The sequence below is a fragment of the Pseudopipra pipra genome, chromosome 24 (assembly GCF_036250125.1).
Source record: "Pseudopipra pipra isolate bDixPip1 chromosome 24, bDixPip1.hap1, whole genome shotgun sequence".
NCBI lineage: Eukaryota > Metazoa > Chordata > Aves > Passeriformes > Pipridae > Pseudopipra > Pseudopipra pipra.
In genome coordinates this window covers 3,655,766-3,763,810 of record NC_087572.1, presented here as the reverse complement: position 1 = coordinate 3,763,810, position 108,045 = coordinate 3,655,766, and the positions used below count along the sequence as shown (strand labels likewise).

At 54.6% G+C, this 108,045-nt stretch overlaps 4 protein-coding genes and 1 long non-coding RNA gene across 6 annotated transcripts; 2 read left to right on the top strand and 3 right to left on the bottom strand.

Annotated features, from left to right (window-relative positions):
* Nucleotides 1–3,528: 3,528 nt before the first annotated feature.
* On the bottom strand, nt 3,529–11,656 carry TMEM222 (transmembrane protein 222). The gene is made up of 6 exons (XM_064635194.1): nt 11,503–11,656; nt 8,949–9,033; nt 8,165–8,196; nt 7,346–7,442; nt 6,946–7,076; nt 3,529–6,005 (listed from the first exon to the last, which is right to left on the bottom strand). Exons 1-6 carry the CDS (start codon nt 11,637–11,639, stop codon nt 5,918–5,920), a joined length of 570 nt encoding a protein of 189 aa, XP_064491264.1. The 5' UTR covers nt 11,640–11,656; the 3' UTR covers nt 3,529–5,917.
* A 5,623-nt stretch (nt 11,657–17,279) lies between these two features.
* Nucleotides 17,280–43,625, bottom strand: WDTC1 (WD and tetratricopeptide repeats 1). Of its 2 annotated transcripts, none has more exons than XM_064635193.1 (16): nt 43,443–43,625; nt 37,759–37,906; nt 35,238–35,321; nt 34,314–34,360; nt 33,053–33,164; nt 32,443–32,630; nt 31,416–31,598; nt 31,038–31,132; nt 29,797–29,912; nt 28,532–28,607; nt 26,683–26,779; nt 25,137–25,310; nt 21,484–21,719; nt 20,933–21,101; nt 20,353–20,545; nt 17,280–20,219 (listed from the first exon to the last, which is right to left on the bottom strand). In XM_064635193.1, the coding sequence occupies exons 2-16, from the start codon at nt 37,864–37,866 to the stop codon at nt 20,022–20,024; spliced, it is 2,076 nt and encodes a 691-aa protein (XP_064491263.1). In that variant the 5' UTR covers nt 37,867–37,906; nt 43,443–43,625; the 3' UTR covers nt 17,280–20,021. The 2 variants fall into 2 exon arrangements, with proteins under 2 accessions (XP_064491263.1, XP_064491262.1); XM_064635192.1 differs by lacking the exon at nt 43,443–43,625 and adding an exon at nt 42,406–42,510.
* Nucleotides 43,626–45,317: 1,692 nt separating this feature from the next.
* On the bottom strand, nt 45,318–48,293 carry LOC135402265 (uncharacterized). The gene is made up of 2 exons (XR_010425069.1): nt 46,957–48,293; nt 45,318–46,793 (listed from the first exon to the last, which is right to left on the bottom strand). It is a non-coding gene; the product is annotated as an uncharacterized LOC135402265 (long non-coding RNA).
* A 907-nt stretch (nt 48,294–49,200) lies between these two features.
* SLC9A1 (solute carrier family 9 member A1) lies at nt 49,201–79,102 on the top strand. The gene is made up of 12 exons (XM_064635276.1): nt 49,201–49,669; nt 70,387–70,847; nt 72,467–72,717; nt 73,166–73,383; nt 73,882–74,084; nt 74,321–74,410; nt 74,804–74,874; nt 75,306–75,479; nt 75,607–75,721; nt 76,145–76,246; nt 76,578–76,650; nt 77,304–79,102. Exons 1-12 carry the CDS (start codon nt 49,333–49,335, stop codon nt 77,624–77,626), a joined length of 2,418 nt encoding a protein of 805 aa, XP_064491346.1. The 5' UTR covers nt 49,201–49,332; the 3' UTR covers nt 77,627–79,102.
* A 6,582-nt stretch (nt 79,103–85,684) lies between these two features.
* On the top strand, nt 85,685–92,954 carry TENT5B (terminal nucleotidyltransferase 5B). The gene is made up of 2 exons (XM_064635277.1): nt 85,685–86,180; nt 90,117–92,954. The coding sequence occupies exons 1-2, from the start codon at nt 85,995–85,997 to the stop codon at nt 91,134–91,136; spliced, it is 1,206 nt and encodes a 401-aa protein (XP_064491347.1). The 5' UTR covers nt 85,685–85,994; the 3' UTR covers nt 91,137–92,954.
* Nucleotides 92,955–108,045: the final 15,091 nt, after the last annotated feature.

The window sequence follows — 108,045 nt, the reverse complement described above, 5'->3', positions numbered from 1 at the left end:
GGCTGCACTGGGGGGACTGGTCTGTGCTGGGCATGGGGGGAGCAGGACATCTGCCCTCCCTGCAGCACCCTGAAGCCCCCCACCCCAAAAGCCCAGTGTGGGGCAACGTGGGGTCCCTGGAGCTTTGCTGGTTCCCCATCCCACAGGGTGTCCCCAGCTCCATGGCCCCCACCCCTCAAGGCATTCCCAGCCCATGGCTCCTTTCCCATGGGACAGCCCCAATCCAGCCCCTCCCTCACCCCATGGCTCCCCCCAGCCCCACATTCCCCATCCTGTGGGTGCCCCCAGACCCACAGCTTCCATCCTGCCAGGAACAATCCCATCCTGCCCTGACTGGCCGGGGGTCCTGCCCACTCAGGACCACCCTGGGTGCTCAGCCCCACGCAGGATCAGGCCGGCAGTGCCAGGCAGGGAAGAACCCGGGGCAGGAACATCCCTGCCTGGCACAGCGGGGCCTGTGCCTCAGCTTCCCTCGATCCCAGGGGGAGAGAGGCCAGCTGGGGGGGTTTCAGGCTCCCCCCTGCTTTGTGGTGAGATGGCAGCACAAACTGAGCACAGAACCGCAAGAAAAGGGGATTATTTTTAGCCTGGTTTCTCAGGAAATGAGACTTCAGCAGTGACACTGTATCTGTCTGTGGGCCACCCTCGTCTTCCTCCCCTTGCAGGGCACTTGCAGCTCAGCCTCTGGTGGGGAGGGGTCCCAGAGGGACGAGGCCCCTGTGATGGCTGTCCTGGGAATGCAGTGAGCCTGGCCAGGTCTCTGCAGGGGGACAGTGGTGTGGGGACAGCCCTAACATGGGCTGGGGGCTCAGATCTGGGTCACCCACTGTGGGCACCGAGCCCTTTCTGGGCATCCTGGACCCTTTGCCCCTGCGACATCCAGAGCAAGGAATGTTTATGGGATAGAGAAGGACATGGCAGGATGTGGCCCCTGTTCCTGGATCTCTGAGGAGGGGTGGATGGATGGATGGATGGCACCTCAGTCATGGGTGCCACTCTCTGGGACACATCCAGCAGCTGGGAACAGCCCTGAGCACAGCCAGGGCCAAACCCCATGGCCCAAGGCGTGGGTCCCATCCTGCAGAGCATGTCCCCACCCCACCCCTGGTTACCCAGAGGTGTAGTGAGTTTGCTGGGTCTCAGTCACAGCTGGTGCCTTGGGTGGCAGGACCAGGGGCTGTGTCAGCCCAGAGCACCCCAGTGACACCCAGGAACACCCTGGCAACCAGCACACGGTGACCCAGGGGCTGGGCCAGCCCTCGGGGGTGGTTTTCCTTCCAGCCACCTCCTGGAGCAGCCTCTGAGGAGCAAACCCCGCTCCTGGGTGCTGAGTGCCAGGTGCTGGGTGCTGGCAGTGTCCCAGTGGATGAGCAGAACAGGTTCTGCCTCATTTCTGCCCTGTGTGGGCAGCCCCGAGCCAGCACTGACAAGGAGCAAGTCCCGTCCTGCTCCCAGCCCTGTTCCCCCTCCAGGACTCGTTCCTCAGGTCTGGGAGCTGCAGGAGAGTCTGGTTCTTCCTGGGAGGAAGCTGAGGCAGGAGCATGTGCTGGAGCATCGGCAGAGACCCCCCAGAGGTTTGGTGGGAGGAGTGGGGCAGCACCTGGGCTTTGACACTGCCACATGTCCCCCCGAACAATGGGGTCACCTGGCCCCATTCCCCTGATGGGATCTTGGCTCCTGTGCCCTTTGCCCTCCCAGAGCCTTTGATGTGCCACTCAAGCCCTCCCTGGACACGCAGGGGTGGACACCAGCTCCCACAGGGATGGACCCACACCTCCCACTGGGACAGACCCCAGCTCCCATGGTGACAGATTCAAACTCCCCCAGGCTGGAGGGGCCCCTCGCTTTCACCCCCTCTAAATTTTTAATTTCAACCCCCCTCCCAACACAGCAGGGACCTCGAGGCATTTCCAGCTGTGGTTCCAGCTGGGAATGACACTGTCTCTGGGAAGCCACCAGCATGAAGACCCCCCAGTGCTGGGTCTTGCACTCCCTTTCCCCTCCCCTGCCTGGGAAACATCAGGGACGACAGGGTGAGGATGAGGAGGGATCCACAGCCCCCGGTGGCTTCCAGAGCTCCCCGTGTGCAGCTGCCAAAGTGCAATGTGAGATTGCTCCTCAGGGAGCCCTTTGATGCCCCATCCCCCCCCAAAACGGGTGACCCCCGGGCCCCCTCCCCTCCGGCAGCTGAGGCAAAGTGATCCCACATCAAAGGCGGCTCCAGGGCTGTGGCATTCCTGGATCCCTGCGGGGAGGGAGGTCGGGGACCCCCAGCCCTGCTCCCCACCGTGGTGCCGGGGGGATTGGTCATGCTCAGCCACTGCGGCCGAGGGCAGAGGGGCAGGAGCAGAGGGGTCACTCGGGGATGATGGCTGAGGCCACGTGGCAGCTGGGATGGATCCTGACATTCTGCTTCACAGCATTCCTCGCTCCCCGGGGCTGGGCTGGCCACTGGGGGCTCGGAGAGGAAAATGAGGGAAGCAGGGCTTGCACACCAGCCTGGGCAGAGAGCTGGGAGCATCCCGGGCATCTGAGTGGCACTACCTGGGAACAACCACCCAGCTGCTTCCATATAATCCCCACATCCCATGACCTGAACCACGCGGCTCAGCTCCCACACATCCCACGCCAGATTCCCTGCAGCTCCCAGGCAGCAGGAGTGGGTGAGGAAAATCCTGCCAGGCTGGAGAGGCGAGGAGGGACCCCTGTGGCCCTGGGGGGGTTTGGCATCCTCACCTCACCCTCCAGCGACAGATGTGTGTGGGATAAACCCCTCGGAGCTGCCACCCCGCAGGAGCTGAGGTTTGGCTGGAGGGGTTGAGCCGGAGGATCCAGGTGGTGTTCCATAAGATGGATGCACTGTGAAACCCCTCAGCCTCGGACACAACCCAATTTTAAGGCTGATCTGCTCCCCACACACACAGCTCCAGCCTCTGGATATCAGATGGAACACAAAATCAGTGGCAGTCAGCAGGCACAGCTTCCCCTGCTCCCAGCTCAGGCAGCAGATCCTGCTGGGAGGGGGAAAACGAGTCCAGCTCTTCCCATTCCACTCTGCTTCTGGCAGCCCCGGGGCCAGCACAGGCATCCCCTCCCCCTGGGAGCATGGAGGGCTCCAGACTGGAAAGGGAAAGGAGCTGGGAATGCAGCATCTCCAGGAAAATAAGATGGGAGAGACAAAAGGCAAACTGTCCACAGCTGAAGGAAAACCTTGGAAAATTAATCTTACATCCCAGAACACTTGGCTTCCCCTGCCCAGGCATGAGACCTGGCACCAAACCCCACAAACCCTTCCTGCACTGCAGGGATGGGGATCCTTCTGCCTCCCAAACCTCCTTCCCAACAGCAGGGCTGTGAGTTTTCCCTGGAGGAGGGAAATGGGCAAGTTCATAAAGCAAAAGGTTTATGAGCTCCAGGATCCAGCTCCTGTGGGCAGGAGAGAGGCCAGGGGTCAGCGGGGCAGGGGGGATCCCAACCCCGCTGCGGGCTGGGAGGAGGGAAGAGCCTGGACAAGAAGAGATGCAGCACTTGGAGACATCCACAGAAATCAGTTTATTTCCCTGCCATCGGGATTATGAAACCACAGAAGCAGAGTTTAAATATTTACAAAGAAATCCAGCGCCCCGCAGAGATGAAGGGAACAAAGGACGTGAGGGACAGGGGGCTCGCCCTCGCCATTCCAAACCCCGCTCAGGTTAAAAAGCATCGGGAGCAAATGGGAGGGGGTTTCACAGTGGGGTTTTGGGAGTCCCAGGAGCGGGGCTGCTGGACACCCCCAAGTCTCAGCTTTGGCAATTCTTGCGGAGCTCATGGATAAAACACGGGCGGGCCCAGGGGGCTCGAGGTTATTGCTGCTGCGTAGGACGGGTCAGCTCCAGCCCCAGGGCCGGTCACTCCAAGGAATCACACTTTAAATAAACACAGAGGGAAAGGATTCCTCTCTCCCAACCCCCCGGGGCACGCTGGCCTCTGGCTACCGGGTGGAAAGGCAGGGGAGCTCCGGAACACACCATCCTTTCATCCTAAGGTTCTCTCTGATCGGGATCTTGGCTTTCTGAGCAGCCCCAGGCCCAGCACCCTCCATCCCATGCTCCCCACACAGGAGGGAAGGGACTGTACAGAGCAGACACTGGCATGTTGGAGCTCCAGAGAGATGGGGAAGGGTGCCAAGGTCGGCATCCACCCCAGGAAAGCCAGCACAGGGCGAGAGAGAGACCACGAAGGAGAAGGGAGAGGCTTAAGGGGCGATTTAAGTGACTGAGGAAAAGGAAACACAAAAACAAGCCCAAGAGGAGGCTCCAACCCTCCCATATGGCTGGAGGAATCAGGGAGGTGGGAGAGGGCAGGGAAGCACATGGGGAGGGGTCTGAGAGCCAGGGGGGTGGCAGTGACTGGGCTCCCCAGTCAGAGACTGCAGGGAGTCCAGGAAAGCTTCCCTGCTGGCCACAGGCACTCCTTGAGCTTGAAATCCATCAGGCAGCAGGGTAACGAGCTGGCTTTCCGACTGGAAAAAGCTCTTCTCCTCCCTCTGCAGTCAGCAGGGATCTGCTTAACTGCACATAAGCCTTCAGCCAGGCTTGTTTTTTAAGAACCCACCTGGCTCAGGGCCCTCCAAAACCAGCACCTGCAGGGCAGAGCCTCGGCAGACACAGACCCTGACATGGAAGGGGTGCTGGGTCACACCCAAACTGCCTTCCTGCCTGGCACTCAGGAGCCACCTCACCCCCTACAGCCCATCCTGCCCCTCCCAGGGCTCAACAGGGCCATCAGCCCCCACCACTGCCTGCCTCACACCAAACCCAGCCCTGCAAAGCTGTACCCCGGGTGTGCCCTCCAAAGCACACCAAAGGTGCTGAACCAGCTCTGAACCACCACCCAGGGGGAAAAGCCAGTGTCCCAGTTTGCTGCTGCAAAGCCCAGCCAGAGGATGGGCATCTCCCAGTCCCTTCACCTCCTCTTCTCATCTCTGGTGGCCCCTCTAAGCTCAGGTGCTGCTCCCACAGGGGCCTCCAAACCCCACGCTCAGCCCTCTGCCCCAGAAACACGTCCCTGCCACCGCCTGGGAGACACAAAGGACAGGGATCAAAGGAAAACGAGAGGCTTGTGAGGAGTGCAAGGACAGATTTAGCTATTCAGAGCACAGGGAGAAGCAGGGAAGCGCTATTTTCTCTGGCACAAGCTGAAAGGGCCCGAGCAGCTGATTCCCAACGCTGCACCAGCCTCCTGAAGGGGTGCAGACTGCCATGAGCCATTCCCAAGCCAGCCCATCGACTTTCCTGCCTTTCCAGGCTCGCCAGCGGGACCAGGGGAGCTGGCCCTGCCACAGAGCGTCCCTCAGGAGTGTCCCACCTCAACACCTTCCTGCCACTGCCAGGGAGGGAGACAGTGAGTGCTGGGGCACCCCATCCCCCCGGGAAGAACCCCACACCTCCCCTTGGAATGTGTGCTACTGGAGAGACGTGCAACAGGGAAAACAACTCCTAACTGGAGACTCAGGGAATCCGAGGGAGCATCTGGTGGAATCTGCCAAGAGGATGAAAGCAGGTGATCAGAGAGAACCTTACAAGGTGGATGTGCTTGTGCTCCTGGAGGAGGCAAGGTTTGCCTTGTGGCTTTTCTTGGCACTGAAAGCAAAGGTGCCCAACCCTTCCCTTTCTTGATCCCACTCCCACCTCCCCAGCTCCAGGCAGGGAGAGAGCAGGAGCTTCCAGACCCCTGACACTGGGAGACACCATCGACAGAACAAAAACAGGAGGAAAAGAAGGCAGTTCCAGGAAACAAAGATGAGCTGTTACAATGGAGTGGGGTCACCACCTTCCCTGGAAAACGGCTCCCAGAGTCCCAAGCCTCCATCCCGCTGGATCAGTCACAGTTTCTTCCTTCGTGTGCTCAGGGATTGGGGGGTTCAGAGCTGCCATCACCGCAGGTGCAGGGTGAGAACAACGGTCACAATCACCCCCAGGAACAGGATAAAGGGCAGCCAGGTCTTCACAAACCCCCCTATGCTGCAAGAGGGAGACAGGGGGAAGGTTCAGACGTGGGAAACCAGCAGAGACAAAAGGATGGAGGGATAACTGGAGCAATCAGAGGGAGACAGACGCCTTTCTGACTCTGTCATCCACTGCTGGCACTGCCACACATCCCCTCATGCTGGAGATACAGTGTAAAAACTGGGACTAAGTCAGGTCCACAACAAAAATATCACAAAAACAGCGCTGGAATCTCCTCCCAGCTTAAATTAAGTCAGAGACTGACACATTTAATACCTGCACAGACAGGAATGGTGACAGACCACAAAAAATGAAACCTCATTACCACAGACATCGCTGTTCTGAGTGCTGGTGGATTTAATCACGACAGCAGGAGCTACACTGGTCCAAAAGCTGGTAAAGAAGCTTTTCCAGAACAGGGAAGAACCCACAGGAGTGGAGCTTTATGCAGGGCAGTCCCTGCAGAATCTCTTTTTCAGGCACAATGAGCTGGAATGGAGATTCAGTGCCCTTTCCTTAAGGAAAGCTCAGGCTTTCCCTCTCCACCCCAGTTGGAAGCCCCACAGCTGCTGGAAATCCAACTAGTTTTTATGTAAACAAGATTCAAGAGAGGGAAGAGAAACCAGTAATCCTTGGAGACAAGCCATCCTGTGACCTTATGTTCTGACCTAACCCAGCCAGAAGACAACACAGAGTGAGATTTGCTTTAGCTAGCATTTCCCAAATTCCAGGCGCTCCAAATTAGCAGCCAGAAAGAGTATTTTGGGAGCAGCATCTAGTGCAAACCAGCAAACACTCCTGAATCTAAGAACAGGCAGTGATAGTGCCACCCACCAGCAACACACCCACGGGTTGGGAGGGGGGGAGATGTTTCTCCCTTTTCCACAGGACAAATGGATGCTTTAGAGGGCTCAGGAGAATGAAAGAGCTGAGTCCAGACTGTCCCTCGGCTCACCTGACGTATTTCCCATACAGGAGTGTGAAGAAGCAGAGTTTCACCATGTTCCAGGAGGTGCTGTTATCATACCTCATCAAGTTTAAGGCCAGGGCCACGTGGGAATGGCAGTTATCACAGCAAAGGTTGTGCTGGAACAGGAAAAAAAAAGGGATTAGACATCCTGTTCCTGACCCAGACCTGGTGCACCCTCCAAAATCACAGAATCCCAGAATGGTTTGGGTTGGAAAGGACCTTAAAGATTATCCAGTTCCACCTCCTCCCATGGACAGGTACACTCTCCACCAGACCAGGCTGTTCCCAGCCCTGTCCAACCTGGCCTGGAACACCTCCAGGGACGGGGTATCCCCAGTATCTCTCCAAACTCCAGGGATATATCCCCCCCAGACCGGAGCCGTACCATGCGGTGCTTGTACTCCTCCGAGGCGTCGTGCACGGCCGTGTCCCAGGCGTTGGGACCAGTGGCGTAGACTTTGTTGGGATCCAGCTTCCAGTACCTGGAAGGATGAGAACAGATCCCACTGCATCACTCTGCTGCTGCACCTTCACCACTTCTTGCCCTTGTGAGATCACAGAATCTCCAGAGTTGGAAGGGATCGTCAACTCCAACTCCTGGCCCTGCACGGGCTTGAAGGACTTGGAGAAATCCACTGCCTCTGGAATCCACAGAGCCCAGCTCTTTGAATAAGCAGAGGGCAGCAGAAATGGCTGCTCAGCACCCACAGCACCCCAGAGAGAGAAATCACAGACCTCAGGGGCACAGAACACCCTGAACTGCTTTCACGTCCCGTGGTACAGAACCTCCCGGCCATTCAGGACACAAACCTGACCTGACACATCCACAAACCCCAGGCACCTCTTCTCCTCCCCCCAGAATCATTAACAGGACGTCAGTGACGACAGTTCATTAGTACAGCCAGGCACTGTTTACTCAGAGCACTTGTTAACACCATCTTAAAACGCTTTAGCCTTTTTCTTTTTCTTTTTTTTAAACAAAGGCTCCACACAGCTCTGGTTATTAATGCCATGACGTTGCTGTCACGCTTCTAAGAAGATTTAATTTAACGTGGTTTCCTGAAAAGCAGAGCCACAGTGGCCATCAATGTGAATTAGGGCAGCTGAACACCAGGAGAAGCAATATCACAGCTCCTCTGTCCCCATGAATTAAAGGACACCAGAAGGTCAGCTGGTCAGTTTAATAAAAACAAACAGCACTTACTTCACTGGTTTCCCAAATGCCATGTTGTCTTCCTACAAAAAGAAAAAAAGAGGAAAACTGTCTCAGGAGGATATAACCCCGTGCAAAATTCATGGCATGGATCGTGCTGGAAGGTCTCACAGCCCAGGATGGCTGAGTGATAAAACTGCCAGGCTGCCTCAGCAGTCCCCAGACTTCAACCCTGTGTGTGCCTGGTTTAGATTCTGATTGTTTTCATATTCCTGATCTGAGCTTGAGCGTATTTCTACTCCAGAAATATTCCCTACACGGGGAATACAGGGAATAAGTGCCTTGTTCCCCTCCTTTTTTTTTTTTTTTTTAAACTGTTAATATTTTGTTAACTCAAAGTTGCAAATGTCCCAGTCTATTCAGAGTACTAATCATCCCAAATTAAAACTCACTTTGCTTCCAAAGCCCACTGGACCACAAGCAGCTTTCAGGACTGGCACATACAGCACAACAGTTAACAGCCATGTTACTTCTGTTATTCAGAATTAGATTGCTGGAAGAGAATTTAGGTCCAAAACACCTAATTTGGAGCCTGGAATACAAGATTTTTTTTCCCCTTCTGCTCAGCAAAACAGGTATCTATTACATCCCCAGGCGAGCTCCACTGGAGCTGCCCACGGAGCAGCGATCCATGACCTTTAAAAGCACTTAAAGTTGTTATTTTGCACAGCTTTGGAGCTGCAAGAGGCAGGGATGGCTCGAAAGTCACGGAGGAAGGAGAGGAGCAGAGGGAGCAGGGATTCTCCTCATGCACCCGGATCCAGGATCTACTTACGGAGACGAAGTACGGCCCCGCGAAGTCCCGGATGACTCCAGTGGATGTGCAGATCCCCATGTGGCCAATGATCGGGAAGAGCCACCTACCAAGGCAACAAGGGGTCCATCAGGTGGGATATTTGTCCCTGATCACACCGAGGGCTGGGAACTGCTGCAGTGGGAATGGCTGGAGTGGGAATGGCTGGAGCGGGAATGGCTGGGGCGGCCGCAGCCAACAGCACAACGCAGGGTGGGCAGGCAGGGATAACCTGGGAGACACGGCTGGGAGGAGGAAAGGGGGGAGCCAAAGCCAGGGAAAGGCTGGTAAAGACCAGGAAAACAAGGGAAAAACACACAGGGAATGCCCAGAACTCCGCTGGCAGCAGGTCTAGAGGAGAGCTCCAGACACACACCCCAGATGGAAGGGCGAGCCCCGGTCTCCCAGACAAACCCATTCGTGGAGCCAAGGAAAAAGATTAGATCCTGGAGAAACTGCCTCGGGATAAACCGGACTTTCCACTCCACTGAAAATCAGGTCACCCTGCCCATCTTCCCACCGCCCTGCAGCTTTCCACAGCAACCTGGATTTGAGCTGTCTGGATAGAAAACAGAGTTCCTGGCTTTAGGAAGATCATTCCCTCCTCTAAATGATCCCATTGTTTAAAAGACCTTCTCCCTGATGGGTATTTACAGCCCCAGGGAGCAGCAGACCTTTATCCCAACCCCCTTTCCATCATTATCACTTAGAATTAAATACTCCAGGCCACATTCCAGCCTTCTCCCACATTCTCCAGCATCCTCAGGTTTGGTGATCTCCCTCTCACTCCTCTCTCCCTGAGGGACAGAGTGCAGGGACTAATATTCCAGAAGAGACCCCAGCAACGGATTCACAAGCCATGGCTTCACCAGAGACCCTAAAAAACCCACCAGAGATCCCAAAATAAAGTGGGACCGAGGCCTTTGGAGGAAAGTCAAACCACACAAGCCAACAAGAGGGGCTGAGGATATAAATAGCACATAGTTTTTGGATAGCTGTGGATAACAGCTGTGGATAACAACCCTATGACGTGGGGAAAGGACTCTGGAAGTCCAAAGTGTGGCTGGATTCAACACTGTCACCTTCCCAGGTACAGACACTTCCTCTTTGTAACTCTCCTCTCAGCAAAATGCTTGATTATCCTTTCCATGAAGAAATTTTCCCTCATATCCAACCTAAACTTGCCCTGGCACAACTTGAGGGTGTTTCCTCTCATCCTGTCCCTTATTCCCTGGGGGCAGAGCCCGACCTCCACCTGGCTCCACCCTCCTGTCAGGGAGTTGCAGAGGGAGCAGGGCCCCCCCTGAGCCTCCTTTTCTCCAGGCTGAGCCCCCCCACAGCTTCTCCTTATCAGACTCGTGCTCCAGATGCCACAATCCACCAGGGAATGCTCCCACAAACACGGGTGCCCAGTGGCTCTGGCAGCAGGGCAACTCTCTTTGTGAGCCCCAGCGGGGGTTAAGGAGGTCAAAAAGTTTTGGAAAATCCTCCAGGAAAAGACTGGGGTGAGAAATTTAAGCAATCAAAAGAGATAAACGGGACAGCAAGAGGGAAGGTGCAGCTTTTCCTGGGCGAGGAGAGCTCCGGACCATTCCCGATCCTGGCACACACCACACCACATCTTCTACCTGACTTCGAGCTCTGGCTCGGTAAACATCACCTGATGGGAACCGGAGGGGAAGAGGAAGGCAGGAAAACAAGCCTCGGTGTGCCCAGACAACCCCCACAGCCACATCCACAGCTTTTCACGTTCCCACGACCAGAGGAAAACTCAGAAGTTCTCCCTGGAGCCTGCTCACACTTGGCTGGAGAGCCTGGGAAGGCAAACCCAGCCCTAACTCATCAAAAGCAAAGCACCCGAGACTCTCCTCGGGGGCACGGGGTGGTCTCAGATCCCCGCGGGCAAACTTCTGCTCCAAAAAAAGCCTTCCCACGTTCCCCTGGATCCCGCTCCTGCAGGGACAAGCCCGCTCAACCCAGAGCCTTCCCTACACACGCCCTGGCTGCGGGGAGGGGGAAAACAAGGAGCCCTTCCCAGGGACAGGGGCCCGAGGCTGCCGAGGACCCCGGGAGGGGCGAGGAGGGACAGGAAAGGGCGAGGAAAAGCCCTGGGGGAGGCGAGGGGGGACCCGGGAAGGGACATGGGAGGGATCCGAGAGGGGGAGACCCAGGAGAGGTAAGGGGGGGTCCAGAAGGGCGAGGGGGTCCCGAGAGAAGCGGAGTGGGGAACCCGGGAAGGGCGAGAGGCTCCAGGAGAGACAAATGGGGGATCCTGGGAAAGGCGGGGGGGGGGGGGACCGGGAAGGGGGAAGGAGGAGACGGGAAGGGCGATGGGGGACCCGGGAGGGGCGAGGGGGAACCAGGGAGAGATGAGGGGGGGGTCCGAGAAGGGCGAATGGACACACGGGAGGGGCGAAGGGGGGGTCCGAGAAGGGCTCGGGGGGCTCAGGGAGGAGCGAGGCGGGGGGACCCCCGAGGGGCGCGGGATGGGCGAGGGGACCGCGGAGCCCCCCCCGCCCCGGGCCCCGGCGCTCACGTCAGGACGGGGATCGGGGTCCACACCACGCAGTGGGGGAAGCGGCCGCGCTCGGCATCCGGGGCGGCCCCGCCGCCGCCGCCGAACTGCTTCATGCCGGGCTCCGCCGCCGCCATGCCCGGGGCGCGCGCCCGCATCGCGTCACTTCCCGCGGGCCGCGCGCGCTGCCGGGAAACCGCCGGGACAGCGGGATAACGACGGGATAACGACGGGATAACGGCGGGATAACGACGGGATAACGGCGGGATAACAACGGGATAGCGGGGGGCACGGGATAGCGGGATAACAACGGGATAACAACGGGATAACAACGGGATAACAACGGGATAACGACGGGATAACTGCGGGATAACAACGGGATAACAACGGGATAGCGGGGGGCACGGGATAGCGGGATAACAACGGGATAACAACGGGATAACAACGGGATAACAACGGGATAACGACGGGATAACTGCGGGATAACAACGGGATAGCGGGGGACACGGGATAGCGGGATAACGAGGGACACGGGATAACGGGGGACATGGGATAGCGGGATAACGGGGGACACGGGATAACGGGGGACACGGGATAACGGGGGACACGGGAACGGGACACGGGATAACGGGGGACATGGGATAGCGGGATAACGGGATAACGAGAGACACGGGATAGCGGGATAACGGGATAACGGGGGACACGGGATAACGGGATAACAGGGGACACGGGAACGGGAGAGACCCCAGACCCCAAACGTCGGCGACACTGACGTCGGGCTGGAACCCCCACTCCGGTCCTGGACCCCAGCCCCAGGACCGGACCCTAAACCCGGGTTTGGATCCCCACTATGGGACCAACATCCCCAGCCCCGGTCGTGGACCCCCATCCTGGTCCTGGACACCCCCTCTTGTGGCCCAGCACCCCCAGCCCTGGTTCTGGCCCCCTGTCCCAATCCTGGACCCCAACCCCAGTCTGGACCCCAAATCCAGGCTGGGACCCCCCTTCTGGGCCAGCACCCCCAGTCCCCTGCCAGAAGGGAGCGAGGTTTGTGTCCCTGCCCTGGGACAGCCCCTCCTGGCAGGTCCCTTCACCCCTCACACCCACCTTGTGTGGATCCAGCGACCTCCTCCCTGTCGCCCTTCCCAGGGCAGGATCTGGAAGAGCCCCCCCAGGTGAAACCCCCTCAGGGAAGCGTGGGAGCAGGAATGGCCATCACATGGAGACCCCCGGGAGAGGGGAGGAGGGGGAGGTACAGCCCGGGGAACAACAGCATTTACAGAGGGAGAATCGGGTTAGAAAAATAACAATTGCTTTATTAGGAAGTTTAATCCAAACTACACGAGGAAGCTGAAGAAATGCGTTTATTCCGGATTTCCACCCACCACAGCACACTCAGAACACAGAGCGAGACCCATGGGAAACACAGGATGGGGATGTTCTGCCCCAGGGGTGCAGGAGAGCGTCCAGCATCCAGCCCCTGCTCTCCTCTCCACACTTTCCTTGGAAGCTGCTCATTTCCTCCTCACACGGAGACCCTGAGCCGTGTTTTCCTGTCGAGGGCATGGAGTGGCCAGAGCTCTCCAGGACATTTGTTGGTGTCACACTGCACCGTGCCAAGGGGTTTGGGAATAAAAATAAACAGTCTTTGCCCCTTCCTGCACGTGGTTGGGCTCCTCTCCAGGCAGCTCCAGCGCAGAGGCTTTGGGATTAACAAAGCCTGTTCCCAACAGTCATCACAAACTTACAGCTCCCACTTTTTACTGACATTTCTCTCCTTCAACAAAGTCTTCTCCCTACTTTGTGTCCTGCTTTCCCTTACCTGACTTTTTCCAATCATTAAGCTGAGCCCAGCCTTTCACCTCCATCAATATTCTCTGTTCTGGGACAGAAGAGCACTTACAAACCCACGAGTTTGAGATTAGTGAAGCTTCCAGGGGGAAAGCCCAGGAGATGGGAGACCTCTGCCCATGTCAGAGGGGACACCATTTGGTGTCCTCCCATTTCCAGGGGCCACTGTGGCAGCAGAAATTACTAAGGTCTCATGTTGAGGTGGCCTCCCCACCTTGAGCCACACCAGCTCCTCCTGGGCACTCAGTCTTCAACACAAGTACCTCAGTAATGCCCTAAACACTACATTTACACATTTCGTCGCCTCTACCGAGTCCTCAAGACTTCATCTAACATCCCACCTGATTTCCTAGTCTAGACCATGGTTTAGGATAGCCTAAGAGGTAAATATTTCCAAGGCAGGTGTCAAGAGGATGATGCCAGACTCTGTTCAGTGGTGCCCAGCAATAGGACAAGGAACAATGGCCATAAACTAAAAGTTCCACCTCAGAAGGAGGGTGGCAGAGCCCTGGAACAGCTGCCCAGGGAGGGTGTGGAGTCTCCTTCTCTGGACACATTCCAAACCTACCTGGACACATTCCTGTGTCACCTGCTCCAGGTGACCCTGCCTTGGCAGGGGGGTTGGACTGGGTGGTTTCCAGAAGTCCCTTCCAACCCTGACTATTCTGTGATCCTGTGGAAGCTGCTTTGAGGGCATTGGGATGGACACAGAGTTGTCCATCTGGTGCTCACACTGAGCTGCAGCATGGGCACTGTCTCTATGTGACCTGTCACTGTGCCAGGAGCTGATCAAGAGCCTCAGACTGTGCTCCTCGGGATTCGACAGTAAAGGAATTCACAAAACAGTCTCCAAAAGAGAGAAAGCTGACGAAATCAAACACTCTCGAGAGCTAAGCCATGGCTGGTGCTTTGCTTTCTGACAGACACTTCCTATTTTAGGACAAGGAGCAGTGGGTACAAATTGAAAGAGGGGAAATTTAGGTTAGGTATCAGGAAGAAATTTTTAACTCTGAGGGTGGTGAGGCCCTGGCACAGGTTGCCCAGAGAAGCTGTGGCTGCCCCTGGATCCCTGGAAATGTCCAAGGCCAGGTTGGACGGGGCTTGGAGCAACCTGGGCTAGTGGAAGGTGTCCCTGCCCATGGCAGGGGAGTGGAACAAGATGGGCTTTAAGGTCCTTTTCAACCCTAAACAATTTATGATTCCATTTCGGCACTTGGGATGGAAGATGCACACAGAGGTTGTGTTTCAGTGAACACTTTTTGTTCAACGAAGGAAAAAAAAAACCTCTGGCATTAGTTTGCTCCCGGCCACCATAAACATCAGAGATTGTGAAAAATCCATGAATAGGGGCCAATGTTCACATCAGCTAATGTGGTCCTGGCATGTTTGTCGGATTAGGCAATGGATTTGCTCTTCCTGCTCGTGGCTCTGAGGCTGCTAAGCAGCATATCACCAGGGACCAGCTCCTTGGCAAAGCCACGCAGCAGGGACATCACTGACAGCCTCAGCAGGACACGTCCCCACAGTGCCACCTCCCGCGCGGGCAAGGGGCTGTTCAGACAGTTTAGTCCCTCTCAAGCCAAGTGCAGGAAGACAAATCCAGCTGCTGAAGCTCGGGAAGAACACAGCTTTCCCCAGGCTGGATTAAAAAAAAAAAAATAATAATTAAAACAAAACAAAAAAATCGATAGAGCACTGGTGTATTGCACATCTCTTTGTGTTTGTCAGGGAAGCACAAGGGCTCTCCAGCTCCAGCACCGCACGGATGAGCTGGAGCTGACAGCAGGGTCTTCCTAGTGACAACTGGAAAGCTGCTGCTGTTGTGCTGCTATTGATCTAAGCAGAATACAAAACACCTGAAGTCAGCAGGGAAAAATAGCTGCAGTTGGAACAGGAACTGCAGGGGGGGCAGGGGGGAGAGGACAGGGAGGGGAGAGCAGGTAAGAAGTTCTCCATGCATAAAATTAAAGGCCAGGGTTTTATTGCAGCTCTCTTGCCTGACTACAGCACTGGATCGATGTGCAGAGCAGGAATGGTGCCATCATTGTTTGTGCAAGCTCTCGTTGGAGGAGAAACAAAAGGTTTTGCCAGGGACTTGCCCCTGATGGCTCCTCTCTGCCGTTGTCAGTGAGGAAGCAGCTCTACCTCCCCTCAGCCAAAACATCCTCAGGACAAGGAGGACGTTTCCCTGCTCACTGCAGGTGCCAGGGTGTTGCTCGTACCCTGGTGATCCAGAGCCTTCCTGAGAGGAGAGGATGGACCAGTTTGTCCAAGCACACACCACCATGGGAGCAGCTGGAGCCCCTTCCCAGCCCGGCTCATGGCAGAGCCTGGAAGGAGCGGGCGCCCAGCCAGCTCCTGTTCAGCAGCGCTTCCTTGGGAACCTTCCCTGTTGTGACAGCTCGAACATTAGAGGGACTGCCAGAACCAAACCACTCCAGGAGGAGATCCCCTCCCCCTCCTGACATTGACAGCCGAGGCAGCAGCAGGAGCCGACTGGAAATGTCACCGAGGCACCACGGGCTGATGGAGGACACAGAGCCCGGTGTCCTTCCCCCGCCCCGGAGGTGAGGCTGGGCTGGGTTGCTCTGCATTTTTGTTGTTCCCCTCCTCTGGTCTGTGCCTGCTGCAATCTCTGACAGGCTCTAATGGCTCAGCATGAACCAGAAACGTCACTCTGGGCTCTATTGATGATGGTGCTGCTCAGGAACAGGCGCAGCTCAGCCACCCACCCCAACTGTGTGGCCCTGAGCCACCTCACCCCTCAGCTCTGACCTTCGGGTCTTTTCTCTTTCCTTGTCACTTGGAAGCTGCATTTCCTCCTCTCTCTCTCCCTCTCCAACTGACACAGCTGGTCCACAGGGCAACTTTCATGTTTAAAGGAAAAGCCACCAGTTTCTCAGGGACAAGTGGAAGCACAGAGCCAAGTGCTGCTCACTATGATTTCTCAGCTATGAAATCCAGGACAAGACCCACCTCTTCTCTGTGCCAGCCCCAGAGAAGGTCCCCATCAGTCTCATCTCCTGCAGCAGCAAGGCCTGAAAAAATTCCAAGGACTGAACTCCCCCCTGTACCCACAGCAGGCAGATTCCCAACATCCTGCTCCCATTTTGCTCAGAGACAGGAGCCATCTTGAGCCCTTTGCACATTTGTTCCTGGCACTGCAACAGTTCCATCAGAGAAAAATGAATTTGTCAGTCAGGCTGTGACTGTTCCTCCCCCCACATCCCAGACTATATCACTCCTCTCCCTTCTCAACCCAATCCCCTCACCAAAATTACAAATAAAACTCATTTTCTGGGTCCTTCTACCCATTTCCACCCACGATTCAACCACTCAGCTTCCAACCACTCACTCCAAGAGCTGACCCAATTAGCTGATTGCCAATTCCAGCTATGGATGCTCATTGCTTTGTTAGAGCAGAGCTGCCTTTTCAAGCAATAATTTATATCAGACAGGATTTGAAATGAAGAGGCCTCAAAAGGCCTTCAGCTGAAAGGTGTCCAACGGGAATTTTTTAAAGAGTTCAAATGGATTCTCAAAACAGCAGACTGGTTTTCCAACTCTTCCTTAAGGGCTGCAGCTTGGAGGGCAGGGAAGTATTTGGGAGGTTTTGCAGCAGGAGCCCAGAGGAGAAAGTGAGTTTGTGAGATCCTTTGGCAAAGGATCATCTCTGGGTCTAAACGGTGTCGGACCCTCACTCCACTGACAGATGAGTTCCCAAACCTGGATAAACTAACTCAGCACTAACTCAGTGGCAACCACAGCTTATAAACCACATTTTGGGCTCCCCAGCCCCCATTCCACTCGAGTTTTTGGAGTCTCTGTTCTCCATGAAGCACAGACAACACCCAGCCCCAACCAGGCCACCCTCCACCCACCCACAGAGGAGGAAGGTAGAACAAAGCCAGAACAATCCCCCAAACAAAATGACACCAAGAAAGGACTAGAACAAAGAATTATTTAATCGCTTAACCCTTTCTCTTCCAGGGACCAGAGAAACAAGTTTTCTGCTCCTACTAATGAGGGCAGTAAGGCTTGTGTGTTACCTCTACAACTGCAGGGGCAAAGTTTACGAGATGATCATCTTTAGTACTCGAAAAAAGCGAGAAGCAATGGTCACTGCAACACTAAGAGAATCCTAGAGTCTCCTAACGGAGAGCCCATTGCTAGAATACAAAAATAAAGGAGGCATCCCTGCATATCCCAGGCTAGAAAGAGTTAACCAGAAAGAGCAGGAAGAAGCTTTCCCAAAGAGGGGGTTGAAGTAAACAGCAGAGGTCAATAAAGCAACATCTTCTCCCTACTTCCCCAGCATGTTTTTTCCCTTCACCAATAAATACAAATTCCTCATTAACAAGTGACAAGCAGGTAATCTGCCCACAACAAGGGGGAAAGGGGCTGGAGGCAGAAAGATTTTTCACTCCTATTATTATTTATCTTTTTTTTTTTTTTAACCAAAGCAGCCATTAAAAACAGCAACCCACTGCAGAGGCAGGGAATCTGTTTGCTTTCACACTGCAACTGGCAGGTAAAAGAGCTGCACTGTCTCACGAGTGTAAAAAAACCCCAAAAAATAGCTGCCACAGCAAAAGGTGAACAGGGAGGGAGAGGTCTGTTCTCTTCAGAGCTTTCCATCTCAGTCTCTCAGTTTAAAAATCAAAGTCTGCAGACGTTGTCTACTGAAAGCTGAAAAAAAAGTTTGAGTGGGAGGAGAAGAGGGGAAAAAAAAAAAGGATGCATCTAGTACGAAGCCTTAAGCAAAAAAAGAAAAGGGCAGAGCGTGTCAGAAAGCCACCCAAGTGAGGAGAATTTTCTGCTGCCTCTGGGTCTTGAAGAGCAGGTACACCCGGGGTGGGGGAGCCTGTACCCCAGTAAACAGGTGAACTGAACAGTCTGCGTGAAAACAAGCAAAGCTGCCCTCAGGAGCAGAGTGACCTGTCCCAGGTGAGCTCTGCCTCAGTGGGAGAAGGTGGAGAGGACTCTGCCATCCCAGAGCACGAGGGGAGGCAGTTGTTTCAAGGGGCTCTCACTAAACCGGGGCGGACTCGGCTTCACTCTGAGACAGAGCAGGTGACGTCTGTCTGAGGGGCAGGGATGAGATCCCAGTTCTCTCTCCCTGCAGGGAACAGTGTCCTTGGAGAGATGCTGCCAGACTCCATGACCTCTCTCCCTCCTCATCTCAAAGACTGTTCTGGAAGGGAGAGGCAGCCCTTGCTCAGCCAGCACTGCGCAGCCTTGCTCGGCAACGCCTGGCAGCCAGAAACAGCCAGAGGAGGAAAAGGAGGCCTCTCCTCTTTCCACAGCAGCAACAGGAAGACCAGGGATTGCACCACATGGAAGAACAGCACACACACATGCGCACACACTCCCAGACACACACCTCACACCCCTGGGACCAAGGCTGGCATGTTCAGACCTTCAGCAGGAAGAGCTACGAGACAGCGCAGAGCGGTTCAGATCTCCAGGGGCTCTTTGGTCTTAGTTGATAGTCCTAGAAAAAAACAACCTCTGCGGGTTCGGTTGTAGCACAGCTGTGTAAGATCTGTTGGGTATTTAGTGTTTGGCAACTGCAAGAGGGAAAAACAGGGCTGTGTGCTACATGAGAGGGGAAGGAATGGAAGTACCAGTGCTGCGTTTCTTGGTGTGCTCCTGGCTCTGCAGCCAGTCAGTGTGTGGAGAGCGGGAAGAGGAAGGAGGTTTCCTGAGAGGATCATGAATCCATCCAATGTCACACCAACAACGAGGCAGAAAAGGCCCACCTCGGCCAAGACAGAGCAGCTGGCTGCCCAGAAATGCTGCTTCTAACAGCTCCAAACTGTAGTTGTAACATACACACGGTGACAACGTTCTCAGCTCCCACACAGGTGACATGGAGAGGAGAAGGTGAACACAGCTACACACACTGGGCAACAGAGAGAGAGGCTGTGACCTGCCCCTTTCCTCAGCAGCTTCAGCTACACGAGTCCTAAGGCTCTGACCCAACCTGTCCCCACTGCTGTCACCTCCCTCCATGGGTTCATGGACCACAGGAGAAAGTACCAGAACTGGGCAAGCACATCCTGCCCCGTTGAGCTGCACATATCCAGTGCCTTCAACAATCCTTCAGCTAAGACAGGGGGACAAGACAGGCAATCTCCAGTCCTCAATACAGCACAGCCACATCTGCTGACAACGTGTCTGAGATGGAAGCCAGAAGAAAGATGTTATGGGATAAAACAGGTGTTTCATGGTCAACAACCCTAAACTGGGGGCCTCTAGACAGGCTGGTAGCACAGAGTCAAGCTTTCAGAATCACTGCAGTAAATTCATTCCATAACCCCTGCCCTAGGTTTGTATTTTATTCAGGAATTTAACATCCCCTCTGCAATGCAGGCAACATCACCCTGTACCACATCATACAGCAGCTCTGGAAAAATAATCACCAGTTACACTGCTTACAGACAACTCAAAGACCCCTGTTGGGACTAAATTCCACTAAAGGCAAACCCCGGACTGCACTGCCATGCTGTGGAGGAGGAGGAGGAGGAGGTGATGGTTTACAGAGACGGCCGCTCCTGCCCCTGCCAGCTTGTCCTACTCTGTGCATAGTGCGAAACAGTGCAGTCATTCATCAGAGAGAGTCCAGGACCAAGGAAACTAGGTTCCCTTTCAGCCAAACAATTAGAGGAAGGAGAGGCAGTTCTATTTTAGCTGGGCCGGCACTGGACTTGCCCCTCTGAGCTGTCTTCATCATCTGAGCCTCCAGCCCCACCACTGGTCAGTCCTGTGATCCGGTACCCCATGTTGAGCAACATCACCTCCAGAGGGTCCGCGTTCATCCGCCTCTGGTTGGCCTGGGAAGCACCTTCCATGTCCACCACCACGCGGCCGTTGAGCGTTTCACTCTGCAAGGCACCAAGGGAGAGAGCTCAGGGGCTGTTACTGCTGCTCTCACTAGAGATGCCAGCGGGGAAAAAAACAGCAGGAAAGACCATGTTCCACCTCCTGACAAGAGGAGTCTTTGACTGCAGCTCTTACCTCTGGCCTGGGGTTCCACAGTCGCACGACCGGGTCGATGCCGCTGGTGGCCAGGAAGCAGTAGCTGGGATGAGGCTGGAGACAGTTCACAATGGACTCGTCTCCCTGCAGCACTCGGACCAGGTTGGTGGTTTCCTTCTCCCAGATGAAGAAGGAGCCGTCGTCCGACCCGCTGACTATGTACTGTGCATTGCTAGGGCGAGAGGAGCACAGGCTGGAGGTCACAGCTCAGAGCCAGTCTCCAGCAGACAGAAGAATCTTCTATAATTCACAGGCTGACACCCCTCATGCTGACAGATCCAGATAAAGCTCCTGTGCTGGTCCCTCTATCCCCAGGAGTCCTGTTTTCAATCCCAAATGGATTTCTGAAACACTACCCCAACCAGGTCCCTCTGTGGATCTGCTACTGATCAGCTACTTGTGCAGCCACATAGGAGGAGGGTTCCTGTCGTGTTTTTTAACCCTCCAAACCAGTGCCTGTGTCATTTTATAAACACATGAGGCTTTATCCGACAGAAGAGAGCATCCTGCTGCTGCCCACAGCCCTGTCCTGCACCCCTGCCACACTCTGCCAACATACCTGCCAAAGAAATTGGCCTCTTTGATGTCTGTAGTGGTGTTACAGTGGCCACAGTATCGGAATTTGTAGTCGTAGCTGCGCTCCCTCAGCACCATCTCGTCCTCAGAGATGGAATCCTTGCGGCCTGTGGCTCGGAGCCGGATGGGGCCTCCCCCTTTCTTGTCTTCAGCTGGAAGGACAACAGATTTTTTTCCCCTCGACACCATTTGGGGAGGAACACGTTCTAAGCAAACAGCACTCCAAGAGACCCCAACAGCTTTAGGGAAGAGTTAAGGACGATTCCAGCAGGGAGCAGGGCTTAGAGCACCAGCTTCCTTCCAGATTATCTCCTGGCTACATCAGACTCCTTTTATCACACTCTCACTCAAGAGCAAACCAGGACCAGGCGCAAGGAAAGAACAGGCTCAGGCCGGTTTTTGTGCATGGTAACAATCAATCTCTCTCAGAAGTTGGAGCTTTACTTCTGAGGGGCAGTTTAAGGAGGAAAATCCTTGTCTGATCATTAGATTTCAGTGTAACCTTGAAGGAGCACACGGAGCAGTGGCACTCACCATTATCACTCTTGGAGAAAAGGGCTGCATTGATGTCCCTGTCCAATGCATCGCAGGCACTGCTGTGTGCTTGTTCTGGAAACTTCCCTTTAAAGTCATCCAGACACTCCAGTGCTTCTGCCACGTACTTGAGTTCAAAGAGACAGCGGGCGAGGCGGAAATGGGCCTTCAGGTGGCATGGATTTAAGGATATGGCCTTCAAGCAGTCTCTCAGAGCATCGTAATGGTCCCCGTCCCTGAGGAAAAGGGAGCAGTGCATCACACAGCCCGAGCAGCAACAGCAAACATTTTCCACTGCTGTTTCCCAGCCCTCATTTCACACCACAGCTTGTTGTTTCCAGCTCTTTCCACGCAGCAGGCACCCCACAAAGCTCACTAACAGCATTTGCTGTGTCTCGGGGCCACCACCTGACCCAGCCCAGCTTCCCCAACGCCCACAGGCAGCCCTGGGATGTGACCACACAGGGATGCCCTGCGAGCCCTGACCTGCCATTTTAAATCCGGGAGAGCAGAGCTCCCTGCTGTAACACATTTCGGGAAGTCCTTTGAAGATGGAGGATGCAGCAGCCCTCTGGCCAGGCAGCACAGGCCTCCCGTGCCAGGCAAACAGGCTCCTCACACGGCAGCTCACTCGTGCCCCTGTGTGGACACACGGCACAGCTCCTGCCCACGGACACTCAGAGCCCTCAGCCAGGAGCTGCAGAACCACCCACCCCACCTCAGAGCCCTGATGGACAAACAGCTCAAGCAGGAGTCTTTTTTTCACCTTTACAGGAAAAAACTTTGAGTTTTAGAAATGAGTGTTACAGCAGACTGGTATGGTAATGGATATTGATATTCTGTTTAAAGTACTATGCTTGATTTCCCTGAGCTCTGGCTGTGGGAATAAGGGTGTCCCCGCTCGTGCTCTGGGAGCGGGAGGGATTTGTTGAGCCTTGTGTGGTGCTCAGCTCAGACTGACAGGGCTGACACACCTGGTGCACCAGCATCGAGCCTGAACTGCTCAGAGGCACCACAAGCTGTCCTGAGAGAGTACCATGTGATGGTTAATAATAAGAATAATAATGATGTTTCATCCCTGTAACCTATATGCCCCATTCCTTGGAAGTGTTCAAGGCCAGGTTGGATGGAGTTTGGGGCAACCTGGGCTAGTGGAAGGTGTCCCTGCCCATGGCAGGAGGTGGAACTGGATGATCTTTAAGGTTCCTTCCCACCCAAACCATTCCAGGAGTCTGTGATTCCATGCACTGTCTGAAACAGTCCCAAAGGGAAGATGATGAACTGCCCTGTGCCTTCTACAGGGTAACAGTTTTAGATCATATGGAGCCTTTGTCACGGAATCACAGAATCCCAAAATGACTCAGGTTGGAAGGGATCACTGGAGGTCACGTAGGACACCCTCCCTGCCCAAACAGGGTTCTCTACAGCATGTTCCTCAGGACTGTGTCCAGACAGCTTTGGAATATCTCCAGTGAGGGAGACTCCACAACGTCTCTGGGCAGCCTGTCCCAGTGCTCTGTCACCCTCATAGTAAAGAAGCTGCTCCTCATGTTCAAGTGGAACAGGGGAGAGGTGTTCCAGTGCCTGGACTCGTCTAGAGGAGCTCCAGCTCTTTGGGTTACACCCTAAGGAGCAGTTACTCAGTGCCACAAAACATATTCTGCAAACCATTGACCCTCCAGCTCCCTCCTATCTAGGTGGATATTGGCCACTGGCCAGCATAGTCAGAAGGTGGAATGCCTTGTCCATGAGATCTGCAGAAGGGCAGCAGGAACGTTGCTCTTCAGGGCTGTCTTTGCAGCACTGTCTGTGTTAATTCAGGAAGCTGGACACAGCAACAGGCCACTTTTAATCAGAGGAAGAGGGGATGCAAGTTATTTGTTAGGATGACAGACTAGTGTGTCACACTTTCAGACCTGACTGGGTTATGAGCTGCTTTACCACTCTCAAACATCCTTCAGCCTCAACTTACCAGTGTCAGCCCAACAGACTGGTGTGAAAACGTACACAGTGAGATGTAAAGCAGGCACTGACTTCTCCCTTTGTTACAGCTTTGACTCAGCCTGTGCAAAACTGGAAATCAGCTCAGTACTGTCAACATGGACTGCTAAAAGCAATCCAGAGGGTGATGCAGTTGGCTTTTAGGAGCAAAATATCAAAGAACAGCCTTGAAGTGCTGTAGAGTATGAGCAGCATCTTAAGGGAGATGAGCAAGGGGAGGTTAGGAAATTACAGACCTTCCTTTTTTCTTGATCTCTCTGTTATTCAGAGAACAAGGCCAAAGCAGGACCTGCAGGGTTCTGAGGGTGGCCTATACCTGTTCCTGCTCCAAACATCAAGAACACCTCAGAGACACGCTGTGGTTCAGTGTGGGTCACTGCCTGCCTCTGCCTCCTGCTCAGTGACATCCCAGCCACCTTCTCCATACACCAGAAGCTGTTTCTAGCAGAAAAATGTCCCTTTTCTGCACCTGGAAGACATCAGCTCAGTACTATTTAAATTCTACCCATTGCATGCCACAGAAACCCATTGTGTGCATGTTTTTCACATCCTCCTGCTACCAAAAACTGTGGCAAGGCAGTAGCTGACACACTGAAAGGTTCAGATCTGCCAATACCCTTCGGGAAAAACGATTCCTATATGAAAAATGTCATTCATGAGATCAGCACTCAGCTTCTGTCTTCCATTCCTTAATCCCAACCTATTGTTCCTCTCCCTCTGAACACTGAGGTCTTTTTGAGGCAGCTCCCAAATCTCTGCTATTGCAAAACAGCCAGTAGGCCAGTTACCAACAGTCACAACAACTGCTGGCTGCTCTTTATCTTGGCAAGAGGAGAGGAGAATTCATACTGGGGATTTCAGCAGGGAGAGGAGAAGGATATCCTCACAAAGCAAATGGAGATGAAGGACCACAGCTATTTTAAATATGTTAATGGCAAGTCATGCTACTCAGTCTTACTCTGCTCAAGGGGACAGACACTAAAATAACTCAGCTGCATCTTGCAGATGCAGCTCTGGCCACTGGTCAGAGAGACATTACCTACTGCAGAGGCTGATAGGGTGTTTTGCAACCATTAGGACAGAATCCCCTTCACATTCCAAGGCACCAGTTGCCACTTCTCCAGATCCCTCTGAGAGGTTTCCAGTCAAGGGGAGTGTGGGTTAACTGGGGTAACACAGGAACCACCAGGTCTGAATACCTCCAGTATGAGGTACTTGGATAAAGCAGCAAACAAAGCCACCCCAGGCAGCCCTAAACCAACCTTCTACCATGAGATGTTATAAAGCACAGTCACCATTACCTCATCTGTTGACAGCAGCCTTAGAGCCCTACTCTAATGCAGGTCAGAACCATCCAGAGAAATGCAAACACCCTTGGAGACACCCTGTGACTCAGAAGTGGATTTTGAGTTTCTTTTTAAAAAGGGAAGGGTCAAAACTTCACTCAGCATGTCAGCAGGTGAGATGATGAGCTTTATCAGCTGGGCCTGACCATAATTTCTCCAACACACACTGCTGTGCCAGAGGTGCCCACTTATGACTCAACCCAATAACCCCAACCCCGCAGGAAAACCAGGTCCTCCAACAAGATATCCATGGTCCTTGGAAGTCAGGCACCTGTGACACTGAACTCTGACACTCTGGCTCCTTACCACTTGCGCTTCATGTAGGCAGCAGCCCTGTTCCCATAGAGCATGGCGTTGTTGGGGGCTTTCTGCACTGCTTTGCTGTAGAGCTGGATGGCCTGAGTCCACAGCTGGCAGGCAAAGGCCTCATTGGCTTGCTGCTTGATCCTCTCCAGGTAAGGAGGTAACTCCACTTGGGGGCTGATGGGAAAGAAGGGAGGAGCACAGGTAAGTTGGACATCCTTAACTCCAGGTAAATGTTTGTGGTGTTTAGTTCGAGCTTAGCAAGTCCCAGCGAGCATTACCTAATACCAAAGGATTCAGGAAAAGGCAGAAGAGACCCTGGATCTGAATAACCTGAATTTAGGAGGAAGGTTTCTTTTTGACCAAAGAATCACAGAATGATTTGGGTAGGAAGGGACCAACTCCCTGCCATGGGCAGGGACACCTTCGACTAGCCCAGGTTGGTCCAAGCCCCGTCCAACCTGGCCTTGGACACTTCCAGGGATCCAGGGGCAGCCACAGCTTCTCTGGGCAACCTGTGCCAGGGCCTCCCCACCCTCACAGGGAAGAATTTCTTCCTAAAGTCAAGAATTTTTTCCTAATATCCAATCTAAATCTGCCCTCTGTCAGTCTGACTGCATCAGTTCGACCATCATTTGACCGTTTCCATTTCTCCTTTATACACAGGGACACTCCAAATTGAGCAGTGGGTATTTTAAACACCACACTACACCAACACATCTTTGTTTTGACTGCAAAAACAACATTTCCAACCCCCTTTTAGCAATGCATAACAATGCAAATCCAGAAGCATCTGAGTTCACCAGGCCCATGCTCTGCAACCCAAAATTCCAGCCCCATTCCCGCTGCCGTGGTGGAGGGGCCATCTAGAGGAAATGAGCTGAAACATTCCACAAAGCGACTTTGGTGGAACCCAGACTACCCATATATGGTATTAAATAAGTGTCTTGACTTTGAACCATGTCTCAGGGAAAACAGCCACCAAGATGTGCTGCTGCTGCTTCACCCCAACTGCATTTTGCTCTTAAGGAATGAAAGGACCAGGGATAATAAGAAGAGGTTCTCCATCCATTCCCACCTCCCATGCAGACTGCAGGAGTAGTGGCTCCAGTGTCACTGTCCTAAAGAAATTCTGGCTGCTTCCTTCAATTTCCAGAAGGCAGGTGCCCAAAAAATGGCAAAGGGAAGCAAGGCTCTTTCACCTGGCAGCCTCTCCCACTCCCAACACACAGTTCCTGCAAGTCAGGAAGAAACAACCACCCAGGACACTTTGCTTCCAGGCCTGAAAAGTCATTTCTTAGTTTTGTCCACCCTAATTGATCATAAGAGAGGAAAAATCTTCCTGGATAATTTCTTCCTGATGCTCTTGTTCACAGCCCAGGCACCAGAAGCCAACACAGCTCCTGGGACAGAGACCACTTGACAATCAAGTCGAACACACCAAGTGGAATTCTACTTCCCACTTTTTTGGCAGTACCTCACCCTGGCAAGAGGAAGAGGACAAGGAGAGAGGCCCAGGACCCCTGTGGAGGTGCAGCTGTGCCCTTACCTCACGTGTGCCCTCCCCTCGGACAGGCGGAAGCCGTTGCTGTGGAGGTGGATGCCATTCGACACTCCATTGGTGGAGGTTTTTCCATTCTGCACTTCTGAAGGTTAGAAAAAAAAAAAAAATATATATAAAGCCATGCTAAGCATCAGTGTAGATTATACAAACTCATATCTGCAGCTTCAGGGTTTTTTGTACAGCAGAGCCAAGCCAAAGCCACACCACATCACTTCTGGGATACCACACGTCCCACCTCCTCCAGATTTGATTTGCCTTCTTCTATTTAGTACCAAACCTCTGCAGTGTCCTTTGCAATGGTACTCTTGAATAGAAAACCAGATACACACAGAACTAAGTACTCACACACACAGAGAGGGCATCTTGAAGGGACCTGCCTTTGACTAGGCCATAGCTGGAGTATCACAGAATCCCAGAATGGTTTGGGTTGGAAGGGACCTTAAAGATAATCCAGTTCCAACCCCTTCTGTGGGCAGGGACACCTTCCTCTAGCCCAGGTTGCTCCAAGCCCCATCCAACCTGGCCTTGGACACTTCCAGGGATGGGGCAGCCACAGCTTCTCTGGGCAACCTCTACCTCACCACCCTCACAGGGAAGAATTTCTTCCCAATATCCCATCTAACCCTGCTCTCCTTCAGTTTAAGGCCATTCCCCATTGTCCTGTCACTATATGCCTTTGTGAAAAATCCCAAAACTGCACAAGTATTTAGTGACATCAGTATAACTCTGTATTTCAGACAAATGAACATACAACTAAGCTGTTGAATACTTAATAGAACAAGGAGGATGAGTAGAACCACTGAAGGAATCCAGATGAATTCCAGATGCTTGCTTTCTTTCTTTCTTTCTTCCTTTAGTTCTTTTCTTACCCTACTGCTCAAGGAGCTGTTACAGGCTGAACCAATCCTCTGCAGATCATGCAGCCACATCAGCTGCCATTTCACCAGAAAACATTCAGGTTAAACTTTACAAACTGCATTTATGCTGCAGCTGGGAGTGCTCCTGCAGCCACTTCAGACTGGGGAGCTGGGGACACTGCCCAACCAGCCTCCTGGGCTGCTCAGAGATCTCAGCATGCAGGGAAGTGCAGGCACAGGACTTTGACCTGATAACACCTTTTCCCAGCCTTTCCCTGAACTTTCTGTGCCCAGCAGGGAGTGTTTGGTGCAGCTGCACCTCCCTGCTACCAGGAGGTGATTTTTAGATTAAGGCCTAAGGTGAGGACACAGGTCACACAGGGAAGGGGTGAGCAGGGAACACTCTCTGCCAAGAGTCAGGAGCATCACTGCAGCCACTCACTGCCTGCTGCCTGTGGTATCTGTGTACAGAGCAAGGAATGAAAGGGCTTTTGGACAAACTTCCTGGTCAAATAAATGACTTTTTGATTGTAGGAGGGCTATTAGTGCCAGGCCAGATTGTTAGGCTAGGGAAGATTGCTCTGTTTCCTTGTATTGAGTGTATAAGGAAACAACAGTATCCTATATCATACTAATAATTAAAAGGAAAAAAAAAAATCAAACAATATATCTCTTCCATGCCTGTCCACAAAGCTTCCCCCTTAGTTGAAGACAGGATACCAGGACCTCAACCACTTACAAAGTCTACTTAATCCTTGTGCACAGCTTTAAGCATTCTCCTTAATTAACACACACACATCCAGCTCCCCATAGGTCACTTCTCCCCTCCAGACACACGTTTTGGCCCTCTGCAGAAGGGTTTTAGAACTCAGGGTGTGAACTGCACTGCAGAAACAGCCCAGCAACAGCTTCATTTTCCTGCTGCACCCTGACTTCACTCTGCCTTCCACTCCCTTTAGTGACAGCATCACACTCACCCCCTGAAGTGTGGCACTTCTTCGGGAGGAGGAAAGTGTACGGTCGCTGTTTGTATGTCAGATCAAACAAATAGACCTAAGGAAAGGAAAAAGAGAGAATGAGACCAAAAAAAAAAAAAAAAGAAAAAGAAAAAAAAAAAACCAGCAAAATATAGATGCTCAAGTCACCAAAATAAAACAGGGCCAGATGGGTGTACGGTTTCGTGCTTGTGTTTGCTGTTTCCAATTTTCTAACTGGGAATCTTGTTTAGAGATGGGGATGGCAGCAGTACTAGTGGTGTGCTCCATTCCAGCACTGGGTTCAGAAGGAATAATGCTGAGAAACAGCAGCCTGGTCTTATCCCAGAGCTAAGACAGCCCTCCCCATACCTACAGAACTTAAAAGATGGCCTGACCACTGACCAACCTGCTCAGAAAGCTTCAACTCCAGTAAGATACTTTAATTAACACAGTGATCATGAAGGAACCAAACATTTATTGACAGAAAAGAGGTGGTACACTGAACTGAGAGAAGAATCTCTTCAAGATGAAACCTGAGAAACTGAGAAGGATATATTGAGATTCAAGATTTCTATAAGATTTCCTGAGAAACTCCAAAGGCAGCCCTGTGAAATTCTATTTTACAGTTGTACTGGGACGGGAATGGACAGCCCAGATCAGCCCTACACTTCACCTTCTCAGCACCTTCTCTTAAAGAGAACGAGAGCACAGGTGAGAAAGACCTGCAGGGGACAACCACACTGCAACCTGCCCACCAGCAAAGTTCCTGCTTAATCCAGGCTGATTAATGCTGTCAGGAGGATTTTCTCATTTCATTGATAGGCTTTACAGAAGATCCATGAATATCACCCAGAGCTTAAAATTAAAGCAATCAATATTCCAGGTGAAGGCCTTTACTTCTCCAAGTCCTTTAGTCACTATGCCCTATCACAGAAGCAGTTTGATGTTTCAAGAATGAGTTATGAAATCTTTTCTAGGTCAGCAAAGGTCAGTTCCAGAACTTGTTTAGTTTTTTTTCCTCTTCCAGAGAGTGAACTGTGAATTGGAAAACCAGAACAGAATGTGGTTCAAGTTTGATCAGTGACAGCAGAACAAATAAACCCCTAATCCCAAGCGCTTAGTCTGAATTAATCAGAAAGCAGTTTAAAATCAATCAGATTACCCACAGAGAAGTTGCTGTACCTGTTTTCAAGAGCACACAACAATGTGCAGTGACTCAACAACTGCTTCTGAAGCTTTCTGCCAAACTTCAGCTGTCTCCTTACCTGCTCCCCTCCCATGTTGACCAAGAGCTCAGTGCCATCAGGACTGAAGGTGACATATGTGGCCACCAGAACCCTCAGCCTGTTGTTGTAGTCTGGAAGCTTCACTGGAAGGTGCCCTGTGGAGAGGAGAAGTTTGTAATTACTGGCTTAACCAGTAAGTGCTGTCTTTGTCCTACCCCAGCTGCTCCCTTTTACAAGGGCAAAGCCATGGAGCACCCATTTCCTGCTGTTTATTGGATCCTTCCATCAGCCACCAAAACACACAGGGGGCTTTTTCACAGCTTCTAAGTATCAATGCCCCATCCCTGGAAGAGTCCAAGGCTCTGAGCAACCACTCTAGTGGAAGATGTCCCTGCCCATAGCAAGAGGTGGAATGAAATGGGCTTTAAAGTCCCTTCCAACCCAAAGCATTCAATGATTTTAATTCTGCAAGGCCATCTCCACATGAAGATGAGGATTGTAACTGCCTTGTTAAAAAGGAGCCTGCAGAACCCAGCAAATCTCAGTTTTAGGGATTCACCAGGATTTGGCTTCTGTGATTTGTGCCATCTGCAAATACCTCCATCTTCAACCCTCTAATCAGGTTTCCTTAATAAAGCCCTCAGCACAACCAAACCAAAGCTCCTAAATATTCAGCTCACACACAGGTTCTGTTGCTCAGACAGCAGATGTGTTGCATGACCAATTCAGGGGACCTGAGGAATCCTCCAGTGGGACTCATCAGAAGCAGGACTGTCAGAACTGGTCTGCTGAACGTGCTGGTCTGAGATATTGGAAAAAACCCGAACATTTTGGGGAAAAGGATAGTAAATAACAAGCACTGGAGAAGAATGTCATATAGATTGCTCAGACACTGCATCACTGATTCTTCATCTGCAGGATGAGGACAAGTCATTTCTCTCCTGTGCCAAAAAGATTTTGAACAGCAGCTTTGCTGGGACCAGTTCCAGGAAAGCATAAAGAGCCCAGGTTATCCAATTCTTGACTTTCCAACAAAAGTGACAAAAAGACATTTATGCTGGACAAGAAGCAGCAAGGCCAGCTCACCACCCCACAGCACTGCCAGGGAACTGAGCAAGAATCCACAGCACAGAAGTGAAATAAACTGCAATTCCAGGGAATATCCCATGGAAGAACTCCTCCAAGCAGTGGTTCCTTGTGTGAGGAGTACAACTCTGCTTCTTCAGGCATTAAAGTCCCACCAGTCTCTCCCAGTGTCTCCCCAGTACAGGTGCCCATACCTGCCACGTAGTACTGCGCCGCGCCGTCCGGGAGGGGCTTCTGTCGGTCACAGAACGTGTGTACTCCAGCTGAAGGGCTCTGCTTCATGCTTTTTCTAGCCAGAACAGCCTTATTATAATCATAGCATTCAACTGCTGGAAGCCTGATTCAAGCTAACACTTTATGTTCACCCACGAGGACAAGGCCCACTCAGCTATGGGTCACCAGCCTCACATCACCCCAGTGTATTCAGAAATCAAAAAGGCTTTGGGTGATAGAAAAAAAAAAAAAAAAGTAAAACTTCACAGATGATGGATCCCTGCAAGTCCCCCTTCCCCCCAGAGCCTTGACCAGATTTCTGTAGCTCACACGTGCCCAGCAAAGCCAGGTGCTGTTACCTGTGGTTGTGGATCATGCGGATGTCGTAGAGCCGCACGAAGGGCCCGCTGGCCCCCACTGCCAGGTAGTTGTTGTCCTGGGGGTTCACTGTCAGGCATTTGGCCTCCACCAGCTGCCCACAGTACTCAGTCAGGTCTATGAGGACCTCGGAGCGTTTGCTGTTCTCTCGCAGGTCGTACTGTCTGCAAAGGGAGGGAGTCAGGCACTCGTGTCATGGAGAGCAGAAGCAGCAACAGAGAATCATGGAACACCCTGAGTTGGGAGGGACCCACAAAGATCATCCAGTCCAACTCCTGGCCCTGCACAGGCACCCCAACAATCCCACCCTGTCCCTGAGAGCGCTGTCCAAACGCTCCTGGAGCTCTGGCAGCCCTGGGGCTGTGCCCACTGCCCTGGGGAGCCTGTTCAGTGCCCAAGCACCCTCTGGGGAAGAACCTTTTGTTAAGTTTTCCTTGGTGACCAAACTGAAGACCACTCAAAGCAGCACACTGACACTGCTCAGCAGTGACCTACACTTCATTATCCATGATGAGATGACACCAAGGACATGTTAACAACAGTAATTTGTGCCACAGGTTACAGGAAGCATCTCAGTTCAATACACACTAGGCCTCAGTATCAGGATAATCATTAAAACCAGCTCTATAACGTGCACAGATTTATTCAAGTTCCAAATTAAACTCCAAGTCATGACCTCACAAACAGTAGCTCGTAGGAAAAGTGAAACAGAGCCTCATAGTAAAAATACTCATTTCAGAGTCTCAATGGCTCTGGAGGGAAATGTTATGCAGTGTTATATGTCCCTTGCCTCTGACATGGCTGTTCCTTTCCTGGTCTCCCTCTTCAGGGGAGCAAAATGGAGGAGATGAGGAGGGTATTTATCAGATTTTATGAGATAAATTTTTCCAGTTTTAAGAAAGGGAGAGATGAGCTTAAGCTCTGTAGTACAGAGACAGCCTCCCTCCAGATGCCTGCACAGCACGTACTGCGAGGGATCCTAAAACCAAACCAGCTGGAATTCTGTACCTGATCAACCCGTCTTCTGCTGCACTCCAGAAGGTGTTTGGCCACATGGGAGCTGTGGCAATCCGCTTCACTCTGTTGGTGTGGTCTCCAAACATGTGGACTGTCTCCTTGACAGTCAAGTCATGGACGTGCACCTTGGAATCCGCAGCTCCCGTGATGAGGATCCGATCCCCCGAATGCGGCAAGAACTGCAGGAGAGAGATCTGACCTTCAGGCTGAGGCTGCTCACGTGGACATCACTGGGCTGTCTGGGCAGTCACAGAGCAGTAACTGCTTCAGGAACATGGGATAACCCATGTCATTGCCTACATTACACACATGGCAGTGTGCACACCCAGGAGTCACCAGCTACAGCAGGACGCACACATTTCAATTTGCCTCTTCGTCACAAATCCCAATTTGCTACAACCATTTCCTTTGAACTCACAGAGAGAATAAGCCTGGGATCTGCATAAACTAAGTGCAGTACTGGATTTAATTCATTTTTTTTTTATCATTAGAAATATTAAATTATTTGGGAGGCAAACTGCTTGCAGGAAAATGTTTCCCAGCAAGGATTTATTCTCTTGTTGCTTAGTTTGTTGGCTGTTCATTCCTTCTAACCACATACCTTGACAGAAAAGATGTTCGCAGTATGTCCTGTGTGCATAGAAAGGAGTTTCTTGTGGTGCAGAGGATCCCAGACAATGGTGTGCTGGTCATCAGAGCCAGAGGCCAACAAGCTGAATGAAAGAGAAGAGAAATATGCACCAAGTATTGTTCTGTTCTAAGCCGTGACCAATTTCACAGAGCGGTTTGACCACAGACATCCATTAAGTTAATTCAGCCCTAAGCAGCCCATTTCCTCTCTCTTTCCTCAGCTCTGTGTTCCCCATGCACTCATCCATTCAGCCAGGTCAAGGAGCTAAACCAGCCAAACAGCAGCTCCATGGAAAATAAAGTGAGTGGTTTTCGTTGGTTCGGCTCATTGAACGGATTCCGATGGCACAGGGGAAAACAGAGGTATTTGGTCAACAACAAAATGCAGGGCCTCCATTTTCCTTATTATCCTGGCTGTGTTAAGTGCTCCCCATCATCCCTGAAGCCAAGCCAAGGCATTTATTCCCAGGCTCTGGATGTGCCCAAGCAGTCCCAGGGCTCATGGAGTGAACCACAAACCGCTTTAAAAGTATAAAGTCACTGCAAGGTGCTGTTGACCTCGCACATCCCTCTGCATCTGAGCCCAAAAGAACTGGACATCTGCAACTCTCAGCTGTTTTAAACTTATTTCCTTGTAGCCAAATCTCTTTCAAGCACATGAAATTTTTCTGGTAAATCATTCTGAGAAGCAGACCTTGGATGTTCTAAGAGGCGTGTCCAGAAATACACGCTCTTCCTTCCATCCACTCATTTCTCAGGCAGAAAGTCTTTATTCCACTTGGTTAATGGAAATGCCCTTTAGTTTCTCTCTAAAATTGCAGAGGGGTAAATTCTCCACCTCCTTCCCTTAGATATTTGTCCCCCTGCAGCAGCTTTTAACAGCATGGTGAAGGGGGTTGGGAAATGTCACCACCAGCTGGGCAAATCCTAAAGATCCATTATAATCCATAATACCACTTAAGAGAAGAGAAGCAGCCTTCAATCTCCACTTCTTAGTCTGACCATTTCCCTTCTGAACTGACTAAAGGGGCATTTCTAATAATATCCAGATATATTTAACAAAATAAAGCTTCTTTTTGAAGCGTGAGCTCTACTACAGTTAAAACTTTGAGCTTGAGCTCCACTTCACTAGAAATGGGAAGCAGCTGCTTGTGATAAGATGACCTACATCCTACTCTTAGGAGAACCTGGGGTTATGGGTTTGTTGCTCCCAAACCAAGCCACATACTTACTCTCCTTTTTCATTCCACTCTAGACAGTTGACACACCCAGAGTGACCCTGAGGGAATTAAAAAAAAAAAAAAAAAGGAAGATGGTATTACACAAACTTCAGATTTATCAAGCAGAGTTGTTCTAAGGCAAGGACACAGTGAGCTCCCCACAAATAACAACTTGTTCCAATACAAGCAGGTTTTTTTATGTTTTTATTCCAACCCTGTAAAAAAAAACAAAAAAACCCACCCACGTGGCAAATAAGCACCTCCAGAAAAGAAAGACACGCTATAGCAGTCGGGGTAAAAAAGACAAAGTGAAACAAACAAAAAAAATCAAGGTAGTGTTGAATCAAATGGCAGTTTTAGTCTCGGAGGCTACAGTTGAAATCCTGCTGTACGCAGGGAAAGGTGACTTTGCTTCCAAAGCCCTTGGCGAGGCTGACAAATTACATGTGCAGGTTCTCTGGGAACACAGGGAAAAGGCACTTTTGATAGCTCTGTTAGAAGCACCTTGCTGCTGGGTGACTCCCTCATCCATCTTCATCCAAATTAACCAACAGCTGCAGTGAGAAGTGGGGGAGCACTGATAGCGTTTGATTTGGGAGGTGCGACTGAAAAGGGGGGCAAAAGGACCCTTTCCTCCCCCAAACCAAGATAATATTAAGATGTGACACAATAAGCTGTGTCAGAGTGCAAAACAACCTGTTCTTTAGGGAACACATTAAGCATTAGAGCTGAGTGTGTTGAGGAGTTGACAACTGGCTCTCCTGCAGGTGCATCAGGTAAGTGCGGAAAGCTCACACAAACTCTCACTGAGCTATTCCTGGCTCTAACGCAGCTTGGGGGATAAGAAATCAGCATCTACCCCACAAAAGAGAGAATTTCATACCCTTCCTGCAGTGAGGAAGCAGCTGGTTTGCTCCTTGGGCACTGCCCACTCACCTGCAGTTCTGCCTCCAGGCCCAGGCGGCGGATGAAGGGGTCGGTGACGTGGTAGTGCCGCTCGAAGCCCAGCGCTCCCCTCTCCTGCACGGGGCAAACAAGCACCACACTGACTACAGCAAACAAAACATTTCCTATTTCCCCCTTTAAGAGAAGATTCTTAAAAGTTTAAAAATCAAGCAGGTGCTTTGCCGGGTATTGGGGTGTCCATAGCGCGAGGGAGCTGTGCTCCAAGTAAGGAGGCACAGAATCAGAGGATCACTGAATGGTTTGGCATGGAAGGGACCTTAAAGATGATGCAGTTCCACCCTCTTCATGGGCAGGGACACCTTCCACTAGCCCAGGTTGCTCCAAGCCCTGTCCAACCTGGCCTTGAACACTTCCAGGGATGGGACAGCCACAGCTTCTCTGGGCAACCTGTGCCAGGGCCTCCCCACCCTCAAAGGGAAGAATTTCTTCCCAATATCCCAGCTAACCCTGGCCTCTTTCAGCTGAGACCATTCCCCCTTGTCCTATCACTCCATGCCTTTTTGACAATTCCCTCTCCAGCCTTCTAAGCCATCATTTGGACATCTTCAGGTAGGCAGATCATAATTTTTGCCCCTGATTTGGTTTAAAATGATGTTCAGCTCAGCGCCAGGCTCAGCTGGGGAGCCAAGACCAGGCCCCCACTAAGGCAGAGTAAGTTGCCTACTTTGGGCCTGAAACAGAAGACATGGAAGAGCTTGGGAATGCCTATTATTATCCCCTGGTGATGACTTCAGCAGGAACTCAATCCTGAGGACAGCAGTTCTGGACCAGAGCTGCTCAGGAGAACTCTGCCATTACAGAGCCTGTCCTGAGGCACCAGCACGGGCAAAGTCCCAGGGAATGTGACTGGACAGCTTCCTTTGGGATGGGTTATTTCCTCAGCCATGGAGCAGGACCTTGGAGCTGCAGCACCACAGCACAGGCTGTTCTAGAGGGAACAGCTGCCACAGAACTGCGTCAGTACAAATGAAGGTGAAGAAAAGCAGGACAGTTGTTTCCCCTGTGATCTCACAGGGCTCACAGATGCATCAGCAGATGGCTTCGATGAAAAAAGGCCAACTGCAGAGGCAGGGATGAAGGCAAGGGAATGCAAGTCACATTTTGGGTGGAACAGCCAAGGAGGTTCCTTCCTAGGACCTCACCCAGCCTTGGTCCTATCCCATACCACGCTCAACTCAAGCCTTTTTAATCAGCATTTTAAAGATGGGAACACCAATGTCAAAAATTGTAACTTACTCCTTCACTATCAGCATTTAGGGATGGGAAGAACAACGTCAAAATTACACTGATGGGGCTCAAAAAAAAAAAATCACACTGATGGGGTTAAAAAAATCACACTGATGGGGTTTGGAACATGTCAGCAGTCCCAGAGCAGACACAGAACTGCTGAATTCCCTTCCCAGCCCAACGCTCAGTAATGAACTCCACACACTCCAAAAGCTATTTGAAAACAAAATGGAGACAGACATGAAAGCACTGGAGGGAAAACAAACCAGGCTTTTCGTAGGAGCTTCCATGACAAACTTCAAACCCCCTGATGTATTTTTGTGGAGAGCATTCCTAAGGCCCTGCTGGGCCCAGTGCAAGGTGCTGCAGGTGTAATTCCTGTGCTGCTGCAGCCTCAGTGGCTTTGTGAGGGCTGTGGAGTAGGATTTTGCTTTCCCTACAAGGAACTGTCAGACTTAGCAACCTTTCCAAGGTCACAGATCGAAGTCTGACAGAGCAGACAGCATGAGACAGTCCCAGGCTAAGGCTCTAACCACAGAACCAGCCTCTCCTTGTTAGGGCAGCAAAACAAATCTTTGCACATGGATTAAATTACAAGCTCATAACACAAAGTTTGGTACCAAACTGCAAAGTGAGCACTTCCAATTCCTTATTCTGGCTACTCACAGACCCTTTTCCTGAATGCTGATTACCAGCAGAGCTGCAAATGATTTCAGGCCTCTGAGTCCAAGCAATAATTGCCTATTGTGTCTGCTGCAGCCAGTCCTTTCACGTTGATATTCCACAAATGCAGCCATCAGATGACTGATCCAACCACTGCAGCAGCTTTTTCCCCTACACAAAGGAAGCAACACACCACTCTCTAAAGAAGAGGAGACAGAGAGAGGCTGTGACAGAGATCATTAGCTCTACTACAGTCAGAAATACCTCTGATGGCAAGATCACACGGGGAGAACACAGAGAGGAGAGAGAGAAGCTGGCTAAGGGGCCTTTGTGGTGCCCAAACACAAGCAGATGTATTTCCCTCAAAAGGAACAGACCTGCTGATGGCAAACTAGCACAGGGGGAGGAACTGTATTCCTGCCATGCCACACTTCACCCCAGCTCCTCATTAAGGACGGTGATAGGTCCTATGTGTTTGTTCTCTTAAGCTTCTCATGGAGCTTATCAACAAGAGATCTTTTCCAAAGTAAAGGCACCACCACAAGTATTTCCCAATCCAGCACAAACGCTGATTCTCCATCTCCCTCCACCCAACACATACCTTGATCTGTCTGTGGATGATGTCTCTGGTAATGTTGGCTTTTGCCATCTTCTTGTAATGGGGCAGAGGAAAAGAAGCTATGGGAAGAGCTGCTGTGCATCCAAGCATTCCAACCGAGCCAAGATCCACGCTGGGGGCATTCAGTTACCTGCAGGACAGCACAGGGAGGGGACACAGGCAGGCACACACCATATTAGGCCATTCAGACAATGTCAAGCTTTATTTTCCAAACACAGCAGTGGGTAAGAACGGAAAAGTTGGGTATAGAGGCTCCTGAAGAAACTCTAGGAAGGAACAATGCCTGACTTGAGGCCATCCCCAGTCTGTGGAGGAATTCACAATGAGCAGAATTCCAGGACTAAACAAGTCTAGAAAATCCATGTTTCTATGCCAGCAAAGACCCTGAGCAGCGTCCTATCCCACAGCTTCCCCTCCCACCATTCCATGTCCACTCATGTCCAATGTCATGTTTCCCAAGCTCTACAATCAACAAGACTCATATTGTGAATAAACACAGTATCGATGGGTTTGGCCACCTCTTCTCTCTTTTTTACTACATTTAATTGTCAGCAAAACCAAATTAGAACAACCAAAAGGGTACAAACATTCCTAGAAATCACAACAGCCAACCACCAGGTGATGGTTGGTCAACTGAACACCCAATTACCTCAGCAAGAGGTAACCTCAATGACTCTGTGAAACACAGGGAGCCAGGACAGACCCCTCACTACTTGTGTCCAAGGCCAGATCCACAAAAAGCTGCCAGCTGGGCTAAATAAGCCCCATTGCTGGAGACATCCCAGAGGATGGGGTTTCCAGACAGCCTCGTGTGCTGAGCTCTGCAGGGAGAGGGAGCACTGCTGACTCAAAAAGCAGCTCCAGGTTTGGACACACCACACGTGCAGGATCGATGGTATCTGCCATCCCTCTCCTCCAGCTTCTCCAGACACCTTTTCCAGCTAGCAAGCCTCCACCTGCCTTTCTCCTGGGCTGGATCCCCATGGATTGGCCTCCTTAAACAAATCCTCCAGGGTACAGCAAGTTTCTCCAGCCAGAGCTGCAACAGGGCAAAGACCATTGTTCTGTGACACCTCAGCAGTTCACCCCTCAGGTGAGGGGCTGCTGCTCACTGGACAAAACCCAAGATCTTCTTACCTCTAAGATTTATATCCCAGTGCTCCACTCCTTCTCCTCCTCACAGGGAATTTTAACCACACCAGCCACCCTCCCTCACCCAGCCCTTCTCCACAGGAACCTGTGACCAGTCACTGATGGCAGCTAAACAACTTTTTCCATGGAAACAAATGATCCATTATCCTCAAGAGATAGGAGGGACAATATTCCAGCAGATCTCAGGGCCTCAGTCTTGTCTGCAGCTTTCCAGTCTTCCAAGTGCTTCCCTACAACATTCCCAGATTCTGTCTACGGTCTCCTCTCTCCAAGCAGCATTCAGGTTTTTCCTCTTCTTCCCTGACAGGCAGATTTCTTGTCTCCCTCTTTGAGAGCAGTTTAATTTTGAGCTTAGAACCCCAAAAGGACCCACACCATGCCAGGGCCAGGCAGGATCTCACCTCCCAAAGGACAAAAAACCCCACTGCTCTCTTAAGAGCACCACAAAAAACCCCTGTCACATTTTCTATGTCCAATTATGGCTAATTTCCAATCAGCTCCTTTTCATTCAAACAGAACCAAACAACCTCAAGGACACACGTGGAAAAATGCACGTCCACGGAAAGATCCAGATCTCCCCTATACAGACTGAAATAACCCACACCAAGAAACCAGTTTAGAGCTAAATAAATCAATGCAAAACCATTAATACACTATAAATCCAGTGTATGAATGGAGAGAAGGAAGATACAAATCCCCCAAAACCTGCCAGTCTATATAAGAGAGACTCAAATTGCCTTGATTTTCAACAGTCTCCTTTGTCCCAGCATTTTCTCCCTTCTGGAACTCTGACACCCACACTGGCCAGGGGACACAATACACAGGAGTTGGCTATTTCTGGGAGTGTTTTTAGGATTAAAGATGTGTTGTGGAGCTTCCCAACTCTCTGGACAGGTCACTGTCACTCAGAGGTGTCCCCAACAGAACGTTGTTCCTCAGGTCTCAGGAGATCAACACAACTTTATTCCTTAAAAGATGCAGGTCAGGAAAATTATCAGTGAAATCAGCCCTTTGGGTGACAGGCTGAGGAAAAAACCCACAGTCACACAGGAATGCAGGAGCCTGAGGTGTCTCTCTTTCCTAGAAAGGGCTTGGTTTGGCAACTGGGTGTTGTAAAATGCTCAAAGGTCTCCCAGAACACGTGTCTATGCTTGGCCAAGAAGACTCCAAGAGCCTCTCTTGCTCTCATATTGATATTTTTTTTGTTGCTCAACAGGTATTCCACAGCTACAAAGGCTTAGGTAACCTTTAAATTATCGTGGGATCACAGACAAAGAATTAAAAAGTCCCAAATTCTCATTCTGGGTCAGATTTTAAGCATTAGCCACAACTGGTCACAATCCCAGACTCACATTCACCATGAATATAATAGTTACCTCATTCTTGACTAACTAAATACATAATAACTTAATTAAACAAATATTAAGTGCTGTTAACACTAAAGACTCCTGACCCCACCACTGTACAGGCAGATCCACTCTCCAGTTACAAACTGACCCTGGAATAAAACACAGAATCCCCCAAGATTTGTAGGTCCCCTGAAAAATATATATAATAAATAATTAGACAAAAATAAACCCTGTCTCCCAGTTTCTTAGCCACATAAAGGCTTCCAAACATGAAGCCCCTTCAGAGAGTCTTTGTCACCACCAAAGGCATGGAAATCAGTAAAGGATGTTCCTCTTCTGGCAAAACCACTGTGCAAATTCTGTTCTATCCCATCCTTGCACTTCTCTGGCTTTTCACTAACCCTGCACAACCAGATCGTGGTGGAATGAGAGGATTAAGTCCCAGAGACAAGGACAGTGTAGGATGAGTCTGCACTAGTGCTACCAGGGATGACTCCACAAGCAGCTTCATTTTGGCTACACGTTAGAGATGATCCCATCCCTTCCCATCCCTGGAAGTGCCCAAGGCCAGGCTGGACAGGGCTTGGAGGTACCCGGGACAGTGGAAGGTGTCCCTGCCATTGAACAGGATGATCTTTAAGGTCCCTTCCAACTCAAACCATTCCATGATTCTGTGATTGTGACCTTGTTGGGTCATTTATTAGATGACACTGGAGCGAGTTTCTCCATCACACTTCAATTCCAAGCAAGGACAACCTTCCCTCATCCCTCAGTGCTCCAAACCTGCCCCGGGACGCCGCAGACAGGACTAAAAACTTGGGATCTAGTTACAGCTGTCACCTCACCCATGGCAACAGCCTCTTCTTAAACTCCACATGGAGCACACAGAGCACCAGCCCACCTGCAGTTCCCTCCTGGACTCTCCTGCTCCTGCAACACTGAACTCCAAAGGCACGAAAAGCACTTTCGCAACGCTTGGCCTTTAAATTCGCAGTCAAAAATTAACAAGCCACAGATTTCTGCAGGCTGTGGGCTCCAAACCTGGCAGGCTGTGTTTACACTGACAGCAGTTTAAAAGCCCTTTAAGCTCCTGGGAAAGTACACTTCCAGAGGGTGCTCCAGGGCATGGGGAGGAAGGGGAGTAAAGGGATTCCAATTTTCCCAAAACACTCGCTCGAAGTCTGGAAACAAAACCTTGACAGTGACAACACAAATAATTCCATTGATTTAATACCAAGTTATCCCAATGCAGGTCGGATTTGGGGGACTGCCCCTTTGCTGGATTGTTTTTCCCTGTCATGGAAGCACCTGAACAGCCCCCACCTCCCTCATCCCCACAGCGACATCCTGACACAGACCTGCCCTGCAGAGGAGGGGGTCAGAGCCCCAGCCTGGGCACCAGCACCCTTTGGAAAAGCTCCATCCACCCCAAGAAACTCCACAAAGCAGCAGGACCCCTGAAATCAGCAGCTTTACGCAAGCAATCCAATTCCTAACTGTGTGGATGTGCCCAAGTTTCTCAAGGTCACTGGGAATAAGCAGCACTCTGCACACCACGAGCCCTGCAGATACACTGCTCATCTCCAAGGAACATTCCCAAGACCCTTCCCTTCAGCATCTACAAATTATTTCACCCATCCAAACACCAGTCAGGACACAACTCATGCAGCTTCTTTATCCTCACAACTTATTTCCCTGCCCTCTTTACCTTGACTTCCCAAGAGGTCACGGATCAAATTAAAATACATGGAGATAAGTACATTTATGAGTTTTGGTTTTTTTAAGAAACCTGGAAAACCAAGAGGGAATGAGCTGGTTAGCAGCAAATACCTTGCTAAAAGAAGGTTTTGCTCCAGCTGAAGGAGTTGCCAGGAGGTCCCCAGGACAGATGGACACGGAACATGGAGAGAGTGAGGAGAAGTGGGATCTGAGCCCTGACAGACTCAGCACAAGGGGACTGTCAGGGAAACTCAGATAGCCCAGAGCCATACAGTGCTTCCAGCTCAGCCCTCCAACTGGAATCCTACCTCTCCCCTTCATCCCCCAGCTCGCACATCCACTGGGATAACAGAAAGATGCCAGACAACACCTCACCCAGCACAAGCAACATCCCAATGCCCAGACCCACACGGCCCAGTAGCTCCAGGAAGGGGTTCAGCTGGCAGAGGAGGAAAGGCTGATCCCCCTTCCAGGGAAAGGGGCTGCAAGACCCCCACCAGGGGCAGGAAAAGGTTCTGTGAAGGGTTTAGAGAGGGGATGGTGAGCAGAGGAGGGAGCAGGGCAGGGTCACAGTTAGGAAAGGGGAGAGGAAGGTGAGGACAGGGCAGTGCCAGGTGTAGGAGGGGGAAAGGGAAGCCAAAAAGCAGGGGCTGCACCTGGCAGGGGCTGGGTACCTGCCAGAGGATGCAGGAATGGGGAGGAGAGGGCAGGAAGAGAGTCTAGGGAAAATGGGGATGAGGGGCTGGAGAAAACTGGGACTGGTTTGCTCCTGGCAAAGAGAAGGGAGGTAACACCTGGGGGGAGATAGGGGGGCACTTGACAGAGCCTGGGGGGGTAACTGATGGGAAAGACGGGGGGGGGGGGGAAAATGTCAGGAAAGGGAGAGGAGGGAAAGCTGATAGATAAGGGGACACAGGGGGTGTGGCAGACAGGGAAGAGGGTACAGGGTGGGTAGAAGAGGGTGCAGGGAGAAGTGGGAAGGGGGTGCCACTGACAGGGCAGGGGGCACGGGGGGTGTAGCTGACAGGGAAGGGGGTACAGCTGACAGGGTAGGGGTATGGGGGGGTGTAGCTCAGAGAAAAGGGGGTACAGGGCTGACAGGACGGGGGGGCTGCTGACAGGGAAGGGGGTATGGAGGCTGTAGCTTAGAGGGAAGAGGGCACAGGGGTGTGGCTGACAGGGAAGGGGCTATGGGGGGTGTAGCTCAGAGGGAAGGGGACACGGCAGGGAGAGATGACAGGGAAGGGGGCACGGAGGGGGGGCGACTGACAAGGAAGGGGCTATGAGGGCTGTAGCTCAGAGGGAAGAGGGCATAGCGGGGACAGACGACAAGGAAGGGGGCACAGAGAGGGGGCGGCTGACAGGGAAGGGGATACAGGAGGGGGCGGCTGACAGGGCAGGGGGGGCCCCTCCGGCCCGTGGGAGGGGGGCAGGAGGGGCCGTTACCTGTCAGGCCTCCCGGGCGCGAACGCGGCGGGCAGCGGGCAGCGGCGAGGCTCCATCCATGCGGGCCCGAGCGGGACGGGACGGAGCGCAGGGGGTGCCCGAGGGCCCCCCGGCCGTGCCCCCCGCCCCCGGCCCTGTTTACCCCCGCCAGCTGTCCGGGGCTCCGCTGCGCCCCCCCCAACCCCGCCGCCGCGCACCGCGCATGCGCCACGCCAACTGCGCAACCGCCCCCCACGCGGCGCCACGCCCCGGCCGCTGCGCAAATGGCGTAAGTGCTGTTCGTGAATAGCGCACCGTTTGCTGCGCGCCGCCGAGCCGGGATTGACAGCTCGCTGAGCCAATGGGAAGGGAGAGAGCGCTTCCTGAGGGATGCACCAATGGTGTGAAGGGGCGGGAGCGCGGCGGCGCGAAGGGGCTGCTGGGAGTTGTAGTCGGGAGAGATGGCGGCCATAACTCCCCCTCCCGTTCCCCAAGCCTGGGCGAGTTAGAAGCTCTCACTGTGTCTGGGCTCTCTCAGCATCACGGGCAGCTCGAGGTGTGGACTCGGCTGCGAGGATGGTGAAGAGTCTCGAGGGGAAGCCATAGGCTGAGATCACTCGGTTTGTCCAGGAGGCTGAAGGGAAACCTCATTGGGGTCTGCAACTTCCCCATCCCTGGAAGTGTCCAAGGCCAGCTTGGACGGGGCTTGGAGCAACCTGGGCTAGTGGAAGGTGTCCCTGCCCATGGCAGGGTGGGGGTGGAATGAGGTAAGCTTTAAGGGTCCTTCCAGCCCAAACCATTCCATGGTTCTATTCCTCCCGAGGGGCAGCTCCGATCTCTGCTCTGTGTGAGCAGGGACAGGACTCAGGGAACGGCTGGAGCTGTGTCAGGGCAGGGTCGGGTTGGATATCAGGGAAACGTTCTTCCCCCAGAGGGTGGTTGGCACTGAACAGGCTCCCCAGGGCAGTGGGCACAGCCCCAAGGCTGCCAGAGCTCCAGGAGGGCTTGGACAGGGTGGGATTGTTGGGGTGTCTGTGCAGGGCCTGGAGTTGGACTTGGATGATCCTTGTGGGTCCCTTTCAGGTCAGGAGAATCATACAATCCCAAAGCAGTTCAGGTTGGAAGGGATGTTAAAGAATATCCAATTCCACCCTTGCCATGGGCAGGGACACCTTCCACCAGCCCAGGTTGCTCCAAGCCCCATCCAACCTGGTCTTGGACACTTCCAGGGATCCAGGGGCAGCCACAGCTTCTCTGGGCAACCTGTGCCAGGGCCTTCACACCCTCACAGGGAGGAATTTTTTCCTAAAATCTAATCTAAACCTACTCTTTTAGTCTGAAGCCATTCCCCCTTGTTCTGTCACTCCAGTCCCTTGCCAATAGTTTCTCTCCATCTCTCCTGTCAGCTCCCTTCAGGTACTGAAGGGCCACAATTAGGTCACCCTGTAGTCTTCTCCAGGCTGAACAATCCCAATTCCCTCAGCCTTTCCTCACAGCAGAGCTGCTCCATCCCTCTGATCATCTCAGTGGCCTCCTCGGGATACTCTGTGATTCTCTGACCTCTCCACGGGAAGCGAGTTGTGACCAAGCCCCTGTGGAAAAACCCATCCCAGCGCTTGCTCTTTCCAGCACGACTTGTCGAAGGGAAGTGTGCGAGAAGCAGCTCGCCCAGGCAGCACAAAGCTCGGGGTTTTCTGGAAAATAAAACTCCGTGGGAAGAGCCAGGGGGTGGCAGTGTTTGCAAAACCCTTCCCTTTGCCTTGTCCTTCGCTGGCCCTGCGGACTGTGGGGACGGGCCTGGGATGAAGGCAAAGCTGGTGTCCCCTCTAGTCCCAATTATCTCAACGAACCCTCCCAAAAAGGGAGTGTGCGTAAAACGGAATCAAAACTTACCAATTCATCCCTCTATAATTTATTTCCACAATTAAACATCCCCAAGGTCTATTAATAAAGTGTAATGAATAGTATAAATTTTCATTTAGATCTTAATTCCCTGGCTCCCAGATAATCCCAGCTGCACAACAGAAGAAAATTGCTACTTGCTTATTCCAACAGAAGGAGGAAAAGCCCCTTAAATCAGACAGTATGTGGAAGCCTGAGGACTCTCCCTTACACCTCCAACCTCGTAAATGACAGAGCTGCAATGATTTGTCTCCATCTCATAATGCATTAACTTATTCAGCTGTTGTCAAAGTTCTTTACAGAAGATAATTGTTAATTGTTGCCTCTGCATCGGTCCGGAGTCTTTTAATTAAACAAATAATAATTGGGATCCATCACCACCATCCTTACAAAAAGGTTTTATCTTCTCTTCTCAGATACCATCCCCATGGGCATCTAAAGCTCCACAGAGAAAATCGGGCAGGCTTTGGATGCCCTTGACATGGAAGTTTTTCTTGCTGATGGAGAGAAAATTGGGGCGCGGGAGCCTGATTTTTTTTTCAAGCTGGTGACAGACAGGAATAACAGGGCTGGAGACAAGGAGGACTTGCTCGCTCTGGATGTCAGATCTGAAGCTTCCTGCTGCAGTTTCGAAGTTGGGGAATGGAAACAAGGTGTTCTCCCAGCACCTCAGCTCCTGCACCTGGGGAAGTACCCTCATGAAACAGGGTGTGGGTTTTAAGGAAATTTACAGGGAGCAAGGAATAAAACTGCCTGAGAGCTGGCCTTGCCCCTTTTTACAGTGTTTGAAGGAAAACAATTTAATTCAGAAGGCATTTTTAACACTTTCAATAAATCTGTCTCCTTTTCTATCCTCAATCTATGCTACACGCAGGGAAAAAAAAAAAGAAAATTCAGTGTAAGAAACCCACAACATGCACATAAAGTTCAATTTTTACACCCTGTGCCCTTCCCAGGCTAAGGAGCTTAATTCTAATTACATTCTCTCCCAGTGCAAGGATAGTGTTCCAGGAGTCACTCTGAGCACCTCAGCTGGGCCAGGACAAGCTGGAGGTAATTGGAGTCCTCTCCTAACACAAAGAAGACACAAAGAACTGATGAAGCCCCAAGGCAGGTCCAGCCCCAAGGCTCTGATGGGGGTATCTGCCACTGTCAGAGCGCTGCAGTGACATGGATAATCCATGCAGTGATGGATTAACTTGGCAACACAGGTTTAACTGGGTATCTCCAGGTTTTCATCTCCTGATCCGAAGGAAGCAGGAATATAGAATCAGAATCACCGAATGGTTTGGGCTGGATGGTCTGTAAAAGACTATCCAGGGACACCTTCCACTAGACCAGCTTGTTCCAAGCCCCGTCCAACCTGGCCTTGGACACCTCCAGGGATGGAAAGTCTTCCTCCTTGTCAAGAATCTGCACCAACCGGAATTTTTTGCAGAGTTCAACAGTCTCCAGCCAGTTGGGAACCTGCTACCAAAGCAGCAAGGACTTCATTTGATGCTTCATCCCCCTCTGGCAAACGCACAACAGCCACGTACCGAAAGATCCAGCCCTACCCACCCTGGCTGCCGACTGATCCAGGCACGAGGAGGTAGAAAAAACCTGACCCAGTTATTTCATGGGAACATTGTACCTGTTTTAGCTTCCAGGAACTGTTTCTGAAAGCAAACCAGCCCCCGTGTTTTCGCCTCAGCGAGTCTCTCGCTGCCAGTGCACAGTCCTGCCTCAACCCAAAGTGTACCAACCGCATCGCCTCAGCTCAGGCTTCTCACCCAGTTATGACTAAGCCCTTTCAAAAAGAGAAGCGCTTCAGGATTTCTTGTCTAATTGCTAAAACAGATTAATTTGAATATCCAGCACATAACCAAGCGGAAGAGAGGAATTGACACACCTAGCTGGTTCCTGCTGGGGCTGATGAGTCGCTTTAATTGATGGGTCACTGTTTGGGGATGATTTCCACCGAGGAGCTGCAGCAGGGGCTGCTGGGCTCCCCTCCTGCCTGCCGGGAAGGGCTGCATTCCCTGCAGCCTTCCAAGCACCAGCGCTCTGGGAACTGATGCCGTCTTAAATTAAGAATGTAACCGATGCAAACCAACAGGCGTAACCTTCAAAGCTCGAGGTTTAGCTGCCACATGTCATGGAAAAAGAGCCCGTGCCTTCCCCACACATTGCCCCCCCAAGGACTAGGGACTGCATCTTTACCGAAAGGCCCCTTAGCTTCTGAAGTTTAGCTAAACCAGGTCAAAACTCCCACTGGTCTGGACTGTTCTAATCACACACACATATGACACTCAGGATGTCGGGAGCAGAGCCAAGAAATCAGGGCGGCTGAGCCCGGCCACACAGTGCCAAGCAACCCCCCCTCAACGCTACTCCAGTGGTTTTATTGGAGCCTTATCAGATTTCCTGGTGACTCAGACCCGGCTGGTGACCGGGGCGAAGGGCACGGCCGTTCCAGCGAGCACAGATGGGGTTACAGATCCAGGCTGGGCCAGAATAGCAGCCAGTGCCCATCAGACCCCTCCATGTCCCACAAACCCCACTGCCCCGCAGCTCTCCTGCTCCCAGTGATACGCAGACCACAGCTGTGCCTCTTCAAGGAGCAAACACAGAGGTGGCTGCTGGGCTCTTCCTGACAAGCCAAGGTGCTCTGCCAGCCCCACAAACCCCGTCTGACTCCCCACAGGGTGCCTGGGCTGTGCAGCCCTCCATCTCCTTGCCACCCACACACTGCTGGGCACGGTGCAGTGCTGTGTCACCTCTCTGCTCCCTTCCAGCAGCAGGCACCTGCTCGCAGATCCCGTTTTCCTTCTTTCCTTTGGCACCTCCCCGCCCTTGCACTGGGGTGCCTTTGATTCCTGCACCCCCATCGTCTCTCTGCATCCCTTCTTGCCTTTCCTCTCCCGGTGCCAGCCTTGCCTTAGCTCCCTCCCATTTCTCTGCTCCCCACTTTGCACTGCACCCCCTCACCTCCAGGCGCCCACACTCCCCCCTGCCCTCCCCTTTGCACCCCCCTCCGTGCACCCCTTCTCCCTTTCGTTCGCTCTCCCATCAGCACCCCAACTCCCCCTCTCCCCATTCCTGCTCCCTCACACCCCCTTTCCCCTGTACCCCACTTCCCACCCCCCGTGATCCCCCCTTTGCACCGCCGTCCACGAACCCCTTTTCCTTTCCCTTCCCCTTCCTCTCCCACTGACACCCCCAAATCCCCCTCTCCCCATTCCTGACCCCCACATCCTCTTTTCCATCTCCTACCCCCCTTGCTCCCCCATTTCCCTTCCTCTCCCTCTCCCACCGACACTCTCAACTCCTCCTCTCCCCATTCCTGCCCCCCTGCACCCCCTTTCCCCTGCACCCCATCTTCTCCCCCTTCCTTTTCCCTTTGCCTTTCCCTCCCTCTCCCCCGACACCCCCAACTCTCCCTCTCCCCAATCCTGCACCCCCTTTCCCCTGCACCCCATCTTCTCCCCCTTCCTTTTCCCTTTGCCTTTCCCTCCCTCTCCCCCCGACACCCCAACTCCCCCTCTCCCCCCGACACCCCCAACTCCCCCTCTCCCCCTGACATCCCCAAATCTCCCTCTCCCCAGTCCTGGACCCCCTTTCCCCTGCACCCCATCTTCTGCCCTTTCCTTTTCCCCTTCCCTTCCCCTCCCTCTCCCCCTGACACGCCCATCATCCCCTCTCCCCATTCGTGTCCCCCCCTGCACCCCACCTCCCACCCCCCCCCGTGCTCCGCCATTTCCCTTCCCCTCCCTCTCTCCCTCCCTCCCTCCGTTACCCCCCTCACCGCTCTCCCCGTCCCCCCTTCCCCTCCCTCCCTCCCTCCGCCGCCGGCGCCGCCCCCGCCGCCTCCCGCCCGCCCCGCTCGCTGGGCCGAGCCCCGGCGCCGCGGCCGCCCCGAGCTGCGCTCCGGTACCGGCGGGGCGGCCCCAGCCCCGGGCGGCCCCAGCCCCGAGCCGCCGCCGCGGCCGCCCCCCCAGAGCCCCTCAGAGCCCCTCGAGCCGCCGCCATGGGCGCCGCGGCCCTGCGCGCCCTGCCCTGGGCGCTGCTGCTGCTGGGGCCGCTGCTGCCCAGGCAGGGCTTGCAGGCCAACCCCATGGTGACCTCCGAGCCCTCGCCGGGCCAGCCCGCCCCGCTGCCCGCCGGAGAGATCGGGGGCTTCACCCCCGCGCCCCCCGCGGCCCCCGAGGTGATCCACCCCCTCAAGGAGCAGCCGGCCAACGGCTCGGGAGAGGGGCACCACAAGCCCCGCAAAGCCTTCCCCGTGCTGGGCATCGACTACACGCACGTCCGCATCCCCTTCGAGATCTCCCTATGGATCCTCCTGGCCTGCCTCATGAAGCTGGGTAGGTGGGCGGCGGCGTGGGGGGGGTCACGGGGAAGGCGGCTGGGGAGGGGCCCCCGGTGTCATGGAGCAGGGCCTCGAGTGTCTGAAGGAGGGACACCCCCCCCCCGAGCATCACAGAGCGGGACCCCCAGCCAAATGGAGCAGTCACGCCCCAGGTATCCCGAGGAGGGACCCCCTGAGCATCCCAGGGTGGGACCCCCCAGCCAAATGGGACAGACATCCCCAAGCATCCCAAGGAGTGACCCCCTGAGCATCCCAAGGAGTGACCCCCGGAGCATCCCAAGGAGAGAGACCCCCTGAGCATCCCAGGGATGGCCCCTCAAGCATTCCAGGGTAGGACCTCCCAGCTGAACAGGACAGACATCTCTGAGCATCCTAAGGAGTGACCCCTGTGAGCATCCCAAGGAGAGACCCTCCTGAGCATCTCAGGGTATGACTACCGCAAACATCCCAGGGTAATTCTCCTAAATGTCCTGTACACCCCCTCCAGGCCTGCTGGGCTGGGGTGGGCACCCCTCTGCCCACGACCTTGGGTCTCTGTCCCGGGCCTGGCAGGCAGCAGCACCTCAGCCCCTCTGCTCCCGCAGACTCGCTCATCTCCCTGCCCGGGAGCAGGGCTGAAGATGCTCCGTGACCCCCGACCATCCCCTGCTTGGACCAGGTTTGCTTTGACACTCAGGGCAGAAGCGTCGGGGTTGTTCTCTTCCTCTCTCAGCCACAGATGCCTTTTGTAACCTTGGAGAAGTCACTTAAAAAAATCTCCCGGTGCTTCAGCCTCCCCTTCCTCCCCCTCTGCAGCGAACCGGGGTGGGCAGCTGCCTCTGCTGCAAAGCGTCCGGAGGATTCCCGCATTAAGGATAACGGGCAGCAGGGCTGGAAAAGTCACCTGCTCTTGGGAAAGCATCAGCCTGCCGGGGCGGGGGTGTTGTTGACAAAGTGTTTTCCAAACTTCTGGAGCTGGATCCATGCCAACCGAGTTACCCCAAACCAGCGATGTGATGTAACTGCTCCGCACTCCTGGCAGTGCAGGGGTTGAGCTGGCCCCGGTCCTATCCGTGCTGATAAAGCCAAGAGGGCAGGCGAAATGTTTGCCTGGAGCTGGTGAGGAGGGTGATTTGGTTTGTTTTTGTTGTTGTTTTTTTTTTTTTTTAAATTTTGCTCCTCAATTACCATTAGTGGTTCAATAACACTCAGGGCAGCTCTTGTGCTTACGGAGCACTCCAGCTTGCTGAGGGAAATCTCGCTTTGGGAGCTTTTTTAAGCTGATGCCTGTTGTAAACTGTGCGCTGTCCTGGTCTGGAGGGGTCCAAGAGACCCCCAGGAGGTCAGATCCGTATTCCTAAAAATATCCCATCCCCTTCTCAGCTTGGTGTGAGTGTGAGTAGGCAGGTAAATCCCCGTTTTCACAACCCCTCCTGGGTGTTTTATTTTCGTGTAGGCGCAGGAGTGCAAACACTTCAGACCCGGAGGCTTGTCTGGGAGACAGGCAGTTGGGGCAGGGGGTTGGATCCATGGAGGTTTATCCCTTCCTGGCTTTGCCCAGAATGATTTTCAGGCACGTTCAGCTGGAAGGTGCCTCTCCATGGGGGGATCGCAGCCGTGAAACCTCTTTCCCAGGGCTCTCCCAGCGCGTGTTAAGCGAGCTGTGCGGGGCTGTTGCACTGCGCTTTCAGTCCTCCTGCCTCGGAGAGCAAAGAGTGATGAAATCAGGAGTATCTGTGTGCGGAAGCTGGTGGAGAAAGGAGGGGCTAATGGCCTGCGGCCCTGCCTGCTCGGGGTGTGCGTTGGGAAACCGCCGCTGGAAAACACCAGAATGGGCATCGGGAAGCGGCTCCCGGGGGGGCGTCCGTGGTGGGGGACACGGGGACATCCTCCCACGGGCACCCTCCGTCATCATCGGCCCCGGGGGAAGCTGTTCCTGCCGTCCTTGCCTGGAGTTGGGGCTGGTTTGTGCTGCAGGAAAAGTTATTTCTGTCGGCGAGTTCTTAGGTGTTACGAATATTATGCAACTGTGCGTGTTTAAGGGGTGTATTTTAGGAGAGGCTGAAGGTCTGGCAGGGGTCCTTGGGGATGGAAGGTGCTCTGCAGAGCTCCAGGGATGCCAATTATGCCAAAATCCACACCTTAGCTTACCTTAACCTCTGATAGGGGCTGTGGCAGCAGTGCAGTCCTGGGACGTCCTTTTCCTTGGCCTCCTCTCCGTGGTTTTGATGGGGATAGTGTTGCTTGTTCATGTTGTCTTGGCATGTAGTTCCCAAGTTGCTGGTACAGCTCCCTCCACTCGTGAGCTGCTGCTCCATGTCCAAATCCCAGCCTTGTCTGTCCCACCCTGGATCACAGGATGTTGTTCAGGAGCAGCAAAACAGGCTTTTTTCCACACAGGAATAGCTCTTACACAACCTGCACTGCTGTGTAGTACAAACTGGGATGGCAGGATGAGCCACACACATCTCCAGGCACCCCTAAACAGGACAGGGTTTGGAGCATCCAGTTTCCATGTAGAGGAGGAGGGGGGAGATAAGCAGAGCAGGAATTTGCAGTGCTTCCTCCTTCCTCCCATCCTGCCAGTGTGAGTTTATTGGTGCATCAGGGTGACCCTGCAAAATTCTGAGGTGCCAGGGACAAACATCTTTGTTCTGAGAAGGGGAATTCCTTCTTAGGAATGCAGTGTGGGCTGTGAGTGACAGCTGGGCACCTCCTGACTTCCCTTCCCCAGCTCTTGGGGCCTCTGTGCTGGGTTGGAACTGGTGATTGAGCCACGTGTTGCTACAAAATTGAGAGTCTTCAGTGCTCTGAATGGCTTTGGGGTGTTATCCCCTGGCATAGTGCAGGGTGACCATGTTGAGGAGCTCAGAAGTGCTTACAGGGCTCTTCCCTGGGCCAGGAGATGCAACCTGACCCTTGTCCTGTTGCTCAGTTCCCCCTCATTCCTCTTGACACTTTAGACACATATTAAGGCTTAAATGCATCCAGGTGTTGTCCCTTCCAGGTGATTTATCCTCTCTCCAGCAGCCCAAACTTTAGGTTTGTTTGAGGAGTCCAAGGTGCGAGTTTGAGCCCTTCCCCTCTTCATGTCATTTTTGTAAAGTGCCTCAGAGGATGTTGGTTCCTGGAGGGTTCCCCCCTGGACAGGGGATGGAGGGACTTGTCACCCCAGCATGTCCTGCAGACATGGGCTGTTCCTGCTTTGTTAATCCCCTTTGTTAAAAAGGGGAAGGCTGGTGCTGGCTGCTTTACTTAATAATCATGTGGTATTTTAAGACTGTGTAGGAGAAGAGGGGGTGAGGTGCAGCTACAACCATGTGCAGACCACATCTGGTGGTGACTTGACTTTGCCAGGAGAAACCTTTGTGGCTGAGGCTTGTTGTCTCAACCTGTTGCATTGCTGCAGGTCAGACCTCCATCAAACATCTGAAGCAGAAACCCTCTGCCCTGTATCCAAGGTTTTGCAAGGATATTTTATGGGTTCCTTCACCCCATGCCCAAGGAGTGGTTAGGAAGGGCTGGGGGGTTCTTAGCACGAGGACCTGGTTTCCTGACTCTGAGGATTGACCTTTCAGCTCACGTGGCTCCTGGAGACATTCAGGGGAATTCAAGTTTGACTGTAAATACTTTTCTGTTTCAGGGGAAAGGGAAGGAGTGAGTCAGGAGTGTAAATAACAGATTGTGGGCAGCAGTCCCTTTGCTGGGTGTGCTGGGGCCCAGCAGGCAGAGCTTTGTGGTGGGCCACCAGCCCTTACCCACCTTGGAGAAGAGTTGGGGCTACTGTGTCTCCAAAGCACATCTCAGGCCCTTCCTTCTAAAGCCAGAAAGCACAGCAGTCATATTCCATTAGGAGCTGCCTTCCATCCAGTCCTGTTTTCTGTCTGCAGGGCTGTCTGTCTGCACCAAATGGCTTCCCAGCCTCCTTGGAGCATCAAGGGGTGTGATGGGCTGAGCTTGGCTGGAAAGTCACCTAAAATTTACATCTTGAGACCAAAGTTTGAAAGTTGGGTGGTGCCTCTACTTCTTTTCTCTGGGAGTCCATCTTTCTGACTGCAAGATGGAGAGAAACTTCAGTCTGGGGCCTTTAGTGACAGGACGAGGGGCAGTGGTTTTAAACTAGAAAAGGGAAGGTTTAGATTAAATATAAGAAAGAAATAATTTACTTTGAGGGTGGTGAGGCCCTGGCACAGGTTGCCCAGAGAAGCTGGGGCTGCCCCATCCCTGGAGGTGTCCAAGGCCAGGTTGGATGGGGCTTGGAGCAACCTGGACTAGTGGAAGGTGTCCCTGCCCATGGCAGGGGTGGGACTGGATGGTCTTTGAAGGTCCCTTCCAACCCAAACCATTCTGGGATTCTGTGACCCCGGGTGCCCACCAAACCACTCTATCACTCCCCTCCTCAGCAGGATGGGATGGGAGACCCTAGGATGGAAAAAACCCTCATGAGTCAAGATAAAGGCAGTTTAATAAAGCAAAAGCAAAGGTCATGTGCAGAAACAAAGGGAAACAAAAGATTTATTCTCTACTTCCCATCAGCAGGCTATGTCCAGCCGCTTCCCAGGAAGGAGGGCTTCAGTACACGCATAGTGGCTGCTCCGGAAGGCAAATGTCATAATAACAAATATCCACCCCACTTCCTCCTTTCTCTGGGCTTTTATGTGGTATGGAGTATCCCTTTGGTCAGTTTGGGGCAGCTGTCCTGGCAGTCCCTCCCAGGATCATGCCCACCCACCGGCCTCCTGTGAGGGGGGAGTGTTGAAGGTATCCTTGATGCTGCGAGCCCTGCTGAGCAGTAGCCAAAACACCGGGGTGTTGTAAACCCCCTTCCAGCCACTGTGAGGGCAAAATGAACTCCAGCTCAGCCAGAGCCAGCACATGGGGACTCGATTTCCTGCGTGTCCACGCCGGTGACTGCGGCGGAGGGTCCCTGCAGGGCACGACTTCACAGCTGAGCTCCCCGGCTCGCTGATGCGCCAGACGCGCGCGCTGCCGGTTGGGTTTGGAGCCTGTAGCAATCACTGAGTCATTGCTCTCTCTCTTCTTCCCCCTTCGCAGCACTCGGCTCTGCCGTGTGTCTGGGGTGTTCCCTCTCCCTCCAGATCGTCTGACAGCTGCCAGCACCAGCCAGAAACGTCCCCAGTGTGTGATTGTAGGGCTGGTGTAAAGCGAGCCAGGGACGGAGTCGGTGCTCAGCCCAGAGCCGTGGGCACGTGGGGACACGCTGCTGCTCTGGGGGTGACTTGGTCTCACATCTCAGCCCGCTGTACCAGCACAGCTCTGGTGCTCAGTGCAGTGGCACCAGTCGCCTTTGGCCACTTCCAGCTGCCCTCCTGCCGCTGCTGGTGTCTGGGGAGGAACAAGATTAAGGAAGTTCCCGGTGCCTGCAGGCGGGTGATAGGAGCTGGGAAGAGAAGAGCAGAACACGATGGGTGCAAGTGGGGTGGTGGAGCCTCACAGAAGCTCAAGCCGTGGTGGGGTGGCTCCTGTGCATGGAGGAGAAGGGACAGCTTTTAAATTGCCAGAAAAATGTTTTTGGAAGCTGGCAGCTGCTGGCTGGCAGCGGCATCTGGGTGCTAAAACACTTGGGTGCTAAAAAACTTGGGTGCTTTTCAAAATGTTTTTAGAGGCCCACACCCGTCCTCTGAAACCAGGGCTTTTGGAGGGGCCACCCTGAGGTCTTACAGTTGAGGAACTTGAGGGGTTTTTTTGGGTGAGGGATGATAAACAGGGTAGGAAACCTGTTGTGGTGGTGGCACAGGATGTAGGAACCGGATCTTGAGGCCAGACACAGCAGAAACACCCCGGAGCAAAGCCACCAGCATGGGGACATGGCTGTTGGTGCCACCTGCAAGGCTGGGAAAGGGGACAGCAAAGCAACATTCCAAGAAGTGCTTTGCCCCGTGATGGAAATACGTGTGTGTGTGACGTGGGATGAGCATGACAGGGGTTATCTGTGTCACCCTTCTGCCGCCCCAGGGTTGGCTTCTCCTGGGAGCCAGGCAGGGCTGTGCTGGGCTGGCTTTGCTGGGCTGGCCATTGGCAAAGCAAGGCTGGTGGGAAGGGCTGTTCCAGCTGGATCCTGGGACTGGTTGATGCGGATTCCCTCGCTGAGCTGGAGGGAAATGTTTGTCTTAAAACCTGTCTTATCACATGTATTGTCTGCAGATACCGTGGTGGTGTGTGGGCTGGGATCACCTCAGATGCTTCCCTGCTTGTCTTGGGGAGCTGGTGGCTGTTCCAGGGGAATTTGGGCTTGGTGAATAACTGTTCGGAAAGGATTTTGAAATACTGATGCAGCTGGTGCCACAGAAGTGTAAATTGTCATGATAATGAATTTAAACAGTCTCTTCCAATGCAGACTTGTTGCATTCCTACTTCCTTATTGGGGAATGATCCAAACACATGCTCTGGCTCCCTTTCTCCCTGCTTTGCCATCTCACAAAGAACAACCATGGCATTTATTTTTTCCTCCCTGCTCTGCCCATTGCTGGTGTTTGAGCTAAAAAACATCCAAACTGTTCCCTTCATGGATCTGAGAAAAACATTAGTTTAATTAGGGCTGGAAGACTGAAAGGTTCCTGCTGTGAAATACGGGGATGGTGATGGAGTGGGAAAAGCAGAACAGGTCTGTAATCACAGCCCATTCCTCCCTGGTGAGCCCTAATGTCCATTAAGGCAGGATTACACTCCGTTTGCAGCCATGGCTTTGCTCCCTGCAGGAACTCTGTTGCCTGTGGCAGCTTCTGGACCTCGAGACCCTCAGGAACTGAAGCTTTTGTTTCATCCCATTTATCTTATTGGAGACCTGATGCCAGGGGTCAGGAGATGCCATGAAGTTCCCCTTCCCCTGAGACCTCCAGGAGACCTGGGGTGGTTTGTGGGGTAAGAATAGAATGTGCCAATATTTGGCCTGTTTGATTCCTGTCCTCTCTCCCAAATTGTCCAGGCACCCAGCCACAATACCCAGAGGTGCTGGAGTTCCCTTGGGAATTAGTGTGGTGAAGAACAAGTCTTTTGTCTGCAATTAATGTAGCTAATTAGAGTCCTTTGAGGTTTGAGAATTACACATGGGGGAAGGGGAAACCAGGTGGTGGTGGAAGGCAGAGGGTCCTTCTTTGGGTGACAATAATCCTGTGGCACCGAGGGACTGCAGCCCCTCTTCTGCAGAATAGAGACAGACATCTCTGTAGCACTTGTGTAAACCAGACACTCATTAGGCTTGCAAATAAATACTTCATTAACATGATCCTTTCCCTTTTCCCTCCTGCAAGTCTTGGACTTTGGCTGTAGACTGCAGAGGTGATGGGGACTGTAGAGCCTTGTCCCAGGGTCGTGCAGGAGTTGATCCTTTGGTGGAGCATCATTGGAGCTGTGGGTACCAACAGAGGAAAAGCAGTAATGAGGATGAATTACTGCAGCTGCCTTGTAAACATTTGATTTCTTTTATTTTTTTTTCTTCTCTTTTGCATCCCCAAGGCCTAATTTGTTCAAATAAAACCTGAAATCCTCATGGAATACTCTGTGAAAACACAGCCTTGTGGAGCAGAGCCGGAGCTGGGTAACACCTCATCCCCACTCTGGCTTTGCTGGGCTGCCTGGCTCATCAGCAGTTCCTTCTCCCCTGTTTGGGGCTCAAAGCTGCTGGTGTAGGCTCAATAACATCCTCAGTGTTTTGAAATTAGGGCCAGGTGACTTCAAAGGGAACAGCAGAGGAGCAGGGGATGGTTTGAGTTGAACCAAGTATTGGTGGTTAATCCCCTCACTTCACGGTGCTGGCTGATGCACCTCCTTAGGCAAGTGTGCCACCACCACCTACTCTGCATGGTGCTTGAGATCTCACTTATCTCTCTGATTTTCCAACACCTTCCAGCTGCGTGTTAATTGAGGGATGGCTATCTTGTCACGTTTTCTTCCTCTGCTCTTTCCTCGGGCAGAAGAACACGTGTGTTCCTGCTCGGGAAGGAAGAAATGAAATTAAAAGCTCTGCAGACGGGCGTGCACACACTTGTTGCTGTGCATTTGTCAGAAAAGGCAAGATCAAAGATTGAGCCTTGCTTGGAGTGGAGCAGTGGGAATAAATCTGGTGATGTGTCACCTTTCTGTGGTACAAAAATTTGGTGGCACATCACCCCATGGCTTCGGGTTCCTTCCCAGGAGAGCTGTGTGATTAGGGCAGGACTGACCAAAGGCTCCTTTGAAGTTGGGGTGATGTTGTGAGCGGAAAGTCGGAGAATACAAAGTACTTTTTGTAATCAGAGGAGAACACGTGTGTTTCCTTGGGTTTCCCAGGAGTGACTCAGAAACATCACACCATCCATGGGCTTTGTCTCCAGAAAGTCACAGTACAATCGACCTCGAGGGGCACCTCTTAAATTACACTTAACAGAGGGTGCTGCTGGGGAAATAATTCCTCTCTCTTCATCAGGTCTGCAAGACACACATTTGCAGAGGCAGACACTCTTTGGCAGCGGTTTTTTTTCCAGTGCCTGGAATTATTCTGCATTCTGGAGTCACGACATGCTAAATCCTAATGACGGATTTGGAGACAAGGCAGTTTCCCACCCCACTGCTGGAGATTTAACAGCAGACATGCCAGATTTAAGCACAAATTTAAGCACACAGAGGCATTTAAAGAGAAGAGCTGGTGCATCTAGCCCCGTGAGTGCCTCAGTTTCTCTTGGGAATGCTTTTCCCACAGCAGCCTTGGTCCCTGGGGGTGTGTTTTGCAGGGTACAGCTCCTCTCCTGTCTGAATTGCTGTGTGGTGGGGAGAGCATCTGCTCCCAGGAGCTTGGCTGGGTGTGAAGTAGCATCCTGGCTGGGAACAGTGCTGGAAGGCTGGAATGGTGTCTGACAGGGAAGGCTCTCCAGCCCCTGGGGTCTCTCACCAGGGTGGGATCTCTGTGTGCTGGCAGCTCCTGATGAAAGCTGGGGAAGAGGTGACGGTGGCCGAGTGCTCAGTTGGCTCTGGAGTCACCACTGGCGTGTGCTGAGAGTGGTGTCACTTTGTCTGGGCTTGCAAAGCCCGGTAGTAATCAGTGCTAATTGCAATTACCTCCTCCCTCCTGTCCGAGTGGAGACCAACAGGTTGTTTCCTGCAAAGCTTTTGTTTGTCTTTCCTGCCCGTGTTCCTGGTAGGAAATCTGCCCTTCCTGGGAAAGGCTGATTGGCATCACTCTGCCTGGGGAGTTTGTCCATGGTCACCTCGTGCTGGCTCAGTTTTAACTCTCCCCAAGGCTCCGAGGGCCAGCAGGAACTGGGAGTTAAAAGCTGTGCCACGTGGTTGAGGGCAAGGAGCTGGGAGAGCAACTGGAGCCTTATTTTGGGTGACCAGGTGCTGTCTCTCCACATCAGCTTGGGTCCCTTCTGCTCCAGAGCATTCACCACCTGCATCAAACAGCGTGAAGGTTCCCTTTGCACCATGCAGATGTTAACTGGGAGGATTTTGTTCTAGAAATCCCCCGGCACTGACCCCTCCTAACCCAGCTATTCGCGGCATCCAGCGCCTTGCGGCAGCTGAGGGAATCTGAGAAGAGTGTGGCTGGTGAGAGTGAGTTATGTTTAGCTGCTGGTTCCTTTCCCTGGGGCTGGAGAAGTTTTTCTAGACCTTAAACCTCCCCAAAATGCTCAAGTCCAGCTGCTGTCACTGTTCTGATAGTTTTGAAGGATATGAACCTGGATGAGCATGCTGTTGCCCTAAAGAAGACTCAGTTTTCCAGGGTAAATGAGCTGTGCCAGGAAGATTCCAGCCTTGCAGGCTTGGCTGTGGGATTCACCCATCCAAGGTTGGTGAGAAAAAGTCAAAATGAGTCTTGGAGCAGCAGCAGTTTGTCCCTGTGTGCCTCTGTGCCTGCGTGCCCGGCTCCTGCTGGGTGAGTGCCATGTGTTGGTAAAGATTCATGCGGTTCCACCCTAGAAAAGCTGTGTGTGGAGCTTGCCTGGAGGCTCTGAACAGGTTTGGTGATCTCAGGCTGTGGTTTGGGAGTGGCTCCGTAACGTGCCCGTTAGAGGAATGTAGTCAGGAGGGATCGGGGTTACCGGAGCACCCAGAGTCACTGGAGGTTTGGACACGTAGTGCCAAACCCTGACTTGTTTCTCAAAACTCAGAGGAGAACGTTGGGTTTGACAGCATCTTGTCATGGGACAGCCCTGGAGCTGCAGAGAGGTGGAGGAGAGCTTTGAAGCCTCCCAAGCCATCGCTGCTCCAGCAGCATCTCCAGCTGACTCCGTGTTTCTCTCCCTGCTTGAAGTGCTGTAGGCATGGAGTGACAGTCCAAGGCACCCTGAGCCTCTCAGTCTTTACCAGCAATTAGGTCTTTCTTAATATCTGCTTTTCTTGCAGAGTGTCCTTGGCTTTCCTTCTGGTGTGAAGGAGAAGCATTATCTAAACACAGGGCTGGAAATTGGGAGCTGCTGGGTTCTCACGCCAGCTCTCACACCATTCACTTGGGGACTTGGGCAAGTCCATTTAATGCCCTTTGTCTCTCATTTCCTTTTTACAGCTGGGAGGAAATTAATACCAGCCCTGTAAAAGACTCCCAATTGATCTGTTAATTTCTTGTGAGTGCTTAGGAGATAAAATGAGGGTGACACGCTCTTGCTGCTTCGGTTCTCCCTGCTCTCAAAAATAAATATGTTAAAGTGTTTCTCCTGAAGGCCTCTGTCCGTGGATTGCTGTTATGGTTGTGTATGGACACCTTTTCCTCCCAGGAGGCTGGTGCTGCCTTCCCTGTCCTCCCTGGAATGTTCACCAGCACATTCTCATCCCAGCCAAGGTGCCATTGGGCAAGCAACAGGCTGTGATCCATCCCAGCCTGGTTAGAGGGGATATCTGTCCCAAAATTTTGGCATTGTGATGATCACTGCTGGCACCCTGAGCCCTTGGGGACATTGCCCTGCGTGGATGCTCCCTGTGAGATTCCAGGGAATGCCTGCTGTGCTGCAGTGTGGAGCCACACAATTGACCTGGTGAGAAGTAGGTGGTGGGAAAAATGGGCTTTTAGGGCTTACCTGAATCAGGTATGGATGAGTCAGGGAAGCAGGATCACTCCTGCCCTGCCTGCAAGGGCAGTGACAACCGGGCACTTCTCAGCCTGTTTTAGGCAGTTTTTCTGGACATGGGTCTCCCCCGAACGTGGCTCTTGCAGTGGATGCCCCCCTCTCTCTGGGGAGGTGCTAGCTGGCCTGGAACTATTCCTAAAACTAAGCCTAACCCTAACCTAAGCCTAAAGGAAGTGAAAGCCCAAGTTGGAGCAGTGCAGACAAAGCAGGATGAGTCCCTTTCCCACTAATAGACGCCAGTGCCGCAATTAGAGTTTGCTGCAAGCTGCTCCACACAGCACAGTGGAGCCAACTGGTTGGTTTGGGTTGATCTTAATTAATTAGTGTATCTTTTAGAGTCAGAAGGGGGAGAATTAGGAGCACTCAGGCTGTCTGTGGCTCGCCTGGCTGACCAGACCTTCTGGGTCAGGGCGATGAGGTTTAATTGGGAGAAATCGCCGCCGGCTCTTTGGCGCTTGTCTATGAAGCTGCAGGCTCAGCACACGGAGGTTTGCTGTCTGGTTTGCAGGGAAGGCCTGGTCCTTAGGTCATGCAAAGGGCTTGGTGGGCTTCCCTCAGCTGTCCCGGGATGTTTGGGAAGAAAGGTCAGCATAGCCCCTTTGAACGGGAAGTAGCCAAGTGGGAAAAACAAATGAAGGAGCTTTGTGCCGGAGGGGCGAGTGGGTGCCGAGCCTGGATCGTGGCCAAGGGAGAGATCTCTGTGTTATCATTGAATTCTCTGTGTAAACAGCTTATTCCTAAGTGTACACAGCGGGCTCTGGCAGGGGGGCCGCCCATCCTGGCAGGCTGATATCCAGGGTGCCTGCGGATGATTCACAGCTCTCCGGGATCGCTGCATCCCCCTCCCGCTCTGCAGCACTGCAGCGCTGCCGGCGGGGTCCCACCACACCTGCGTCCCACTTGGCTGTGGTGCAGCACCCTCCTCCCCTCCCCTGCGACCTTCCAGGGCTGCTCTGGGTGGGAAAAATGAGGTTTGCCTTTCCAAGAGGAGCATGTTGCTCCTGGGAGGGTGTCAGGGCAGGTAGGGAGCCAGGCTCATCTGCATGCGGCTCCTGACTCCGGCTGCTGCAGGATGCAGTGACGCCTTTGGTCGTGTTCCCCAGGCTGCTCATCTTTTTGGGGACCTTTCTGCGTCTCTGGATCAAGCCCTACACAAAACCCACAACCTCCCAGCTTCCTGGTAGTGCCATCACCATCCCTGGGTGTTCCCATGGCTGGGAGGGGGCTGCTTCCCCAGGGTGTGAAGTTTGGCACTCCCTGCATCCCTCTGGAGTCTGGCAGTGCCTGCTGGGGCTGGTATGGGATTAGAGGCACATTCCTATGTGGTGTTGCTGCAGGCACTGAGTTACCAGAAGAGGCTTTGCCCTTGCCCTCCTAGCTGTTGCTGCCTGTGCCAGGGCTCAGCTCCTTGCCCTCTGTGTGCCCAGCTGTGCTGTGCCAATGACTGGTGCAGGGGAGAGGGATCAGCACCCCCTGCTCACCCTTCCCTCCGTGCCCTGCCATAATGGCTGTTAAACCAGCACACCACACCCATCCCCATGATCACCATTCCCCACGGCCTCACAGCTAAAATGCATGAAATGGCTCTAAAGTGCTGCTCTCCAAAAGGCTCCAGGCATGAGACAGCCCATCCTTGTCCCCTGGACCAGCTCTGAACTGTACTTGGCACGTTGACCTTGCAGGGAGCCACACCAGCATCGCTCCTGCTGGTGCCCTGGCATCCATCCCATGTGTGCAGGGGGCATGGGAAGCTCTCAGCATCCAGGAGGAAGGCTCTGGCTGCAGCTTTTTCTGTGCTTATCCTGTTAAGGGGTGTGGGCTTTGCTCCCCAGAGGTCCCCAGGGGACAGTGAGATTTGGGAAAGGCACGGCTGCTCCCTCCAGCTGCCTTGGGATGCAGGGTGGCTACACTTGTCTCCCCTTCCATTGGAGGATTTATTCGGGGCCTGCCAGTGGGAACTGCCTGTGAGCTGCTGCTGCAGGAGGATGGTGGCACCGGGAAACTGTCAGACATCAGAGCCCTGCTGCATCCCCTGCCAGCCCCTCCTGACAGGAGAGTCACAGAATCATGGAATATGCTGAGCTGGAAGGGACCCACAGGGATCACTGAGTCCAGCTCTTGGCCCTGCACGGGACCATCCCAAAGAGTCACACCATGTGCCCAAACACTCCTTGAGCTCTGTCAGGGTTAGTGCTGTGACTGCTGCCCTGAGGACCCTGTTCCAGTGCCCAGCCACCCTCTGGGTGCAGAACCTTTTCCTAATATCCAACCTAAACCCTTCGTCACGAGTCCTCACAAGGTCTGCGAGGTACGGGTTCTGGCTGAGCTGCAGTAAGGCTGGTACCTGTCAGTGTCTGCTTTTTGTTCTGTGGCTTTTGAGTCACTCCAGGGCTGGCCCGATGCTATCAACACTGTTCTTATCTTGTGCAAAGCAGGCAGGGTGCAGCCAGGTCACCTTCTCCCACACGTAGGCGTTGGGGCTGGATACGCGGGATCGAGGGAGCTGCAGGCTGTACCAGGCAGCTCTTGGGCTCCTATCATGGGAAACTCTTTCCATTTGCCCCTGGGGTGTTTGCATTATGGGGATAGAGAGGGAAAACAAGGGGCAGTTCAGTGGCTTTGAGGTGGGGCCCAGCTGTTTGAGCAATGTCTGTAGGTAAGGGGGTGGTAATGTCACGCCAAGAGAAAATAAAACAGTCCCTTCGTCACTAGCAACGGGTCTTAATGGTTATTGACTGTGACAACATGACTTTTGGGGGTGTTGTGTGCAATCCAGCTCTGGGAGCTGGTTGGGATCACAGCCAGGCTGTGCTGGGCACCTTGGGTGGGCAAACCCTGCGGGGACCCAGCCCAGGCGAAACCCAGGACTTCATCCGCCTCCCCACCTGCATCCCATGTGGATGTAGTCCATCCTCACATCTGGAAATGCCTGGAGGCTGCAGGGCAGTGCTGGATGCTCGAGGATTTTAACCCCAATCCTGGTTACAGCCCCTGCCCACCCGTGGCAGGAGTGATCCCCGAAATTAGGGCCGGATGTTTTGCTTTTCCCTTCTCTCCCTGTGCTTGCTTTGCAAGCTGAGCCCACAGAGAGGTTTGGGGGGGAGAATGGCTCTGTGGCCCCTGTGTGGTATCTGCATTAACTCAGTGAGTCACAAAAAGCAGCATAAATTAATTACCTTCCTGGTTCTTGGCTTTTCTTTGTAATTAGCGACAAGAAAATAATGAGGCTTGAATGAAACATTTGGTTTGTTCTGGAGGAAATTGTTTTGCTTAGAAGCACTTTCTGTACTTATATCTTTAAACAAAAAACAAGAAGTCAACTTCTCACCAGGAAATGTCATTTTGGGGTGGAAAATCAACGCTTTTCCGTTCTGAACATTGAAGCCACTGGGTGCTTCTCTTACAGATTGCCCAAACCAACCCAAATTGCTGAAACCAGCCCAAAAAGAGCTGCAGGAGAGCAGCGGGGGGATGTGGACCTGCATTGAGCCCCTGCCTGCTCCCTGGTGAGGCAGAAGAGGGTTTGGCAAAGCCGAAGGTGCATCAGGGCCCCGCACGTGCCGTCCCAGCGGGACAGCTCCTGGAGTGATCCACGCTGGAGCTCCGTGGGGCTGGAAGTTCAGGGTGTGTGGTGACGTTGTGAGACGCAGTGGGTGTAATTTAAGTATCGTGGTTTTACCACCTCCCCTTGCAGGGTGACACGAGCCGTGGCCTCGCTCTATTTATAGGTGTAAATCAGCAGCTAGTTAATTCCTTTCGAGCAAGTTCAATTTTCATCCCCTTCCCTCGAGGCTTCCCTGCTACGTCTGCTGCTGGTGCTGGGAGCACACAGCCCTCTCCATGCCCTTCCCAGGCTCCCAATTCCCTGTCTTTGCAGGGAGTCCCTGGATCCAGCTCCGTTTTCCAAGGGAGATGCCCAGCGGGGCTGAAACACTCCCAGTGAGACATCCCATGAGGGCTGTGCTGGAGGCCACCAGCCATCAGCAAAGCCTGGCTGATCTTTGGGCAATTGATGGTCAGGCAAGGGAAGAGAGAAATCCAGCATGTTTTTTACGTGAGGAAAAGGGAAGAAGCTGCAGCCAAACTCTGGGAGCCTGAGATGGGTTTTCCCCTGGGAGCCGGTTACAAAATGCTCTGTTCTTTCATTACTATCCTCACAGGGCTTTAGCCCTGCTGGGGGCTTATTCCCACATCCTTGACCCTCCACCACCCAAAACCAGCCATCTCTCCTTCCTGCCCTGCTGCTTCTTCTACCTGGAGAAAGAAGGGGATGGTCCTGAGTAATGGCTTTGTGAATGAAGAGTCCCCGTGGCTGGGGACATATCAGTGATTTTGGGGTTCAGCCAGCAAAGTATCCACATGTGGGGGCTCTCCATGGTCCCCATGTGACACAGGAATATGGGATGGTGTCCACACCTGCCTGCATCCCTCCCCACTGGGATTGCTGATTGACCCAGGGCTGCTGCCTCTCTGTAGGGCCCACCCAACCCAGTGTCCTAAAGGGTTAAAGTGGCCTTTGGAGTGGCCCTGGTCTGCTCAGACACGTGTGTCTCCTCCAGCCCTGCTCTCTGCAGTGTCCTTCAGAAGGGCAGCCCTTCTGAGCATGCCTGCTCCCCCTCCTTCCTAGACCCTGTGCCTTCTCCCAGGGCTTTTCCAGCTCCACAGCCACTCACTCCCACCCTGCACCCCAAAAAATTACCCATGGGTCCCCAGCGAGCCTCACCCGGGGGTCTTCACCACTCCCTCACCCAGACTGACCCCTCATCTGCCTCCTTTCAGAGAAAAATCATCCAGGGGGGTGGGAGAGCTGCCTAACCCTGGTTAATGATTGTGTAATTCCTCTTGTCTGCTGGAGCCCGCAGCTGCTCCAGTAAACTTGGGATGCCTGGGAGGACAGGGCGTTTTTGTAACCATTCTCATTTTTGTGCCTCTTCTTAGCTAACAGGCATCATCCTGGAAGCATCCTGGCTTTCTGAAACAATCTTCCCATGCGTGGGTGCTTGGGAAGCCGGGATGAAGCCACGGGAGCATCCGGCTTAACCGTGAACGTGCCGAAGCCCTTCCAGCCACTCCATGTGCTCCCTTCCCTCCTTCTCCCCCTCTGTACCTGGCTCCAACTTGAAACACCAGCCAAGTGTGTTTTCTTCCCTCTCTCCTCCTTCATATTTCTTTTCCTCCTGTGAAAGGAGGGGACGTTAATCCCACCCTAATTCAACCTGCAGGAGGATGTGGTGGCTCATGCCAACCCCAGCTGCAGGGACTGGCTCACGGGGACAACCCCCTTGTCCCCAGGGCTGGCACAGTGTCTCCTGATGCAGGCAGGCATATATATTTTTTTTTTATTTTATTTTTTTTTATTGCCTCTGAACACCAGCATTTTTCAGGGCCATGGGAATTGCAGAGCCTCTTCCAGCTCTGACTCCAGGAATGTCCCCATGGTGGGAGCTGGAATGGGAGATGTTAACATCTCCCTGACCTGGCCTGGATCAGGGAAGTGCGTGAAGGCTTTACCTCCTTTCCTGCATGAAAAGTGTTTGATTAAAGTGTTCTTCTAATGTTCTTTCCGCACTGCTTTGAGGGAGGTCTTTAAAATCAGGGGAGGGAGCGCTGCCAGAGCTCTGACTAAGCCTGACCTTGGATCCTGTGCCATATGGAGCTGTATTGCAGCGGCCGGGGTGCTGGGAAGCTGCAAATCGTTCCCTTCTGGCCTTGGGAGAGGGTTCCCAAATGTCTGTGAGCAGCTCAGGGCATGGAGGTCACCTCAGCTTCAGCTGCAGGGCGAGAAACGTGTGAGACCTGGCTGGTTCTGACATCCCCAGGGTGGGAATGCTGGGTCTGGGTTGGGTGCCATCACCCTTCCCTCCCTATCCCTTCCCTCCACATCCCTCCCTGGGCTCTTCCTGCCTGGGCTGAGGATGGAAGCAGATCAGATCAGGGTGGGTTTGGAGTCATTAGGCAGAGAGGGAGCAGACACTGCTGGATGGAGCTTATATAACCCCAGGCACAGCATCCGGCCCCTGCCAGGGCTGCAGTAACCCAGATACAGCCCAGGAAGGAAAAAAACTACTCGTGGGGCAGAGTCTCTGCCTGGCTGGTTGCTCAGGAGTAAATATTTACGTGGCACTGCATCCGCCAGCAGCCGGAGCCTTGGGAAAAGCAGCCCAGCTCCCCCTTGGAGGGATGGGGATGAACTTCTAGCAGCTGAAATGGGAACCCTCGTGTTGGAGAAGTTAGTGGGGGCAAATTCCTGATGTTGCCATCGATTCCTTGGGCAGGAATGGCCCCATGTGAATCTGCTGATCCCAACATAAAGACAAGAAACGTTCAGGAGCTGCAGCACCAGCACTGCCTTGCGACAGCTTTCCTTGCCCCAAAATCTCTTTCAGTTGAAGGATGGGTGTTTCCTCCAGTCCTTCAAGTGTTTAGACTGTGGTTAAAACTGGAATTCCAGTCCCATCTCCTTTCTGCCCTAACCCAAGGAATTGCTGACCACCAGCAATCCCTGTGTTCCCTTGCTGGGCACGTGGAAGCCGGGGTGCGTGATGTGGGCAAGGAGCTGTTTTAATAGGATCTATTAACTCCTGGATTTCCTTTTCCTTGTTTGCTCAAGCTCTCAGGGTTGGTGTTGACTCAACTGGTCTCTCTTTTAATAGTTTCGGTGCTATTTGATGCTGTCCACAGGGGAGCTGCTTCCATGGAGTTTGTTTTCCAGAGGAAGAAACTTGAGTGACTGCACCTGCCCCAAGCTGGGGATTTGGGGGTCAGGTGTTGCTCTCAGGGAAATGAGGTCTCAAGGGGAATTCCCTGCTGGTAGGATTCAGGAAAACTACTTGAAATACAGTGGGTGCTTCTTCATGGGTGAAGCTGCTCCGTGTGCTCGCCTGTGCATCCCTGTTCATCCTCCAAATGTGGATGTGCCAGGGACCAGCTGCCTCATCCCCTCAGCTCCCCACCACTTGTTTATTCAGGCTGTGCTGGCAGCAGCGTGCCAGGAGTCTCGTACGCCTTGTGCGGGCACTGCCTCCCCATTCCTGCTCCTCAATCCTTGGGGAAGCACATCCCACACAGCCCTGCCAGCTGGGGGGACCTCTCAGATGCCAGTTCCTGCCCTTCTGTGGAAAGAACCACTTGCTGCTTAACAAAGGAACCTGAAGGAGCAGTGGGGTCTGGCTGTGCCCTCCTGCCCCGTGGTGGAGGATTTACAGACCCCACTGCAGCAGAAATCCCAGTTTGGAGCAGGGGCACCACACTTGGGAACAGGAGGGTGGCACCAGTAGGTGCAGATGAACAGCAACTAATCTTTACTAAATCAGCCAGAAACAGGAGCCTGAAGGGTATTAAGCATTATTATTATTATTATTATTATTGTTATTGTTATTATTATTCTAGTTATTACCAAGGCTTATTCCCCTTCCTGCTGCCCCCGGATATGCCCATGGCTGGCCATCCTCATCACCCAGCATCCTGCTGCAGCCTTCCTCATCCTGCCACAGCCTTCCTCATCCTCCAGGAGGGAAATTCAGGCACAGAGCTGGGATCAAACCAGTTCACCCCTGCCTGGCATCATCCCCACAGTGAGGGGTTTTCTTCCCACTAGTCACTCCCACCCCAAAGCAGGATGCTGGAACACTCGGAGCAGGATCCCAGCAGGATCCCACCAACAGATTGGTCCAGATGAGCTCTGGAGCGCTCTAAAAATACTAAAGCAGAGAAAGCAGGGAGCAAAAAATGGCTGAGATTCAGTGAAATCAAAGGCATAATTAAAATGCAGCCCGTGTGAGTGTATTTTTAGGACCCTACAAAAAGGCTCTAAACCATTGAATTCCCATCAGCACACGAATGTTCCAGTTTAATGGAATCCTGGGGCCTGTGGGGAAGAAGTGAGAGATGCTTAATTGTCAGTGTTTGTGTTTTATTCATGATTGAACATACTTACCAAGCAAAAACTGATTTGCTGTGGGCTTCTCACTGCTTGTGTGGCTTTGAGCCTTATTCCAGCCAGCAATTGCCTGGCATGCTGGAAGGGTCGGTTGTTCCTGGTGTTTGCATGAGCTGTGCATGGAGAAGGGATTATTGCCTCCCCTCCCATGGGGAGCACCCTGCCAGGGCTGCCTTGGGGTGCTCAGCACTTGTGTGGGCTCCAGGGGATCCGAGACAGAGGAAAACCCTGTGGGGGCGAATCAGGAGCTGCATCCAGGCTGAGAAGTCCCTGAACGCGGGTGGCTGGATTTTGGGAGAGCTCTGGGAGAAAGTCTGGGTGTTCCCATCTCCTCCTGGCCTCCCCTCATACCTGAACCTGAAGCCACTGAGCATTTGCTGGTGCTGCTGTGGCAAAGCCAAGGTAGAAACCAGGCTCCTTCCCACATCGCTCCGGCACCAGGGACCCATTGGAGCAGCCGGAATGGTGCGGCCGGACCTGCACAGAGCCTCGGGCGTGATGAATCCTCTGGGCTCACCCACCCTGTGCCTGCAGCTCAGGTGGCAATCTGGGATCTAATCCTGCCCCCGTGGCTGTGGCTGGGAGCTGATTCACTGCCTGTCCTTAGGGAGGGATTGTGGAAGTGACACCTTTTCCCATCGGAGCCGGATTGATGCGGCGCCTTCCCCCGCCGGCTGCGCAGGTGGAGGAGGGATGAGCCGGCACCGTGGCGCAGATGTGGTCCCTGCAGGCTCAGGGAGGGGGCTCGGGGGGGGGCTCTGGATCGTCAGCGGGATCGTGACTCGTTATGGGATGGGATTTAATGTGTTGTGAAACGATGTGCAGATGGCACAGCCGCCCGGCCGGAAGGAACGGAGGAACACGGGATGCCAAGGCAGGGTTCCTTATTTTAAGCTGCTTCCCTTGCCAGGGAACAAATATGCCTCGCTTCAAAATAATAATTATAAAGCCTGGGAGAAGATCCAGGGAACCCAAAATCCTTCTGTGGCTATTGGTGTGTTGGCCAGATGCCTGGCTGGGGCGTGTTTGGTGGGGGAATATCATCCCAGCAGGTCATGGCTGGCTCAGAGACCAGCATTTGGGGTCATGCTGGGATTAGAAAAGGGGAAAACATGTTCCTTGTTACCTTGCACCTCAAGGATTCATCCTGTCCCTGCTGCAACCAGGCATGTGAAACCTCCCTGCTGGCTCCTGAAGCTGCAGGAAGGCGAATTGCATCCTGAAACCCACCAGGCACCAGCCTGTCCCCTGCATCAGGGATTGCTAGGGATGGGCAGTGTGCTGCTGCCAGCAGGGTGGGCAGGGTGCTGTCTGACAGGAGGGAAATGCCAGTGCCTACGTGTGCTCAGGATTAGCTGCAATGGGAAGAGCTGGAGCCAGCGACAGCTTGTGTGGGGAGAACTGTCTGTGCCACAGGCGGCTGTTGTGGGCCTGGGGGTCTGCAGAGAGACCCTGGGGTGTCCCAAGGGTGCTGTTGAACTGGGATTTACTGTTATGTTCCGGCTTGAGATCAGCAGTGTCAGGGTGTGTGGGTCTGGTTTCCACTTGACAGAGTGTCAAGGTTTTACCTCTTGGGACAGGAGAGGAAACTGAGGCACACAAAGATAGTGGATGCTGAAGAGTGCAGGGAGGGCTGGGAACTGCTCCCTGACCCCAGCAGGGGTGTCTTCCTGCAGACAACACCTTCCATTTGTACAGCCAACATGTGTCTTCCTCTCTCCTCCTCCTCTCCAGGCTTCCACGTGATCCCTTCAGTGTCCAGCATCGTTCCCGAGAGCTGCCTGCTCATCGTGGTGGGCCTTCTGGTCGGGGGGCTCATCAAAGGGGTGGGCGAGAAGCCTCCCATCCTCAAATCGGACATCTTCTTCCTCTTCCTCCTCCCACCCATCATCCTGGACGCCGGCTACTTCCTCCCCTTGCGCCAGTTCACCGAGAACCTGGGCACCATCCTCATCTTCGCCGTGGTGGGGACGCTCTGGAACGCCTTCTTCCTGGGGGGACTGATGTACGCTGTGTGCCAGCTGGGCGGCCCCGGCCTCAACCACATCGGCCTCCTGGCCAATCTGCTTTTTGGCAGCATCATCTCTGCCGTGGACCCTGTGGCTGTGCTGGCCGTGTTTGAGGAGATCCACATCAACGAGCTGCTCCACATCCTGGTCTTCGGGGAGTCCCTGCTCAATGACGCCGTCACGGTGGTGAGTGCGCGGAGGGGCTCGGCCAAGGGGATGGGGTTGGGTTTGGGGGAGCATCTCGGGGTGGTGGCACCAGGACACCGGGACTGGCAGCTCATGTCAGGGCCATTCCAAGCTGCTCAGCTGCAGCAGCTCCGATCGCTCCGAACCTTGTCCAGCTTGAAGCTAAATATAGCGGCTTAAAACACTGCAGAGGTGAGTTAGGGTGAAGCAGTTTACTTGATGGTTTGGGGAGGCCAAGGGCACATGTCCAGCCAGCTGCTGCCTCTTGGTGAAGAGCAGGGACTGTGCCTGGTGCCTTGGTTTGCTGGGAATCAGCTCTCCAGGGTGGAATTGCTGCCGTGCCCATGCCTGTCCTGCCAGGGAAAGCAAGAGGGGCTGGTGCTGGGTCAGGCAGCATGGCCATGCAGCTGCTGCTCCCTCTGTCTCCTCTCATGTGGTCATCCTTGCTGTCCTCCAGATGCAGCCATGAGGAGGTGGGAGGGCAGGACATCACCAGCCATGGCAAGAGGGGAGCTGGGGGGCTGCAGCCAGGCTGGCATCACACCGGACCACCCTCAGCCCCATTTTGAGCAGCAGCTTTGCAGGGACCTTTGGGAGGTGGAGCCAGGCCTGCTCCATTTCCAAAGGACATCAGTGTCCAGGTGCTGGCTCAGCCATCAGTGTGGCCTCCTCCTCTCTGCAGAGCTGACCTCTAAATTTACTTCTAACCCACTGCTTTTTCCTGGCTCCTCTCCCATGTCCCAGCTGTCCGTTTCGGAGCTGGCTGCTCAGCGTGCTGCTGTGCTGCTGACGAGGTTCCTGGAACATGCTGACCCACCACAGGGCTCCTCCCAGGCACTTCTCCCCCATTTTTGACCAGAGGGGCTGCCTGCAGGATCTGTGTCCCTGCTCCCATCCCTGGGGAATTCTTTTGCCTTCTGCTGCCACATCTGTCCCTGCCCATGTCCCAGGGCCCAGCCCTGGCAGGCAGGAGCTGGCACCTCACCCTCTGCCTGCTTGCAAGTGCTGCTGTTCCTGCAGGATGCCCTAAATCCCTTTTCCCATCCTGACATGCTGCCTTAACATCTCTCCAGTGTCTGGAGGTGGAAGAAGGTGATGCAGCCCGGGGTGGGCTCTTCCTGTGAGGTTTCCCTCCGTTCCAAAGCTGTCTCAAGGGTTTGGGCTCCTCTCTGGCTGAGCAGAGCAGATGGTGGCTTTTCTCTCTGTGCATCTGTCGAGGGTCTCCCAGCCTGGATCCTTCCTGACTGTTCCATTGGGAAACAGGAATGGTCTCTGGCTGGTTTAGACCATGACCAAAGCCCTTCCTGGGACAGTTGGAGAGCAGAGCTGTCCCAGACACATCTCTGATGGCCCAGTGTCCCTCTGAGCCACAGGGGACGAGGAGCTGGTCGGTCCCTATGGGTCTGTGTAGCAAAGCACCACCAGCCTTTTTTGGCATGAGGCTTGGTCAAGCACAGGACCCAGCCTGGGGTCACCAAGCACTGACACACCACAGCTCAGGTGTGCCACACTGGGGCCCTGCCTGGCTCCCAGGGAAGGTCCCCGTGCAGATCTCCTCCGAGGTGGGGTTGTCTCTTGCCAGCAGGACAGTTTGAACCCATCTCCTTTCTCCCTCCCAGGTCCTCTACCACCTCTTTGAGGAGTTTGCCAACTTCGAGCAGGTGACCATCCTCGACATCATCCTCGGCTTCCTCAGCTTCTTCGTGGTGTCGCTGGGCGGTGTCTTGGTGGGCGTCATTTACGGGGTGATCGCCGCCTTCACGTCCCGCTTCACCTCCCACATCCGAGTCATCGAGCCCCTCTTCGTCTTCCTCTACAGCTACATGGCCTATCTCTCTGCAGAGCTCTTCCACCTCTCCGGCATCATGGCGTGAGTTGGGAATGGGGGAAATGAGCCACCCTCCTGTCCCCAGGACCGTTTGGAGGATTTACTGTGGTGTAACCACTGACCCAGCATGGCTAGTAACTGCCCAGTGAGGGCCAGAGGTGTGTTTGGGGTGGTATAAGCAGGGAGGCAGATGAGGGAAGTGATTCTCTAGAGTTGTTCCACAGATCCCAGGGTGCTGGCAGCCCATTTCCCATTCTCCTGGGTACACAGGAGCAGGCAGGGCCTGGCTCCAATGCTCACTCCTGCCCTGCCAGGGGGAAGGATAAACCTCCTGTTGCCTTCTCTAGAGGCCTTGAATAATTGCTGGTGCCTCACAAGCTTTGTCCTGCTCTGTGTTTTGGTGTAAGAGCACAAAACACTGCTGCAGGGCCAGGGTTTGGCACTGTCCCCATCTCCCCATGACTGCTGAGTGTCCCAACCTTGCCCCCAGGCTCATCGCCTCCGGCGTGGTCATGAGGCCCTATGTGGAAGCCAACATCTCCCACAAGTCCCACACCACCATCAAGTATTTCCTCAAGATGTGGAGCAGCGTGAGCGAGACCCTCATCTTCATCTTCCTGGGTGTCTCCACCGTGGCTGGTCACCACTACTGGAACTGGACCTTCGTCATCAGCACGCTGCTCTTCTGCCTCATTGCCAGGGTGTTAGGTGAGGTGTCAGTGTGGTGGCAAAGTCCTTGGGGACGGTCACAGAATCATGGAGTGGTTTGGGTTGGAAGGGACCTTAAACACCATCTAGTTCCCCCCTGCCATGGGCAGGGACACCTTCCACTAGCCCAGGTTGCTCCAGTCCAATGTGGCCTTGAGTGGCCACCCTGGTGCTGGGTCATGGGCAACTCTCAGGACCCTGATGCCCAGGTTTGCCTTGCTGGGGAGACTGGAGTTGACTGGGTGGCACTGCTCCACCATGGGCACCACCCCTGCAGGTGGCTGGCTTTGGGAGGTGGGGTAAAGGCCATGTTTGTCCCAGGTGTGGGATTGGAGCTGGTGAGGGATGTTGGGATGAGCAGCAGGACAGCACCCACCCACACCCACAACCCTGGGGAGGGTGACACTGCACTGCAGGCTGGGCTGCCAGGGGGTCTCTTTGGGTCTGGAGGGGATCCTTCACCATGTGGTCACACAAGACCCTGCCCTGCTCCCCCAGGTGTCCTGGTCCTCACCTGGTTCATCAACAAGTTCCGAATTGTGAAGCTGACGCCGAAGGACCAGTTCATCATCGCCTACGGGGGCCTGCGGGGAGCCATCGCCTTCTCCCTCGGGTACCTCCTGGACTACAAACATTTCGGCATGAGGGACATGTTCCTCACAGCCATCATCACTGTCATCTTCTTCACAGTTTTTGTGCAGGTTGGTGGTGCTCAGGTTGTGGTTTCAGAGGGAAAGGGGTTATTTAATGGCTCTGTGCGTGTGTGTGGAGAGCGAGGAGCACAACCCCACCCTCCCTCCCTGACCCTGTCACTGTCCCCCCAAAAGCTCTTGAGGTTGCCTGGTGACACCAACAGTGACTTGGCTGTGCTGAACCCCCCCCTGCTCCCACCAGTGTGCCTTGGGGAGAGATCTAACCCCCTCTCCCCCTTCCCTAGGGCATGACCATCCGGCCCTTGGTGGATCTGCTGGCCGTGAAGAAGAAGCAAGAGACAAAACGCTCCATCAACGAAGAGATCCACACGCAGGTAACGCGCTGCTCCGGCCGGCCCTCCCCGCGCGCTTCTCGTCGCCGCCTTAGCCCTCTGCTCTCTCTGCTTCTGCCACCTCCACCGCTGTAACCAGGCAGGTTCACAGAGCAGGACCTGCCCCTAAATCAGTGCCCAAGGTAAGGGGGGACAGAGCGAGGGCTCTCCCCCGTCTGTGTCGTCCAGTGCCCGCTCCGACCCAGCTCTCCCCTGTGCCTGGTAGAGCCGCAGCCTGGTTGTGTAGGTCTGTCCTGCCCTCCCGAGGCCCATCCTGGACCCACAGCCCTGATTTTGCACCCCCTGAGTGCCCTCTGTGTCAGCCTGGGTGTTGGGGTGGGGAGAGGGTGGGCAACAGCCCTCTGAGCTGCTGACACCTTGGAATGTCTCTTCCAGTTCTTGGATCACCTTCTGACGGGGATTGAGGATATCTGTGGTCACTACGGGCATCACCACTGGAAGGACAAGTGAGTGTGGAGGTTTGGTGGCTGGGGAAGGGTTTGAATCCCCACCCAGAAGGTTTCTCAGCCCCGTGCTGGGTTTTTCCCTAGGCTGTAACATCCACACACACTCCGTGCGGTGAATTATGGCCCTGGGTTGGGTCCAAGCGGGGCTGCAGGGCTGTGCCCCTTCACCACAGCAGGGTGGGAGCTGCTGGTGGCTGGTCCCTGCAGGAGCTCAGGACTATCCGTAGTGGGTGTGAGCAGCTTCTGGGTGTTTTGGAGTCTGTGTGGCTCAGGAGGGATTCAGAGAAGCTTGGCCTAACCTGCGCTGGTGGGAACTGAGCCCACCACTGAACGGGCTATCCTGGGCCGGGGATGGGGAGCAGGGAGTGGGTGGCAGAGCAGGGGGAGGTCTGACATGTTGCTGCTCCTTCTTTCCCCGTGTCCTCGGGAAGGCTGAACCGCTTCAACAAGAAGTATGTGAAGAAGTGCCTGATCGCAGGGGAGCGCTCCAAGGAGCCCCAGCTCATCGCCTTCTACCACAAGATGGAGATGAAGCAGGCCATCGAGCTGGTGGAGAGTGGGGGCATAGGCAAGATCCCCTCTGCTGTCTCCACCGTCTCCATCCAGTGAGTTCCCAGCCCTGGCACCTCCCATGGGACCCTGAGTGCTCCCTGCTAGTGGCCACAGGGCAAGCAGCCCTTGGGTCCTGCGTGGCCATCGTGGTGTCGCTCTGAATCCTGTCTGTCCACGCAGGAATATCAACCCCAAGTCCCTCCCTGTGGAGCGCATCCTTCCAGCCCTGTCCAAGGACAAGGAGGAGGAGATCCGGAAAATCCTCCGCAACAACCTGCAGAAAACCAGGCAGAGGGTGAGGTGTCCCCTGGCACCGTGTGTGTCCCCTTTGCCTCGCTGGGGGTGGCCAGGACCACTGCCCACCAGAAGCCCTCAGCTGGGCCCTTCACTCCCACTGTCCCTACCCTGCTGCCCTTTGTGTTCCTGGCCTGGCTCTCCATCCCCAGGAGGCTTTTCCTCCTGAGATGGCACTGGGATAATCTGAGGGGAAGGATGGCTTGGTCAAGGGGTGAGCCCAGCCTTTAAACCCTCACTGGGCCGAGGTGGGTCGGGATCAGGCATCCCATGGTGGCACACAAGGGATGAGCCACCAGCTTGCCTGGAGCTGCTCTGCCCACTGGTGGCTGTTTCATCAATCTCCAGGGAAAACAGGGCTGTGACCTTCCTTCCCTTTCCGTGTGGGATTTTAACGCCTCCTTTCCTTGGGGTCTCTTCCCAGTTGCGATCCTACAACCGGCACACGCTCGTGGCCGACCCCTACGAGGAGGCCTGGAACCAGATGCTCCTGCGGAGGCAGAAGGCCCGGCAGCTGGAACAGAAGGTGTCAGGGGAATGCTGGAACCGGGATGCTGCCACAGGCTGGGGAGGATGGGGGAGACAGGGTGGCTTCCCAGCCTGGGAAACACATGAGTGTCCAGCACAGGGAGGGAGCTGAGGTTCAGATGACAGTGGATGACCCCAAACCTTGGGGGTCTCTGATTGCCCCAGGCTCTGAGCAATTCCCTGCAGCGTGGCTGGGAGGATGTGCACATGTGCTGTGCATCCCACTGCTGCTCCTTGCTCATCCCTGCGACCTGGGGTCAGTTCCCTGCCTCCCCTTCCCCATGTACCTTGGCCATTCCCCTGAGACAGTCCCTGTGCTCCCATTCCAGATGAACAACTACCTGACGGTGCCGGCTCACAGGCTGGATTCGCCCACCATGTCCCGGGCTCGCATAGGCTCAGGTAGGTGGGATGGAGCTGTGTCAGGAGCGTCACTGCTGGCACCCAAAACACTTGGAGGGTGTGCTGTCCTGCACCTCCTCGGCTCCCTGTGGCTCTCCAGTCCTGACCATCCCCATCCCGCACCCATCCAGCCAAGCCCAGGGGTTTGCTGTTCTGAGCAGAAGCACCTAGTTTGCTTCTCAGCACAATTCCCACTGGGAAGTCGGGTTGGCCAGTTTCTCTAGAGCTCAGCTTACTCCATCCATGCAGCCATGTCTGTGTCCTTTCCCTGCCCTCCACATGGGAGGAGACCAGGAGCGCTCAGCCCCAAGACCTGTTGGTCTGGACTCCCAGCTCCTCTGTCACGCACGTGCTTTGCAATCCTCAGTTCCTCCTGTCCTGTGTGTCCCTTCCTGCTCTGGTGACACGGTGACAGTGTGACGGGGTGTGACGGGGCTGCAGGGACTGCGGTCCATCAGCAGAGGGCAGCTTTGTCCTTCCAAATTGAGCCGGGCTGTGGAAATCGGGAAAAGGAATTACACAGCAGAATTGGAAAGCAGAGAGACAACCCAGGCCCTCCAGCCCCAAACACCCCAGCCATAATATCTGGGGTGCATCACCTGGGTGTCCCTGAGACACCCCCCCCCCTTCCTGACCCCTCTCTGCCCCGCCAGACCCGCTGGCCTATGAACCCAAGGCGGACTCGGAGAACCTGCCCATCATCACCATCGACCCGGCCTCGCCGCAGTCCCCCGAGTCCGTGGACCTGATGAACGAGGAGCCCAAGGGCTGCAGCGGCCTCCCGCCCTCGCCCGAGGAGGATGAGGAGGGGCTGGTGATGCGGGTGAAGGAGCCCTCCTCCCCGGGGACTGACGATGTCTTCACCCCGGGGACCGGCGACAGCCCCAGCAACCAGCGGATGCTGCGGTGCCTGAGCGACCCGGGGCCCCGGCCGGAGCCGGAGGAGGGGGAGCCCTTCATCCCCAAGGGGCAGTAGCTGCTGGCACGAAGCCTCGTTATTGTTACTCTCTCTCTTCATTCGTTCGTTCTTTGCTCTCCTTTTTTGGTTTCCTGTCACTACACACCAGGTTTGGGAAGGGGAGACTGTCCTGGATGGACTGGGAATTGCCAGGACAGCTCTGCCCTGGGCTGGCCCCGATGAGCAGGGAAGGAGCCCCGGGATGCCCCGGGCTCCTCGGGCGCCGTGGCCTGGGGGTGACGGACGATTTACTGGGATTTGCAGGTGCCTCACAGCCCCCACGGGGCTCTCCTAGAGGTGCCCACCCACTCAGGACCTGCGAGTGGCTCCCTGGGGGGGCTGCGGCCGGCACAGGGGGCTCTGACCAGGGGTATCCATAACAGCTCCCCCATGGCACAGCTTCCCCTCTCCCCAGTTGTGCTTTATCTGCCCCCTTGCCTTGCTCTGGAGCAGAAGGATGGGACAACAGGAGCCAGGCTCTGTGCGGGGCTGGCACACACACGCTCCCCCCAGGACCCTCCCAGGGACCTCGGGATGGTGCCTCTGCTCCCTGCCCTGGCCACTTCCCCCCAGGGCCAGCTGTGCCCAGGATCCTCCCCCCTGGCCCCACATTTCATGCCAGGTCTTGTCAAATAAATATCTTAGAGCCATGCAAGGGGGGAGCCAGGATCCCCTTTCTTTGAGCAGCCTCTCCATCCCTCCTGGAACCACTGTCACCTGTCCCCATGGGGACTTTCCACCAGCCTTGGCCCCTCGCCCTGTGCCAGCGCGGCAGCGGCTGCTCCTTAACCAAAGACGGGGTCTGGGGTGTGCCAGGGGAGCATCTCCTACTTGGAGGGATTATTTATCTCTCCCGCAACCAAGAGGAGCTGGGGGAGAGCTGAGGAACAGCATGGGGACACGTTGGGGTCGGGAAGTTGGCAGGAGGGGGATGTCAAGGGGTGCCAGGGGTCCTGGGTTTGGAAGGACCCGTCTTTCCCCCAAAGCTTGGCTGGAGGGATCACCGAGTGTTTTGGTGATTTACAGCCCTCCCCGGGCCCAGGGGTGTCCTGCATCCTGTCTGAGCACATCACCTCATCCCCCACGTGCCACCCAGCTCCCACCACGTGGATGCCACGTGCCTCCCCTCCCTGGGGAGCCCCCCCAGCCGCTTCCCCCCTCCCCGTGCCGTGCCTTGCCACGCGTCACCTCTGCCCCGCTGCCTTGGTGGGCACCTGCCCCCCGTGCCCACCCCACTCCACATCCCGCTGGGACCCCCGCGGGTCCGGCGTGTGCCGGGGTGAGCACCCACGTCGCTGCCTGCGCCTGCCTGCTGCCCTGCTCTGCCTCCAGGAGGGGAAAAAAAACAACAACAAAAAGCAATGGAAATTCTCTTGTATAAAAAGGAAAAAAAAAAAAAAGGAAAAAAAAAAAAAAGAAAAAACCAAACCCATATGTAAAGAGAGATTCTTGGTTTTTATCATAAATATTCTAATAAATTAATGTTAATTTTTAGTGGGGGTATTTTCCAGCTGTTCGGGCTCCTACCCTCTGCCACACGGTCCCGGCTGCCCCAGGAACAAGGTGGGTGTGAGACTTCATCCCCAGCTCTGGGATGGAGGGTTTGCCCCTCGCCCTCCTGCTGTGGCCTGGGGAGAACTGGAACCTCATCCCAGGGGGGGCTTTTTAAGCCATTCCCAGTTTTGGCAAAGATGGTGGCTCGACAGATCCTGGGCTCCCACATCCCTCCCAGAGCCACATGGATGTAAGGGTGTGTTGGGAGGGAAAGGGCTGGTGGTCTCACCACGGGATGAAGGTGCTTTTGGAGGGGGATGGATCACCCTGGCACAGCCCTGGGGTGCCAGCTAGATGTGCCAGCACAGCTCTGCCCACCCCAAGCTCGGGATGTTGTCCCCAGGCAGGAAGGGGCAGCACCTGCCTTGTCCTGGCACTGCAGCAGGGTTTTTGGGGGGGCTAAAGGTTCCATCCCTAGGGAAGGGGGCTCGAGGACATCTGAGCCCTGTGATTTTTTTCCTGGATTTCCCCAGGAGTTGGAGCTGAGCCCTCAGAGAGGAGCGTTTGCAGAGAGGGAAGAGTCTCAAGGCTGCCTGGGTTGCCTGGGTGAGGGCAACCCAAAAATCCCCCAGGATCCACCTCCCCAGCTTCAGCAGGGCTTGCACCTTCTCCCCCCTCCCCACCAAGACCCCTCCCAGAGCCCGGGGCAGCCGGAGCCCCTCGCCCTGGGGCAACTGCAATGGGAATGTGTTTCATGGCTGCAAATTAAAGCCCTGAGCCACCAGGCGGCCGTGACTCAGCCCCCGCCCTCCAGCAGCGCGTCAGCGCCGGCCTTGCTCACCTGCTTAAAATACCTGAACCCCAGGGTCCCCCGTGGCCCCGGGCTGGGATTTGGCCAGGTCACCCTGCCCCAGGGGTTCCCTCCTTGCCGAGGGGGGCCTGGGCGGGATGAGGTGGCCAGGGATGTGGGACAGGGGATGCCGTGGGGCAGGTGATGCTGTGGGGCCCATGGGGCAGGCAATGACAGGGGACAAACAATGCCATGGGGCCCATGAGGTGGGTGATGCTGTTGGGCCCATGGGATGGGCAATACCATGGGGCAGGTGATGCCATGGGGCCCACGGGGTGGGCAATGACATGTGCCCCATGGAGGTGCCAGTTTGGTGAGTGCCATCCTTGCAACCCACACAAGGGTCAGGGTGGCTCATCCCTGGGGGCAGCAGTGCCAAAGCAGGAGGGTTTGGCAGGACCAGGCACAGCCAGGCCATGGCTCTGTCCTTGCTGGAGGAAAGCAGCGGTTTTGCCAGCCCAGCTCAAGGGGTAGGAGAACTAGAGGTGCTGGATACAGCCCAGGGCACGGAGGGAGCAGCAGGAGCACGGCAGCCCCGGGCAGTGCCCGGGAATCTCACCTGCCCACGTGCCAGTGAGCGTCACGTGCAGCCGTCCTCTTGGCTTCAGTCATAGCTTTAATGTGAGAGCTCCCCAAACCCAGGCATTTCCAGGATATTCTTGTTTCTGTCTTAAAGGGTGAGTAACTTTTTTTAATGAGGGAGGACTAATGATCCCCCCCCCCAGGGATGGGCTGTCACCGCTGAGCAACTGCCAAAGCACACGAAGTGCCGAGGCCAGGGGTGGATGGGCCCTGGTGTGTCCCCCCAGCCCTATCCACAGTCCTGGTGGTGATGCTTTTTCCCTACATATGGCTCCCTCCAGCCCTGTATCCCCCCTTTCCCTCCCAAAGTGTATTTGGGCCATGGTGGTGGCACCAAGGACACATCAAGTTCTTCCTGAACAGGGAGTTCCTGAGCGGGACGACCTTGTCACACACACACACACACACACATGTGCCAGGGTGTTTATCCCCCTTCCCCATAACCCCCATCCATGGGGGTTAAAGAGCTGCAGGAAACTGCCCCAGCCAGGAGATGGACTCTCTTGTTTCCCTCTGTGGTCTGACATGAAGCCTGGGGGGCAGTGGGTGGCAGGAGGAGAGCGAACATTCCCACAGCCCCAGCGAGGACCGAGGGGACTTGGGAAAGGCCATGAAATCACTCCTCAAATCACTGGCTCCAGGCTGAGCAGCCCAACAAGGCAGAGCTCCTGGCTGGCTCCCCAAATTTCCCAGGAGGAGAGGCCAGCACGGCGATGGGACAAGGTGTCCTGGAGCTGCCACCACCCTCAGCCGTGCTCAGGTGTCACCCGGGGCCCAAGAACCCAAAGCGAAGGGAGCGGCTGCGCTCTCTGCCAGGCTCAAATTAGTGGCACTGAGATGGGTCATCCCCTGCCACGGCTTTAAAGGCACAAGTCATGCCAAGAAAAACAGCACATGGTGTCACCGGGAAGCCACTGAGCCTGGGGACACACAGGTCATTGTTCATGCTGCCAGGGGACGGGGACCTCCCCAGCTGGTGACACCCCAGGGAAGCTGCAAGAGGGCATCTCAGTCCCTGCCCACTGTGGGGCCAGGTTGGTGCTCCATGTCGGTGCTGTGTCCTTGTCCCTGAGCCCCGGGGGTGCCATGTCCCCCCCACACTCCCCGGGCAGCATTTTGCAGCAGCCAGGGGAGGTGACAGGAGCCATTCCCCAGCTCTGTGTCACCTGCAGTAATAACACCCTGTGCTCCCTTTCATCTCGGGGCCTCCCTGGTGGCCCCTCTCCAGGGCGAGGGCATCCCGGAGGCATCACTCATCATCCATTCCAGGAGGCAGCCGGGGATGGGGCCGAGTCTGGGGGTCCTGGATGGTGACACGGGGACCCCGGGCTGAGAGCAGAGAGTGACAGCAGGGAGTGACACCCCTCATGCCATGCAGCGAACACAAGTGCTCACTGTGCACCTGTGCCAAATCCAACCCTGCCATGGCCAGCATGGGAAAACCACCTCTCTGGGCATCTGTGGCCACTCGGGGCCACCACAGCAGCTGGTGGCACAGCCCCAGGGACACGGATGCCCCATCAGTGAGGGTCTGGGGACAGTGAGCAGCAGTGGCACCTCTGGGCTGTGTGGGAGCGAGAGGAGCTGGACAGTGAACCCGAGTGACTGGGAGGTGTCCAGGAGCTGTGTTTGCCCAGGGAGGGGCTGGACACGGCCACAGAGGAGGGTTCCACCTCCTAAACCCACAGCAGGCACGTGGAGCCTGGCGTGAGTGGGGATGGCAGTGTGGGCGTGGGGACGGTGACAAGTGTGTGGGGACAGCAGCAGGTGTGCATGGGACAGCGGGCGTTTGTGTGGAGATGGTGGCAAGTGCGTGCATGGGGATGGCAGGGAAATGCATAGGGACGGCTGGTGCCTGCCTGGGGACAGCTGGTATCTGCGTGGGGACAGCTGTGTGCGTGCATGGGGACAGTTTGTGTGTGCGGGGACAGCTCATGTCTGCACGGGGACAGTTTGTGCCGCCGTGGGGACAGCTGTGTGTCCACGGGGACAGCTGTGCGTGTGCACGGGGCAGCCCCGCACAGAACAGCCCGTGCGTGCCCGGTGAGAGCTGCCGTGGGCTCGGGGACAGCCCGCGTGTTCACGGGGACAGCCCGGGACACGGCTGACGTGAGCGGTGCCAGGGCGGCTGCCGTGGGAGCGGGGCAGGAGGAATGCCCCCACCCCGACACGAGCACTGCTGCTCCCCCGGGGCGACACCGGGTGACGTTGGTGGCTCCGGGAGAAGGGCTTGGTCCCTCCTGCGTGCTCAGGGAGTTGGCACACACCCTGCGTAATGCCGAGTGGGACGGAGCCGGTCCCACGCGGCTCAGGGCGTCCCTGAGGTCTCTTCACCTCCAGGCTGGGCTATCACCCCCTGCCCCGCTCGCCCCCGGCGCTTCCAGCCCTTTTCCCCACAGTTCCCCCACTGACCAGCCCGCCGCGCCACACGGGGCTGCCAAAGGTTCCCAACGCCCCACGGGGCTCAGCTCAGGTGGGGATGTTCCACCTTTGCCCCCATCCGCCCTCCTGGCAGCCTCTGCCCCTTTCCGTACCCCTGGAAATGCTTGGAATCCAGGAAGACCCCTGCTCCTCCCCGTGCACACGCCGGGGCACGTTCCGGCTCCACCCCAGATGATTTCCCGGTGTCCCCTGGGCAGCACCGGGATGCTGCCGACCCCAGATCCGTGGGACGAAGGGGACCGTGGCACCCCGAGCCCCCGTCTTCCTGCACAGCCCCTGTCCCACCCTCACATCCCCAAAGGGGCTTTGCCACCCTCGTGCCACCACCCGGGAGGCAGGATCCGCCCGCGTTTCACCCCGAGACGATGATTATTCCTTAATTGCCAACAAAACAAACGAATAAAGCCCGAGCTGGCTCTTGCTGAGCTGGAAGGAAACGGCCCGGGTGCCATTCCCAGCGCTGGGTTCGCTGCCGGCGGCTCTCTGGGATAATCGTTTGGTGATGGATGTTAACGAGCAGCTCAGCCAGTCCGGCCGGAGCGCGTCAGCTCTTTTTAATGGGCCGATGTTTTCTCCGGAGCTGGCAGCAGCCTGTCCCTCCCGGCCCGTGGATGTCCCAGCTCATTGCCAGGCCACCGGCTCGTCCCCCAGGGACCTGCAGTGCCCTGTCCATCCCATCAGCTCCATGGCACATCCTGCCCCACCACCCAGAGGTGTTGTGGCCCGTGGGGTCCCCCAAACCCTAGGGGTGCTCAGCCCCAAGTCAGCCCTTCCTCCTGCTGGATCCCCCCAGCTGGATGGACCCCGATCCCTAACACTATTTGGCCCTTCTCAGAACCTTGGGAAACCCTTCCTAATCCAGCTTTGCTGCTGACAGAATAAAAAGGGTTTTGCAATTGGAGGCAGCTGCCTGATTTTATCAAGTTCCTTGGAAAAATCCCTTTCCAGCAGGGCTCCCCTCCTCCTGTGCCCCAGTTCAGAGACTCGTGGGGAGTAACCAGGAGCAGCTTTTAATCCCGATGGAGATGCCTGGTGGAGTCATGGGATGACACAGGCGGAAGCCAGAGAGCAAAACACCTCAGCACGAGGAGAATCCCCAAGTGGGGACCCTGGCAGAGGGGACTCCAGCCCTCATGGGGACCCCAGCAGAGGGGACTCCAGTCCCCATGGAGACTGCTGAGACTCCCCATCAGGGAATGGGGAGGATTTTGGAGGTGACAGTGCTTGGGACACCCGGTGCCCCCTTTCCCCTCCAGCCTCAGCTGTGGATGCTCCTAAACACCCCATTTCCCCCCAGATCCCTCAGCACTCAGTTGCTCTTTCCGCTGCCAACTCCAGCTTCCAGCAGCAAACCCCTGGGATATGGGAGAGACCTTGGCTTCATTGACAGACTTTGCAGCTTGGAAGAGCTCTGCAAAGCCCCGGGGTGGGCAGGTGGGGGTTTTCAGGGGAGCTCTGGCAATAAAACCCTGTGAGGGTGTAAAAATAAAATTGGGCTCGTCTTCCAACGGGGTTTGTAGCTTTTAAGAATGGATCCCAGCTCCAAGCAGGAACTGGGGAAAGGGAGCAGCAGCTGCAGATGCAGAGCCTGGAGTCGTGCCCATCCATCCACGGGTCCGCGGGGCATCGGGCACCAGCTCGGCGGGGAGGCGCCTGCTGGGAATGTCTGCAGGGGGAGATGTTGCGGAGAAATGAGCTCTTTAAAGGGATGGGAATTGTTGGGATGAAAGGAAATGGGCTGCCAGAGGCTGGGGACACGTCTGGCCCCGGGAGGAGGCGGTGGCTTGACTGGCAGTGAGGCCACGCGATGGGATTTAGGGGCTGGGGTTGAGCTCACGGGGCTGGGAGAGCTCTGTCACCCTGGGGTGTCACCCCGCGGTGTGACCCTGTGTCTCCTGGGTGCCAGAGCTCCCTGGGGACACTGTTGGCCTGGGGGAGTTGGGGGCAATGGGTTGTGGGGCATCAGTCCATGGAGAATCAATGGGGTACCAGAGCATGGGGCATCAATGGCATTAATGAGGCATCACATCACAGGGCATCAATGGGGCACCAGGGCACAGGGTATTAATGGGGTGTCAGATCATGAGGCATCAGCAGGGCACTGGGGCATGGACAGCAGTGGGGCATCAGTGGGGCATCAGATCACGGGGCATCAATGGGGCATCAGTCCATGGAGAATCAATGGGGTACCAGCCTGTTGGGCATCACTGGGGCATCAGTGAGCATCAATGAAGAGCAATGGACAGCAAAGAACATCAATAAGGCATAAAAGAGACATCAAAGGGGCATCAGTGAGGCATCAGTGGGGCATCGATGGGCATGAATTGGAATCAAAGGGTATCAAAGGGAATCAAATAGGCATCAAAGAGGCATCAGTGGAGTAAGAAAGGCCATCAGTGGGGTATCAAAGCCCCTCAATGGGGAATCAAAGCCCCTCAATGGGGAATCAAAGCCCATCAATGGGGTGTCCCTTCAGCGCGCGCCCCGTCCCGACCAATCGCCGCCGGGATTCCCGCGCGCCGGAGGGGCGGAGCTCCACCGCCTTCGCCCCGCCCCCTCCATCGTCCCTCCCCTTTCCCCCCTCCCCTCTCCTCCAATTGGCTCCGGGCCCGGCCGCTCTCCTCCCCCCGTGCCCGCGCTCGGGCCGGGATTGGCGGTGGGCCGGGCCAATGGGGCGCGGGCGGGGGCTATATAAGGCGCGGCGGGGGGCGGGCGGGCGCAGCGCTCGGCGGAGCCGGTGGCGGGCGGGGGGCGGACGGGCCGGTTCGCTGCGAGTCCCTGCGGGCACCGACCGCGCCTCCCGCCGCGCCCCACGCGCCCACCCCCCTCGCCGGCGCCTCTCGGGGGATTCCTTTTTACCTTTTCCCCCTCATTTTAAATCTTCCCCCCCGTTTTCCCTCCCCGCCCGCCACTTCCGGCCGGTTTCCGGGCTGTTTCCGGGTGAGCGGCTCGGTTTTTTTACGGGGCGGCGGTTTGTTTCTTTTTTTTTTCGGGGGGAGGGGGGGCGGTCTGCGAGAGATGCTGGAGGTGGCGGCGGTGCCGGCGGGGGCCGCCCCGGGCGGTTCGGAGGAGCGCGGGAGCCGCTTCAGCGTCCTGACGTGGGAGCAGGTGCAGCGGCTGGACCAGATCCTGGGGGAGGCCGTGCCCATCCACGGCCGGGGCAACTTCCCCACGCTGTCCGTGCGGCCCCGCACCATCGTCCAGGTGAGCGCCGAGGGGCCGGAGGGGCCGTTCGGGTGGGTTACGGGGTGCGGGGGGACGCGGGCCGCTCGCTGTCGCCCCGTTGGACTCTGCCCCGGTTCCAGCGGGGGTCAGGGAGAAAATAAAAAGTGCTGAGGCGACATTAATCGTCCCCGTCGGGCCCCGAGCCAACCCGCCCGGGCACCCTCGGCCTCCCCCCGCCGGGCCCAGGGCAGAGCTCCTGGCGCGGGGATCGTAGAACGCTTTGGGTTGCGAAGTACCTTAAATACCGTGAATACTCTCCGCTGGAAGGGACCCGCAAGGATCATCCATCCCAGCCCCCGGCTCTGCACGGCACAAACCCCAGGAATCCCACCCTGTGTCTCAGAGCGTTGTCAAGACGCTGCTTGGCCTCTGGCACGCCTGGGATTCGGGAAGACCATCTCATTCCAAGCCCCTACCCCTATTCCAACACCTTCCACTAGACCAGGTTGCTCCAAGCTCTGTCCAGCCTGACCTGGATGCTCCACAGGGGTTAAAAGCTGCATGGGAGGACCGGCCCCCATCATCCGGGGGGTGCTGTGCACTCAACTGGCCCCACTTCCCAATCCTGAGGGTCTCGGTAGGGCTGGCAGGAATTCATTGCACTGCAGCGATGTCTAAAGCTGGAAGGACCCTCCTGGAAAACTTGCATGCCTTTAAAATGCTCAGCTTCCTCCCATCTTGTGTTGTTCCTCCTCTTTTCGAGTTAATTGGGTGCCCTAAGAGCTGTGAAATGTGTGTGGCCAAGGCAAAAGTGGCTTTTTTTTTTTTTTTTTTTGGAGCTGCTTCCACGAAATGGCTTCGTGCTGGTGGACATGTTGGGCTTGTGTTGGAAGAGGCATTTATTAATTCAAATGCCGGATCAAATGTCCGTGTCCTTTGATTTCTCGGGACACTGATGTATCCTCCAGAGCCTGCCCGAGACTTCACGAGCTCCTGTTAGTTTAACTATCAAGTAATAACCGTGTTTAATATTAAACTAACAATGTAGTTCGAATGAGCTGATGCATATTCATGTTTGGGAGGCGACTTCATTCCTCAGTAATGACTCATCAAATGTAAAATCGGGCATGTTGGCTTCTAATTAAAAAGCCTATTCACGGTGCTAAAACCCAACTGGCTTTCACAATAACCTAATCGCCGGGATTTCAGAGCCTCAGCTGCTTGAGAAATAGTTCGAGTTAAGCCTGGAAGATGGGAGGGTGACATTTGAAAGGCTCGGCTGGTTTTAAATTCCTCGAGTTCCTGCCGCATCTGTTGGGGGCAGAAGCGCTAAATTTTGGCCGCTGGATCTTGAAGCTGAATGACAGATGAGATTTGCAGGCAGGACGCTGCCCTTGGCTCGGGCAAGACCACAGCACTGTGCAGCATCAAATGTTCCACCAGTTATTCCTCTCTGGTTCCACAAGAACTGCGGCGATTCGGTGTCGGAGCTGCCGAAAAGGATGTTGCCAGTAGCAACTTCAAACATGGAATAACTGAGGGCTGTAATTGTGCCCGGCCGTGCTGGCAGACCCTGTGTTTAGGGCTGACTAAGCTGGAACAAGTAACCCAAAAGGCAGTTATTTATCCTGTTGTTGTTGTCGTGGGAGGTGGGAAGCGGCAGGTCAGGACGCAGCAGGATTTGCTCCTGCCTGGCTGTCAGAGTCAATTATCCCAACCACACGGAAGGTGAGCTGCTGTTTTGGGAAGCAGGTCAGCAGCTGCCTAACCCTAGAAATATCCAACCCTCTGGGGGAAAAAATGCATCCCTGAACCCACTGCCTGCAGCTGGGGAGCTGAGCTCCCAGGTGGAAGCTCCCAGGGAATGGCAAGGTGCTCTGCAGGGTTGGAGCTTTCTGGGGTGATTTGGGACAAAGCTGACTTGAGCAGTTGGATTTTTTCCCCTGTTTTCTGAGTACATCTCACACGGACAGACCTGGGGAGCTCAAGTAAGCCTGGAGCTTATGGGTCTGAAACACTGCAGGTCCTGAGCTTTGCTTGGAAAGGGGTTAAGCAGATGTTCTCTGGGGTTAGGGAATTAATCTGGAATGAGATCTTCTCCAAGCACTGGGCCTGGCTCCGCATCTAACACTTTTGTGACCTATATCTTGTCTCTCTAAGCCTAATAGCACAAAACTCTTAACTCCACGAGCAGTGCTGGAGCCGTGCCCTGGGTGAGTGACTCCAGTTGGCAGCAGATGCAGACCAGGAGCTCCCCTGCATGATGTTTGTTCAATTTGGGGGATTAACCCTGTGTCTCTTCCAGGAGTAAACTTTTTTTTTTTTTTTTTTTTCAAACTATCTGCCTTGGAAAACAACTTCTTTCAGTGGCTGGATTGGATGTGCTGGTGGGGACCTGAGACTTCTGATGGTGAATAGCTCCCTGGTTAACTGTTGCCTGACATGTGACTGTCACCACGGGCTTGGCAAGGAGCCCAGGCATGTTTCTAGCCTGAGCAGGGATGGCTCGTGTCAGGGAGAAAGGGGAAACACCAGCAGGGAAGCTGCATCGTGAGCCTGAACAACCTCTGAGTGCAAAAACATCCGTGGGGTTGTTCTGAGATGTTTTGGGGGTTTTTTTTGCAGAGGCAGCAGAACTTGCTGGCAGCCCTTAGCTGGGTCACCAAGGGGTCTGTGACACGGTGAGGGTTTCACGCTGCAGTTCTTCACTTTTTGTGTGTTCTTCTTTCTGAACAAAACTCGTGGAGGGGCAGTTTTACGGCTGCTGAGGCTGGAGCTGCAGCGCTCTGGTCTCCCCCAGCACTGTCTGCTCAACCAGCAAGAGGGTTTGCCCCTTCTGATAAAGTTTTGAATTAAAATTGGGATTCTGGGAGGCCGAAAATCAGAATTTGTGGGGCCTCTCAAACTAGGGCAGCCTCGCAGAGCTGAAGGGCCTGGTTGGACTGGCTCTTGGTGATACAATTTGTCCGTTTGTGTCCCAAGCTTTGGCTCTTTCAAGCCATAGCCTCGCTTCAGGCTGGTTAGCTGGGAGTCCCAGGAGAATGGGTAATTGCTGGAGAGGAACATGAAAGCAGGATGAGAGGTGGGAAGAGCTTCTGGTGGAAGATGCGGACTTAATCTTCCTGGGATCTTTGAGCTGAGTTAAACTCAAATTATAAGCTGGTGTCCAGAGAGTTTATTTTATGGTCTTGGGGGTTATTTTAGCCTCCTGCTTGTTAAGTAATCAGGCAGGTGATTCAGCTTCCCTCTAAATGAACAAAGCTTTGGAGGGACTGGTGGGTGTGCCAGGACTGAGCAGGCAGCATTAAAATCACCGGAGTAACACCCGTAAGATGAAAGCTGCCTCTTGTGCTTGATAGCATGCCAAGCTCAGCACGAAGCTCTGACACACTGGAAATTGTTAGGATACACTTACTAGTTGGGACATGAACTTGCATACGCCTGGCTGGGGCTTTTGAGCAGTTCTGGCATCTTGATTTGCCTTTAATGAATCTTGACAGGCCAAAGGGGATGGCTAAAAGGAGCGAGCCACCCTGATTAAATCCACTGGGACTGCTGCAGACTGTGCTGCTGCCTCCCTGTTTGGGGTCACTTTGGGGTCGGCTGGTCTTGGCTCGCTGGCTGGAACTGTGAGGGGATGAAGGGGGCAGGGACCACCCCAAAAAATGGGGTCAGGGAACCTCTCCCCTTCAGCGTGGGGAAGGCAGGGGAGAGCAGACACTGCACTGGAAGCAGAACAGCTCATCATGTGCAGTCAGATCCCTCTAATGCCAGGGAATAAGTAAAGGAGAGCCACCCCTAGCTGCTGGCAGGACTCGGGATGCTTTCCAAAGTGACCTATTTCTAATGGATTAGCTTTTTATTTCACTGTCTTGCACTGGACTGACCCATATAAGCCCAGGGAGTGGATCCTGCTGTCACCAGGCTGCTCCAAAAATTCCTACTTGCCTCTCACTGACTCTCTTTGTGTCTCAGGTTGTCCGTAGCCGCCTGGAGAAGAAAGGAATCACAGTCCATAATGTCAGGTTGAATGGCTCAGCAGCCAGTCACGTTCTGCATCAAGACAGTGGCTTGGGGTACAAAGACCTGGACCTCATTTTCGGCGTGGACCTGAAGACAGAAGATGTTTTCCAGCTCGTCAAAGACGTGGTCATGGATTGCCTGCTTGACTTCCTCCCCGAAGGCGTCAACAAGGACAAGATCACCCCCATGACTCTGAAGGAGGCCTACGTGCAGAAGCTGGTGAAGGTGTGCAACGAGACCGACCGCTGGAGCCTCATCTCGCTCTCCAACAACAGCGGGAAGAACGTGGAGCTCAAATTCGTGGACTCTCTCCGGCGGCAGTTCGAGTTCAGCGTGGACTCCTTCCAGATCATCCTGGACTCGCTCCTGCTGTTCGGGGAGTGCTCGGAGAACCCCATGGCTGAGAACTTCCACCCCACGGTCACCGGGGAGAGCATGTACGGGGACTTTGAGGAGGCCATGGACCACCTGCGGAACAGGGTCATCGCCACCAGGAACCCGGAGGAGATCCGAGGTGGGGGGCTCCTGAAGTACTGCAACCTCTTGGTGAGGGGGTTTAAGCCCAAATCGGAAGTGGATATGAAGGCACTACAGAGGTACATGTGCTCCAGGTTTTTCATAGACTTCTCTGACATCGGTGAGCAGCTGAGGAAGCTGGAATGTTACCTCCAGAGCCACTTTGTTGGGATGGAGAGCAACAGATATGACTATTTAATGACCCTCCACAGGGTGGTCAATGAGAGCACAGTCTGCCTCATGGGACACGAGAGGAGGCAGACCCTGAACCTCATTGCCATGCTGGCTGTGAGGGTCCTGGCTGAGCAGAACATCATCCCCACCGTCACAAACGTTACCTGCTACTACCAGCCAGCCCCTTATGTCAGTGAAATAAACTTCAACTACTATGTCACCCACGTGCAGCCCTTCCTGCCTTGCAATCAGTCCTACCCAACGTGGCTTCCCTGTAACTGAGCCAGGACAAATGTCAGGGTCTGTCCTCCAAGGTATTTCCTTGCCTTGGCGGGTCGGGAGGGTGGGATGGGGGGGTAAAAAAAAAAAAAAAACAAAAAAACCAAAAAACCCCAAAAAAATCCACACAAAAAAACCAACCAACCTTCCTAGAACTGCAACAAAAGGAAACTTCCTGGACTCCTGCTTGAGTGTCTTGTTCCTTGGGGTTGTTGGAACAAGACCTGTCTGCTGTACACTGTGATGGGAAGTGCAGTGTTATAGAAATGAGATGACTCGGACGTTCATGGGAAGACTCGCTTATGGAATTCTGGGAGGCAATGGGGTGGGTGGGGCTGTGTGAGGGGAGACTGTAGAATTACGCTAAGGTAGAGCTGCACTGCCCTGAAATGGATCTGAATTGTGTTGTGTTTTGTTTTGTTGTTTTTTTTTTTTTAGTGCAGGAGGTGTTATGGGTGTGCAAACTTGTGGTTTCTGCCAACAGAAGCCCGAGTGGCTAAATTCCTTTGAAGGACCAAAGAATCCTGTTTAAGTGCCTGTAACAATATAAACACAACTGTACTGTAAACCTTTATTATTTTTGCAGGGGCTGATGTCCCAAGAGCTTGAGTGGGGATTGTCTGAAGAGGAAAATGTTTCTGTTGTGGGGTGGGGAGGGTCGTAAGATCATTTCTAGTAACCTGGCTGAGGTTCCGTGTCGCTGAGGTTGTGTTTGTGGTTTGTTTTTTTTTTTGGCATGACTTGCTGCCTGTGAAAGGACCAGCTGGAGCAAAGAGCTGTCAAAGTGGGGCTGCATAAACCAGGGAGGTATTGGAATGGCTACGTGTAAATGCCTGAAACGGGGAACACTGGGGAAGGGGGGGAGTGCATGGTGGAAAATGCTGTGCAGAGCTTTCTGGAAAAAAAAGGCAGCAGGGACTTGCATATGAATTTCTTCAAGCTCCCAAGTCTGCAGTGCCAAAATAGGGTCGTGTTCCTAGATGATGAGGCAGATGATCTGTCCAGGAGCCTGCCCCAGGCTGCTGGACCTAATCCTGTATTTTCTAGGGGAATTTGAAATGCTGCTCTTCCTAGGTTTTTTTAATTGTTTTGGGGTTTTTTTTTTTTGGCATGCAGTGTGGTTTTAATGCACAAAGCCAGAGGCCAGCTGGGTTATCGGGGAGGATGAGGCTTGTCCTTTTGAAGCACAAACCACTCAGTTCACGAGTCAGTTATTTCCAGCTGTTGCTGGAGCCTGTGTCCTCCGAGGAGATGGGCAGAGCTCTTCCAGTCTGGAGATCTTCCCTTGGGCAGGTCCTATCTTCCAAAGCAGCCTGTTCCCAGCTATGTGATTCCATCAGCATTTGAAATTCATTCTCTAGCTAGAAATGGAGCTTGGGGGGGGGGGGGGGCGGTGAAGTTAGTTGGCCTTAGGAAAGAAAAAAAGAAAAGAAAAAAAAAAGTCTTCTAAACAGACCCTCTTGTGTTGTGAGGGTTTGGCTCTCTCAGTCCAACGTGGCTTTGAAGTTTTTGGGTGTCTGGAGCACAAAAGTTTTTCGTGGAGGTGCCTGGATTGCTGTGCCCGTGGAGCATCTCAGATTTAACTATGCACGGAGGGAGAGGCGGGCAGGCAGCAGGCATTCCCTAGGGATGCTGCTCCGGGAACACCACGGCTTCAGTGGTGCTTCCTCCGAGGCTGAGGTACTCCAAGTATCTTTACTAACTTGTTTTTTTTGGGTTTTTTTTTCCTTTTGTTTTGTTTTGGGATTTTTTTTTTGTGACAAAACTGTAATAGCTGGGCAGATTGAACACTCTTAATAAAGACTAGATCCTTGGAATGTGCATAGCCAGATTGGTACCTTTTTTGGGGTAGGGGCGATGTGGAGTTGGGAGTAAGGGGTGGGGGGGTGGCTCTTGCGCTTAACATGAACTAACCCAGTTGAAACTGGTCCAGCTTTGCTCCCTCTCCAGACAGAGCTGAAGAAGTGTCACTAACAGTGTAGGTTTTTAGCTGCCTCCCTGCAGAACAGCTCTGCCTTCGTGGCCAAGGCTGTTGTGTCGGCTCTGCTGCAGCCCCAAAACTCCCCAGAGCCTCAGTGGTGGGAGCTTGAGATTTTCCAGTGCAAGTTAAAACTGCTTTAAGGGCTGCCTGTGGGAGCAGGTGATACTTTTTTCCTTTCATTTTAAACTTCAGATGAACGTAGATGCCATGTAGCATGTTTTCTACAGGCTGCTCCTGCCCACAGACACCTAGACGCACTAAACTGAGATTCCCTCCTTCCCTCTGAGATGCCCAAAAAGATTCCCTACAGCCAACAGCTCGGCAGGGCGACTTCCCATTGAGATTGCACTTTTGATATACGGAGTGTGTGTGGTGGGACTCTTGTGAATGGGTTGAATCTGACTTTTTCTAGACCTTGCAGTGATACTGTGCTGCCTCTTGTGAGGGGGCAATTGGAAGATTCCAGTAGCTTGAATGGCACTTGATATTTTTTTGTTTTGTTTTGTTTTAAATGTCTTTTTTTTTTTTCCTACACCTGTATCACTTGTCATGCAATGGGCTTGACATAGACTCACTAGATTCTTTAGAATCTGTTACGAATAAATACAGTGTATTCAAATCTGTTGGGTTATTTTTATTTGCTTGTCCAATCGGGGGAGTTGTGGTGATGAGGTGACTCTGCTCCCACCAAAAACCAGGCTCAGAACCAGCGGGTGACCTCAGAAGGAGTGAGCTGAGATCCTGGTCCTGGATCTGCCCAGATGCTCCTTGTACCTCAGGCTGCTCCATCCCTCTCTCCGAAGCAGCTACAAATCCCAGGAATTGTGTAGCTGTTGGCAGGTCGCTCCTACAGCTGAGGGAGGTTTCTATTTATAACACTGTTCTTTAGTGTTGTGCATCTTCCCTTTTCCTGGTTCTCCTCATGTTGCTGGAGGGGGGAGGGTGGCCCGAGGTGGTGATCTGAGGTCCCTGCTGTGGGAATGGCACTGGGAGACTCTCCCTGCTGGTTTTCCACGGCTTCATTCCCTGCTGGTGGTTTTGAACAGCAAAAGGTGGTTTGAGTAGTTAAGACTTGGATACTGTGTGTAGCTGACCCACCTGCAGAGTGGTTCCTCTTGGAAAATGGGAGGGTGAGAGGCTCTGGAAGGCTTATCTCCCTAAAAAAGCTCAGTTCTGCTGATGTTCAGGCCAGCTTCCCGTGGGATGGCTGGCAGCTGGGTGCCAGCTCCTCCAGCTCTGGCTGCCCTCCAGCCCAAGATGAAGTTTCACTTCCCCTTGTCAAGCTACAGGCGGTTCTGGTTCCACTGCAACAATGGAGCTGACGAGGTGCCAGTCCCTCTTTGGGACAGACTTGCTGGCTCTGCATCTCCAAATTTTTACAGTCCGGGGCCAAAGCTTCCCTCTGACAGCAGGGCTGGGATGTTCTGGCTGGGCTGGCACTGTGTGAGTCCCTGTTGCCTGCTCGAGTAGGGCTCTGCCTCTGCAGAGCTGGTTTCTCTCCAACCCTGCTGGGTTTAGAGATGTTTCCCTCTCTTTGGCACAAACCCAGCAGGGCCTCCTGCCTTCCCTGAGCATCTCTCGTGTATGGAAGCAGCTCTAAAGTGTCTTAGTCCATCAGCTGTCTTCAGTGTGGGTGGTTGGTCCTGCTGTTGATGCTGTGGTGAATAAGCTGCCTCTGGATTTGTGACCCTGAGCAGAGCAGCAAAAGCCCTGACAGAGTCGGCTCAGCATTGTTGGAGCGGATCAGGCCATACAAAAGGATGTTGGTGGAAAGTACTAGTTGTGATCAGAAAGGAGCTATCAATGTTTACAGCCGAGATTCGGATCCCTCTTTTGTTAATTGTCAAATAAAAAAAAAAACTATATATTTTCTCACAGCCTGTAGTCTGTCATTATTTTCCTCTTTGAGGCAGAGGGCGATGGATAAGTCAGGGTGTGCCTGAGGGCTCTGGTGGGTGAGATTTGGGCTCTAAGTGACACTTGGCTCAGGAGCTTTGCTCTGAGGACAGACGTGTGCTGGGGTGGCTGCTCCTTTATAGTAACTGTCTATAAATATAGTTCCCTATATTTAGCCCAGTGGTCTGGGCAGTGCCCAGCTCGGATAACCAGAGTCAGGAGCGGAGGAGCCCACGCCACAGCCCGTGGTACAGTACAGCACGTGCCCACAGCACCTCTGCAAAGGGCTGCTGTGCCATCAGTGCCTGGAGACGCATCCAAAAATACTCGGCGCTGTAGCAGCGGGATCACTCCCAGGGCTGGTGATGCGGGCTCCACATCTGCAGCTTTTTCTCCTGGAAGGACATCTGGCCCCGCTCCAGAATCACTGAAACGGCAGGAATTTGTCTTGACTCCAGAATGCAAGAAGCATCTTGCTCCAGCCTCCCTGCTCCCAGCCATCCTTAATCCGCTGGCCCGGTGCCGAGGGTGGCACCAGCTCTGTGCAGGCGGGTTGCTAGACCCAGCATGGCATTTAAATTTTATTTTAATCTCTCTATTTAGCTTTTTTTTTTTTTTTTTTTTGTCCTCCCTTGCAGTGTGCCAGTGTTTCTCCCCGGCTGCCCTTCTCCTCCTCCTCCTCCTCCTCCTCGGGAGCCACTCGGGCAGCGCGGGTGTTAACTGTGCCATTCGAGCTCCTGCAGCATGAGAGAACAGTCTGTCTGTGCAGCTCCTCTTGCCATTTATAGCTGTGTTTGGGCGATCCAGCACACGGGCCCTTGTGCTCCAGAGCCTGGTGCCAAGCACGAGACAAATGCTCCATTGATATTGGACGTTCCGGGAGGGCAGTTTGCTCCCGGGACGGGGCTGAGCTGCCGGAGGATGGCACAGCCCACCCTGCCTGATCCTGAGCCCTGGGGGGATGGCACAGCCCACCCTGCCTGCTCCTGAGCCCTGGGGGGATGGCACAGCCCACCCTGCCTGCTCCTGAGCCCTGGGGGGATGGCACAGCCCACCCTGCCTGCTCCTGAGCCCTGGGGGGATGGCACAGCCCACCCTGCCTGCTCCTGAGCCCTGGGGGATGGCACAGCCCACCCTGCCTGATCCTGAGCCCTGGGGGATGGCACAGCCCACCCTGCCTGCTCCTGAGCCCTGGGGGATGGCACAGCCCACCCTGCCTGGTCCTGAGCCCTGGGGGGATGGCACAGCCCACCCTGCCTGCTCCTGAGCCTTGGGTGGGTGAAGGTGGATGGTGAGAAGCGTGTGATGCTCTGTCACTGAACCCTCCAATCTTACCTCCTGGCACTGCTGCTGGAGGGCTTTTCTACTCCAAATAGGATTTCGGCTCGTGTTGGAAACATGGAATACCCTGAGTTGGAAGGGAACCACATGGATCATCAAGGACAGCCCCAGCCTTGTCTCCAAGCGCTTCCTGACCTCTGGCAGACTTGGTGCTGTGACCACTTCCCTGGGAAACCTGTTCCAGTGCCCAACCACCCTCTGGGTGAAGAACCTTTTGTGTATGGAGATGGAGGAGCATTTAAAAGGCTTTTTTTCCCTCTGTGCATGCAGTATTTGCACTGTTCAGCTCCAAACACAGGTTGCCACAGACCTTTTGGCTGTTGGCTCCGTGATTTCCCTGACTCAACCACCTTCTCCCACCTCTGACTTCTTGCATCCAGCCTGGAATGTGCAGCTCAGGCGTTTCCTTCCCTCCTGAGCCATCACAAGGAGGGATCAGCTCGTGCAAAGCCTCTCGCCTGCTCCACAGCATTCCAGCTTTCCCTAAAATCCCAGTGTGCCCTGTGCCTGCTCTTCCCTGCTCCTTTTGGAAGGAGTGAGCCCTGTGTGCCGAGCTGCTGCTGCTCCCTCACCTGGGTGGATCCCCGAGCCTGGACACCCCTTTCAGCTTGTAGAATCATGATGGCTCTGACAAATTTGATTAAAATCCTCTGCTGGCATCCCGAGGTATTCAGGGGAATGATTGACAACCGTCACAGAGGCGTTTCCTTAAGGAAGGAGGAAAAGAAGTCAATTGTCTTCTCGCTGCAGCCTCGAGGTGTTGCACAACCGAGCTGTGACACGAACCAAGGACGGGGTGTCCTTGCACCCCCCTGCCCGGACCCATCGCACATCCCACCAGCGATGCCAAGGGGAAATAACGACATTCCCGGGAGAGACGAGGGACTCTGGGTGGGACGGTGGCTCTGGAGACAGGCGTGAGGCTGGAGCGGCGCCCGGGGCGGCGCAGGGCGGTGTGTGATGTGTTATCTCTCCCTCCCGTACAAGCGAGAACACGCATTTCCCCTCCCAGCAGCTCTCATCGTTCTTTCCGAGTGCTGTAGCCATTCCCACCTCTCCCTCTCCCTCTCGGCCGGGAGGTTTCCCTTTGGTGATGGATGAGGATGAAGCCCTGCATGGGGCCGCCTGGCCGGGGTGGTTGATCATTGCCCTCTCCACCACCACGGTGTATTTACCCTCCTTATCTTGCCACTATCAAGGGTTCAGCAGGAGCAGTGTCACCCTGCCTTCAAAGGAAAAGCCACCACCGCGCAGCGTGTCCCCCGGGCTGTTTGTGTGGCCTATATTTTTGCCTTGTAATCCAAGGAGGGGCTGGGTGCAGGACACCCCTCCAGCCCTCCTCCCTTCCCCCCCCGTAGTCGGCGTGGCTGGAACAGCTGATTACTTTAAGCATCCCTCTGCTAATGTGCAATTACAGGTCGCTTGGGCTTGAAATCCCAGTTAAATCCGCATGTCCGCAGCGTGACTCACCTAACAACTGCTCCCCTGATGAATCCTGGATGCATTCCTTAAAGACTGGACATAATGTTAACATGCAACTTACTAACCACCCTCTTCAAATGTCACCAGTGTAACGAGTTTAGCCAGTTCCTTCCTCTGCTCCTCCTTCCCCGCAGCCCTTGATAGTCCCGACAAAGGTTGATCATCCAGGGTGTAATCCCCCTTTGCAGAGGGGTTTTGTAGCAGGGCTCAGGGGGAAATCAGCCCCTCAAAGGATGCCTGCGTGCCTGGGGGTGTTTTACCTGAGATCAGGAGGCTATAAAACCCCAGACTGAGGATGGTGGGACGGCAGGAGGGACACAGCCCTCCCCTACGGTGACAACCGCCCTCGAGGGACCGCGGAGCACGTGTCGCCTCCTCCGCAGCGCCGGGGTTGCTCCCACCACAGGCAGCTCTGGGGTTTGGGAACGTGTCTTTCCGAAGAAGAAGGGAGCCTTTGAAGCCAACCTGCTCATTAGGGGTTGGGTGCTGCTGCTCTGGCTCGTGCGCTGCCCGTGATGGAGGGCGCAGGGACGTGAGGAAGCGCATCCTCCCCACCACCCCACGTCACGGGTGAGCCAACCCTGGGAGGGGCCAGGTGCCCTCCACCCCCCCATGAGTGCCCAAGGAGCTGGAGAAGGTCAGCATTCCTAATGGCAGTAATTGCCTGGTAGTTATTCAGCCGATGATTTGTTTTATCCAGGCAGGCCGTGTTACGTCCGACCTCAGCCCATCCGCCTCGAGGCCACCCCGGGTGTGCAGGTGAGCCAGGAGAGACCACGGGGATGGGCACAAATGCAGGCTGGGCAGGGAGTGGAGGGAGACCAGCCCTGGGGAGAAGGACTTGGGGGGTGTTGGTGGATGAGAAGCTCAACACGACCTGGAAATGTGTGTTTGCAGCCCAGAAATCCAACCATGTCCTGAGCTCGTCCCACAGCGTGGGAAGCAGGTGTGAGGGGGTTCTGCCCCTCTGTCCCACTCAGGTGAGACCCCACCTGCAGTGCTGCCTCCAGCTCTGGGACCCCAACACCAGAAGGACCTGGAGCTGCTGGAGAGAATCCAGAGGAGGCCACAGAGATGCTCCAAAGGCTGGAGCTCCTCTGGAAGCTCTGGAACCAGGCTGGGAGAGCTGGAGATGTTCACCTGGAGAGGAGAAGGCTCCGGGGAGACTTGAGAGCCTCTTCCAGTGCCTAAAGGGGCTCCAGGAGAGCTGGAGAAGGACTTGGGACAAGGGATGGAGTGACAGGACAAGAGAATGGATTCCCACTGCCAGAGGGCAGGGGTAGATGGGATATTGGGGATAAACTCTTCCCTGTGAGGGTCCCCTGGCAGCCCTGGCAGCTCCCACAGCCCCAGGTAAGTGCAAAACCCGCAGCTGGGAAGAACTGGTTCCTGCCTTCAGGAACCAGGTGATGGCAGATGCTGGTGGGTGGACTGATCTGGACTAAAGAGGGTTCATCTCCCCCAGGGCAGTTGGTGAGTTTTAGGGGAGGGTACTCAGAGGGTTTGGGTTGCTGGGGTTTGTGTCTGTGGGCAGGCTGGGAGCTGCTCTGCTCCCCAGTTCACAGTGGAGGCACCGGGCTCCTCACCATCACGTGGGTGGGAGGAAGGCTCATCCCACAGCAGTTGTCTCGTGCCTAAACCTTCGAAAGCTGGGATTACTGGCATTATCCTATAATTGAGGAAATCCACCCTCTCATTAGCCCCATCGGTTGCTGCTGCCTCGTTCCCCTTCCTCCTTTCTTCTCAGGGTGGGGGGTCCCCACTGCTCCCCCAACCCCTGAACCCCCTAAAAGGCACCCCAGAGGTTGGGACCCAGCAAGCTGTGGGGGTGGCCACAGGGCTGCTCCCAGCCCCCAGCTCGTGCCACCAAGAGCTGTGGCATCAAAAGGGTTGGGATGTTTTTTCCCCTCTCTGCTCTCACTGCAGGTCGGTGCTGCCTCCTGACTGCTGTGGGTAAAGCTTAATTTTCTGCACCAGGTTTTCTCCTTGGTGGAGCTGCCAGCAGGAGCCTGTGCTCCCTGCAGCTTTTGGGATGGAGGGTGGTCACTGCTGAGCCTGTCCCTACAAACATCCCGGGCTGGGATATCCGTCAGCATCAGCTACCCAAGGTCCAGGCACACCTGTAACAGGACTTAGATCCAAATCCAGCTCTGCCAGAGAGTTCCAGATGTGGCACATCTGCTTAAGAGGAAAACCATGCTGGGCTCTCCCGGAATCCTGACCCTCCTCCTGCCCTGCATCCCAGGCAGGGGGTACCACAGAGCCCCATTGCTCTGCCCCCCAGCCCAGCCCCACACCAGGGTCCGTCCCAGCTCCCACCACATCAGGCAAACATCACCTCTCAGGGATGCTCCCCCGGCTGGGATGGCTCCATCGCCACCTCTGAGGAAGACGAGGATGCTGAGGCAGCTGAGGAGCTCGGCCAGCATGAAATCCCACTGATCTGGTGCATCCCAGTGGATCAACAGGGTGAGAGGAGGTGCTGCAGTGTGACCCTGCTGGTGCAGAGAGAGCACCCACACTTGGGAGAGCATCGGGCTGGGGGGAATTGGGTGTGGGGTGCACGGGCAGGGGGGGCCCTTCCTGCATGGAGCAGAGCCTGCTCCTCCCTGATCCTGGCTGGGACCTGGGAGCTGGGCCAGCTCATTAAGCCCTGCATGCCTGGGCCAGGCCAGCGCTCCCGGGGCCATTTCCAGGGGGACTTGGCTGTGGGATGAGGAGACGGGAGAGGCCAATGTGGTGATTTCTCCCAGCACAGCGGGACACGCACCTGGATCTCCCCCAACACAGCCATGCCCTCACCTGGGCCACATAAATGTGTTGGGCATATATTCAACAGGAAGGATGAAGAGGTCAGTTGAGACAGGAGCAGTTTGGATAAGTATTTTGAGCTGGAATATTGATGGAGAGGGCATTTAGCAGGTGGGAGCACCCAGGTCTGCCCTGGGCTGTGGTTCCAGGTCATGCTGGAGCTTAGGGGGTGTTTCCTGGCATCAAGGGGTGTCAGGAGATGATGTATGGCAGAGCCTAAATGCCAGCACAAGGTTTTGGGCATGGGGAAGGCACAGGGAGCCTGTCTGAGCCCAGCACACCCTCAGGGCTGCGCACCAGCAGCACTCCTGGCTACATCTGGACAGAGATGCCGCCCACTCCTCGTCCTCCTGCCCTGGAACTTGCATCATCCCAGTGGGAATTGCCTTCTCAGCCACACTGCCAGGGCCAGAGGGGACAGGGGACACAGCTGCCCCCAGCCTGCTGTCACAGCCAGGGCAGGACCAGGGCCACCCATGCAGCAGGACAGCCTGGAGTGGGGTGTCGGGGGAACCGGACAGGGCGGCTTTGGGAGTCCCCACGCCACGTGTCACACCCTGGGAAGACCTTTTAATTGTCCCCTCGTAGGACATGGGCTGGAAAAAGGAGGTGATGAGGCACTGGGTGCTTTGTGATACCCATCTGCCTGACTCTTGTGCTCCAGCCAATGCTGCTGGGGTCGGAGCTGCCGGAGCTGCCGGAGCTGCCGGAGCCGCGTTCCCTTCCCAGAGCGCGGCACTCGACACGTGTGCCCAGCCGTGATAAGGACAGCCAAGATAAGGACACTGATGTCCCTGTGCCCTGTGCTGGGCTCCAGCCCGCTCTCTCAGCCCCAGCCTGGAGGGTCTAAGCCAGCCTTTCCCCTGCTGGGATGGCAGATGAGTTTTCCAGCTGCATCAAAGCTCCGTGGTGCTCCTGGGACACAGGATGGACGTGTGGGCTGTGTCCTGCTCCGGGACCATGTGAGCCCACTGGCTGCAGGGGACAGGGAGGAGATGTGGGTCCTGACTGTCACATCCTGGGTGTCCATCATGGCACAGATGGCACAGCCTGGCGCCAGGGCTCGTGGAGAGGTCAGATCCTGCCTCACATCATCCATGATTCCTGTCCCCAGTGCTGGTGACCCTGCTGCCAGTATCAGCTCCATCCCACAGAGCACAGTGAGATGAAGCGAGCCCAAAAAATCCCCTTCCCTTCATCCTGAGCCCCAGCCCAGCAGTGCAGCATCACCTGCACCATTTCACCCCCCTGCCATGGGCAGGGACACCTTCCACTAGCCCAGGTTGCTCTAAGCCCTGTCCAACCTGGCCTTGGACACTTCCAGGGATCCAGGGACAGCCACAGCTTCTCTGGGCAACCTGTGCCAGGGCCTCCCCACCCTCACAGGGAGGAATTTCTCCCTAAAATCTAATCTAAACCTACTCTTTCAGTTTAAAACCATTGCCCCTTGTCCCCTTTCTCCCCAAGGCCCTCAGCAGCTCTTCTCGAGTGAAAATGCAGCTTCATCTTGGCTGAAATTCTGGCACAAAGTGGGGATTTGGGTTAAAATCCTGGGCTGAAAGCAGAGCAGGTCATGGAGGCTCGGAGGGTTGTGCTCCTGGGAGCCCACGGTGCAGCTGGGGCTTAAATTTAGGATGTTTCCAAGCTGCTGAGCACGTCTATGGCTCAGCCTTCAAACTTTTACTCCCAGACATAGGAAGGATTTAAAAGCTTTCGGGAAGAAGGGAAGTGGGGAAAATATATATCCCCGTGATCCGCTTCAGAGGGCTTTGAAAGGATGAGAGGGGCTTTTTGGGGTTCACACCACAGCAAGCAGCATCCAGGCAGCTTCAGCAGCAACTCCCTGGTCAAAGGGAAACCTCAGGACCTGATCCAAAACCCTCACCGGGAATTTTTCCATCTGCTGTGCTGGGCTGCAGATCAAACCTCGGGTGACCTGCGGGGCTGACAAAGGGAGAATGATCTCTTGGGGTTTGTTTAATGTCCCCGGGGCTGGGAAAGGACGTTCCTGGCCTCCCTCCTGTCCTGCCTTTGTTCCTGGAGTTGGGCACTGTAGCGCGGAGCCCCAGCTGCGGGTGAGCTGCCCCGGGCAGTCGGATTAAAGCTGTTGGGGTTTGGTGCCCACACGGGTTTTTGGGGGGTTTCAGGACTATGCACATGACAGGGGGGCTGTTCTCCAGGGTTTCGCAGAGGATGCAGTCCCAACACCTTCCTGGGGTAACAGGGAGGGGAGGGGAGAGGACCATCCCCCGAAAAAGGATGGAGGAGGATCCTCTCTTGGCCCTCACAAGGCTTCACGTGTCCTACAGCCCCAGCCCGGCGTGGGCAGGAGGTGCTGGCCAGGATGGGAGTTGGAAGCACCTAAATCAGGGCTCTCAAACCATGCAGGGGAAGGGATGTGTGCAGGAGGAGGGTGCTGGTGTGTGGGATCTGGCAGAGGCCCCAGCTTTTCCTCGAGGCAGCTGTTTTATCCCTCAGAGCAGGGTTATCAGAGCAGCCGCCTTTTTCCACTCGGGATGATAACACCGGAGCAGCACAAGGACACGAGAGGTTCCTGGGAGCACAGGGACCTCGAGGACAGGCTGTTGGCTTTGCCTATCACAAGGCAAAGAGCAGAAAACAAGCAGGGAAAAAAAAAAAAAACATGGATCCATGTGGCTGCGGCCGTGGCAGCCTCGCTGGTATCAGCAAAACTTTCCGTGGAATTCAGTGGCACTCGGAGATAAATCTTCACCTCTGGGACACACAGAGGTGACACACCTTGTCCCCCCATCCTCTGGTTGCTGTTTGGGCACTCAAGGGACCAAAGCCACCCATAGCAGCAGGTTATTGGTGTTCCAGATGGGAATGGGGTCCCATAGGATGCAAAACAGGCAGCATCCCACAGCCGGGGTGTGATGCCCATCCCGGGCAGCCGCGTTCCCACAGCCATCCCCGTCACCGCGGTCCTGCCAGTCCCCGTCCCTGCGTGTCCCTCCGGTGCGTATTTTTCTTGGCAGCCCCCAGGCAGGAATGTTTCCCGCTGCTGCCGAGCGAAAGTGGAGGCAGGAATTGCTGGAATAGCGACAGGCTGAGTAACAGCGCTAACTTTATTCTCCGAAACAAAGGGCAGTGTCCCAGCGCCGAGGGCTGGTCGCGCTCCCGGCGGTGCGGAGGCCAGGTCTGGGGAGCGCTGGCAGAGCCAGGAATGCCGCCGCCGCGGGGGATCCTGCCCCAAATTCCTGCCCTAGAGACCCCCCCCAGCCACGCCCGGCTCCCACCACAACCCCCTCTCCTGCTCCCCACAGCCAAAAGTGCATTTCTAGGAGCAAAGAGGGGTTGTAAAACAGCACAGAAAGGCTGGGATTTCCCTCTGAGGCTTTCGAGCAGCTTCCCAGGGCTTTTCCCTCTGCAGGTGTATCCCCAGCCTATCTCCTAGGATTTTGGGGGGCTCCAAGCCCAGCATGGACACCCAATAGCCCTGAGCACCCCACATGCCTCTCCTGCACTCCCTGTATCCCGGGGTACTCCAAGATGGGGTGCTGACCTCCCCTCCAGCCCTGCTGCCCTGTTTTCCAGGTGATTTCCTTTCTGTGGAAGTGGCCAAGGAGGGAGCTCCCCTTGTCAGAGCCCACAGCCTTCCCAGACTGTAACATTCCCACTCTGAGTAAGGTCCCAAGTCCCCACAGAACATTCCGGTGAGAGTCCAGCTCCAGGGGGGTTGTTTCCCTTCAGTAAAGGGCACGGATTTGGGTTGGAGCAGGATCCATCCCTGGTGCCTGGTGCGAGCAGCCTTGGTGCCAGGGCCGGCCTTGGCTGCAGGGCTCAGGCAAGGCAGCGCTTTCCAAAGCAAATATTTGTCCAGCACAATAACACGTGGGAAAGAGCAGGAGAATTTGCTTCCCTGGCTCCAGAGGGAAGTTCCTGGGGAGGCAGGCTCGGGCCGTGGGGGTTCAGCTGTGCCCTGACCTGTCACCATGCTGAGCTGCCTGGGTTTTGAGCCTCTTCATGCTCTGCGGGTTTGCACAAAATGGGTTTTAATTTGCAACCCAGAAAAGGGGAATCACTCTTGGATGGCCCTGGAAAAAAACCCACTGGGCACCAGGGAAGGGGTGTTCAGGGAGAGGTGGAGCTGTAGCATGCCTGGCTCTGCCCTGAGGCCTGTGCTGAGTGTCCTCAAAGCTCCTGTGGTCCCCAGAGGCCCCCAGTCCACCCCAAATCCTGCTGTGTATGAAGGGGAGCAGCACTGTGCAGTGGCAGCCCCGAGGTGTTGGAGTGGGGCATCACACATGGGGTGCTGGACACCCTCCCTCACCGGTGCCATCATCCCCCCAGACGACCCCCAGCCCCTCACCCCCACAGTGACAACGCTGTGCTTGGGGGGGGAAAGTCTCATCTATCATTTAATTTCTCCAGGATTCACATCCTGAGGCTTTTCCCTATGTCCATGGTAGCTTAAAGCATCATTTTTTATTGCTTTTTAAAGCAAGGCCATCCTGCACCGAAGATCCCTCCTGCCCTGACACCACCAGGGCAGGGACACGTGCCTGACACTGCTCCCTCACCTCAGCCTTCTCCCAGCTCCAGCTCTGGGAGCAGCACATTCCCCATCCGCTCAGTCTGCTTGGAAATGGTGTAGGAATCAAGGAATGAGGCCGTGCAAAAGGCACCATCCCTGGGGCACCCAGGGGCACCCAGCACCCCCTGCCCACCCCCCAGGTCCTTCTGCTCACGCCTTGGCAGACAGTGGCTGACCCTGGAGCATCGAGAGTCAGCACTAATTGGGAATTAGAAGCATGGAAAGCCCTGGGGTGAGGCCGAGTTAATGGCCTGGCTGCTCCCACCAGGGCACCAATGTGAGCTCTTCCTCCTCCTCCTCTTCCTCTCCAGGAGGCTTCAGCTGTAAGGTAAAGGTGTCAGCCCTGCCTGTGGTCCCATTGGGATTTAAATCCCTGTATCCCTGTGTTCTTCAGTGCGACAAATCCTTTTGCCTGTGCACGGGGAGGTCTGGCAGTTGCCTAAAACCTGGAGGTAATTATTTCACCTCCCAGGGAATCCCACCTCTCCTGACCATGGAGAGGGCAGGACCCCCTTGGCAGGACGGCTCGAAGCCGTGTCTCTGGGCTGTCCCCGCGGATTATGGCATGTCCCAAGCACGCTGGGGACTTTGGGGCTGCTGGGGCCCTGCCGGGTGTCCGGGTGAGCCAGGGTTTCCCCAGGGCTTCTCCATAACGGGAGCTGCTCCCGGCCCCTCTTCCCTCCTGCTCCTCTCCATAAGAGGCGAGGCGACGGGGAGAGCCGAGAGGAGCCTGTGCCTGGCTTTGCTCCACGGATTCCTTTCCTGCCTGTCACCGACCGATATAGTCCCAGCGTCAGCCCTGCCGCGCGTCAGCGGGGCCGGGGGCCGGGCTGATGTGCCCCGGGGGCATCGCTGGGGCTCGATGCCTCGTGGTGCTCGGGGGTCCCGCGTGGGGTGGTGGGCACAGGGCCCTGCCCCGGGGTTATTTCCAGCCAAAAAGGCTGAGGGGGGGGTCCTGGTGTCACCCATCCCATGGCACAGGGATGAGCTCGCTGCGGACCCACAGGTGCGGGAGGGGGAAGAGAAAGAAGGGATGTGTGTGGATTTTCTTTCCTCTATTTCCCTTCCTTCCTCCCTCACTCTCTTCTTCCCTTCCTCCCTTCTTTCCTTTTTTTCCTTCCTTCCTTTTTTTCCTTCCTTCCCTCCTTCCCTTCCAAGGCAAAGCACCTCACAAGAGCTCACAGCAGGATCGGCACCACTGGGATCACTCAAACCTCCCAAAACCATCATGTTTTTAGCTCTGCCAAGCGAGATTTGCTGGTTGAACAAACACACCCGCAAACAACAGAAGGCTGGAAAAGTTTGGGGATTTTTTTAATTATTATTATTCCTTAAATCCCCACCTCCTGGAGTTATGGCAGCGTGCAAACCCTGGTTTGGGGATGTTGAGGGTGGGGTGTCACCCACGGAGGGATAAACACCACACGGTGGAACTGGGACATGTGAAAACCCGGAGCTGCCTCTGCACCCCCACCTCTGGAATGAGAACCCCAAACCCTCCAAATTTGCTAATTTTGGGGATTACACCGCTGGAGTTTTGGGAGATCCTCGCTGACATCCCAGCGTGCAGAGCCCAGGGATCTCCGGATCCTCCCCGGGGAGGGGCTGCGGGCAGTAACTGGTGCTTTTGGCAAATAATCTCGTTAAACCCCTTAATGAACCGTGATCAGGTTACAGGACTCCCGTCATGTCGGATTGCCGGGGATTAGCAGGGACAGGGAGTGAAGCAGCCAGGGGAGGGGGTGACTCCCTTATTGTCTGCTCTGGGCATCCCTGCTGCAGGCTGGGGGGTTGGATTCAACATCTAGATGTTAAATTTTATGTATTTATTATAGTTCTATATATATCGGGGTTGCAAGGGGGGGGTTTCTTCCCACCTCCCCCTGCCGTGCACGGGACGGGACAGCGAGCAAGGCAAAACCACTGAGCAGCACCTTGCCCTTTGCCGTGCACGTCATGGAGCTATTTTGGGGGCGCATTCCTCACTCCATCACCCTTCCCGGGGCTTGCCAATCCACAGATTTGGCTGCTGCGGGTGGAGGGAAACCCTAGTTCTTCAGGGAAGGGGTCGGTGCGAGTCCTGGGACGCTCGGGATCAGCCCCGGGGAGGAGCGGGAGGTTAATTCCCCTCTGCTGAAGACTCAGCCCTTGGAGGAAACGGCGGCTCCTGCCCGAGCCTGTAACCTGGAGCACCTGTGGGCTTTGGGAAGGAGCCGGCTGCGGGCAGAGCGTGTGATCCGATTAGGGCAGCCAGGGCTGAAAATAGAGACGCTGCTCCGTGAGGGGAGACTCGCAGGGTGATCCAGACAACCTCGGCGAGGAGGTGAGAGGCAGGGATACTTGACCCCTGGAAAATCATGGCTTGGACGCTCCTGGCTGTGCCCAGCTCCAGCCTGGCCTTCCCGGAAGGAGAAGGGCCTTGAGAAACCACCTCTCTAAGCCCACACGTAGCAGCATTAATTACCCAATTTCCCTTACATGATTCATTTGAAAAAGGACTCAAATGCCTGGAGAAAACTGTTCTGAACACCCAAGCACTTGGAAAAGGGCTGTGAGGAGGCTGAACAAGCCACTTCCTGCTGTTTTTCCCACAAAAGTACTCCCCGTGGGGCTGCCATGGTCAAAATCACCCAGGATAGGAGCAGGGGCAGAGTCCCACCGTGGGACTCTGGGGCTGGGAATCAGGAGTAAGCAGGGCAGGAATTAGGCACATTAACTTACAGGGCAAAACAACCCGATTGCCGAGGTTTAAAAAGATCAGTGACTTAAAGAGCTTTAGCGGGGAAGAGAGAAGTGGACCAAGAGGAGCTTGGCACAGTAAGGAGAGTGCAGGACAGCCAGCT

Bases quoted from the DNA above. Each gene is read 5' to 3' on its own strand.
- TMEM222 (XM_064635194.1), bottom strand. From the start codon at position 11,639: ATGCGGGCGCGCGCCCCGGGCATGGCGGCGGCGGAGCCCGGCATGAAG. The intron at 9,034-11,502 runs GTGAGCGCCGGG...TTGCCTTGGTAG, and splicing joins ACCCCGATCCCCGTCCTGAC to GTGGCTCTTCCCGATCATTG. The intron at 8,197-8,948 runs GTAAGTAGATCC...TTCTTTTTGTAG, and splicing joins CGGGGCCGTACTTCGTCTCC to GAAGACAACATGGCATTTGG.
- WDTC1 (XM_064635193.1), bottom strand. From the start codon at position 37,866: ATGCTTGGATGCACAGCAGCTCTTCCCATAGCTTCTTTTCCTCTGCCC. The intron at 33,165-34,313 runs GTAAGTATGTGG...TCTTTCATTCAG, and splicing joins GAGTGGAATGAAAAAGGAGA to CTTGTTGGCCTCTGGCTCTG. The intron at 20,220-20,352 runs GTAAGAGCTGCA...GGTGCCTTGCAG, and splicing joins TGTGGAACCCCAGGCCAGAG to AGTGAAACGCTCAACGGCCG.
- SLC9A1 (XM_064635276.1), top strand. From the start codon at position 49,333: ATGGGCGCCGCGGCCCTGCGCGCCCTGCCCTGGGCGCTGCTGCTGCTG. The intron at 70,848-72,466 runs GTGAGTGCGCGG...TCTCCCTCCCAG, and splicing joins TCAATGACGCCGTCACGGTG to GTCCTCTACCACCTCTTTGA. The intron at 76,247-76,577 runs GTGTCAGGGGAA...CTCCCATTCCAG, and splicing joins CCCGGCAGCTGGAACAGAAG to ATGAACAACTACCTGACGGT.
- TENT5B (XM_064635277.1), top strand. From the start codon at position 85,995: ATGCTGGAGGTGGCGGCGGTGCCGGCGGGGGCCGCCCCGGGCGGTTCG. The intron at 86,181-90,116 runs GTGAGCGCCGAG...TTTGTGTCTCAG, and splicing joins GGCCCCGCACCATCGTCCAG to GTTGTCCGTAGCCGCCTGGA.